Source organism: Clarias gariepinus, chromosome 21 (assembly GCF_024256425.1).
Source record: "Clarias gariepinus isolate MV-2021 ecotype Netherlands chromosome 21, CGAR_prim_01v2, whole genome shotgun sequence".
Taxonomy (NCBI): domain Eukaryota; kingdom Metazoa; phylum Chordata; class Actinopteri; order Siluriformes; family Clariidae; genus Clarias; species Clarias gariepinus.
Window position 1 is genome coordinate 15,941,537 of NC_071120.1, and position 123,290 is coordinate 16,064,826.

Sequence of the window (123,290 nt, forward strand, 5' to 3'; positions counted from 1 at the left end):
TGGAGTCGTGTATACAATACCAGGGATGAACAGGAGTTTTGTCTCCGGGTCTAATTTGACATTTTCTCTCGCTCATCTCGTGTATTTTGTTGTCAATCAGCTTTCATGGATCATCTTTATGACCTTGATGTGACGAATGCTCTACACAGCTTCTGTGTTTATAATAAAACACCGCTTCAGGACGCAGTTTGGCTAACCCGCAAACACTGACCTGCGCAACCGATTCAGCGCGTGCGGTTGCCGTGGCAGCAGAGGAGCGCGAGACCTGTCCTACATTTACTTGGTGAAGTGTGCACTCGTCACTAGGACACTAAACAAACTTGGGACGCGAATTGGGATAGAAGCCAAAGAATTTAAAGGGATCTCGCATCATGCAGACAGAACTTTAACAAAAATGTAAATAATCACATTAATTTTATTAATAAATGTATTAATTTAAAATGGTAATTGTATTAAAAATGTGTTGTTTTTTTTACCCTTTTCCTTTGCTTATGCCATTGCAAAAGGCTTGGCATCCCATCACCTCACAGCTGCTGCTCCCAGGATCGATCCACTGTGGCACTTATCAGGATAAAGCAGTTAGCAAAACTAATCAATAAAAAAAAAATAAAAAAGGTAATTATGATGTTTGTTAAGAAAATTATATATGTTTACTGATTATGTCCAGGCAGGTAGCTTAGTGTTTAGCACCTTGCACACCCAGGGTCTGGGTTTGATTCCCACTTCAGGTCTGTGTAAATGGAGTTCTCCCTGTGCTTGGTGTGTTTCCTTTGGGTACTCTGGTTTCCTCCCACACTGCCCATAGTGTGTGAATCAGCGTACAAGTGTGCGTATAAGTGCCCTCTGATGGAATGGTCATAACAGGTCAACATGTCGTACTGTCCATATGCAATTATATGCACCAATCATCAATAACATTATGACCACCTGCCTAATATTGAGGCAGGTGGCCATAATGTTCTGATCAAAGTGCATCACTGCAACCAAAACAGTGATGCACTGTATTTTCTGACAACTTTCTATGAGAACCAGCATCAACCTTTTTTTTTTTTTTTTAAACTACAATAGCTCTTTTATTGAATTGGACTACACAGGGTCAGCCTTCACTCCCCATGTGCCTATCACACTGTCACGGGTTCACCAGTTGCCCTTCCTTGGATCACTTTGTTTTGAAGTTGGCCCTTGTCACAGTAGCGACAGTTACAATATCTAGCTCCAATGACACCTGGAAGTTGGTGGGATATATTAGTTAGCAAGTGAAGATTTAGTTTTGTTTAGTGTTTTGGAAGCTAAAAAAAGGAATGGTGTGGGGATTTTATTGAATTTGGCAAATGCCAAGTTGTAATGGCTAGACGACTACATCAGAGCTCCAAAACCACAAGTCTTGTGGGATGTTTCTGGTCTGCAGTAGTCAGGATATACCAAAAGTGATCCAAGGAAGGAAAACCAGTGAATTGGCGACAGGGTCATGGGTGACCAAGGCTTACTGATGCAAATGGGGAGCAAAGGTTGGCACGTGTAGTCCGATCCGATAGAAGCGCTAGTGTAGATCAAATTGATGAAAAGGTTGATGCTAGTGTCAGAATGAACACACACTCACACAGTGCATTATTGTTTTGGTTGCAGAAAGAGGACCTACTCAATATAAGACAGGTGATCATAATGTTATAGCTGATCGGTGTATAAAACTATTTATCACTTGTTAGTTATCTTGCAAATTATTACAAGTGACAAAAGACTTGTTTTATTCTCAAATCCAATTTAACTTCTGGATTAAATATGAAATAAAATGAATATACTTATAAGAAGCAGTTCTAAAATGGAAAAATGAAAATGTCAGTGAAATGCTGAAGCCAAAAAAGCTGAGCATTATCTAATTCCAGTTCTTAGGAATGGGAAGTGGTTTATGCAAATTTATTACTGTAGCAGCAGTAACAGAAGCCTGGCATTTTAAGTGCAGGATGCATGAGAAAGAACTTTGAATATATTTCTTTTCCTGTTATCCCGTTTGCCTCACACCCTGATCACAAGACTCTCATATGCTTAAGCTGTGCTGAGCTCACAAGCAGCAGATCTATTTGCAGGCCTATAACACTTTGTTTATTCTGAGTAACATTAATGACAATCTTCATCACAGATGCAGACGTGTGTCTTAAAACTACAATATCTCATATCTCATACTATGCTAAGAACTTGAGAACTATTCTGAGTGGCTGTGCACAGATATTATACATCTTATCTGTTTGTGCTACATGATTGTAAAGAAGAATCGGTTGGGTCTAAAACATTTCGGATTCAAATTCCCACAAACAGTTTATGCCAGAACAGTGGAAGACAGGAAGTGTGGACTTTATATTAACTTGGACATGAAACATGTTATAGCACAGAGATATAGCACAGAATTATTGGCTGTCATACTGTCTGATATCACCCAAATGTTTATGGGTTCCCTTTTGAGGTCAAAGTTTATTATCGTTGTCATCTCAGAGGGTTTTTCCTTACCACTACTGCTCCCGACTTGCTCACTAGGGACAATCTGATATTTATAATTATAATTTATATACAATTTTTGAATCTATTTCCATTTTATTTAAATTCTGTAAAAATGCTTTGCAAAAATGCCCAGCGCTATACAGAAAATTGAATTAAATGGGTGTGGTTCGTCACACAGCTGGTATGGGGTGATTCTATAGCTACAAATCTTCTTGGGTTTCTTTCATTAGCTCATAAGCCTTGTTAGCTGACACTCACCATACTGTACAAACTGTTCTTTGTTGCTCAGTGCCTCGCTAAGTTGGGTCCCCAGCAAGCTTTCCACCCTGTCTGTCTGTGCCTGGCACTGTAAAATTTACAGTGTTGGTAATGCATTCTTCAAGCTTTATACTGTATCTTCGTAATTTTTTTTTTTTTAAATGTGCTTTATCCTGGTCAGGGTTATGGTGAGTCAGATCATATCACCGGACATAAAGCAGGAATACACACTGAAACGGCACTAGTTGATCTCAGGACACAATGTGTGTACTCATTTACACCTATGAGAAACTTAGAAAAGACATTCACCTCATGGCATATTTCTTGAAGATAAGGAGCCAGAGGGAGCCCTCATAATCATTTTCTATACAACCTTGGCAAATGCATGTGCTCATAGCGTTGGACTTCATGGACCTCTTATTGAACTGGATCTGGCCTCATAGTTTCAGTAATGAGATTAGTTTACTACAGTATTACAAATATGGCAAAAGTATAATGTATATTTGAAAATGTTTACTTCCTTCCAGTACACCTGCTTTTAAAATATTTAATGAGTGTTTTCTAGTAATAAACAGGGCTTTGATTCCTCCTTTAAAATTCACTAAACATTAAAATGCATTTATTTTTTGGTACAACTTTAAATACCATAAACACCAGTGACTTTATGGATAATGTTTAATTGTACGCATGGTACGTTCATTTTGTATTTATAATCACGTTTAATAAAAATCTAACCTTTTTATCAAGAAACTCTGTTTCAAATTTGACTTAAGTAAAAGTTTTTCCTTGTGTACAGTCCACTCCTAGTGAACTCTTAGTGCTGCAATGAGAGTAAATACAAATTAACTATATTTGCTCTGCACACTCCTTCAACAAACTTGTCAGAACTCATGGTGGCGTGACTTTCAGTTCGATGTGTGCGTGTGTGTCTTTGCGTGAGTGTGCAGAGGGTGTAGCTTTGTTGCAGCTCTAAGCGCGGGAGAGTATAGTTCATGTGAGGAAACAGAATATGCGAACCTAGGTGTGTGATAAAATGTGAGCACACCCTACATCATTAGTCACATGGCTGACATAAAAAAAAATTAGAATCAATGATTTAAAAAATATATATTTTAATATATCATTTTCATAAACAGTTTTGCGGTTTTATAATCAGTTTAGCTGTTGGGCAAATTAATGATCTTGCCAACTATTAGGAAACTTTTTCCAAAATCCTGAAAGGTATTAATCTAAATATTCTTAGACGGTACATTCCCAGAAATCTCTGAAGATTTTCCACCAGTGCACAGTATGCAATTGAATGCAAAACTGTTTGCACAGCTAGCAAAAAGTCTTGATGCATGGAAACATTTCCCCTGAAAGAGAGTTTTCTCTGTTGATGCAGTCTTGGGGGAAATTAAAGGGATGCACAGCACTGTTAAACGTTTTAAAGGTTATTCTCCTGAGGACCCACAGCTACAGCTGAGACAGGTACAACCTTCCTGCTGTGTAGAGAGTAGATGGATGGAATGCCTCCCTGAAACAGTCACGGTGTGTGGTACATTTTTTCAGATCATCTGACACAGCATATAAAGAGTGACTCTGAATTTAAAAAAATGTTTATGCAGGTTTTTAAATAAATCCAGGATTTTTTTTTAGCATGTGCAGATTAATATTTTATTTAATTGCATTTGTCTTTGTGTACATCTATGCCCAAACTACAGTACTTACTGTAACGAACATGCATTGTTTAGTTGCTCAGGTTATAACTACAATATCACACCCTGAAGTTACATATAATAATGCAGAACATCCACAAGGCAAGTTACTTCCTGTTATCGCTTAAATTATAGCAGCTATAAACAGTCCTTTCCTCAACAGACTCTCTTTTTCCTCTCTGTCTGAAAGTTAAGAGGACAAAAAAAGAAGAAACGCAATTTATTATGTTAGAGAGAAACCAGGAAATCCTCTATCCTTAAGATTTTTCCCTGGTGGAAAAGATATTAAGTGTGAAAACATGCTGATCCTGAAGAGGCAATCTATAACTGGGTAAAAAACAAAACTTCTTCTTACAAAAATCCTTATCACTACACGTTATTAATCTGTTTGTCAGTAGACTGTGTAAATCATCCAACATACATGGTCCTGTGGATTAGCTGCCACAACAATGCACATATCTCAGTGTTTCAGTAGTGTTTGGGCACTTAGGGTAGAAAGTTTACTTAATCCTCAGTCATATTCGGACCACCTGCTTTACATTTTAAACGCTGGCCTTCAAGGATTTTTTTTTATTTCCCAAACAAGTGTAAACTCTTGAAATGATGTTACGACTACGGGGGATGTGGCAATAACTCCCAGCAGAGTTCCTGTATTGTGCAGGTAGTGTTCGTCAATAGACATATTTCTATCTATAGATTTTCAACGACCAGACGTTCAACTCGCTGAATATTTGTACTATTTAAATGTTTTATTGCGTCTAAGAGTCTTATCCCTAATCTGTGCTTGAAGTCTTCTGTAAAGGTCAATGAGTTAGCCTGAATTTCCTCACAAATCCCAGTTTTACAGTACATAAACGCCTGTTGTATAAATTTCATATTTGAATTACAGTCAGGATATAGTGTTAAGGGAAATGAATAAACAGCGCTGTAGTATAAGCTTTGTAAATGTGCTCAGTTACTTAATCACATACATGTTTTACACCCTGTGTTGGGTAAGATCAGATGTGAAAACAACTTAAGGATGTGTGTAATGGCCAAATATTTCCTTTTAGAATGTTCACTTGTTTTGCCAAATTCCCTTTGATCCAAGTGAAAGTTTGTTAAGCGGTCCCCAAAGACACTTTGTCCTACTGCACAACTTATGCCAACTATTGTTTTTTGTCTTATTATTTTTGTTTTTTTATCTTTATGTGTGTTTTTCTATAAAAAACGTGACAGCATGGCCACACTGTCTAATACTGAAGCAATTGTGAAATTTGCTTTAATAGAAACTACCTTTTTTTTTCTTCATCTGAAAGCAATTGCTAATAAATATTTCACATTTACACAGCAGATTAATGGCATTCAGACAAAATATTAAATTACTTTTAAAACATAAACTTGGTTGGCACACCATGTAGCTTTTTGGACAACAGTCTGGCAAGCCATCTTACTGTATCTATGTATTTGATAATTGCCAGTAATAGAATGTTGGTTGTGTTTATGACCTGATAACAACCTTGAAGATATCTCCAAGGACAACCTTTGATGAAGTTGTGATGCAAATTCGGTTAGCATTTTTAGAATGATGGGAACACTGGCCCACAAGAATGTCCAACAGGATAACCCAAATTTCTCTCGGGAGAAATTACACTGTCAGAAATGATACTAGAACAATGGAGTGAAATATTAAGCTGGAAGCAAGGACAAGAACTTTGTTTTTATGTTTATTCGAAAAGGCAGCTCCCTGTGTATGTTTCACTGTAAAGTAACGTAAGCCTGAGGTTCTAGGAAGTCCACCACACCTCAGGTCAAACCAAGGACGTCTTACATTCATTTAGCTTCGGTGAAAGGAAACTCTTAGAAATTTGAAAGGATGTACATTTATAGAGTAAAAAAAATCATTTGTCAAATGGAAAGGTACTACATAGTGTTAGTACGTTAGGTTAACAATGTTAGGTAGTACATTGTGTTTACTATTAGCACTATCAACAAGACTGAACGTCATTTGGTTTTCAGTTTCCTCTGCAATGTTGTTCCTCTTTTGGCACTTGATCTCATTGAACAGTTTGATGCAAAATCTCAGGCACATAAATTCATCAGTTTCCCACTAGCCATAATGCCTTGACCCCTCAATTAATCTCTTCTGGTGAAAAGATTAGGCTCTCTGTGCTGGGCTCTAATACCTGGATATCAGTCTTAACCATCAATTGGAATGTCAGATTTCCATAGGAAAGTGGAATAAATAAGCCATACCAGGTTGTGCACAGTTGCATTCTTAGACCCTGAATTCCTCCATGCCTTGGCGGCAGGTGTGATGTAGATCTGTAGAATATGTGGAAGGATCAAAGAACTGACATTGTTTGTGAAGGTGTATACAGTACAGTATGTGTTGCAGAGCACTCATCAAAATGTGAATTATTATAGTGTTATCAAACCGCATTAGTAGACGGAATTGTTCAAGATGTAGTTGCACAACTGACTCATTACCTACCTTAGTGTATGGTATACTTAAAATTAAGATTTATGTGCAGAAACTGGATTTTTTTTTTGGTGCATGTGTTCCTCATGGTTGTGATGTCATGGATTTACACTGTAAGACTATGCAGATTTTGCTGTTGCACCCAAAATATCACACAATAAAAAAGAAATAATTAATTGTGAGGTCAGATCATGTCACTTTGCAACCAAAGCCATCTAATGACAGTACAGGCAGTATTGGTAAATTAAAATATTAGAGAACGCTGCTATATGTCACATAAAAGCCACCAATAGGATTGCACAGCATAGGGCTACGTGAAACTCATGGGACAGCAACGAAATCAGTAGTTGCAATAGTAAAACTTTGTGAGAAAATAAATCCATTTGAAGCTGACTAATAGTAACGTAACATGCTGCTTGCCCAACCTGGGTCACACCAGATGATGACATCAGCAGAACAGTAATTGTCTTTAATTGTAGGTTTGCCATTAGAAGATATTCCTCCCACCACCCAAAAAGATGTCTAGTTGGATTCGATGCTAACCCATAGCTGTGAATCAGTTTGCTAATGTAGGTGTGAATGGTGTTTCTCAATGGACTGGTGTATTCTTGTCTTAAGTCCCAGGATTAAGATTAATAAATACTCAAAATGATATAATGATTGATCTTAAACCTGAAATCATATCTCAATGATGTTTATCTATGCTGGTTTAGTAAAATAGAATAATTACTGCAGATTGATATAGTGTTACACTACAGATTTAAAGAACATCTATGGATCATAGTATATTTTTAAACAAGTGCTCTGTCAAAGCGGAATAAATTTCCATTCAATGTAAGGCTTTGTTTGTAGTCAGACCAGTTTGACTACATCCGTCTATAAAGGTTAGGATCATTGCAGGCTTTCTTTCACACTTTGGCTTATTTTCAAAACAAACTACTGAATTTTGTAGGGGCCTTGTTATTAGTAATATTTCTAAGTAGAGTTCAATCATGTGCTTTTTATTTAAGGCATATTTAATTTACTAATTCATAGGGATGAAAATAAATGATAGCCCTATTAATCAGCAGACTGTCCTCATGTGTCTTCCTTCCAGTGGAGTCCAGACATGTCCCTGCTGTTTTACAATGGCAGTCGAAAAAAAATATATTATCTTTATCAGCAATGTGTTCTCATATATTTTACAAATTGTAAAAAAATAAATATTGAAAAATGAGCAGAAGAAATAGTTTATTATCAAGAAGCAAAGGAAGCAGTAGGATGTAATTATAGACTAGCGTGCAAAGGACATGGATTCTTCGACCATTCTTTGACCTGGAAAGAGGATGTACTAAGCATTTGCATGTTTGATTTTGTCATGTATGTGAGCAGACAAAAAAGAAAAAAGGTATGACAGTCCCTTGGGAACGATTGTGAGACAAAAAAAGAACAACTTGTGTGAGAACTTATATTATTGGAAAACAAACAAGGTAGGCATTCACCAGACTACTGAAGAGATTACTGCGGGTAAGTATTTCAGGAAACAAAATGCACGATAATGAGTTTTCATCCTGAGCTTAAAACAAAAAGTGGCTATTGGATAGTAATAGAAACTTATCTGAAAAAAAATCAATTAATATGATAATGACAAATATTTTCCCCAAGTAGGGACATGTCAAATAAAAAATAAATATATGTATGTATATATTTGCAAAAATAGTACTCATTAAAATGCCCTACAGTCTTGGAATAATATCAAAAGGTTTACTTTATAGTAAATGTTCTTTGGGATTTCCCTTTGGGAGACACCTTAAAGGTACTAAATCTTTGAGAAAAGGTTCCATTTAGAGAAAAATGCTCAGTTTGTTTTGTAGCCAGAAATAATTTAAAATGTCAAATAAATCACACATTTCTGCTATGTAAACCTTGTGTAAATGGTTCCTTTTATATTTTGTCTATATATTTCTGTCACTGTGCATTTTATTCAGGAATTTCTACCAAGAGTACACATAAGGTCCAAGCTTACATACACCAGTTTTTGAAATATGCAGAATAAACTTTATTTTCTAAAAATTAAATAAATAATTTTATTTAAAAAAAATTAAATATGCTTATAATTACAATGAATGAAAAATAAATACAATCAGCTAGATTATAATGATTTGTGACTTTGATGTCGATAACTAAATTACATCAAAAAGACCCTGGATATTCTTCACTAGTTCTGAAGGTCTTGCGAGTTCACAATAAAAGTAACTGCTTTCTATAGTGAAAAAGCTAACATTCTAAATACCCCTTTCGTTGGAAACTTTTTTTTTTCCCTGCAGTATCTACATGTGTACGTCTCAAAACCTGTAATGTACCTGGAACTATTTAGGTTAGTAATTATGTGAAATCCCCACTGATGATCTTTCATTGTGGTCTGTTTTCATTTCTCTTGTTTGCACAGATGTTTGTCCCTCATTTCTTTCTGGGTTTGTATAACCCCCAGAGATTTATACACAATCTTGATTATATTTAGAGACTCCATTATGAATTCCAGTCATTGTTATTGTGATCATTATAATTTTTTCTTTATTTTAAAAAAACACCCACACACAAAAAAAACACATTTTAAAATGCAAATTGTATAATGCAAATGTATAATGTATTAAAGTCCCACTCATTGTGTGAATAAGGTTTGGGTTATAATAATAGGCTAAAGTCTTAGATAATTTCGACAGGCTGTAAACTTGATTGACTTTTCACCATGCCGCTCAAACTACACCGCATCACTGTGGGAGTAAACACAATTTTGTATTAGTAACAGTCTAACAGCTGCTAGTGGGCTTTGTTGATTCAGCTTTAGCAACTGTCAAAACATATGAGAGACATTTCCCCCACAAGACTGTAAAAGAAAATGACGGAAGTGCAGGATAACCTGAGGCTATATTTATCTGATAACCACTTAGCAGACTTTTCTCATGGCATTTACTCTCTGGTTTGTTCCTGTACGTAAAATGACTAATAAACATAAGTATGTTTAAACTAAAGTTTGTTAAGGATATTTCTGTGATGGACCGGCATTCAGGGTGTGTCCCACCTTGCGCCCAACGTTCCCAAAATAGGCTCTGGATCCACTGTGATCCTGCCCATGATAAAAAAAAATTACTAAAGACGGATGGTGTTTCAGCTAAGGATGTTGTAACTGTAAACAATACTGCTAAAATAAATAGTGATAAGAAATATTTCCTAGTTCAAATTATGTCACATTTAAATAATCTGTTCAAGATACTTTTGTATACACTCGGGAGTGCAGTGGCTTAGTAGTTAGCACTGTTACCTTGTGTCTGCAGGGTTGGGGGTTTAAATCTTGCCTCCAGTCTGTATCTGTGGAGATTGCATGTTCTCCCTGTGCTTTGTGGGGTTCCTCTAAGCTCTATGGTATCCCCCAGTCAAACAATAAGAGTTGTAGGGCTATTGGTGTTTCTCAATTGTGTGTGAGTGACTGTGTGCTTGCACCTTGCAATGCATTGGTAACTCATTCAGGGTCTCTCTCTCTCTCTCTCTCTCTCTCTCTCTCTTTATTTTTTTACACCATTCGTTTAAACTCGAAAGAATTGTGTCTGTTATTCCCCCAAGACATCTGCAGTTTCTGAAATATTCAGACTATCCCTTCTGTCATCAAAATCCAGTGAGTGAACTTTGGCATGTCCATAAAATGTGAACAATGATTTTCTGTGCAATATGATTTGAATATGCTCATATAAATCCACCCAATTACTTATTGTCTATACTGCTTTATCCTGTGTACAGGGTTGCAGGAGGCCTAGAGTCTATCCCAGGTGACTTAGGAAATACTCTATACTCCCTGTAATTTGGGACCGCCAATTAGCCTAATTTGCGTGTCTTTGGGAGGAAACTGGAGCACCTGGAGGAAACCCACCAAGCACAGGGAGAATATGCAAACTCCATGCCCACAGACCTCAAGCCAGGTATTGAAACTGGGACCTGGAGGTGCAAGGCAACAGTGCTAAACACTAATCCACCATGCCGCCTCACTCCAAAGTTAAAATGATCAAAATTACACTTTTTCATTTATCCTATGTTCGATATGATCTAAATGTATTTGCATGATTTCATTTTACTTTATTGCTCTGTTGCCAGATGATTGGCTGATTAGATATCTGCATGAATGTTCAGCAATACAGGAGTTCCTAATGAATTGGATGGTGAGTGCGTGTTTATGCAAACTACATTGTAAGAGTAATAAACAGCACGCTTTAAAGTAAACTATGCACAATATCACGTCAACCACTTAAAAAGCTGCTTCTATTCAAACGTAATTAATTCATTTATATACTCTGTGGAAGAATGATCTTTTGAAATATCTTTATATTGCTTTATAAAATGCATATGTTTAAAGGTTACAGCTGTCACAACAAAATTAAAGATTAATGCATATCAGGGAAAGGAATGTGCACATTTACAGCCCCGTTTTCAATACTCTGCTTTTCCTTTTTCTGCAGCCGCTGCTACCCGCATGACACAAGAACGGGCGATGTGCAACGCGCGTGGTCTTCCTTTAAATAAGTCCCGCCCCGAAATCAGTCGATCAAATTCTGCATCGCGCTCTTGCGCCTCTGACCAATCATATTTCTCGGGGGTTGGGTTATCGCGGTGGTCCGGGAAAACGTCAACCAATCAAAGTGCGATTTCTTTGAACAAACGCGTCACTCGTAATGTGACGTGATAATTATTCATGCATCACGGTAAATGCCAAAAGCCGGTAAACACCAAGTAGACAAGACGAGGCAAGGTAGCGGAGCAGGGATTGGACATAACGGTCTATCACAAACACATACACACACACACATACCCAGGGCCGGAGTGGGACTCCCTTTCAGCCCTGGAGTTTCAAGCCTTAGACAATGTAATGTTTAACAGTATCAGAATCTATTTTCTGTAATAATTAGTGCTCATAAATATCCAAACTATCAAATAAATACAAATATATATATATTAAGCTATATGTATAAAGTTGAAAACCTTTGGTATAGGAACATTTGGAGTTTGTTGAGGATGATAAGAAAAAAATGTATCTATAATCTATATCCTGTGACTGAGGTCGAGCAAAGTAATCAAAACTATCAACAGAATCATCTTCATCTGCCTTGTTCCTAGCCTGTGGTTCTGGGTTCTGCTGCTGAGTTGCTGCCTCTGTTATCTGTCCCTGAGTAGACTCTACTCTCCCTTTCACACTTCCTTTTGTATCCCTAAACTCGAGAGCACCTGTAAAAATCACAGTATAATCACAGTTTAATCACAGTAAAAAGCATTCTGTAAGCTTTAACATATGTGGAAAGCATCTTTAAATTTAATTAAAATAAAGCAAATTAAATATTTCAAATGGCAAAACATGCAGGCTTTCATATGACTTTTATTCCCTTTCAATCGTAGGCTTTTTATATTTACTATCTTTTAATAAAAACATAATAGGTCACTAGGAACACTTGAGCATAGAATGTTGTTATATTTTAACTAATGCCATCATGTTTGCTTATTCACAGACTGTGGTACAACAGCTTACCAGTGTTTTCCACATTGAGAGCATCAGTCTCTTGCATGATACAACTGATTCTGGCTCTGCGTTTGACACTAAATGGAATTTTAAAAATGGTCATATTTCTCACCACAAATTTCCCCTTTTTAGCTTCCTGATCAAGCTAAGTCGGATTTATTAATGTAGTGAATCATCTGATGTCATCAATTATCTCAGGGCGGTTTTCATTGAGCAGGTGTAATATTCAATAATATTTATATTAATTATTCAAATTCTTATATTCACTCAATGACAATGCTACCTGCCCATTCTACTGTGTTGGGCTCATGACTGGTGCTTGGTAACGTTCCGGGGCCAGGTTCTTTACTGTTAGCAGCAAACTGGACTAGAGGCTGCTGCTGCTGAAGAGCTACAGTACAAGAAAAAGTTCGATGCATAGAAATGAACGGTGGTTTGCACTGCTCCTAACTAGCTTAACGTTAATTTACCGGATTTATGGTAACATAACAGAGTGCAAATTTTTGGGACTGCGCATGCGCAGATACGGTATGTAGCACAACTCGATTTTTCGATTGAACACCGATCCTCCCCATTAGCCAATCCGGGCTTGCCATACCCATGTACCGCTATTCAATTTATAAACTGTTATACATATTTTCGATAAAGTTGTAGTAATTAAATAATACTACTTCCATCAATATCACTGATGGATTAAAATAATAAAAAAAAACTTCTGATTTATTGAGTAAGTTAGACTTATTTCAGCTAATATTTATCACTATATTTGACCACTGAATACAAATTACTGAGACTTGGTGGTGATGTTGCTTCTTTAAATGTCCATTAAATATGTGTGTGTGTGTGTCATCGGTTCTGAGGTCTATTTGAACATGGCCACACCCACTCTAGCAGCATGACTGCTTTCCTCGGTGTAGTTAGTGAGAGGGGGTTGTTCCTCCTCCTGCGCTTTAGCTTTAGCTGATAAAAGTCTCAGCTATAGCATCAGACTCTCTCACACACAAACATTCCTCTCCACTCAGAGAGTTTGTTGTTTTCCAGGTGCTAAAGAACCAACACACTGTTACAGCTAGGTATTTTGGTCTAAAGATTTCGCCAAGATGAGGAGATCCTGTGCCATCTACGCGACCGGAATTGTGTGTGCTCATCTACTCATAGTGGGAATCGCCCTGATGGTGGCTCAAGTTTTCCAAACAATGATCCAGGAGAGGATAAAAAAGGTAAAGTGTGTGTGTTTTTTTTATATAACGAATATAACGATTAAATCTAACGGTTAAATCTGACGGTTGGGATCTAACGGTTTCGATCTCGTAGCCGGACTGTTATTGGGTGGAATTCAGCACGCATTAGCGGCAGAGCAGGGTGTAGTTCCTGTATCGTTAACCAGCTAACATACACTGCTAACAAGGTGTAGTTTTAAAGTTGTAATTTTTATCCGAATTAAGTTGTGTGTTAATATTTTCATAGTTACCGCATTGCATTGCCCTGAGTCGAGTTACAGAAACATAGTCTTTTGAGCGAGTGAATTCTGTTAGACCTGCTCCTGCTTAAATGAAAGTCACATTTTGTGTCCTAATTGTACATGACTCGTGTATTTATTTATTTATTTGTTTGTTCAATTCATCCATTTTTAAACCGGTCTCTGATTAAATGAGGTGTGTGTGTACGTGTGTGTATATGGTGTTAATCCTAACCTCTGGCCACCTGAGGTGCGGAGACGATGCGGAGAAAGACCGAGTGCATGTCGTGAGCAGTGCAGTGCTTTTCTTTTCTCCCTGTATCTTTGAATTAAATGTCTTTTGTTTTTACACACTGCACAGGATTTAAAGCTCCGAGCAGCTGTTTTGTCCTCTTTTCTTAAAGAGACGCGAGGCGGTAACCGGCTTTAATGGTTGGGGGAGGTGTAGAGCTCCGACAGGGTGAGGGGTCTTATGGCAGGAGGCAAGAGAGGAATTCTCCTTGAGGAATACTTAGAATTCTGCAACACTATATATGTGTATGTGTGTATAAATAGGATAATTTCCATACGTTCATCTTTCTTCAAATGCATTCTCTAGGGCTATCTTATGTGTATGTATATATTCACATTGTGTGTGTGTGTGTGTGTGTGTGTGTATGTATATGTGTGTATATATATATATATATATATATATATATATATATATATATATATATATATATGAATGATGGTTATTGAAAATGCATTAGACGAAAGAAGAACATATGGAAATCATTCTATAAATCCTATCCATGCTAAAATGCTATAATCTGTTATACAAGGCCTAACTGTAAAATTCATTAATATAATACTGACAGAAAATGTATATGATACTGACAAAATAATATTACAGATTAGAAAGTCTACATTTTATGTATCTTTATTAATAAATGTGAATTTCTATGGTTGGAGACTTTTGGGACACCCTGTGTACCATAAAGTCTGAATATTATGTTAAATCTTAGTTAAATTTCCCTCAGGCGTGTATTTAGAACTTGGCGATCTTGTAATCAGTATCAGTGTAATGTATACTTTTCTGTGAGTTAGCTGTGCGTAACGTCAGTACAAAATCAAACCGACTCTAAACTAAATATATTTTTAGATGTTAACATTTTTTTTTCTTTTGTTTTCCCATTTTAAAGTATTGAATATTTTACATATGCTATATACATCTATCATACGTAGCATAAGGACAACTTCAGCCACTTTTTAAGCCCTAAGGACCTGAATATTTCTCAAATTGGGCGTGGAATAAGTAGGATTATATTTCTATAGCTTCTTGTTTATCTAGTACAGTATAGCTGTTAACCCCGGCATGGTTTTTATTCATTTTGTGTCTTCTCTAAACGTATAGCACAACATTTTAGAGGATATGTGACCATATCAGATTATGGGATAATTTAATTAATTAATTTATTTTTAAATAGTTGTAATATATGTGGGAAACAACTCTTTAATTAATTTTTACCTTCTATCCATAAGGAACAAAATAAAATGTATGTTATTTATTTCCTAGCCACACCTTTTCCGAACAATACTTAATCTTTTTTTCTTTCTTTCCTTTTTGCATGTCCTTTCTTGTTGTAACTTCAAGCCTGTTCAGTATTCTTGGCTGTTTAGAGAATTGGGGGAGGGACAACCACAGCAACGTACAAGGGGGGAAAAAAAAAAGTCATTTGTCACTGAGCAACGTGAAGGTTTTGAAAACACTTTTCCTTAATGTTCAGTATTTCATGAAGGACATTTAGAGACCTTTTTATTTCCAAGGCTGGTACCATGGCCAGTGGGTGTAGGGGTTATCGTTAATGCTTGGAACATGTCAAAACATTTTACTTATCTAATTTGCATCTTTTTGGCAAGGACACATAACCTTCCTACACTAGATAAATATATATTTAAGGTGATCTACTTTTATGACTCAGGTAAAAAGTAAACAGGTGTGGTGTAATTATTTCTGAGAAGTTGACATGCGAAATATTCGCCAGGACTTAACTAGCCTAAATAAAACATTTATTGGCATGAAGATAGATTAGCTCAGCTTTTCAGTAATGCTGAATCACAGAAGGCTTGTTGTAAAGAGCTGTGTGACCCAAGTGAACCATATCCTTAGATAACAAAAGTGAATATTAAACGGAAATGTTCTCAAGTACATCATAGTTTGCCCAGAGCACAAGAAAGGCTAGTCAGTCCTCCTAAAAGGATTTGTTTTATTATTTTTAGTCAAACAGTAAGACAGTGAGATGTTTCACAGTATTACTAAACAGCTCTAATGAATCAACAGTGTCTACAGTTCTCTAATACTTGTGTATGGTGTGTAATGTTCAGTCCTTATTTTCCATTGCCATTTAAATTATTGTGGACCATTCTGTCAAAAACATTTTTAGTAACTAAATAACATTTCAACGGATTACATGTTTGTAATATGGAATGCTTTTTGTGTATTGTAAATAATTTCACTTTTATACTAGATTGCTAGATTATCAGTAGATCTTTTCTTCTGTTGCATAACCATGAGACGACAAAACCCTATGATTATGACAGCCAAGAATAAAATTTTCCTGAAACAGCTGTTCTCGGACAGTTAGCTATGATTTCTGAAAGTAGAAGTAAAAAGAAAAAAAAAAACAGGAGTAAGCTTCCTTGTTTTGGATTTCAGCTGACAGGACAGAGAAAGGTTTCTTTAATCTTAAGACCTAAGACAAAGCAGCCCGCTGACTAGGCATTGTCTTTTTCCCTGCTTGGCTGACTGCTTTGTCTCGGTTCCTTCGGATTTCCTCATCACAGCACATTGATTTCATTCACATATCACCCTAAAACCATACAGACCTAGTGAACTTTACACACCATTATTTATTAGTGCAGGTTTTTGTGAGGTTAAGTCAATAACAGGAAGCAGATTGTGAAATGGTCGATGAATACAGGTTTTAGGTAACAAGTTGATGAATTCCCTTCAGAATTATTCATTTTTACATATTTATTTTTTCAGGAGATCACCTTGGGTGAGAACAGTCGAGTACTGGCTGGCTGGATAAACCCTCCACCTCCAGTTTACATGCAGTATTTTTTCTTCAATGTTACCAACCCTGATGAGTTCTCAGCTGGCACAGCAAAGCCTCGTGTCACACAAATAGGACCTTATACATACAGGTAAGATAAACACATAAAGCATGATGCACTTTGTCAAGTTTGAAGTGCTCATGGCTTTTTTTTCTGTCCGGGGACTCAATTAATATGTTCTTTTAGAGAGAGTTCTTTTTTAGGACTATTACATAGCTCACGTCTGTTTATTTACCGTCACTTTTAATTGGTCCTGATGCCATGTAGATAGAACATGGCACAATTTAACAGCAAACGGAATTTGGAAATGACTCAGAAATAAAAGGAAGTCAAGGGTGGAGGAAAAAAAGAGGGAACATTTTAATGGGATGCACATTATGGTACTTAAGTAATTAGGTGGCAGGAAAAAAAAGTGAACTGGCATAGCATGTTTTGTCTAACAAGTTATTCTGTTTTTGCCGGCCACAGTGTAGGAAGTTTAAACAATTAACTCAATGTCTTTCATCATGCAATCAGGGAATACAGACCCAGAGAAAACGTCACATACTTGGAAAACGGCACGAAGGTTTTTGCCACAAATCCAAAGTCTTTTGTATTTCTTCGGGAAATGTCTGTCGGAGACCCAGAGGTGGACCTCTTGACCACTCCCAACATTCCATTCATTGTAAGTTTGTGTTTTTTGGTGGAATGAAACTGGCTATTACATATTGCTTAATTGAACATATTAACACAGTGACTTGATGGCAACAGTGCTAAACATTCTCCTGTATCTCTCTGTGCAGGCCGTCATGAATGAAATGAACTCCTATTCTTTTTTAATCCGTCCCCTGATCTCCTTATTTATAAAATCCTTGGGCGTAAACTTGTTCATGACCCGCACAGTGCACGAGTTTCTCTGGGGTTTCAAGGATCCACTGATGACTAAACTTCACCAGTTGAAGCCTGAGGTGGACGAAAACTTTGGCCTCATGTACAAGGTACGAATTTGTAAAAAGATTTTTCTGTGAAATTAAAGCATCGCTAAACATCGGTGTTCAAAATCGATAGTACAGGAAGTTTAGAATTTAAGTCAGTGCCCGTATAGGACGACAAGTGTTGACTACCATAAAAGCAGCATCGATATCAGTGTATTAAAATTTTTAACAGTGTTGTCTTTACAGATAAATGTCTAAAAAATAGTGACCTGGGTATTTTTTAACTGGGTATGGGTTTAGTCAACGCCCTCATAAGTAAATGCTGAATATAAGATAATGATGAATGTAAAATACAGTTTAAGTACCTTTTTCAGCAGCAGTTTGTAATGCATGCGAATTACCAGGTCTAAAAATTAATTTTTATTATTTTTTTTTTAGAAAAATGGAACCCATGAAGGTGAATTTGTCTTCCACACTGGAGAGCAGAACTACATGGATTATGGCAAGATCGACACCTGGAATGGAATAAGGTACCCAGTGCTTTGCACTGACATTCCCCTTGGCCTATATGGCTGACGCATGAATATTTGTTTTCCCACTGAAGTGGCCTTGTCTCAACTTTAGCTTAGTGAACTTTTGATGCTTGCATTGTGCATTTGCCAAGTAAAAAAACAAAACAAAAAAAAAAAAACAACTCAAAGTAAAGGTCTTTTGAAAAAAAAAGAAAAAAAAAAGAAAAGAAAAAACTGTACGCAGTAATGTCCAAAAGTTATGAGCCACTTGTTTCTTCATATTTTGCTTCCTAAGGAACAGACTTCCTTTTTTAAATGTAATTTTGAGGAATAGTTCTCCAGGCTTCCTAAAGGATAAGAAGGGAAATAAGGTTGCTACTAAGGTTGTTACATAAATAACCAATTTGTAAATTGTAAATGTAAATTTGTTTCTTTTAGGCACTTTACAGCCGCTCACAGTAAAACATGTGTTTCTACTTTGTTTAATTTAATCTATGTGAATTTAATTTAAAATGAAGCAGAGAAGTGTGGCTCAGGATGTTAGCGCAGTACTGTAAATCGCATGATTCTTCGAACTACTCAAATTTCCATGCAGCAATTTACATCAGCACCATATCTGATATTATTTACTGTATATTATATTTAATTAGAATAATCTGTAATAGTCTAAACCTCTCAGTAATAAAAATATTCTCATTCCCGTTTGCAGACAAATGAACTGGTGGTCATCAAACCAGAGCAACATGATTAATGGCACAGATGGCAGCGTGTTCCACACCTTCCTGTCCAGAGACGAGTTGCTCTACATCTTTGCTGCAGATCTCTGCAGGTACGATACACATGGCAACCTCTGGCAGACCGTCATAGTCTGCTATAATTTAAATACCGCACAAAAGAAAGACTAAAACACAAGCTTGGGTGAGATGTAAAACAGGTGGAAGAACTTGGTCATTTTTTTAAAAGCTAATGTGGCTTTGTGTTCAAATGATGCAGGTCAATCCATCTGGGATATGTGACTGACACGGAGGTGAAGGGGATTCCTGCATTTCGCTTCGCTCCTCCCGCTGATGTCCTCGCTGCACCATCGGAGAATCCCGCAAACGCTGGCTTCTGCGTGCCTGCTGAAGACTGCCTGAGTAAAGGAGTGCTTAAAGTCAGCGTGTGCCGTGAAGGTAAGGACCAAGGACTTTTTGGAAATGACTGAAAGTAGATTAAAATTATAGTTGTTAAAATTATAAGTGTGTTGAATTATTACAAAAAAAAAAACCTGTGGGATAAAAACTAAAGCAATATAGAAAAAAATTGGACTTTACACTCATCGAAATCTGCGTCAAAAAGGAATTGGGATGAAGTTCATGTCTGCTTATTCTTCTCTGACCAGCATTAACAGGCTCTAGGTCATCTCGGATCTATCTATCTGTTTGTTCTCTCCTGCACTGTGACAGAAATCAGAGTTCAGTACACGAATGATTAATAAGTAACTCCAATTCAAGACCATGTTCTCCATGTGCAACGTCTAATAGCAGCTTGATAGGGACATAGGCAAGCAATTATCTTTATTGCTTCCTCAATCAGTCATTGTGCTGATAGCAGTGGCTTCTGTTGGTTAGGTCACTTTTATCATGTGCCTGCTTGAATGATGACTTGAGTTTTTTTCCCCACCTCACATGTCCTGATTAGTTTAAAATAATGCTTCATGTGAAACTCTTGTTGGAGAAGTAGAACTGTGGATTTGCTTTGGTTGCAGAACCCACTTCGCTGTTGAATTTGTCCGGCCAGGGTTAAACTCTAAGCAAATAAAATGTGGAATTTTGTTCCTTGTCGCTTTAAGTTTAACAGGTCATTGCCCTCTTGTAACCTCTCTGCCAGCAAATTGATGCATCTTGGGGAGAAAGTTCATTAAAATTTTTTAAACCTTTTTATTCTTTTATAACCTCTATTCTTATTATTTATTTTCTGCCTTTTTCCCCCACAGGAGCCCCTATTGTTGTTTCATTCCCACATTTCTACCAAGCTGATCAGCAGTACATAGATGCCATTGATGGGATGAATCCAAATAAGGAAGAGCACGAAACATATCTTGACCTAAATCCGGTAAGCTGGGTGTTGGGCTCATGTTAATTTTGTTGAGAGTAATTAGTTTACCTTATTTATTCACCGCTCTTTCTGTAATTTAATATAGCCTATGACCTATTACGACTAACAACAGTAAATGTTAGTTCTATATGGGGAAACCGATGAGTTTTTCCATATACCGACAGTTAAGATGAATAGTTTAATGTTAAAACATACTGTTTATGTTAAAGTGTTTAATTTGCAGTATGTTGCGTGTTTAAAGCTAATACCCTTTTGTCATTTTTTTTTTTTTATAGGAAACTTGTCAGATTTATTTAAAAATACTTTACTCCCTTATAAATGCATTATTATGATTTTTTTTTTTTTTTTTTTTTTTTTTTACAGACGACTGGGGTTCCAATTCGTGCCTGTAAGAGAGCCCAGCTCAATATTATAATGAAGAGGATACCTGGCTTCCCGTAAGTACCAGCTACTCACTTCACAGTATTATCTATTTTTTCTATTCAGAAACCTTAGTCACGGAAAATCCCTTTTATTTTCCCTAGTCAAACACGGTTCCTGAACGAAACCATTTTCCCTATTATGTATGTCAACGAGGTAGGTGTTTATTGAGCATTTCATTTTCCATGTCTTTACCGCCATATTATTCACCTCCAGGTTACTTATGGTATTTTCCTTCAATGAATCTCCAATCCTTTCCTTTTCTAGACGGCAACCATCGATGATGACTCCGCCTCCCAAATGAAAACTCTGCTTCTCATCATAACAATAGTGTCCAACTTTCCCGTCATCATTGTCGGCGTGGGCGCCATATTACTGCTCGTCTTCATCTTCTTGGTGTGCAGGAACCGTCAAAGAAAGGTTAGTTTTGGTTTTGTCCAGAAGACATTTAAAAAAACACACACACAAAAGTTTTTTTATAACTTGTTAATGAAATATATTTTCATGACGAGTACAAGAAACCTTTTTCTAAATGTGTCTACTTTTAAATAAAAACTTAATATCACATTTTAAAGAGTAAGTCTGATTTTTATGTCTAGGTTTTTAGATTTCTAAAATGGCACATGAGACACTTCTATTGAGATAATCTATTTTAGTTTTTATTTTATTAGTGTTGCATTTTCTACAGTCTTGATATTAATATCTCTGGAAAATGAGCACATCTTCTTTAAGGAGCCATTATACAGCTATGGTCAACATTAAATTTAAAATTTATAAGTAGATTTATTAATGGGTCTTACATGTGCCATCCTGCTCTTGTGGTATTGTTAATTCATCTTGGTTTGTCCATGGGATTTAAATCACTACATTAGCATTATACAGAGAGGAACTGCTGGTTTATTAACAAATAGAAATGACCAAAACCAGGCTCGAATTAGTATATGAGAATAACTATGGTCTGAATTATGTTGCATCTGTCTACTTGCTAATACTTTAGACTAATAATTGTCTTCAAACTCACTAAAGTATGTCCCCCGGAGAGGAAAACCTTGATCAAATACTTGCGTCTCTCTTGGTTACCATTTCATAAAAACATAAACACTGTTTGTACCATGTTTTGCATCTGGCTAAAAGTGTGATAGTGTGCGTAAGAGGGACTCGCTCATGGAGGGTAACGTATAGATAAGAATAAGATAAGCAGCATATGTTTGTATGGTAAACAGTATAGTGTGCTAGTCAGTGACTGTCAGTGACAAACTACTATGTGGCTCAGATAATTAATGAATGTTTTTCATTTATGAAGACATTCACCAATGGCTGTAGCTCACTTGGTTTGGTTTCCAAGGCCGTAATAAACAAACACTGTTATGAAGCCACAGGAAATGTGACTAAAACGTAGAAGACTCTTGTTAAGGAAGTGCGGGTTTCTTATTGACTGCAGGCGTCAAGGTGTGTCACAATAGTTTTAAAATCTAACACTCAGCAGCGCCTAGTATACATCCATATGGTTAGGTGATAACATATTAATGATTTCTTAAGGTGCCCTTCCCTTCCTATCCACCTGCATGAAGATTCAAGTGCATGAGGCTAACCATCAGTGCATGTTTCTCTTTAACTAATACATATAAATTTGCCCCACGGTTATTTTCCTTCTCCCCATGATCCATTCACAAGTTAAAAATTAATTGAACAGAAGTGAAAAGGGTCTGTTTTAATATTCCATGGTCAGCTACTGTGGGGTTTGATGTTTTTGCAATTCAAAAAGTGTGTTTTTTGCATAATGCTGCCATGTTTTCATTTTCAGTAACATTCCTTCCCCCCTCTTTTTTTTGTTCCTGTTCAGAATGAAGTAAAACGTATTGATTTTACCGAAGCTTTTCATTCTTTTGCTGTAAGTCAATATTTACCCCTTTTTCCTTTCATTTGCTCACTATTTTCCTGTTCATAATTTAACTATAATTACAAAAGGTGCTTCTTACAATTTAGTTATAATTTTACTTTAAGTACCCATTTCTTTTAAGATTTTTTTTTGTTGTTTTTTGCAAATCTTGTTTATTGCCGTTTTTTTTTTGCCTTTTTTTTTGGTAGGACACAAAATTATAGTTTTAAAGTTCTGTATTATATAATTTTATGAGATTTCTCTTAGATGTATTACATTATTATATATTGTTGTAGATGAACGAATTAGGCATAGTTTAACTGTACAGCTTAGTTAATAACACTTTCAACATTTCTGTATGGTTCCTGTATGTCCTAGCAGACGGGGAAGGAAGATACAGCCTACACTCCGGTCAGCAACAAATCAGACGAGTCACCCGAATCTCACAGCAACCAGCCAGCAAAGAATGGCTCCTACATCGCCATGTCACCAGTCGAGGCCCAGAAGTGTTGATAAAGATCAATGCGTGGCATTCCCACTGAGGGGATCCACTAGTGTGACACTCTTTTCCTCTTTTCACCTTTTGATTCTGTCCACTGTGCAGCGTGTTCAGGCAGGTCAACTCCTAGAAGCACTAAGGTCGAACATGACGACACTTCTCTCTACAGGTGGTGGTCTCGATATACCGCCTCTCTCCTGCTGACATTCTTTTTGCTGTTGAAGCATGGCCTAGGACCTGCCGTATTTTTTGACACAACAAAAAAAAACGTACTCCTTGAAAAAACACAGTGCTGTTTATCTAGTCACTTCCTCCGGGTCTGACGCTGACACTATTGTTGACTAGACACATATTGAACAAACTGAAAACACCTGTCCGCCTTTTGGGACCGTATGCCAACAGTGCATGTCAACCAGTCTGTAGTTCCTGTTTAGCCCTGTTTAGCTCGGGCCTGTGAACAAAGAGAGCGTGAACGTGTTCCGGCTGCTAGCAGGAGCCATTTTGAACACCAGTGTTTAGGCATCGGCTAGGCTCTTACAGTGTATGATGAAAGCTAATTGCCACACTACTGTATTGAAGTCTGTTTAGTCAGACTTCATCTAACAAAGCTCTTTATTTGTTATATCCTAACATTTCCTAGATTATAAGGCAAACGTTGTTGTTTGTCTTATCAGAGTGTTTGAAAAGCTAAAGGGTCGGGCGTAGTCATGGTCGTGGGTGTGATTGTGTGCGTGACTGGGGTTTTGTATGTATGTGGAGCACGGCAGACATGCTGACACTTGCGTATGTGTTAATCTCACTGCTATGAGGCGATTTCTAAAGAGCAGCGCACTCACTAAGCATCATACGGTGCCAAATAATGGTCACTAGATTTCAAGGGTCCTTTCTAAACATGTTCAAATGTCATACTCTGGATAAACAGGCCCCAGAGTGCCAGAATTGTCAATTTCGCTCACTCCTTTAGCCTTCCCTGATTCAGGGGGTCTCCTAGTCGTGCTGTGAAAAATGAGCTTTCGTTACTCTTTTCTGAAGGGAAAGGAAAGCAAGCTTACAAAACGCACAAGTGAGACTTGAACCTGTTCTCTGCCTTACGTGTGAGTTTGCAGTGTGAAAGGGCTCTGTGATGTAGCCTTCATTTAAATCCAGTCTGTAGTCAAAACATCTGCAAGGCATCGGTCAAGCCCTCATGTTCTGTTTAAGGCATCTAATCTCCAACCACGAGAATGCACAACTAGATCGACCTACTTTACTCAGGGGGTTGTTTACAGCCTCTTATCTCTAAATGACTTTGAGGGCTAATAACTAAAAAATCCACCAGTCATGAGGAGTTTCTGTCCATTGCGTGGGCATGTTACTTCAGTTCACCTTCGAGGCAATGGGCGATTTAAGACTGATGATGGGTCTGACACTTTGAAACTCTGTATGTCTTGTTAATTTTGTTCCTCTCAAACCTGTCCATGGTGTTTAAACCTGACCCATCTGAGAATTGAGTAAATGCCATAAAAAGGTCTACTTGGCAAAAAAGTGCACTTTTTCTAAAATATGGTCCTGCACATTTTTTGTGTAATTCAGTGCAGCGGTCCTCATTTGCATTTCAGAGATGTGCCCAAAATGTCTGTTTTATCTGTGTGTTCTTGTTTTTCAGTTTTGTTTTTTTTCCCCTTTGTATGTGCTAAACCAAGTCTAGCCTTCTTATCAGTTCTGCTCAAACAAATGATCAAATGCTTTACGCAGATACAGTTTTGTATGCACATGTACAAAGTCTGATCAGTATGAAGCCAAATATCTTTGGTACCATCTTTAACAAATTGTGAATGATCTGTGTGTAAGCTCAGAGTTGGGCATGTTACATTCTACATATTTTCTGTGATTTGTTGCCACCAAGGACTGTGGTTCGTTCATTCAGTATCATTTCATGGCATCTAGTGTCAATTTTTTAAAATGTTTTAATTTTGTCCTTTTTTCAATTGAAAAACTGAACTGGAAAAGAATATCAGCGTATATACTGAGTGTTGGTGCTCTAGCTAGTAAACAAATGGAGGTGCGAGGAGAGTAACTGGAACATTTAGGTGAACACACATGGCCTTCTTGGTATGCTTTTGTAGTCAGAAGTGTACAATATCCAACAATGGCCTTTATGAAAGTATAAACTCAAAAATAGCCATGGATGAGTCCGGTTGTCCTCATTACCCCAAAGTGGCTTGTTCCACTTGTCGTGACTTGAATTTTTAAGCTCTCCAACCTAAGCCATTTCGACACTCGGCTGACTTTTGAGCCCAAACCTTCTCATTGCTTCACTCGACTGTGCGCTCGACCAAAGATAACCTGATAGATATAGGCGTCCCTCATTTGTTTGCTTTCACAGATACAGCTGTAGTGCCATCAATTTGCCAATTTACAACACTCAAGGGCAAAAGGCAAAAGAAAATCATTTTCGAGATAATACTAAGAGAGATTTCTACAGCGTTTATACCAACTCTCAGCGCTGCGACAACACTCAGTATTATGTATTGACTCAGCAATACATTGTGTAAAGTAATTTTTGTAAAGCTTAAAAAAAAAGTTTTTTGTATCTAAAACAACATTAATGCGTCTCGTTGAGTTATCTGTTCTATCTGCAATTTGTACAGTATTCATCTTTTGGTTCTTCCTTATTTTCTAATATCTCACTCATTTTTCTTCCTATTTTCTTTCTTCCTTCTTCCCAGATTTATAATGTGGTTCTAAATATTGTTCCACGGTTGAGATGTTAACAGTGTGTATATGATTTCTAAGTTAAGTGGCAGTGATTAAGAAAAGCTTGTGTGTATTTTGTCATGGGGTTAGAGTCTTAAGACTAATGACCCTCAATGCCACAGGTTTCTTAAGAAGCCACAGCACTGTTTGGTGCGACGTGGAGTGCCATAGGAAGGCAGAGTGTCTTTAAGTTTAGTTTAAAGGGGGATTGCCGTTTTGCCACGGTGGGCACTGGAGAATTGACCCTTTAATTTTTGTCCCTAAGATGAATGACGCCCTCCTTTAGGAAAGTTTAGTGCCATTACTTCCTTGTTTATTGAGTTTTAGGAATTTACTAAAAATGGTGTAGCAAAGTCAGTGTTTTTCCATCACCTGCATTTCAGTTCACCATTCCCATGTGATGAAGGATGATTTTGATCATTTCACGTTACTTGCTGCTGAAAAAGACAATCCCCACCTCATGTTCAGTGCAACATTTATTTGAAAATAAAATTCCAATTTTACTTTTGAAAATTTACACTGCACAAATGTTTCTGCAATACTTTTTATAAACATTTTTAGTGTTCTTTGCAAAAAATAAAGTTGCATTTATTGCAAAATGACTCTTTATCAGTGCTGTTGCTATTTATTTCACTTTTACATTTATTTTGTCCTGGAAAGTTTTCAAAGTTGCTATTTATTTATGAAAAATGAGACTTGCTTGAATTTATATGCAGAGTCACAGCAAAGACTTAAAACATCATTGTTAGTACAACTGGGTTGCTAATATACACGAGGAAAGTTCATGGAAGCAAAATTTATTGTCCCTGTATGGGTATTTCACAACAAATTCTCAGAATAATAACTGAGAAGCTAAGAGAAAAGCCAACAGTTACTCCAAAAGAGATGCAGGATGAGTGGAAAGCAGCAGAAACAAGATGCAGGTTGTGAACATGATGAACATTATACAATAAACTGCACTGCAATAATTTTCATTCCTACATCTCAAGAAAAACACCCTCTCTCAGAGACAGGTGTCTAAATGCATTTGGACAACCCAGAACTCCAGTCAGATGAAACATAACTTGAGCTTTTTAGAAATATTTCAGTTTTTCATGTTTCGAGAATGAAGAAACTATGAACACAAACACAGAAAAATGCAGAGGGAGCAAAATGATACTATAAATGATTCTTGGGCTTCACATGACATCCAAGATTTCAATGATACAACAACTCAAACACAGCCAAAAACTCAAGAAGGCCACATGGGCCAGGTTTCCAAATTTGAACAGCAAAACAAAAGTGAATGAATACATATTTACTCACAATGTGTACACTGATCAGCCCCACCATAAAAAACTACCTAGGTTTTAGGTTCCCCTTTTGCCGCCTGGGAAGCTCTATTGTCGTTTTATCAGGTATACATGACAAGTTTCGAGAAGTGTTATGGTGCCCAGTAACAAGGAAACAAGCTTTTGTTAAGCTACGAGGGGCATTCAAGCCAAGCCTGAATTTGTGATGAAATTTCTTGTGAATGAAAGAGTAAAACTGACATTCAAGCACAGAGCCTCTTTGCCACAGTAAAACATTTGAAATGGTGCGGCAGTTTAAAGAAGGCCATACATGCGTGAATGATTATCCCGGCCAAGGTGGCTCGGAGCCCATTGCATTCGTTCCTGTGAACATTTAGTTCCTCAAAAATCGATAAATAACCTGCCACCAACTTGAGGAAGAGACACAACTGTGTGTAGGAGCTGTACACAAAATCTCTAAAAAACACAACTTTTTGACTCTCAGCTGGGAGTTTTAGCCACATCCCCTGTACAGTCCTGACCTCGTTCCATGTCATTCCCATTGCCTAATGTTTAGGCTATTGCAGGAGTTCCAGTAGGCATGTACACTCCGGTACTGCGCACCACTAAAAGATTCAGTGGTGAAGCGCGGGACTGGAAAGAGTGGAGTGCAACCGCCTGCCAAACACAGCATTCAAAACCAGCCCCAAAGCACTTCTGGAAAGAAAACACAGCTGATACATTATTATTATTATTATTATTATTATTATTATTATTATTATTATTATTATTTATAACATCCTAAGCAACACTTTATCTCCTTAATAAGTGCTTAATTACTGCTAATTATCCAACACTCATAAGCTGCCATGCTTTTGACTCACCTCACTGCTCTGTTCATTAAATGAGGCCCATCTTCACACTGGCACGTTTAATGTGTCATATAATTATAATTTTATTATATATTTAAACAGTTATTATTTTTATTTAATACCTAATAGATGAACTATTATGCATTTAATTTTTATTTGTATGTGACCTGTTATTTTTTGTGATTCCAATGCATTGTTTCTGTTGTGAAACGGTTAATATTTCTAAGAATCATTAAATCTCTTAGAGCTTGTCCAGATTTTCTTCCTCCCAGGACTTGAACGCTTGACCCTGGAGGTGCAAGGTCACAGTACTAACCATTATGCCACTTTGCCACAATTTATTTAAATTATTTAAGATATTAAAATACAGATTTGAAAAAAAAAAAAAACATGCTACACTCCTTGCTGCCGCTGAGGAATACTGGCTTTTACTTTATACTATTCTGGTCCTAAATCCTGATTAAATAGCAGACATTTCTTTTGGATGTTTACAAATAAAAAATGCTGCTGCAAATATTGCATACTGTATCTAATAAAGCAATATGTCTCAATATAGGCTCAATATTAATAAACTATATTAAGGAAACATCAATTCCATTTGCTTGAGCCAATACTTAGAACTAATCTAATACTTAGTGATTTCATTCTATATGCAACACAAAATGAAATAATCATTTCAATACCATAAACACAAAAGCTGCTTGTTATAGTCTAGAAAAGACTTGCTGTCATTGTCATTCAGTCAATGACAAGCCCAACATGAAATGAATGTTATTGATAAGAGGGTGAACTGGAAAAACATGTCTGATGCAATCCTAAACCGATCCAAGCTGATACCAGTCTGATAGGATACTCAGTACTACATCAGGGCATCCTGAGTGCACAAGAGTTCAAAACAAAGCTTTGGAGTCCTTTATTTTAAGTTATAGCACAACCAACAAAGGATGAAGAGTACTTAAAAAGACATAGGCAGCTTTAAACAGCTTTTCGAGGAGCCTATCCCAGGGGACTCGGAGAACTAGGTGGGGTTGGATGGGGTGCCAATCCATTGTAGGGCACACTTACATGCTACAGGTAATTTAGAGACACTAATTAGCCTAATCTGCATGTTTTTGGACTGTGGGAGGAAACAGGAGTACCTGGAGAAAACCCTCTATGCATGGGGAGAACACAAATCTTCACACACACAGGCATAAAGCAGGAACATAGCAGGACATAACGCTTGACCCTGGAGGTACAAGGCCACAGTACTAACCATTATGCCACTTTGCCATAATTTATTACTTTCAAGCTTAATAAAATAAAAAACATACCTAATTCACAAATTGTAAGTTTGAGGGGCAGAAGACCTCTATCAATGTCATAAATGCTAATTTATAATTCATTTGTAAATGCTAAAGTCTAATTATTTGGACTCGCCTCAATGTAAATTATGATTATTAATATAATTATGACTTATTCTCATCTTGGATATGAATTTTACAAAGAGACCAAAGACAAAAAGACAAAGATTATCTTAGCTAATAGTGATAACAGTCTGCTGCCAAACTACGTTGGTTGGCAGGTCACCTATTGTAAATACTACTGCAGACTGCATTTGGATCTGGGGCAGGACTTTGGACACCCCTGCACTAGGTGAAACATTAATTAGAACAAATATACATAATCAATCTTGAATTAGTCCAAGACATCCAGCATACTACATGTACAAAAGGTACGTCCTTAACCACGCCAGTCACATATGTTGAGATTGTCACACTTCCAGGAACAACTTTACTCTGTAACACTGGACATGAAGCCTTTTTTGGAAACACTGGGTGAAAAGCAATAATACATCTTAGATTGGACACTAGTCCATCGCAGAACACCATGCACATACAAATTCACAGCTTTTTAGGAGGTGACTAACCTAAGCTCAGGCTCTAGTCCAGGATCCTGAAGCTGTAAGTCACCACCATGCCACATTAGCTGGTACAATTTGTAGTTAATTGCAAAAAACAAACAAACGAAAAAAGAAGAAAAAAAAAAGAAAAACTTTTGATTTTTGATGATTATTAAAATATGAGAGATTGTAATTCAACATTTAAATTCAAATGAAATAGTGAATTTGTGAAATGCTTAGACGATTGCCTGTGACCTTAAAATAGAAGACTATTAATAGGAAATAAATATATATAAAAAAAATAGAAAGTAACTTTAACTAAGAAGGAATAAAATATCTGTGCAATACAAAATATACAATATAAGAAAAATATAAGAAAAATAAGAAAAACCTAGCTGAAAGGTTTATTAAAAAACCTTTCCTACTAACTATGAACAAGAAACAAAACAAATACCAAATTCCCTCAATTTCTTTCTCATAATAATCTTTGTATACAATATATATCTTAATCTTTATTAAATAATTATGAAAACTAGACAACTAACTTCAGACAGTCAAAGAATTTTGCATAAATACCCATGGTTCTACATTCTAGGACAACCAATGCAGTCTCTTTTAAACCAATGAACACTTTGCATGTTTTTGTCCTCAGTAAATACCATCAGCAAATGCATCAACTCAAGATATTAAACCTAAAGTGATTATCCCGTAAAATGTTTATACTACATTAAACTTATCCTCTACACTTATCACGGAATGAGCCAGGTAGTCTGGTCAAACTCCCGTTTAGTATTGAACCACCAGAACAGTTTTAGAATCAGTGCAAGAAGAGGCAGTACAATTTAAGGTCTAGTTTTGTGTATACACAGCATTAATACATGATATAAATGGTTAGAATGTGCTTTAAGAATATTGTGCACATGTTTAATTTATAGCTTGTCTTCAATGTAACTTGTCCCAAAACCCTAAAGTTACTAAATTCTACAGAAGGCACCTTCAAACATTTCTGAAGGTCATCATCATGATTCCTGGGTCATGCCTACATACTGATCAATTAGTATAACTGTTTTAAAGCAAAGATATACAACTGTTACCATTTACTGTGATGTCTATTTACTAACTACTATTACCATCTACTACCAATTCCTGTTCCTCTGGCCTGCGTATGTTTTTGTCTACTAAGCGAAAAGACTCCATGAATTCATCAATGTCTATGAAGCCATCTTTGTTCATGTCTATGCTGACCACCAGGTCATTGATGGCTTCGCTGGAAATCTCCATTGTCAGATAGGCACTTAGCAGTTTCCATGTCTGACAGAAGTCTTCAAAAGAAATGAAGCCTAGAGAAAATCAGATCATTAATGAATGCAACATTTTTGGTCAAAAAAGACATATGTGAAATAGGGGTACACCAGATATAGTGAGCTTGAAGCCAGATGGCTAAAAAGTATTATTATACCCGAGTTGTCTGTGTCTACTATTCTGAAGATGGTCTCCAGAGTGGAGCGGTGCCTGTAAAGCGCCTCCAGTAGCCTCTGCTCAATGTACTGCACACACAAAAAGATGGCCATTGTCAAATCATATGACAATGTATTTATGCATGAGAATAATTCATCAAAGTAAAATCAAATAGCTCATTCGTAGACGATACAGATGTGTTACGTCTTTTCATAGCTGTTGCCATAACTGCAGTTAGATCCACTAGCTATCTTGCTTGTGATATAATGCTTCACCTTTTTCTTTTACTTCTCCTTGAGAAAAGGCAGACAGGATTTAAACAACCACAAATATCTACTGAAATGTGTTGAGTAACAGTTAAAAGTAATCAATATCTTGATCTGTTCTTAAACGGACACATGCATTTCTTGTTTCAAATTATTTTAAATGAATACCGATATAGTATGAAGAAATACTATAATATACGATTTGTTTTTACGATTTGTTTTTATGTCTTGTAAATGAGCATATAAAGTAAACCAGGTGTATCAGAGTAGGAAGGCGACTACACTGTACAACAAACATGAAATCCAAGACTGAAAACTGACTGCCTAATCACATCTTTATACCAAGCACCAAGCATTTACCTGGCAGCTTGGTTCTGTTATAGCGAGGTTGCTGAACCAGTTGTGGTAATCCAGCATGTTATTGGTGGTATTAGTGAGGAGCTGGGAGCGCAGCATTCTCCAGGGCAATTCCAGATGTAGCACCTGCTTTACAGCACTGCTCCAGTCATTCAGAGAGATCAGACCTGAGAATGGATCAAAAGGAAAAGTGTTTGCTAGTCTCGTTGAAATTATAATTAGGAGTTTAAACGAATATAACAGATATAATCGTGTACCTTGGATGTTTTTTTCTTTAGTTTTATATAAAGAAACCTCATTGGACGGACCTCATTTAATCTTAATATTGCTTAAATATAGAAGAATCAGATTTTATATAACCTGCTTTAATTTGTTCCTCAGCAACAAACTGTATATGTAAAAGCCCTGTTTAGAATAAACTCCAGAATTTTAATATACACTTTTATTTATTTATTCCCTGGCCTTTTCCCCCTTACTTGGGGTCCCCAAATCAGAACATTCTGCAAGTTACCGGCATAGGTTTTTACTCTAGATGCCCCTCTTGTCACAACCCACCATTTCTTTAGCATTGGTGCTGGCACTGTGGATGCCCTGTGCCCTGTGGCTGGGTATTTCATAAAGTCATTAAGGGCCTTGCCCAAGAGCCCAACAGTGGCAGGGCTCAAACTCCCAATCTCCCAATCAACAACGCTGCTTGAGCCACCACTCCCCTTTAATATACACCTTTATGCTTAAATTAAATATGCCATGGCTGGCTAAAAAAAATTCTAGTTTGACTTTTTAAGTACTGCCATATTGGTCTATTCTCCCATTGCTCAATGGTTTCCCACATTACTCTTGGACTTCCTGATGATAGTGCTGGTGGTCAGATTTGGCCCTTGCTTCATCTGCAACAGATGCAGCAAATCTTAGGTCCTTTATTCTGTCCTGCTCTCTCACCTACTTATGTACACAATCTTTTCACACAGATCAGGTTCCGAAGCTTCAACTTTCATCCTAATACTGGCAACGCCTTTGTACTTATTATCTTGTAGATCACGGCCTAGTCTAAGCATAAGAACAGGGGGTAGACATGTGAACATGGTGTCCAAAAGTACCAAAAGTACTTTTCCTTTAATTAAAGATTGATTACCACACACCAGATTTAAGTCCTGTTTTTTTGTTTTTTTTTACAAAGACATTACGCCCTGTGGTTTGTAAAATGTACTGCACCTGTGTTCTTTGCATCATATTCTTGAAAAGTACGGATGAGATCTGACTTGTGTGCAAACAGTTGTTCTCTCAGCACTTTAAGAGCAGAGTGCTCTGTTCGTCGGATACTAAGCAGAAAAGAAATACAACATTACTGTTTAGTAAGTACTGAAATGTTACCAAAGAAGCAGCATGGCTTTCCCTTCTAAAACTGATGTCCCACAGATATATAAAATGAGCACTTTAAAAGGTGAAAACACATCTCTACATGCATTTGACAACATTTGCAATTTTTACAGTACATTACACAGATTTGAGGGGGAAAGTCAGGTATAGTTAATTGTCGCCACCTAGAGGGCATAAGTGGTACAGCTCAACAGTATTGGAGTTTCAATATGCGTGTAAATGACATTTAAGACAAATTTTACATTTTTACATTTATATGTGCAATGAATGAGAAAATTTACAAACACAAACCCAAAAAACCCTGTCTTAGAAAACATCTGTAACACAGATTCTCCAACCAAATTCAAAACTCAACTTAAGACCCATTTATTCAGAAACGCTTATCCTACATGATGTAAGGCTGCCATCAAATCTCAAATCATAAATGTCTTAAATCTCCATTTAAACCTCCTTCTGAATCGGAATAAAAAAAAATGTCTTTAATAATGACACTGCCTCTTTTCGTTTAATATTTGTTTTAATCTTCTCTTACTATTCAACGTTATCTCTGTCATCAATGATATCTGGTTTTACTGTTTCATTTTTTCCTGTTTGATCTGAAAGACAACCTTGGGTCACCAGAAAGGCGCCTATATAAATAAAATGCATAATAATAATAATAATAATAATAATAATAATAATAATAATAAACTGATTTAATAACCTTTGCCTGAAGCTCATCTCTCGGGTCTTACTGTTGGTCTGGTACTGGATAAAGTGAGGCACTAGATCTGGGCCTAACCTGACCAGAGCTCCTTTATTACTGCCCACCTCATAGTAGTTGGAGGCTGAAAAAATTGTGAGGACCTGCAGACACAAATATGATAATTATTATCAGTATCAAAATGTAACCTGCATGCTAAATCAATGTTTGATATTAAGGTTTTAAAATCACTTTGCCCTGAAATTATTACTATCTAATTATTATCTTGGGGTGGCCAAAGATTTTTTAAAGATTTTTCTAAATCTTTTATCAAAGATTTTTTTTAAGGGGTTCTATACAGCATCTCATAACTTTTGTATTTGTCAAAACAAGTAACACAGCGATCTAGTTTATTATCAGTACACCTAAGCTCTCACTTTGCGGTTGTGGCAGAACTCATATCCATCCTGCTTGCATTCATGGGAGCGGATGATGAGCTGCATGTTGTGTTTGTTTAAAAAGTCCTCAGTCACATTGGGGCCCCAGTAACAGCCTCCACCACGAACCCCATTCGGGATGCAGCCATCTTTAGTCATGGGGTCACTCCACAGCAGGTCCAAGATCTACAGTAATATAAATATACAAGAAAAAGGCTAAACCAGAAGTACTTCTCTTTTACCAAAAAAAGGAGACTAAACTTTTTTTTTTGCCAAGGAAAGAATAATAAAGCGTCTAGAGCCAAACCTTGGGTGACACCATTTTAGCTCTGAAAAGTTAATATTGAAAAACACATTTCCAAGCCCATTATAATATATGTGCCAAATCTGTACTCAAAACTCTAATATATATATTTATATAAATAATATACACAGCGTAAACACAGTGAAAAAATCTAGAGCCAAAAACATGGAAACATGACATAAGCTATTTGATAAATATGTGACGGCTTAACGACCAAAAGTATATGGACACCCGACTTTCACACCTTCTTCCCCAAACAGCTACAAAGCTAAAAAAAAAATATCATTGTCTTAAATAAAGACACTCGGAATGCTGTAGTAGAACTAATAAAAGCCCACACATGTTCTAGCATAATAATGTCCTTGCAATCTCAAACCAAGGTCTGAGAAGCCATAGTTTGCCAGGACTGATGGGGAAGAACTTGAGTGTTCTGCATTTATACAGTATGAGCTAGCCCCACTTTGCTCCTGTAATAGTGCACCCTGACACTGTAATAATGCACCTTTGCACTATTACAGGAGCAAATTGTGGCCAGCTTATATAAATGACCATAATTTGGAACAGGATGTTCAGTGGTCAGGTGTTCACGTGCTTTTGGTTCTAAAAAGTAATCCACCTCTTTCCACTCATTACTGATGTTGCCAGGTATGTTGATGGGTTCTGTGGCTGATTCAGACGTGGACTCGTTAAAATGTCTATAGGACATGCTGCTGCCAGGCTGGGTTAATCTCGTCTGCCTATGTTGAATCTTGAGCTTTTCCTCCATAGTCCGAGCCACTGTAGTCGAGAAATCTTGCAAAGATCGGCATTGGAAATTTTCCCGAGAAGGTAAGGGTCTGAAATAGGTAAGAGAGGCCTGTCTTTTCATAATACTGTGCTTAGAGTTCATCAATTCATCGTCCATCTCTGAGCCCAAGGGCCGGATAGACCTTCTGCTCTTCTGCTTTGGAGGCCTCAGAGCAGATACATACTGGATAAAAAAAAAAAAAAACAGAAGACCAACTATATAATTAACTAGCAAATTTTTCCAAAATATAACATTATTACAGTAGCGTTTTCTTCTAAATACACAAGAATGCTAAATAAAACATAATTACCAGACTTTGTCATTGTGTCTGTGCACTTATGTAAATACTGTACATGTTAAATAAAATATATGAATAATTACACATGAAAATTTTTATATAAATTTAAATGTAAAAAAAGAATCAAATGTTAAGATGAATGCAGCCAGCGAAAAAAAGAAAGAGATGTCAAAACAAATGCATGTTATGCAAAAACATACTGTAAGCATGTTGTGCAATAACGAAAAACGTTGCTTATAAAATTATGTGAAAAACAAAATTTGTGAAAATAAATTAATTCTTTGCAAAACATGCAAATAAAACAATTGTATGGGTAAAAAAAATCACATCGAAACTAAATAATAATGCGTGAAACAATCAGATGTAAAAATAAAAGCATCATGTGCAAACCTCTCACAGGTGGAAAAATATGTGAATAATAAAATTTACAGTCAAAAATCACAAAATGAAATGTGTTTAAAAAAATCTAAGTAAAAACATGTAAAAATAAACAGATGAAAAAATCCCATAAAATATAAAATAAAAATAATAATGTGAAACATCAATTCAACAGTATTCATGTAATGCTAGCTTTTTCTGAAAGGGTCAGCATGGCAGTAACATTACCGTACATATGAGTTCAGACATGAATTGCTAAATTAACCCAATGACCAATCTAGATCACAGTCTTTGTGTCTGCTTACTGTTTTTTGGACTCACTCTATGTCTGGCCAGTCGAGCCACCAGTGCCAGGTCTGTGCTGTCTGAGATCCCTCCGTGGACGACCAGCACCTTCTGATCAATCACTGTTACCAGGGGCAACCAGCTGAATATCTTCTGCAGCAGTTTCAGAATTCGTTTACCGTGCATCTGGTACACATGAAAAATTACCTTCATAATCAGATTAAAGGCAAAACAATGATGGCCTAAAATATTGTGCTTTAAAAATAATTTTTCTCATGAAATTAATCTCAGGACCTGTAACAATGCCTAATAACGTGCAAACTGTACAGTAAAAAAAAAACATTATGTGTAAATAATCATGTTAAATTGTTTTATAAATCACATTTGGTATCTAAAAAAATAATTGTATTGTTTATATAGGTAAATTGTAATTACAAACTTTGAGGAAATCTGCTGTTAATCACGTGTCATCTTAGTATCTAACCAGAGATTAGCAAAAAGAAAAGCATCTGTTTGTTGTTATAAAAATTTAATCAAGTAATATAAAGTAATAAAATAACAGTTACTATTGGTGCACCAGAATGGGAGTGCAGAATGGGATATTCTTAGCATTTTAAAGCATTTTAATGTAAGTTTTTTTTTTAACCTTTGCTGAAATCAACCACCCAATATAACATATTTGAACAAATTATCCAAAACAGCCAAACAGGGATTGAATTCTAATCTCAATCTCAGCAAATAAAAAAAAACTGTTTATGTGAATTCTGGCAGCCACCACCAGAGGGAGCTGCTTGCAGTTTTTGTTGATGTTGAAGTGCATTGAGATTTTCTTCAAGTTACTACCATAGCAAGGCAAACAATATACCATGAGAGGCCAGGATACCAGGCCAGGAAATTTTAAACTTTAATTTCGAAAGATGTACCTTGTATTTGCTCAGTACTTCCTTGGTGAAGCCATACCTTCAAACAACACAATTATAGTGAAATTAAGAAAATAAAACAGACAATATATTTGTATATACAGTATTTCTGGCTATTATGGTGAATAGTATACCTCAGGTTTATTATGTGATCCTCATGATTTCCTCGATTCAGATGAACCTCTCCAGGATATACCAATAAGAAGGTAAATAAAATAAGCAGAATCTCAACTGAGTCCTTGCCTCGGTCCACAAAGTCGCCATTGAATACATAAGGCTTCTCAGGAGATGGCATCCCATTCTACTTATTAAGAAACAATATAAAATGTTGTAAATCATGTTTTTGTAATTTAATACCAATCATAAGACATGCCCTAAAAATATACCCGATTTAAACTATGCATTGCATGTTTTCTTACCTGTACAGTCAGAGAAGTACTCTGATAGGAAAGTTTGATATTTATGCTTCTACATCATTTTCCATAGTATTGAAATGAGCAATAACAAACGTAATTGCAAATCAACCTTAAGCTAAACACTTTAACCAAGTAACACACTTACATGGCAAAAGGATCCCTCCTTGGGTACTATACTTACTTTGTAAAAGATTAGAAGCAGGTCATCTAACTGTCCATGTAAGTCCCCTAAGTTAAGCCACACACACACACACACACACACACACACACACACACACACACATATATATATATATATATATATATATATATATATATATATATATATACTGTATATATATATATATATATATATATATATATATATATATATATATATATATATATACACACTGTATATATATATATATATGTATATATATACACTGTATATATATATATATATATATATATATATATATATATATATATATATATATATACACTGTATATATATGTATATATATATATATAGTGCTGAGAAAAAAGTTAAGCCTGAACTTACAGTACAATCTTTATTTCTCTATATAATCTCCTAAAATGGCTATTAAAAGAATTCCTAGGAGGCCAGGGTGTCTCAGAAGTAAGGTCCAACCATGGCTCCAGTTTTTTGAGACAACTTTCTCACTGAATTAGCGTAGTACGACATTATATACAGAAATAAAGGTATTTCTTTTCTCTTATAACTCGGTTCTGTTATTCTGCACAATCAATTCTACACCCCATATATATATATATACATGGAAAAAATTTATGAGTGTGAGAAAACAAATAATATGTACAACATGATATCTAATAAAAGAAAGATGTACTTAAAAAGAACAATGTGCAGGTTTTCTCACCACATATTGTGATTTCTTTGCTATGGCAGGTGGAGATACGGTTGATATTTGGCAGAACTCTAAGCAGCCTCCAAGTTTCAAGAAGAAGTTGGAGAACATAACGAGAGTGGAGCTGCTACTTTGCAAAAACATAAATACATATACGCACATATATAGCTACATTCATTTTCATTTTATATAGTATGTTAAATACAATAGATAATTAAAGGTAAGTGAAAAGCAGTGTGTGAGTGTGCATTACCTACTTGTTTGTTTCTAAAAGCCTCAACAAGATCAGCAGCTTGATTTGCATCTAGTGGGAAGGTAAGCCTTGGTCCTGAATAGACTTCTGGAACATCGATATTTGTGTAACTGAAGTATCTCTCCCATTCAACATCTCGACATATTTCATTTTCCCTGAAGATGTGGGAGATCAATTTTCCTAGATAATGAAACATTTATTTGTAACTCACAGAGCAAAAAAATATATAATTTCCTTGTAGGAAACTTTTGTACATACATTTTTTAAGGAAACAATTCACATTCTCTCAAAAGACAACCTAAAAATACTGGAAGAACTTTCCTTTTGTATATTTTATAGATAATAGATAGGACATGTTTGTGTAATTATACACACATGTATTCTTCCTTAGTAATCCTGAAAAGAATCCTGGATCTAGACCATACAGTCGATCCAGAGTATATGGACATGAAGATGAAAGCAAAATGCATGCTCACATTCACACACATTCAAACCAATTGGCAGTTTTAAATAGGCAGTCCATCAACATGTTGAAGAAACCAGAGAACTCGGAGGAAAGTCGAATTACTACAGGAGGGACAATAACACAAGAAAGACAATAATATGCCAGGACATGCCAAAGCTACCTACTTTGCCACACACACACACAGTGACCTTACGTTCATTGCTTGAGGGCGTAAAGTTGTCCATGAGATAACCAAGAAAATTATACAGCTAGGTAAAAAAGTGAAAAAAAATAAACAAAAACAATATCCATTAAATATTCCACAAACGAACAGTCTGGCATTGTCTAATATATGTGTGCTACTATTTACTTTTATTTGGTCCTGTTCTCCAGCATATTCTATGGACTGGAAGATGTTCCAGGTGTATCTACGCTTCATCTCCACACGGCCCACATACTGGCGATACCAGCGCTGGATCAGAATCGCAGCTCTTATTGCTTTACAGTGGTGAAACACACAGGATTCAGCAAATATTTTCAACTACACACGTATCTCTCTACGACACATCTGAAAATTGTAATTTGCTATCACATTTACAAGAAAATGTTCACAGTGTTGACTGTGTTAAAACTGTAACTATCAGAGACACTGTAGGAGCATATCCTTTCGGCTGTTGTGAACAGCTTAATACTATCAATAAAGAAAGCTCAGCAACGGTGATGTAACCAGTACGGGTTCAGTGACCCTGCATCTATGTCTTCCCAGAATGAAACAACCTCATTTCACCTCTAGCAACTTTGTGCAGATGTTACTTGAATACAATCCTACAACTTGTATCTACACTACTGTAAATCAGATTCACAAGCACAACTGGACGGGGATAGTGATCATTAATATCCCACTATTTTCTGAAGCATTAACTGAGCAAATGAGTACAGTTCATGGAGAGAGATTTGTAGCTTACACCTCAAAATAATAATTATTAACTTAGGGTATTGATACCAAAAATTATTAAATACTTACTTATGGCAGCTACATGTGTGAGCATGAAGAAGTAGAAAAATTATCAAGGTACATTGTTAGTTTAGGCGCATATAAACTAACAAAAGGTTAAACACTTTATTATGAAACAGTGCATTCCATTAAAATATCATATCATTAATGTATACTGTATTTAAATTATTTACATCTGTTCTACTACATTTAGAATTTATCATATTGTAAAGACCAGATGTGCAACCTGAAATCCTAACTGAAATGACGTTACCATCTAGGGAAAGAGACAAAAAATAAAAAAAGCTATTTTAATACCATGTAAAATAATTTAAGTCCACATATTATGTTATGCATAACTTGGAAAAATATAATTTTGTAAAAACAGAAAAAGCATTTTTTTTTGATAAACTGAAATTACCTTTGTCATGTGTTTTATAGAATTGACCTCCCTTTGTAACCCCACACCCCATAGCTTCTCCTTATAAGCAGAAGTTAGTTTCTGATAGAAAAAAAATAGTTAAAATAAACTACAGACATCAGATATGAGATTTTGTTTTAAAGACTAGATGAGTTTAGAGTGGAGAAAAATGTCACGCCTTTTAGTTGCAGTCAATAGACCCAGCTGGCAGATTAAGCTCAGTTCCTGCTCTAACTGCCGATTGTCCTTAATCTTCCTTATAGCGTCACACAGCCGTTAACATAACACAAACTAAATGCAGTGAACTTTTACTTGTCATCATTCTTAATGGAAGCAGTTAAAAAAATATCAATGTGGCGCAAGCTTTTCTTACATCAATTCTTACATCCTATTTCAGTCAGAGTGCAAACCACAGTGTCTGAGTATTGCATACTTTAAAGTAAGATGGCTGGTAAATCACCAACATTTCACAAGGACCCTAACAAGGGCAAAGTGCACTTTAGAATAATTTTAGACCAATCAAAACCTAATATAATAATGGTGTGCTATAGCTCGTCTTACAAAAAAACATAAAGGCTACCCGAGAATGGTCCAGACTATTGTAGAAATATAAAGAGAGCTTTTTCCCCCTGAGTTTTCTCTGTTGTGTATGCATGGACACAATACTTGTGGTGTTAAATCTTAAACATTAAAGTTAAGTTAAAGATTTAAAGTTAAATCTTAAATTAAGTATTCTGCAAGCTACATACAATGAAGCAAAAAGAAAAAAGCTAAATATTGTGATCAATCAATAAGTGTAATATTTGTCAAAATAATAAAATCACATGTATTATACTCAAATATGCAGTTATAACAAAATATGCAGTGTTTTAAGTAAAATTAAAAATAGTGAGCAATTTCTATTAAATAATTTAATAGAAAAACTCACCTGTTCGTATTTTATTACCAAGAAAAAAACCCTTTATGATTATTCTAAAAAGTCTTTAGGATTATTCCCTAAACATGCCATGCAAAGCAGATGTTGTGGTTATTTTTTCCAGTTGATCCTTAAGTTGGATAAAGTATGCAAAGTATGCAACTCGAACTGAGCCAAGGCATGGGTTATCTACAGCACCTCCGTTTCCTCCATCAGTGACAGAATCATTGGCTTTTGGGGCTTCTGCTTCTTTTACAACTAGAGCAATCTGCTTAACCAAAAAAGCTGCAAGAGGATTAGGTTAATAGCTTGATGAGACTACACTGAGCTTCATATAGAAAATGGCATTCTGTTAAAGGGCAATGTTTGTCACCACTACAGTCTTATGACACTGCAAGGAGTTGGCATGTCCTCCTCTGCTTGGTGAGTTTCTTCTGGTTGCTCCAGTAAGTAGTGAGTTTACCCACAGCACAAAGCAAGAAATTGCATGGGGCTTCGGGGCCACCTACTGGGCACACCGGTTAATACATTTAATGATTGTTTTTTGACATCATTTATTAATGATATGGCCCAGACACATAGAAAGAATCAACCATGATCAATCAGCTTATCCAAGCGTCGCTTAAAAACAAAAGAATAGAAATCAAATACTAAACATTCGCCAAAGCTTAAACATTTTTTGCCTGAAAATCAAAATGAAACATTTAAAGGAAGACGCAGCTATACTTTAACTATAACTATATACTATTATAGTTGCGGCTGCACCTGTCACTGATGCCCAGCTCCTGCCCCACGATATACTGGTAAGCGAAATCATGCTTTATTATGACTCAGCCCCATGGCCTGTGAAAATATCTGACCAACTAAGACAACTATTGTCAAAAGAGGACAAGTTCAAATAGAGGATTTAACTTTTCCTCAAGACTGTGACAAAATTCCTGTCCGTTTCACTGTAGACTGTCATTACAAAGAAATGAAAAACGAGGAGAGAAGACGGTTTTAAGCTGAATAATTGCAATTGTCATTTAGCATAACGGAAACATGCATTAAAAGGGCATTCAGAAAAGTTTCTTATTGTAAAACCAAGAAAAGACCTTTAATTACTTAGTTAAGTCATGGGTCATTCTGATGACGGTTAGAAAGCATAACAGTTTAATGTAAAATTTTTATTACATATACACATATTTTTAAGTTATTTACATATTACATTATAATATAAAAATCATTTTGAGAGTTTACACTATCTAAAAGTTTAACTGCAGCTAAGAAGTCTTCAAAGTGTGTTTGAAGTATTCTGTAAATGTCACTGAACCACATCAACCCCCTCCTGTCACCAAGTATTTCCAAATTGTACAACCCTTTTTTTTATCATAGTGAGTCAGCCCATGTTGAGAAACCTTATTTTTTATTGAAAACACTTATTCTTTTATTTGCTACTCACAGCCCATGGTTATTGTAAAATAACAAAAAACAAAAAAACAAAAAAATACAGTATGTGTATACAGTCTTTTCAATGTGTTCAATTGAATTAATGTATTGTAACATTACACTAGATGGGAAAAGGCTTACAGAAACAAAACAAAAGTAAATCAGTAAATTATACATTTATTCTTATACATTTATCTTGGTTACCAGGTGCACCAATAGAGAAGGTTAGTGTCCTCAATAAACATTTGCTGTTTTCAAATATAAGACACCATGTTGTGAATGTTATTTACTTATAAGTAAATTAACATTCTAACAATTATAAACACTTAATACAATTATAAAATCTACAATATGTCCAATCAGTGACATGTTACCAGTGGGCACAATGACCACTTCATCCTTATTACCTCATAAAATCTTTAAATAAAATTAACTCAGTTGAAATGTTGCAGTTTTTTTTTTAGTTTGAAGCTACTGTAAGTTTGAAGAGGTTTTTAAAAACCGTTGACCTTCATCACTAATGACTTGCCACATGTCTGTGAACACAGAGAATACAGAGTCAAAAAACAGTGAATAATTATTGCCAAACTAAGAAAAGTAGGGTTTATGCCATTTTAGGAAGTGGCTTTTCATTACCTATAGCAACCATGAAAATATGAAGGCAGTCATAAGATCTTATGGAGAAACATTGATGACTTTCAGTTCATTTAAATGCTTCCTCAACACCTAATCATCTGATCACTGACTCACCAAAAAAAGCCTTGACTATAAGATATTTTAGACATAATATGAATATCCACTATTACCATGTAGCAAATACACAGTATATAGCAAATATAACTAGCTTTTGTTTTAGATGTTTCTGAAAACAAACTAGAAGGCCACAAACATATTATGTTTAACTGCACACAGAAACAAGCCTAAGGGTTAAATATGCACTATATCCATTAATAACTACATGGGGTATGTATAGCATTTCTCTGTGTTTATACCTCTCTAACCACGGTTCTGTATTTCTCTGGGGCAGCTGCACTCATCACTGTCGTGTAGACCGTTGTCCTGGGCACCAGGTGAACATTGAAATTAAAAACAATTAGATTTACTTCCAATGCATTGTAATATTATCAAATTATTATCATTGTAATATTATCATATTATTAGTGTTACATTCTCATATATAATGTATAGCAATATATGTTTAGTATTCAAATATTCATTCATATATAGTTTTTCCCAAATTCTGTAAATAGATAGATAGATAGATAGATAGATAGATAGATAGATAGATAGATAGATAGATAGATAGTACAAAGAAATTTAAAAGTCTATTTAAATAAGATCAGCTAATAGATCTATATAATTATTTGGCATAGCACTTTTGACAAGATTTGACAAATAAGTTAATATAAATGTAAATAGAGAATATTAGAAAGAAGGAGGGCAAAGAACTATTTCAGTGGTTAAGCCTGGCAGTACTTAGTAATGCTCAGTTCTATATTATGGCATTCACTAGCTAATGATATATATATATAAAACAATCATAAGAAAAAAAAGGAAATAGGGTAAAGCTGTTCAACTTTAAAAGAAGAAGTGAAATTACAAATACAACCGCTACTTGTGTGAACACAGCCCCTGATCTCACCTTGCACACACTGGAACCACTGATAAAATCTAAAAGAAAAGACCAGAACTACAATTAAATCAGACATCTACAAATATTATATGCTATAAAACACCTCCAAACTGTTAATCATGCAATGTCTAGGAGAGTTAAATAAGAGCTGTGTTGGTATTTGATTAATATTATTCAGTGTATGTAACGTACAGTATACACTGAATAACACAATGAAAAGCTCTGATCCAGACATTAGCGATTGTGAGCTTAAATTCTAATAAGGACACAGTCATCCCTGGCTGGGAATCAAATAAAAAAACTGGCCCTACAAAAGCATACTCCCTCTCCCTGCCAATTAATTTAACCCCAGTCAGTCTATGAGGTGATGGATTCAGTAGACAGTAAACGGCACGCTTCTCTCCCCTGTGATGCAACACCAGTTTGAAAAGATATGGTTGGCTGCCTTTGGATGTCTAAAATAAAACATGTGGCAAGGTTTTTGTCAAGGTTAACGCTCTGATCTGAGATCAGGAATAACACTAAAAAGAAGTAATTGTTGCTTCCAAGTACATTTACTTTTCTACAGACAGATAGGACGAATGGTCCCTTTTAAAATGTCGTGATTTGTTAGCAATTTCCCCAAGGGAATATTTGCATTTCTGAACAAAAGATGTTGCTTATGCATGTTTGTCATTCCAAAGCAGTTGTTAATTCATACAGGATAGCAGGAATTGCAATTATTAAAAAATGTAAAGAAACACACACAAAATAGAATTAAACTTGAGAGATAGTACTGCTTTTATTTATTTGTTTGAATAACAACTACTATGGAACTGTATCATCGACTGTATTATTAATACTGGAATAGGTTTAGTTGTTTACCTGATATAGGGACTGCAAATTGATGTTATTTTGACCTGTAGCATTCAATGCATTCATAGCCACTTCTCTAAATCAGAAAATAAATAATAAGCAAATAGACAAGGACAACAAAAATAAACATAAATAATATTATTTAAACAATTTAGAATACAAAGGGGGAAATACTGTACATACATTCTTGGGTCTGGTCTGGGTGTGGGTAGCCAGTGATCAAAGTTTGTTTCAACCCGGTACCAACTTAAAAAAAGAAAGAAAAAAAAAAAAGAAATTAGTATAGTTTATACACAGTACATATAGGATATTTATGTGTCCTGATATAATTCACTAACATGGTTCTTGCCCTGTGTTTATTCTAAGACTCTTACTCCGAATATGTTCATAGTGAATTTCCTTTTGACAGGCTTATTGCTGCTTGACTTTCCTGTCTTGCATCGTTGTGCAGTGATTTTCTCACTATGCGGTGTCAAACAGAAGAGGATTAAATCCCTTTTGAAGCCTGTTTCTCTCAAGATTTCTTCCTCATTTTACTTACCGCCAGCAGCTCTGGCTGGCTTATAACACATAACACAGTACTGTTACAAAGTCTTAGGTCTCAGTAGGTCAAACTCTCAGGGTTTTTTTTGCACACTTTGTTATACATCTTTATTTTACATGTAAGACTATATATGAAACTATATTTTAAGCAAAGGGTCGTCACACCAATAATTGACTCTATTTCAATTACGTTTTTTTAATGTATGGTTGAACATATTTATGCAGTATTATACAATCCAAACTGATTCATTTTATATCACTGCCTATTATGATATAGATTATACTGTACTGTATATGTGTGCTGTACATGCTTCTGAGGAGCAAAAGAGGCTATATGCAACTGTTATTAAAATCACCACTTTTGTTTGATTTATATTATATCATTATTTTCTCATTTTAGCACAGAAATACACTTCTATTTGCATACAATTTCCATCTTTTATAAAACTGACTATACTGTATTTTATATGTTATACATACAGTGGAGAAAATAAGTATTTGATCCCCTACAGATTTTCTAAGTTTGCCCACTTACAAAGAAATGAAGGGTCTATGATTTTTTTTATGGGTTTATGGTAAAGGATTAAGATGGAATATCAACCAAAAATCCAGAAAAATTAAGTTGCATTTCAATGAGGAAAATAAGTATTTGATCCTCTACCAACCAACAATAATTCTGTCTCTCTCTGGTACACATATTAATTTAAAAAGGTGCTTCTAACAACAATGTGGTATATGTATAAAGCCACTTCCCACAAAATCTCTATCTTCCATTCAAACATCACCACCATCGGCAAGACCAAAGCAAGTCAGAAACAAGATTTTAGACCTGCAAAAGGCTGGAATGGGCTACAAGACCATCAGCTAGAAGCTTGGTGAGAAAGAGACAACTGCTGAAGCGATTATTTACAAATGAAAGAAATACAAAGTAACCATTAACGGCCCTATATGCAAGATTTCACCTTATGAACTAAGAATAATCATGACAAAAATGAGGGACCAGCCCAGGATTACACGGGAGGAGCTTGTGAATGATCTCAAGGAGTTGGGAGCACAGTCACCAAACAAACCATTAGTAACACAATACACCTTCACAGATTGAAATCCTTCAGCGCAGCAAGGCTTCCCCTCCTCAAGCAGACACATGTACAGACCCGTCTAAGGTTTACCAATGAACAGAAAAAGATTGGGATAAACTGCTGTGGTCAGATGAGACCAAAATCGAGCTTTGTCATCAACTCGACTTGCTGTTTTCGGGGGAAGAAAAATGCTGACCATGACACTAAGAACACCACAGTCCTTACAGTCAAGCACAGAGGTGGAAACATTATGCTTTGGGACTGTTTCTCTGCTAAAGGTACAGATTGACTTTGAGGCCATGTGTTGTAAAATTTTGGATAAGATTAAGATATTTACAGAAACATAGCAAGACAAGAAGTATTAAGTATTTTGAAAAATGGTGTTATATTATCCTATCTAAAAATTCAGTTTTCACCTAGGTGAGACACTTTTTATCACCAAAAAAATGTTTTGGCTGTATATTTAATTAACATAATTTGAATGAAGAATTTGTGCTAAATTAGACGATTTATTACATTCAATAGCTGTATAATGACCTTTTTGTTCATGGCAGTCAGCTTTAAGCTTAAAGCTTAAAAAAAATTATTAAGATCTGCTGATGCTTACTTTCCATTAAGTGTATCCAAAGGCCAAATATCTGCAGGGCCGCTCCTATCTCTGGTGATGACTACACCCTCTCCTGGATAAACACCGCCCACAATGTAGTACACACTACTAATAATGGGTATATTAGACAACTGTGTGACTGCATTTAGAAAGTCTGAGGCCTCCTCAAGGGTCTGGAAAACACAAATGTCATCAGAATTGATTTAACATGTCTAAAGTTTAATTAAATTTTTGTGTAGGTGAATATGCAAGTTTACCACTAATCTGATTGGCTTTAAAATAGCTAATATATTTTACCTCTCTCACTAGCCAGCTAACAGGAGAATTCTTTAACAAGACAGCTGAAATGACATTGTACCACCAGTGGCCTGCATCTGTAAGGAGAATATCTAGTGGTCATTTAAATACCTGTAAAATTAATGCAGTTAAAAGGATTTCAGTAAGTGCACTAACCCCGCTGATTCCCAGTCACAGTAAACTTGTTTTTACTTTGCCCAGTCCATAAACCGACATAACCAGCAAACGATGTGCCCCTGTAAATCACCTAGAACAAACATAGCAATACATTACCAACTTACAATTTTACAATCTTACAATCTTTTTCACTTGTATAAGAAGAATTCTTCATCTGACAAAGGGAGTGATGTTGTACTGTACATAAGATAATATCTGTAATAGTCACTCCGATAACTGCAGGTAAACATGCAAAACCTAATTAGGATCTCTTTAAGGCTGCATAAGCAGGCAGGGTTTGCATACCTCTCCATTTTTGATGAACTGAATATCAATCGTAAGATTCTTGAGCACCTCATGAGGATAGTCCAAGTTTCGTCCATGATAGATTGTTCCCTTGGTGTCTTGAGCCACAATACTGGTACAAAACCTATAACAACAAAAAAAGAAACTGTATTATATCATTGAAGCCCTCACATAATCCACCATACACTGATATTTAAATTATTCATTCACTCCCCTAACTTAAATCAAAGTTTTCAGATTATCTTAATTTATTATCACCTTACGCAGTGATCTGGAGTCTGTGTTGAGAAACATGAGACTGAAACATTTTGGGTAAAAAAGCCATTGTGGCATTATATGGCCCCAATTACTCCTACATACCCGGTAAATTATATCTAGCCCATGTACTGTAAACCTGGCTCATGTGTAGATCACGAATCAGGAGAAAATAAAGCCCATACAGTAATATACAGTAGTTATGTGCCTAGTCATTTTGGTCAAAATTCATTCTGTAAATACAGCATTGCCCTGTTCATAATTTAATGATGGCACACAATATAAAAACGCAAGCAACAGAAATACATACGCAGAAACTTCATAAGCGAAGTTGAGCAGGAGGATGTCAGAGATGTCAGCGCCATACAAAGCTGCCATGCCTCTGATCTCAGCAGCATAGGGCTGTGGGGTAAACCGCTCCAGAGCTCTCACCACCGGTTTGATAGCATGGTGAACCCATGCTGGAACTGTGGAACTACAAAACAAAAAGTTCCCCAAAGTTAAAGCAAACTTTGTTGGACTTAAAAACATTTATTTACTCCTTTAGGAAAAGACACTCGAGGTAGATAGACAAGTTATTGCAACTAACATATCTGAAGTGTCTTCACTGTGAAACATGCTATTTTAATTATAATCTAATTGAAAGTCTAGATATTTTTTGTTTTAGCAAATATGAGCTCAGATTTAATTGTTCCATTTTCACAATACAAATTTTTTCTAGGTTTTAGGTAATATGTAAATGTTAATATACTGTATGTGGGTCATTCTACAAAATTGGTGGAAGTTTCTGTCACTTACGTAGTTTTGCTGATGCTAAAATTATTTAAATTACCATAACAGACAAATTATTTACATTACTTACATGTTTACAAAATCTAGTTTGCACTTGCAATAATAAAAACACATTTTCTTACTTAAATGTTCAATGCTCCCCTTACTATGTCATTGGTGTTACTATTACACAAAATGTTTTATTCTAAAATACTTTTCGCAATTTTAAATTGTTCCTGTGCCTGAGCTCACTAACACTGGACAAATGCAAATGGTATGTCAGATGTCTCTCTTCATTTGTTTAGAAATGTCATCATTTATTTTGACACTAAGCTTATTTTATGCTAAGCTTTTTAAGTGCATCATTGGTATTAATGTCAAAGGTTAGACATGAAAACAGATCATATCTAATAATAAATCACTTTTGACATCATTGAAAACCATGTGGTCTTACATTAGAATAATTATAGGATAATTAAATGTGCATGTCATCTTTATAAATAGCTAACTGAAGGTTTTAGGGCTGGTTTAATTTCCTATAAAATCACACTTAAAATGAATGACAGTTTGTCTAAGGAATAAAAGCATGTTGGAGAATGCGGCTCACTCACTCGATCACCTGAGCTGCTGCTTTCTGGAGGAAATCTTTACTGTACAGGTCTTTAAGCGGCAACCATCTGATCTCCGGAGCCCGGTCCAGACTGATGTTCACCAGCGGCGGGGAAAAGTTCGCAGCGCAAACCGTCAGTGTGAAGAGCAGACAAAAAACCTGCATGATTAAAAGCCGGGATCGTGTTTTGGCTCACGCCGCGATTCACACTGGTTTAGCTGATACTGGGTAACGCTGGTAACGTTCATGTCTACATGTTGACAAAACTTCCGCGTTAACGCTACACATCAGTAAGAAGGCGTGGCTTGACAAGCATATAAGGAAATGTGGGCGTGTCATTGTCAGGCGAAAAAAAAACATTCAGTATTTGATTCTTCGAACTTGGGGCTCGAACCCCCGAACAGTAACCCAGTAACCCACAGCCTTAACTGACTGAGCCATCACTCCACCAGTGCTTGTATGGCACTTTTAACAATTGTCAAGCAGCTTTACACAAGCAAAAGAAATTGCGTGCTTTGTGTGGTGGTTGAACATGACTAACCATTGACAACAAGAGTCAGGGATTGCATGCATTTGTAACAAAGCATTGAAAGGCTGTTTTAAGCTGTATCATAATTACAGAACAAACCATTAGCAGAACAACCCAGCATTAAAAGGGCATCGAGCTAAGCTTCTTAAAGTAAAACCAAGAAAAGACCTTTAATCTCTTACAGCTAAAATGATTCTGTATCATTTCGAATAATACAGTGGACATTATAAAAAAATGTAAACAGGAATTTTTGTTCCTAACTGTAACAATTTTGTGTACTGTTATGCAAGTAAAATATAACTTGTTTATATTTGTTTTACTTAATTCTATACATGCAATATTACTGTTGTGCAAATCAAAGGAAAAATCTTCGCCAATCTTGGGGCATGAGGGCCCCAGGTCCTGACTTTGCTGGGGCCCCCCAAAATGGTAAACATGAACCCATTGCAAAGCGTGCGCGCGCGCACACACACACACGCACACACACACACACACACTGTGGCCAGAGAACTGCCAATCACCTGATATTTTCTCTTTTTCAGACCATTCTCTGTAAACCCTAGAGATGGTTGTCTGAAAATCCAAGTAGAGCAGCAGTTTTCGAAAAACTCAGACCAGTTTGTCTGCCATCAACAACCATGGCATGTTTGAAGTCACATAAATAATCTTTCTTCTCCATTCAAATGCTTATCCATGCAAATTGGTTTGAACTTCGGCAAATCATCTTAAACATGTCTATAGGCACAAATGCATCAAGTTGCTCCCATATGATTGATTAGCTAATTACATTAACAAGCAGTTGATTGATTGATTAATTAATGTATTTATTTATGCATGCATTCATTCATTTATCTTTTATACAGCTTACCTTACACAGGGTTATGGGGGCCTGGGGCCTATCCCAGGAGACCTTGGGCTATGGAAAATTTGGGAATGCCTTCCTCTGGAGTACCTGGAGGAAACCCACAAAGCAAAGGGAGAACATGCAAACTTCGCACATCACGCACAAACTTCACGAGATTCTTTTTTTCCCCCTAGCGAAATAGCGCCTTCTAGTGAATAAATATAATGTAAGTAGGCGGAAACCAGTCGGCCACATTACTGGGGGCGCTTTGGCGCTTCATTCGGCAAAATTTAGCGTAAATAGCGCCTCCCAGTGAATAAAAGGAATACTTCCTGAAAGGTTATGCAAGTAGGCGGAAACGTCTAAAATAAAACGCATTGAAAATATCTCATGGTGTGTAAGTATCATATATATTCATATCATTTATGAGGCTGAATTGAACTGCATGTGCACACTGTGCGAGTAATCTCTAGCAGAAGTTTTAACACCAGTGAAGTGACGTGTGTGTGTGTGTGTGTGTGTTTTCTGTTCGGGTATACTGTACTGTATAAGGGTTGTCAGCGTTGACAAAGGAAAGAGTATTTTTTTTTATCCAAACACTCATTTAGGAAGGCAGTTAACCTAATCTGTATGTCTTTGGACTGTGGAAGGAAACCCACCAAACACAGGGAGGTGGAAATCGAACCCTCAATCCTTTAGGTACAAGGCGGCAGTGCTAACCACTGTGCCACCAATAACACTACTACTACTACTATTACTAATAATACTAATAATACAACAATCAGAAATCATATACAGAGTGAAACGAATTACAGTGTTTCCCACACTTGGGTTAAAAGTTAAAAGTATATTTGCCTACACTTTTTAAAAAATCTGACAAGGAGTATGATGTGACATCAAATTGTGCATTTGAGTTTTCTGATGTTATGTAGAACCAAAGATATCATTACTTTGAAAACGAGGAAATTGTACTGCTACTGAAATATGGGAGTGACATCGCAAAAATGTAGAACTCACAAAGTATGCATATTTTTTTTAAGTTAAGCCTTTATTTGTCACATATACATTACAGCACAGTGAAATTCTTTCTTCGCATATCCCATCGTAACTGGGGTCAGAGCGCAGGATCAGCCATGATACAGTGCCCCTGGAGCGGATATGGTTAATGGCTCAAGGGCCCAACAGTGGTAATCTGGTGGAGCTGGGGATCAAAAACGCCGATCTTCTGATCAGTAACTTAGTACCTTATCCCTCAAAACCACTGTCCCTGTGTTATTCAGTAGTATAATTAGGTCACAGAAACAACCTAAAACAACTATAAAAACGAGCCATCTTATGAATCGTTGCTATTTATTTGGGGCTCAGTCATGTGGTTAAAATGTAATAAAATTCAGTTTATCATATTGCCTAAGTTGTGCTAAAAAATTATGCCTAAATATTTGTTAAAACATATCAATAAAAAAAAATGGCTAAAATGATCTGTTTTTTAAGGGACAGAGTATTTAGCTCTGCACATATAGGTTGATGGTGGGAAGGATCAGTAGGTCAGAAATGTAAAATTAATAGAATTATAAAATAAATGAAAATATTGTCTTAAAGGTATATAAAGGTACACATCACATATGTGTTTGTTGTTGTTGATCGCTACCAACGCAAATATATTTTAAAACTTGTGGAGAAACACTGTAATTATAGATTCTATATCTTATACAGAGCCACTATGGATTTTAGAAAACCTGAAAGGCATTATATATCATTTAGGTTGATTTTTGTATAATTGATTTGAACCAATATTTCTAACATTGTTAATTTAAAATGTCTCTCAATCTAAAATATAAAAATTCTGCATTCTTCTCTTCCGCAAGGCTGTAGGTTGCTGAAACTCTGGTAAATGTTTATGAGCATATTTTTTATTCATTTATTTATTTACTTATTTATTTTGTAGAAGTACAGTACGAGCCAAAGATGAAGATTGCAGTTCTTGGAGCTACAGGACAGACCGGACAACAGCTGGTAACCCAGGCTCTCCAGCAGGGACACAATGTCACTGCTATAGTGAGGAATCCTTCCAAACTGACCATAAACCATGAGAACCTTAAGGTAAACACCTAACACCTTAAACACCTGAAGCTAACACATTTTTTTATTTTTTAAAAAGATGTCTAAAATTAGTTAATTGTTATCCTGTATCCACTTTTTACCTCATTGACAAAGCTAATATATCTATGCTACACATTTATTATATGTGTTTTATGGAATTTAATGCAACTTTTAGTTATACACAAAAAAGGTTTAATAAAGTATGAGAAATTATGCATTGAAAAATATAGAATGTATTTATTTGTTACTACCGTAACTGTTAAGGATACTATATTGTATAGTGGGGATACTATAGTATGTTGTATAACTATGCTATATTCTGTATAACGTATTTGCTTTGTAATTATAATGTGGCACACAGCAAAATCATATAAAAAATTCTAAATAAATGCTAAAATTTGAAAACATAAATTGTCTCACGATAGGTGGTGGAGGGAAATATTTTCTCTGAGGAAAGTCTGAAGCCGCACTTCACAGGACAGGATGTTGTTATGTCATGTCTTGGGTTTCAACCATCTTTTTTCAACGGAGTCGATGGCTACACACAGTCAATGACAGCAATCCTTAATGCAATGCAAGAGGTCAAAGTGAACCAAATAATTACCATGACATCATGGTACACGGAGCGTAAGTGCTGTAGCCTAAATAACCTAAATAAGAGATACAAGAAAAATCCTCATCACAATTATCTGATATTTAAATTAGTTATCTTGTTTTTGCAGCTAATTCAGGAAATAAAGCTTCATATTTTGTTCGCTATTTGCTGTTGCCAATCATTCGAAGTGTCCTAAGCAACATGTATGAGATGGAGAAGCTTTTGGAGAAGACTGAGGACATAAACTGGACTGTGGTCAGGCCACCAGGGCTGCAGAATACTCCAGTAACAGGTGGGGTAGAGAAAATCAACATCTTCCATTATATTGTGATGTGGGTTTTTGTTTTAGGTCTTTCACTATAAGATAAAATGTTGTAGCAGGTCGGTCATTAATCATAAAACCTGGGTTCTGTAAAACAGCCGTGGTTTTAAACAGAGCTAAGGCAGGGCGAGGAGAAGTCATGGCCACCCCTGAAATAACCTCAACTAGTCATTAACCTTTATAGTAGGTTGTCGTTTAAATGAAACTTGGGGTGACAAGCAACATTCAGTGATGATTTTTATCAATTTTTTTCATTTTATACATCTCATTTGCGCAGAAAAGGTAACAGGCCTCAAGTTGAAAGGTATATGATCTGATGTTGATTGCACATGTACATACATGTACTGATTTAAGAAAAGTATAGACAATTAATTTGATTGTCAATAAATACTTATTTAAGATTTGTGCTCTAAAACAGGGGTTTTAATAACAATAAAAATTTGTTATTATACTTTGTTGGAGCAGCTTTTTCTTTAATTACGCATGCGCCATGGTATCGTTTCGATAAGGTTATGCGGTTACACAAAAATGTGAAAATGGTGTCACATGCTCCCTGAACCACTCTTTCACAGGTTGAGTCTGATGAATCCTGGCATTGTCATCTTGGAATCATGCCAGCTGAATCACTGCAGTAATTATCCAAAACCAAAATGGAACGCTCTTACAGTACCTATACCTACTGTATTTTGACACAAAAAACGTCTCACATTATGGCTAGTGATGCAAACTATTAAGAGAAAGTCCTTGACAAGCATCTAATTTGTACTTTTTAATTTAGTTTGAGCTTTTTAACAGACTTGCTTGTTCAGACCCATTTTACATTATTCTTTTTCTGTTGACAGACAAGGAATTCCTTACACATGAAGGTTACTATGTGCCTGATGAGAACGACTGCCCTGTAGGCCAGACTGTGTCAAGATCAGATGTGGCTCGATTCATGCTGACTGTGCTCAGCAACAACACCTGGATAAAGAAAGCAGTTGCTTTTATCACCAAGTGAATTCAATTCAACTTTAATTCAAATTTCAACACTTACAACGGCACATTTTAAGGAGATTCCTTTTTTATTCTATGAAAATGCACTACCAACCACAGTCTTTTTTTTAATATATCAGCAAGATACTTTCTGTATACACATGGCACCTTGCAGTTTTCTTGAATTAAGTTTCTGCTTCGGTTTTCATTTAAAAACTTGATAAAAATCTCTTTATACCAGGTAGGAGTGTGGGGCATTTCTTACTTTGTACATAGAAATTGGTGTAGGTCTTTTAAATGCCAAAGAATTAGAATGCCTAAAAGAAATACAGCTTACCAGCTTGGTCTTGAATATTACAATCACAGTAGATCTCAATAAATTAGAATATTATGGAAATATTTTTTTTTACATAATTTAATTAAAATATGAAACTCTAATGTTTTCTTAATTCATTAAATGTAAACTAAAATTTTTAAGTTTTTAAATACAATAAATATAACTTACAACAAAATGTTAGTATCTTAAAATATTGCAATATTTTATTTTGAATTTGAGTAAGTACTATTCATAAACTATAAATAAACTATAAATACCATCTATTACCTCCGTGCTTGACTGTAGGGACTGTGGTGTTCTTAGTGTCTTGTGGTGTGGTGGGTGTTCAGCAAGTCAAGTTGATGACAAAGAGCTCAATTTTGCTCTCATCTGACCACAGCTTTATCCCAATTTTTCTCTGTTCATTGGCAAACCTTAGACGGGTCTGTACATGTGTCTTCTTGAGCAGGGGAAGCCTTGCTTGGCTGAAGGATTTCAATCCGTGCAGTCGTATTGTGCTACCAATGGTTTGTTTGGTGACTGTGCTCCCAACTGCCTTGAGATCATTCACAAGCTCCTTCCGTGTAGTCCTGGGCTGGTCCCTCATTTTTTTTTTCATGATTATTCTTACTCCATGAGGTGAAATCTTACATATAGGGCCATTAATGGTTACTTTGTATTTCTATCATTTGTAAATAATCGCTCCAGCAGTTGTCTCCTTCTCATCAGCTTCTAGCTGATGGTCGTGTAGCCCATTCCAGCCTTGTGCAGGTCTAAAATCTTGTTTCTTGTTGCTCTTTGGTCTTGACGATGGTGGTGAGGTTTAAATAAAAGATAGAGATTTTGTGGACAGGTGGTTTTTATACATATACCACATTATTGTTAGGAACACTTTCTTAAATTAATGTGTACCACATAACCAGTCTGTGAGAGACAGAATTATTGTTGCTTGGTAGGGGATCAAATACTTATTTCCCTTATTGAAATGCAACTTAATTCATAACATTTGTAACATGTGTTTTTTTTTTTTTTTTGGTTGATATTTTGTCTCAATCCTTTACCATAAACCCATGATAAAAATTACAGACCCTTAGAAAATCTGTAGGGGATCAAATACTTATTTCCCCCACTGTAGATTTTGCAATCTAGTGTCAGAGAGGCTAAAGACAGATTAACACTCATATGATGAAGACACATTAAGATTCATGAGGGTAAAAGAACTGAGTGGTAAATAAATTGAGCAAAAGTTTGTATTACACTGAAAATCTGGTAGCCAGTAAGGCTGATAAAGAACAGAGGTGGTACTGAATAGTTCTGTTTAGTTTAAATGACACACACTGAACAACCCAAGTTGTATGTGGATCAGATGGTTTGCTATGGTAACTCCTTGATGGGATCAACCAAAGGACCAACATATAATTTGCCACTTTTAAACATTTATGCTTGGTCTTCAGATTTTTTTAAAATCTCTGTTATTACACCAATACTAGCTGAATAATTTAAAACATGAACTTTTTATGAGGGCGGCAAGGTGGTTTAGTGGCTAGCACTGTGGTTCACTGTTCCAATCCAGGGTCCAGGTTCGATTCAAGGCCAGGTTTGATTTCTGCCTGTGTGCATGAAGTTTGCATGTTTTCCCTGTGCTTGGTGGGTTTCCTCTCACAGTCCAAAGACATGCAGATTAGGCTAATTAATGTCACCAAATTGCCAGTAGTGTATGAATGAGAGTGTAAGTGTGTGTGTGCCATGCGATGGATTGGCACCCCATAGGGGGTGTTACCTGCATCAGGCCCTACTGTAAGTCTCCTGGGATAGTCTCCAGGCCATGTATACAGAATATAGACGATAAGTCAGTGAGCTTTTTATGGGTGCATTTTGTTGCAACACATTAACCATATGTGTTAAGTAAACCAATGGTGCTACAAGCTGAGATGAATCACTTAACTTTCATCAGTCTGCTTTTCAACCACATCTGGTCACCAGCTTATGGTTTCCTGTTAAGGACAGTGAGATAATATAATATAAATTCTAAACCAATGGTGCCCTGTAGAGAAAGCCTTGCTTTATTTTCTGATGTTTTAACCAACCAATTCCCACTACAGTGGTGGGTCTGTAACCTTCATTGTCATTACCAGTGTGAGCGGGCAAAAGGACAAAGTTCATAATTACAATACTGGGGTGGGAAGATTAAGGTCTACTTAAGGTCTGCTCACAACTCGAGGTCTGTTTGCGAGTGAAGTTTTGCACAAATTGCTACATGCCATGAACCACATCTGACTTGTATAGTGATATGGAACAGCATAGAGAAATGGTATGCATACTGAAATAAAGCAGGGTTTCTAAGGAGAGTTCATCTTCTGTTGGTATGAAGGTCACAAATCCTATAAGACACAGATGCTGTGTTTTTCTAATTTCTATATTCTTATTACTATTATAATTCATTAATAATTATACTATTAATGTTTCTGTATATTATATACAGTGAGCTCAATACTGTAAGTATTTGATCACCCTGTGATTTTGCAAGTTCTCTTACTTAGTAATTATGGAGGGATCTTTTGCACCTATGATGAAAATCGTAGACCCCTCCATGATTTCTAAGTAAGAGAACTTGCAAAATCACAGGGTGATCAAATACTTATTGACCTCACTGTAATTCATTAATAATTATATTATTAATGTTTCTGCATCTACACATGTTAATAACTTGGTACTATTATACTAAAAGTTATTTATTAACATATCTATGTTCCTAGTTATGTTAACTTACTTACTTAAATAAATCAGCATTTATTTACAGAAACTTAATAGAAAAAAAAACAAAATACTTACAGGTAGTAATGTTCACTCTTGTTTTCTGATGACTATTCAGAGATACAGACAGTTGGGTATATACAGATGTCACTTGTGTTTAGGTACACACCTGGAGGTTGAGGAGAAAGTAAATTATTATCTGGTGATTGTGGGATAATGTCTAAGGCTTTATCAGGGATTTCGATGCTTTCTGAGTCATGTGACATGGTATAGCGCAGGCGATAACAGCATGAGGTCGATGGATGGCATGCTATTTAGTAGGGTCACCATATGCAGCAGGAGGTCACCATAGAGACGCATGCCAACACGGTAACTAGTCGCGCACTCTATCCACATACGTTTTAGTAGCCTGTAGGGGGTGGTTTGTTATGCATCTCCCAGTGGACACAGATATGTTTTTGTCAGCTCTTTACTAACTGTTCAGTATCACATCAAATTATTACTGTTATCATTAGCCTACTGTTGGTAACTAATTAAAAAGCATAACCGTTACCAACAGTAGGCTAATAATAACAGTACTAACTTGATAATTGTTTCTTTTAAATATTCCCAAATAATACTGTCTTTATTAGGCATGATTTGGAAACAAAATGAGATTGTTATTTAATTGAATGATTTTCTGCATTCTAGTTTTCCTTACAATATTCTAGTGAATGATCTGGCTTCGACAGAATGCTGTAATAGCCTTTAGATATGGATTTCCCATACTGTACACTGTAAAAACTTCAAAAATTGTAGATATCTGCCAACAATACAATATTTATTAATTCTATTATTGGCGTAACAATTTGTGTAAAACAGGAGAATATAAGATAACATTAACTGCTTATTAGTCTCTTACTGATTCAATATTATACTATCAAAGATGAACAGATTTGTCTTTTTTTCCCCAATGTGTCAGAGTCTTTGGCAACAAGAGTTTGTTTCTCATCGTGTGAATGGTTTGAATGGCCTTATAAGTGTACGTCCAGTTCTTTTGGTCAGTGTACAGAACACAGAGCTGACCAAAGATCACTCCTAACAGTGTTGCATAATCACCCAGGCCCTCAAGGACTACAGCACCCTCCAACACAACAGCAACTTCAACAGCTTGTTCACGCTCATACTGTAGCTCCTCACTGTCACCTTTCTGACCCAATCCTCCACAGCAGAACTCTGGATAATGAAGTAGAGACGTCTTGACAAAGACAAAGATGAATATCTTAACTGAATATATAATTATGATAAAAATAAAAGATATTCATAAGGCTATATACCACCAGAATATGTGCCTGTTTCTGGAATTCTTATGATTGGTTAAAGCTATGTTTTGTTTCATATTCAAAAGGATTTGATATTTTCAGGGTCAGGAGTAACTACTGTACATGTTTGAAGTAATATTTTAAATGAACCAGGAACTTACTCAATTCTGTTTTTCATACAAATAATCCAACCAATACTCTTACACGCTTAAAATCTTTTATACTGATACCAGATGCCATTAATACAGATAACGAGCGGAGGACAGATGAGCCTCTTAAAGAAGTTACAAGTCTGTGAAATCTTGCTTGTTTGTAGGTGACCAAATACTTATTTTTAATCCTGTTAGTCTCCAACACCACCACAAATAAAAGATTTTATACAAAAATTTCTCAAACATACAGAATTGTATGAATAAATAATTATGCTTAATACTTCAAACATACAGTACACAATCTCTATCCCTCACTCCCTCCTTCCATCCATGTTTTTTAGTTTTTTTATTGCTACTATGTTCAAGGAGCTGAAAAAGGGCATTAATGTCTTCAAAGAGCATGATCCAACAAAATTAAAGAATAGAGCACAAAGAGAAAAACCTGGGAGTCATCATCATGAGCTTCACTTGTCTCTGGGATAGGAATTATGGGCATAACCAGGAAATGCACTGGGCCTACACTGTAAAAAAAAAAAAAAAAAGTTGCTTCTTTAAGTTTACTCAACTTTTAGAGTTCAATTTGCTGGCCAAACAAAATATTTCGCATTGCTGTTTAGTTGATACAAAGCGTCCCCAGTTCAAAATCTAAAGTTCACTCAACTTGTAATTCAAATATTTAAGTCAGCTCAAGTAGTATTAGCTGTGGGCTCAATTAATTATATTTCTCTAGGATTGACTTTTGCCAACTTTTTATCTACTCAAAAAATTAGGCTCTTACCCTTTGTAGCCCACTGATGTAGTTGGCTCAAGTTATTCTTTTTGTATAAGAACAAGTTGACCTAATAGTAACCCAACAATTAAAACACACAACCATTACCTAAAAAAGTTTATTTTTCCCTAAGGGGAGAATGTCTCTCCAAGTCCAATAACATTTTTTGGATAGCTTCATAAATGTATGTCCAGTCCTTTTGCAATTTTAAGTTTAGAACACAGACCTGACCAAACATTACTCCTAATGCTTTTGCATAGTTACCCATGGACAGTCTCCGCCAACCACACAGCAAAGGTAATAAAAAGAAAGAACAAAATATAAACATTATTATTATTATTATTATTAGGACAGAAAAAAACCCAAAACAACCATTTAAATGAACAATCATATAGATTTGTCCGTTTTTTTAGGTTGTGTGTGTATAGTTGGTTAAAATGAAATAAAATTCAGTTCATATTGCCTAGGTTGTGCTGCAAAAAGGACAACCTGGGTAGAAGTAAGGGAGGATTAATCACTTGGATCTCTGAAATGTGAAAATAATAGAATTATTAAATACAATAAAAATATTGTGTGAAAGGTCATATGTGTTTTTTGTTGTTTGCTACCAACACAAGTATATTTAAACCTGTGGGAAACACTATAATTATAGATTCAATATCCTATATAGAGCCCCTATGGATTTTAGAAAACCTGAAAGGCATTATATATTAAAAGGGTTAATTGTTAATATAATTGATATAAACCAACATTTCTAACATTGTTGATAGAAAATGCCTCTTAATATAAAATATAAAAAATACTGCATTCTTCACTTTAGGAAGGTTGAAGGTTGCTAAAAAATGTTTATGAGCATATTTTTTATGTTTTTTTGCAGGAGTAAATCAGTACGGTACAAGCCGAAGATGAAGATTGCAGTTCTTAGAGCTACAGGACAGACCTGACAACAGCTGGTAACCCAGGCTCTCCAGCAGGGACACAATGTCACTGCCATAGTGAAGGTAAACACCTAACTCTTAAACACCTGAAGCTAACATTTTTTTTTACTTTTTAAATAGATCTTAGAAATTGTTAAATTAAGTTTTCCCTAACTGACAAAGCTTATATATCTATGCCACACATTTATTATATGTGTTTATTGTAATTTAACATAACTTTTAGTTATACACTGTCATGTCAGTTGGATTGCAGGTGAGGCATAAGCGCAGGTAGTGCTTTTAAATATTTTAATAATGAAGAGAAGCAAACAGGAAAAAAACACAAACAGAAGTTCTCGTCAGGGTTAAACAAATAAAACAAAAACAAGCTAGCTAGAGTAGTTTAGAGTAGCTAAATAGGACAAAACCGTTAACAACGAACACAGTCACCAAGACAAGAGAACACAAAACACAAAACAGATGCAGGCTATTCATAACGAATCAGTTAACAACCTCGGTTCAGGTGAGAGGTCCCATCACCTGACCAAGGTGCACCCTGGGAAACTGAGTCCATGACCTAAAAAATCTTTGGGTGCAAGACAACCTTCTAGGGGTTAACCCTGACATACATAAAAAAGAAAATTGGTTTAATAAATTAATAAGAAATAAGAATTATGCATTGAAAAGTAGAGAATGTATTTATTTTTTACTACAGTAACTGTGTAGGATGCCATATAGTATAAACTGGATACTATAGTATGTTGTATAACTGAGCTGTATTCAGTATAAAGTATTTGCTTTGTAATTATAATGTGCCACACTGCACAATCATATAAACAATGCTAAATTTAGAAAACATCAATTTTCCCATGATAAGTTGTGGAGGAAAATATTTTTTCTGTGGAAAGTCTAAAGCCGCACAACACAGGACAGGATGTTATGTCATGTCTTGGGTTTCAACCTTTTTTTTTTTTCAATAGAGTCTATGGCTACACTCTATGACAGCAATCCTTAATGCAATGCAAGAGGTCAAAGTGAACTGATTCATGGACCGTAAGTGCTGTAGCTTTAAATAAGGGTTTTAATTCTAAAATGTCTTAAGGTTTGCACATTTAAAACTTATTTAATGCATTAATGTATGTAATGTGTGCCATATCTTTTCTTTTTCTCATAATGGTTTATTATTATTTATTTTTCTGCAACTGATCTTAGTATGCAATTGCAAAAACATACATAAATAAGAGATAGATAAAATAAAGGAAAAAAAATCCTCATCACAATTATCTAATAATTTGAATTAGTTATCCATTTTTGCAGCTAATTCAGGAAATAAAGCTTCATATTTTGTTCGCTATTTGCTGTTGCCAATCATTCGAAGTGTCCTAAGCAACATGTATAAGTTGGAGAAGCTTTTGGAGAAGACTGAGGACATGAACTGGATTGTGGTCAGGCCACCAGGGATGCAGAATACCCCAGTAACAGATGGGGTAGTGGGAATCAACATCTGTCATTATATCGTGATGTGTGTTTTTGTTTCAGGTCTTTCACTATGAGATAAAATGTTGTAGCAGGTCGGTTATTAATCGTAAAACATGGGTTCTGTAAAACCGACCAAAAAAGTTTACAATATTTTGTTGGAACAGCTTTTTCTTTGATTGCGCATTTGCCATGGTATCATTTCAATAAGGTTATGCTGTTTCACAAAAATTTGAAGTTGTGTCACATACTCCCTGAACCACTCTTTCACAGGTTGAGTCTGATGAATCCTTGGAATCATAATCATGATCATTTAAAAACTTTCTTCCTTGAAGATAATGGTGCACTTCCAGGATTTAATACTACCAGCTGAAGCATATTAATCACTGCAATAATTATCCCAAATAAAAATGAAACGCTCTTGCCTTTACCTATTTTGACACAAAAGAAAGTCTCACATTTTGGCTAGTGACTATTAACCATTAAGAGAAAGTCCTTGACAAGCATCTAATTTGTACTTTCTAATTCAGTTTGAGCTTTTTAACAGACTTGCTTGTTCAGACCCATTTTAAATTTTCCTTTTTCTGTTGACAGACAAGGAATTCCTTACACATGAAGGTTAGTATTTGCCTGATGAGAACGACTGCCCTGTAGGCCAGATTGTGTCAAGATCCAATGTGGCTCGATTCATGCTGACTGTGCTCAGCAACAACACCTGGATAAAGAAAGCAGTTGCTTTTATCACCAAGTGAATTCAATTCATGCTTTATTTAAATAATGTAAGGGAATTTCAACACTTACCTTACAAAGGCACATTTTAAAGAGATTCCTTTTTTATTCTATGAAAATGTTTTCAATACACCACCAACCACAGTCTTTTTATAATATATCAGCAAGATACTTTCTGTATACACATGGCACCTTGCAATTTCCTTGAATTAGGTTTTTGCTTTGGTGTTTATTAAAAAATGTCTTAATAATCTCTTTACACCTGTCATGACGTGTCTGTCTGCGTTTGCGTGGCATAGATGCAGAGGCTGAGACAAGGACTTCAGGTTGGTCTTTTTATTGATATATTAAGGAACAAAGAGAAAAACAAAGCCTCGAGCCCTTTGAGAACTTTAATATATCATTGTATTTTAAACTAAGCAACAACCAAAAATCAAAATAACAATAACAAATGCGACACGTTAAACTGAACTAAAACAGGCTATTTATAATAATTAATCTAATTAGTCACCTCAGCTCAGGTGCGTGCTCCCCTCACCTGACCGAGGTGCTCCATGGGAAACAACTTAAACACAACACAAAGCAGAGTCTTTGGGCGCTTTGGCGCCCTCTAGGGGTTAAACCGTACAACACCAGGTAGGAGTGTGGGAAGTTTCTCACTTTGTACATAGAAACTGGTGTAGGTCTGTTTAAAATGCCAAAGAATTAAAATGTCTAAAACAAATACAGCATACCAGCTTGTTCTTGGATATTACAATCACAGTACATCTCAATAAATTAGAATATTATGGAATTTTTTTTTTTTTTACTAAATTTAATTCAAATATGAAACTCATGTTTTCTTAATTCATTAAATGTAACTAAATATTTAAAGTTTTTAATTACAATAATTATAACTTACAACAAAAAAGTTAATATTTTAAAATATTGCAATATTTAATTTTGAAGTACTATTCATAAACTATAAATACCATCTATCTCACAGTCTAGTTTACATTTAGGCATTTGGCAGATGCTCTTATCCAGAGCGACTTACATTTTTTATCTCATTACACATCAGAGCAGTTGAGGGTTAAGGGCCTTGCTCAAGGGCCCAATTGAATTGAGTTCAATTCAATTCAATTCAATTTTATTTATATAGCGCTTTTAACAATGGTCATTGTCCCAAAGCAGCTTCACAAAAAAAAAATTTAAAGATTTTTTTTTTTTTTTTTAGAAAAGAAAAGAGTGTGTGAGAAGTGGAAGTGTGTATGTGTGAGAAAAATGTGTCTAGATAATAATGAAATGAATGAATGATGAATGAAATGTCTCTGATGAGCAAGCCAAGGGTGACGGCGACAGTGGCAACTTGGTGGTTGTGGGGTTTGAACCTGGGATCTTCCACTGAGCTACCCCTCACCCCTAGTTTAGTGCACACAACCAAAATCATGGGGAGGACTGGTGACTTTACAGTTGTCCAAGAATACAATCATGGACACCCTCAACAAGCAGGGTAAGAATGTCATCGATGAAGGGGATTGTTGTTTGCAGAGTGTTGGTTTAAAATTTATTTCTCACATCTTTTATAAAGCTTTATCTTGCATTCAGGGTCGTGGGGACCTGGAGCCTATCCCAGGAGGCTTATAAAAAAAATAAAATAAAAAAAAAAACCCTCTTCTTAGTTGTGTTGGGCTAATGGCACTTAGTTATTAACCTAGTTAACCCAGTGTAAGTATGTATCCAATTATGTAAACATTAAAGCACTTTTTGTAAGTCGCTCTGGATAAGAGCGTCTGCCAAATGCCTAAATGTAAATGCTTATGGCACGAGGCAGGGTACACCCTGGACAGGGTGCCAATCCATCGCAGGGCACACACACATACACCACACTCACACACTACAGGCAATTTGGGAATGCCAATTAGCCTAACCTGCATATCTTTAGAATGTGAGAGGAAACCGGAGTACCCGGAGAAAACCCACCAAGCAAGAACAAGCAAACTCCATGCACACAGAGCACATGCACAAGCAAACTCCATGCACACAGAGACGGGAATCAAGCCTGGCCGGGAATCGAACGCGAACCCTGGAGGTGCACGGCAACAGTGCTAACTACATCATCGTGCCGCCAGAAGATTGTCAATCAAAGCCAATTGAGAGAGCTTTGGCGAGCTTCACAAGGAGTTGCATGAGGCCGGAGTCAGAGAATGGAAAACACCTTTTGCATTCTTATTCTTAAGGCCCTACTAAATCAAAGACAACATCAAATCATCTCACTTGGGCTAAGGAAAAAAACAACTGGACCATTGCTTAGTAGACCTAGATAAGTACCTAGTACCTAGTATGGAGTACTTGTAAATCAAAAATATACTGTGTATGGAGTACTGTCCATAACTATGCTTATGCATCCTTTCATAAATATTGATGACATGCTTACAGGACTTTAGGATTACCTGTTCAAGGTAAAATGATTACAGTTAACAAGTTTGATTGTGCTGCCCATGTACAGTAAGTGACAGTAGGCCAAAAAAACCTGAATTTGAAGAATATAATTTTAGATTGAACTTTGGTAACAGGAAAAGCAGCAAGGTCATCAGTTAATCAGAAGAAAAAGTATGTTCCCACACCTAAAATGTCCAGGTACATTTATGCCCAGCACAACTTGTCCCTTGGATTAGTGTAACCAGTAAACAAGCCAGTGTAATATATGACCGGATTAATGTCCCGTAAATGAGACAAAAATTATTCTGCCTTTAAAAAAGGCTACAGCTCAAAAACTGGAAAGATGTGCTTTTTCCACAGTTGGAATCCATCCTTCTTTGCAGTTTACAGCCTTGTTAATTAGTCCTTTCTGTGTTGTTTTGCTTTTTTTTCTGCTGTGCAGAGGTAGGCTGGTAAAAGCATAAAGATGTGTTTAGTTATGGAGTCTGGGAGTTAGTGACATTGGCCCATTCAGGGAACTCATTTAAATGAAAAATTGCAGCACCCCAAGTTTGGACAGCAAGGTTAATGCAGACTACCCCCAGGAGGTTCAGCACAAGTCCAGGTTTTACCTACAGTATAATAGACATACAGTCATACATTCTTGATACATATATAAAAAAATCTCATATAAAAAAACAAACAAGGAAAAGTTGTTGAGACCTCACCATGTCCATGATCTTGAGGTTGGCATAGGTAAATGTAATGGCATTGGGTGGTGTGGCCACTGGGAGCATAAAGGCAAATGAAGAGCTGATGGTTGGGGGCAGCATGATGGAAAGTGGATGTACTTTAAGAGCACTTGCCTGGTAATTTAACCGGAGAAGACGTTAATTAGACGTGAACCTATCATTTTATCTTTATTGTTCCATCTTTATCATGCGCTTGAGTATGTATGTGTTTAGTTTTACCATGGAGGCCAGGATGGGAAGGATCACAGAGCTGATTACGGTATTACTGCAAATTTCAGTAAGCATGGTCACCACAATGCAGAGCACGAAGGAGAGGGCAACCGGTGGGATGCTTCCCAAAGGTAATACAGTATGTCCAAGCCACATAGACAGGTTGGATATCTAGACAAACAAGCGTCAAACTCACATAAATCTTTATACAAATTTTGGGTACAACTAGCCTAGTTATAACTCTCCAAATTTTATATCTAATTGAATTTCACTAATGCATAAATTGCTGTCTATTCCTTTGACAAAAGGATATAGCATGCACTGCAAGTGAATTCAGTTAATTGCTAAGATGATTCAACAGCTATAATTTAAAAGCCAGTGGCTGTTAAAGGAGAGTGTGTACCTCGCTGCCTTTAGCAAGTGCAAAAGCTCCCCCTAACAGCAGAAGGATATTCCAGGGCAGCACTTTTTGCACCACATGCCAGGTTAGCAGAGTGGCAGGAGCTTCTCCTTTACTCCTGTCTAGTAGTGAAAAGGTCAACACTTAACTGAATATACTTTAAACACACAACAGGTGACATATTTAGACACATTTTAGGCCATAATTACGTTATTTGTTTGCTATGGTCATTCGAATTAACATATTTAACATTTTGTATAGTCTTAGAAAAATAGAGCAGAAGGATGTATTAATACCACAGCTCCAGAGTCTGGCCATTAAGTTTGGCTTGTTTCTCATACATTTTGTCTGTTCTCTTCATTTCTGTGTGGATTTCCTCCAAGTCGTTGGTCTCCTCTTACCAATAAAAATGTGAATTAGGTACCTAATTGTCACTAAATCTGAATGAGTCTGCAGTGTGTCCTTGCTCTGAGGCCAGTCATACCAGGATAGATTGTGAACTCACAGATGTCCTGACCAAGACATAGATTACTGGAGAAGAATTAATTAATTATATTTGGATATTCGTGTCTGCCAAAGACTAATTAACACCCTAAATATTTGTATTGTGTTGCACAGAAAATGTTTTGCCCATTTTTTTAAAAATATGCATTATTCACACTTAATTTTGTTCTGTGTCTATCACAGGGCACTATCCACACCTGGGGCCAGTGTAAGTTGGAGGGAACCAGAAAACCCAGAAACACATGAAGGCAAGTATCTCTGTATATGCGAGTGGAGCATATACAGTACAGAGACTAAACATAAAGAGTAACTAAACCAGGGATCCTGAAGCTGTGAGGCAGGTATTTTGCCACCCACAGTGCCACCATACCACTCTACATAAATACAAAGTCACAAAAAAAATTATGTTTATATACAAACCATACCTGTTATGTCTAAAGAACCAGCATGCCAACATCTTGGAAATTCAGAGGGGATTATGAAAAACAAAAATGTTATCAAAATGGAGACTGTGGCATCTGTCACAAACCTGAAACATAACATGAAGAAATAGTTAACCAACAGCTAAACTCTTTGAAATTCTAGTCTATAGTAAATGGCACATATTACAATTTCTCTTTTCAGTACAGTGGAACCTTGGATTATAAGCATAATTCGTTCAGGAAGCAAGCTTGTATTTCAAAACACTCGTAAACCAAATTGAATTTTCCCATAAGAAATAATAGAGACTGCATTTTCATTCCACAGTACCAAAAAATAAATACATAAAAATAATTAACACAAACTATAAAGTAAAAATAAAACAAATAAACCTGCACTTTACCTCAAAAAAAAAAGTTTTTTAAAAAATCCCGACAAATAAGTGTTTTCATTTGTGCACGCAGGCGTTGTGTATGTGTGTGTGTGAAGTACTTATCTAAAGTAAGGAGCTCCTCCCTTCTCCCCTTTCTCGTCTTACACAGTTACCCTTCCTCCACTCACTACACGTTACTGTGTAGGATGACTTTTACACACTTGTGCACGCACACTACTGGAATCACTCCTCTAAACAGATTCATCTCCCACACTTCTACAGCCTTTTTTGAAATTTTTTTTTTATGGAGGCCATTGTTGCAGTACAGTTACTAAAGAAGTCAAATGTGTTTGCACATTTGCGCATGCATTTTATGTTGTCTGTAAAAAAAAAAACCTGTAGATAGTCTTCCTTAGCTAGTTAGTTTCGTTAATTTATGTTGTAAATTTATGTTGTCAGGTCAATCTGTCTCGTCTCCGCTAGCCAGCTAACTAGGCCTTTCAGTTAGCTAGTTTAGCTAACTAAACTTGGTAGCACCTTGGTCCTGGAGGTACGTTGTTTCGTTTTACTGTGTACTAACTGTATAAAGCCTACTTACTTGAACAGTCAGTACTCGTATACCATGACCTTGCTCATTTAACAAGTTAAAATTTGTACAAATATTTTGCTCATCTTGTAAAATCATCACAGACCAAGTTACTCACAATCCAAGGTTTCACTGTAATGTCACTTTGAGCAATAATGTCATATGAGCTATTTATTATGTTGCTTTTGTAGTGCTTATCAAGTGGGTGATTCATTAACTACGATACATTAAAAACTTAGCAGGGTGCTACCACCTTAAAATAATAGCAAAACAGGTATACTAAAACCTCATCTTAGGGTAAGAGCACTTACATTTTTTCCTGCTTGAAGAGTAGCGAGGCCCAGCCAGGTATAAAGCCGGGGTCCCTTGTAAACCACAATAGAACTAGTAGTATGAAAAGCACGAGCACGGAGGACTCTGCAAAGCTCATGCTGCCAAGCTTTTTGAACTCCTGCCTCATCACCTGATAAACTGCTTGCTGACTGCCTCTGGTCATTCCACAACCAAATGTGCTCTTTACACTACAGATTGACAAGATAGAAAAAACCCTAAGATACAGAATTTGTGAACTTAAAGTGCATAATATCCTGCTCAAAAAAATAAAGGAAACAGTTTGCCTAGAACACATCTCATACAGTATGTGTATGCATGGTTCAAGTCAAACTGGGACTAAATGTTCCCTTTATTTTTTTGAGCAGTATATATAGTTAGACTTTTAAGTATCAATACATCCTACTGTATACAGTATACTGAGTAGAAGTATCAGTTTAATAAAACTTTTTTTTCTTTTACGGTCTATAAAGAAGGGGTTAGTAATATCTAGTAATAACAACTAATGTGGATTGAATGGCAGTCAATGACAGAAGCACTCAATTTTAACTTAATTTTCCCTGAAAATGTTTTTTTCTTCTTCAGTCTTTAACTGTGAGGTCTACAGGTAATGGACTGCTCCCGTTTCCTTCACCAAAAAACAAAAAGAAATTTCTTTATTGCTGCCTTCTGGTGTATTTTGCAAGATTGATTTTAAATTACACTGTAACTCAATGGATGGCAACAATAATATGGTACAATTGATACACATAAAATATGATTATGTGACTTACTTGAAGCCCAAATACATGAAATGCAGCAGTAGCCAAGAGAGGATCAACATCAGTAGCATGTTGGGGAAGGCAAACCCAAACCAGGAGGCATAATTGATTACATCCCCATTCTTTGGAAATATCCTGCATTCATATACACACAGTATTCCATGAGGTGATTCTGTAGTAACAAAATTTCTAATACAATATGTTAGCATAAGAGATTCATCAATAGCAATAATAAATTAATTGAGTTTAATAATAATAAAAAAATATATGATGATTACTATATAACCTACTTTTTGAAAATATTACAAGGTAATGAAGCATCCTCCTACAATACTTATAAAACACAATATGGTGTCTAAACAGTTTAATTAAGAGCAGTATCAGAAAGTCTAGTAATTTAAAATAAATGCAAAGTGCTGTGAATTGTGCTGACAGAAAACAATTCTCAAGCAAGGATTGATGGAGTGAGCACAAGAGAGCACTTCAGTTCTGTAAGCACTGAGAAGCTCATGCCTCCTTTTCTGCTCATGTGTTAAGGTACAATTAATACCATTAATTTTTTTATGATCATACTTGCTGGGCTTGCCGTGCACTATCAAAGGTATAGGCATAAACTTCTCCCTGAGTCACTCATTACTACCAGCATATGCCAGATGCAATATGTGTATTGGTACTGACAAGTATCAAAAATCATGTGTTTGTATTTTGAAAAAATGGTGTTGATGCATTCATAGCTCTTATGTTTAGAGCATATAGAGGCTGTGGTAATGTATCTGTTACTTGTCAAGCTGGCCTTTGAGTATGAGGTTGGGTATGGAGCCGGTGAGGGTGGCCGTGCCTCCAATGCTGGCAGCATAACACACGCTCATACTCATTCCTTTTCGGAGACTCTGATACTTCTGCTCATCACTTAACAGTTCTTTAGGATTCCACTCTTCTATGGGAAAAAGAGGTGTTTCTGATAACTGAATTATTTTTTAAATCTGCTATCTTGTGAGAACAAAGAAAGATTATATCTGGCTTTAAATAACAAACAGTCATGTCCACTTAAATCAATTTACCTTAATAAATTAGATGCTTTGTGAAAAATACAGTCACTACCAGCATGTAAGGACAAAAATTCATTTGAATGCATTTGTAACACAAGAGAAAAGTTAAGCAAAATGAAATGACAGCGAATGAAGTGGACCAATGCTTAAATAATTTTGAGCAGTTATTTCATTTTATATGAGAATACTAAAAATAATATATTAGTTTATAATTTATGTCACTAAATGAAATCACATTATGAGATTTATTAATGTAAGAGCATGTCTTTGTTTTCTATATAGTAGTCTACATACGAAAGTTGCCAGTTCCATCCCTGGTCTCATGCCTTTGTGAACTCTGTATGGCCCTGCTCTTCTGTAGCTCTCTCTCATCATTCTCTGCCTCAGTTGTCCTGAGGTGCTCCAGGATGTCATGCACAATGGGTAGCATTATGGCCGTACAGGCTATGTTAGAGATCCACATGGAGAGGAAGGCTGTGATGCTCATGAACCCCAACATTAACCTACATGATAGAGAAAAAAGAATGAATACTCACATAGATTTTCTTATTTAACAAAGACAGTGGACAAATAAAATTGTCTTACAGTGCTGGTTTCACCCCTACCACCAAAAGTATAGCCAAGGCGAGGCGTTTGTGAAGATTCCACTGTTCTACAGCTATTGCCACCACAACCCCACCCAATCCCAGCACGATACCGTCACTGAAGTACTGCAGACAGACCTGCAGAAGAACCACACATGCTAACTTAGTTCGAAAATCTCCGAATGTATAAAATACAAAATTAAGACAGGTGTCATACTTGTTCAGCAGTCATGATGCCCAGCAAAGGGAAGAAGATAACAGGCAGGAGAGCAGTTATTGCCAGTGGCAGACACTCTGTACACCAGTACACAGCCATTAGGATGAGCAGAAAGCCACACTTAGCCTCCTGAAATACATTGTATTATTTATGAAACTACATGTATTATTTATAAAATTTATACACTTTGGATTTATATTTGGATTTAGGAATAGATAGGCTAGTTCCAATTGGCACATTTTACTCTATAAATAAAATCATAATACAGTATCATACATACAGAGTACTGTATATACTGTATAGTATACATACCAGAGGTGTCATGTCCATTCAACTTGTGTGTGCCTAGTGAAATTTTTCAGACTAGATAGCTGTGGAAAATGTTAAATTTTATTGTCACTGTAGATCTTTTAATTAAGCTTGTCTGAATGGTAATAAACTACACCTCTCTCTGTTAATCTTATTTGGTTTAGCCCAGCTGGAGAGTGCTGTGTTGTACTGAAAAAAGGGTCAACCCTAGGGTTAGGACTAACACTAGTCAACCACCTCAGCTATAGGAGTCAAGCAGAGATATTATAAGCTGATAGACGATTGTGGCCTTGTTAACCTCATTGTCAGGTATAAATAGCCAATATCAGCTTACAATCAGATAACAGTGTGACTTAATTTAACTCTGTAAATTAGTTGTAGAATCAGAATTTTAGTTTGTAAAGTGTCTTTGGGATCAGTAATAAACTCATAAGTGATTAACAGACAGTCAGGAAGCAGCAATCAAATATTTATTTCTTGGTTTGTTTGTTTTTGTTTATTAGTTATTTTGCTACGTGTAAATTACAGCAAATACTCAAATTTGTAGGTTCAGATTTCATGACATTTGTATATATTTTTAAATGTATCAGAGCTGAACTTGCATTTTCTCCTTTAGAAAAATATTAAATGTAATACAAGGAAAACTGTCTTTGAATCCATACTTCGGGAAATACATAAGCTAATAATACTCTATAATTAAACTCATTGTTTAGTGCAATGAGTTGTAGTTTTGCCCCTTTAAAAATGTTAAAGTGTCAGTAAACTTTTAGGGAATTTTATTTAATGAGGTGTAATACATACTTAAGGCTTTGACTTTATTAAGGATTGAATAAATACTTGATGCTCTATCACATTGAGAAGGTTATTTTAAGGCTTTGACGTTATAAAGGATTGAATAAATACTTGATGCTCTATCACATTGAGAAGGTTATTTTAAGGCTTTGACGTTATTAAGGATTGAATAAATACTTGATGCTCCATCACATTAAGAAGGTTATTTTATTTGCATGCTGGGTAACTTGCCCATCTCCTCCTTACAGCAAAAGCAGCAGGCTTTCTGTATATTACTGACTGATGAAATTAAAATAGACCACAGAAATACAGAGACTACACTTAAACATCTATTTTCCTAATAAGACATATATTAATTGGGAAATTTATTTGTGAATAAATTAAAGGTAACCACACTTTGCATTATACAGTGGAACCTTGGATTGCGAGCACAATTCGTTCAGTAAGTGGGCTCATATTTTAAAACGCTCATAAACTAAGGTGTAAATAATGTACACTCAAATTATTTGTTCCACAGCCCAAAAAAATAAATACATAAAAATAATTAATACAACATATAAAGTAAAAATAAAACAAATTAACCTGCACTTTACCTAAGTAAAAATAAATGCTGACAGATAAGTGTTTTCATTTATGCGCGCAGGTGCTGTGTGTGTGTGTGTGTGTGTGTGTGTGTGTATGTATGTATGTAAAGCTAAAGTAAGAGGAAAGGAGGAATCAGCCCATCCTCCTCCTCTTTTATTAGAGTTTCACACACACACACACATTAATGGAAAGACTGTTTGATTGGAAAAATTAGCAAGGAACATTGCTAACATCCCTCGCGTGAGCGCACGCTAACAGACTCACTGCTGTAAAGTAAAAATAAAAAACAAATTAACCTCCACTTTACCTTAGAGAGTGTGTGTGTGTGTGTGTGTGTGTGTGTGTGAAGGCGCGAGGAGGGGGGGGGGAGGGTGTGTGTAAAGGCCCGAGGACGAGGGTGTGTGTGAAGGCGCGAGGAGGAGGGTGTGTGAAGGTGCACACACATAACGGGATGCTGAAGGAGAGAAAGAAAAGCGATCTTTAACCTCTCTAACGAGACTTTCTTTTGCTTTACACTCGCATGCACACCTGTGCTATAATAACCAGTACATGCACGCTGTACACACACGCATACAAACACAAAATAAAAGATGCGTGATAACAGTGTTACAGTCAACAGTACACGGGCACACAGATGTTGATTATACTAGTGAGAGATGTGCACAAAGACCGAGCAGGGGAGACGATTACCCACAATTCCGCAGCGCAAAAAAAAGAATAACCATTGGCTCAGTTGTGATCACGTGACGCTCGGCATCAAAACAAGAAGCGCATGCATGATACGTGATACTCGGTACTCGTAAACCAAAACCTGTTTGTTTAGGTCAAAGTCAAAATTTATTTAAAAAATTTTGCTCGTCTTGCGGAACACTCGCAAACTGTGTTACTCGCAATCCAAGGTTCCACTGTACTGTAAAAAGAATGTTATCTTACTAACTATTGTATGGGATGTTGACTTGTTGATTTATTGTGCTGAGGAAATAAGCTTTATTAAACAGAGTATGTGAAAGGTACAACCTACTGTAGTGATAAGGAGGAGAGCAGAAGTGAAAGTTCAAGCAAAACTCCTGATAGTATTAAACAATTAAATTACATGGGCTGATAAGAGAATGTATAATTATGCAAAGCAGTGACATTTGTCAGTGGATATTATGTTTTAAAATGATCAGCAAACATAGCAGAGAAACCAAGATGTTAAATCAGTCAAACTCAAGCCAGTAGTAAAAAACTTATGCCAGCGATCTGGATGATCTATGCTTGTGAATCTCTGTAATAAAGGGTGGATATGAATTGTTTGCATTCTATGCATTATAACACATCTTATTTATCTTCTTTAAATTAATTAACAAAAAATAAATAAATAATAAATCAACTAATTAGGTTCAGCTAGTACATCATTTACTGAGGATGCTCAGATAGGAGCCACATAAGTGATTTCTTCAGTTTACTACAAGGGAGATGTGTCTGCCTGTAACTGGGTCCTACAGTACACCAGTGTTTTCTTAGCTACCAGTACACAGTATTTAACTAATCACCTAATTAACATAATTTCCTTAATTGTGTGAGTGGGTGTGACAGAGCAAAGAACACACAAAATGTGCAGGGTTGAGTGGAGTCTGGCTAGTAGCAGCAACCCATAAAAGAGGAGAATTGCACATACTGTTTTTAACAGAACAAACAGAGTTAAAGAAATTATCATACTGTAACAAACAGCTTAAACAACAGATTCATGCAAAGAACCTTTTACAAACAAGAATGATGACAAGTTAAAATGTTGGGAACAACAATAAGCAAACAAATAAAAAATGCATTTTCTGCTAAATTCTGTCTCTCTCGATCACTTACACACACACACACACACACACACACACACTTACTGAAGTGTTGACAACAACAGGCAGAGGCAGAATCAGAAGAGGTGTGGTGATGGCAATTACATAATTTCTATAATCCCAAAGCCTTTTCATGCTGTTCGCCATAATCCAAATTATACAGTAAGTAACTTGTGAAAGACAAAGAGAACACCTTTGATCAACTTTTTGTTCAAATGCCCTATTTATGACATTAGTAAGGATAGTTTATTGGACAAGATAAAACAGGTAATTAAACATTAACCTTAGTGTTTTGTATGTCCATGGATAAGGAATAAGTAGATACCTATTTAATAAATGTATTTTTCTGCTCTTGCAATGAACTTATAATCAAAATAAAGATTATTTGCATGACAAAGTGATCAACTATACATCTAGAAGATAATAATCCTTTAAAAAATACATATTTCTTATATCAGTAACAAATCAATAAAATTGGGGATACATAAAATAAGTAACAGAACACGAATGTTTTAGAAATTTTTGTCTGTTTGTGTTTGCATCACGTAAAAACTACTAAACAAATTTTAACTGTGTTTATATATATATATATATATATATATATATATATATATATATATATGCTTAGTTTCATCGCAACAGTTTCATTTACTAATTTGAAATTTAAATGGATGGAAAATCATAAAAAAAACGATCTTAAAAAATTTATCTGAAAAATTCAACAGATGGCGCCGTACATTGGCACAGTTGGTATTTTATATGCATGTGGTTTATTGTCTTATACATTTCAATATATTGTAAATGTTGTCACCTTTTTCATATTTGCCCCACTGAGGGAGGTGTTCTACATCCTCTTAGGGTGTTGAATCAATTTGATAAATTAACCACATACCTATAGAATATAACGCTTAGAGTTAAAATTTTTATATTTCTACATTATTTCTACATGTTGACCACTGTGTCTAAGATACTCACTAGCATTTGTTTAAATATGTATCATATGTATAGTACACACAACAACAATTGTATCTTTATTTTATGTACTCTTTTCTGTCACTGGAATGCCTCGATGGGTGTGCCAACCAAAGGGAACAGTACTTGCTAATCTGATAACAAGCAAAAACTAATGTTTAAAAATAAATTACTGACATGCTATCTTGTGTTGCCACAGAAAGTGCAGAAGAAAATAAAGTTATCTGCCCAATATATGAGTACATGACGCATGATTATGCCCTCACTGCCACAATTAGACTGCCAAAAATGACCTAATTTAAGACTTGAGGAAAAAATGATTAAGATAAAGAATATATAAAGCTCAGTAGATTTATTAAACATCAGCTCTGGACCATTACCTGTATGCCCTCTAAGTTAGCAAATGTAACACAAGTACATCATGTTTATTGATTTTTGTTGTGTTAAATTTACCAATAATGTATTTTATGCTTATGCTAACTGAAATTAAAATGGTCACAGCATCAGTAATAACCAACAGGGTAAGAGCTTAGAACAGGTTTGGATTTGTCTCCCTGTTTTATGGCTGATAGCCACAACGAAATATTTTTTTTTTTTTTTCAAAACTCATTTTTGCATTACAGGTTAAATAAATTGTTTTCCATTTTTATTATTGCCTCCGTGTTTAATAGAAATGTATTTGAAGATGAACTAATAAGGGCGGCACATAATTTAGTGGTCAGGACTGTCTTCTCGCACCTCCAGCGTCTGGGTTTAATTTCCATGCTTTTCCCCGTTCTTGGTGGATTTCCTCACAGTACTCTTCCACAGTCCAAAGACATGCAGATAAGGCTAATTGATCCAAAATTGCCCATAATGTGTGAATGAGTGCTTGTGTGCATGTGTGTGCACCCTGCGATGAATTGCCCCCCATCCAGGGTGTACTCTGCCTTTGTCTCCTATAGGCTCCAGGGCCCTTGTAACCCTGAATACAGGATAAAGTGGTAGAGATGATTATTGGTTGGTTTAAATTATTGTGTAGATGAACAATATTGAAGCTTGAAAATTGACTTAAATGAAATTAATTGAAAGCCTGTATGGTGAGCTCAAGAAGAAAGTCCATGAAGAAGATGAAGGTCCCTGGAGGATCTAAAAAGTTTCTGTATTGAGAAATGATCTCAGAAGATAATAAAGATCTGTGGTGCATTTACAAACCAAAGCCTCTGTAATTTGAAAGTATGGCCACTAGAGATCAGCTTTTTACCTCTAAATCTCTTGTTTCCTTATTGCAGCCCAGTAGGGGAATTTCCTGATGCTTTCCTGACAGTTAATAACATGAGGGATACTGTATGCTACATTGTTTTCTTTTAGCAGTTTGGAACGAACTGTCGCATACAGTATGATGTAAATACTTCTTACAGCCTGAAATGCTTTAAATAAAGCCTGGCTGTAGTTAAAGCTAATCATTAATTTAAAGTCAGTGCAACTAAAAGAAATAGCAGTATATCAACTGAGTTAGGGTGCCAGCTCTGATTTGGCCATTACAAATCACAAATTCTCTTACACCATTCTGTTTAACATTTCCTAGTGGGTATTGGGTTGTTGGATCATCCCATCCCACTCTGGAAATCATCTGTCTGACCTCCTGTCCTCTGGCAGTCACTCTATGTCTGTCATATCATGGACAAACACACATGAGAACAGCTTTTATTCCAGATTCAAACATTGACACTGACTGTTTGGAACCGTGTGCAATACACACATACACACTTACTGTACAGTTACTTATACATATCTAAGTCAATTATCTGTATATAGGACCACAGCAATTCAGCAAACATGCAGCATCTTCGAGTGTTATATTACATTTTATTTTTTTTCATTATGCAATATCAAGGCTGTTCCTTTATTACATTACATGTACTGTATATAAACAGCTTCTTACTTTAACCCTGGGCATTGACAATAAAATAAGTAATTACAGTATATTGTATTTTTTGTCCTTATTATCTTACTGTAAGGCATGTCACGTAATCATCAATAATCATGATTTAACTTGAAAATGTTTGTAAGAAGAAACACATGGGGCAAACATATACAAAAAGAATATATTTATTCTGACTAGAGAGAAAGAATCAGATCAAGTGTTTACATGGCTAATATTTACCTATTAAAAGGCTCATCAAAGGTTTACACCACACCTCTCAGTCCTATTAAAAATTCATTCTTCTAACGGAGGTGTTTCCATGCATTTTTATTCTGGTCGAGAGATTGTTTCAACTATTAGTGGAATATTAAGGTCAAAATTAGGTTCCTATTTGTCGAGCTTTACTCAAAACATGTAAAACTGTATAAATTCATATAGCTGTTTTTAAGAAATTTGTTTTTTGTACACAAGCTCATGTGTCAGTAAAAATATTTTGCAAAAAATGGTGTTTAGCGTGTTTTGCTGTCAAAGTTTAGGCAAAACAATTTTCAAAATACTAAATTTTGGATTGCAAGCATAATTAATTCTGGAAGTGTGCTTGTAATCCAATGCACTCCTATATCAAAGCAAATTCTTCTATATATAACGGCAACTCTGATGATTTGTTCCATAACCCAAAAATGACACTGCTCTCTGACAGAGAGTCTCTGTGCAGCAAACTGGAACATTTTTTGTGTCTTTGACAAGGAACCTCTTAAATAACAATTGCTTTTGCCTTTTTTTAAGGATGTTGCAAAATGCATACTGCTCTTATATTAAGAGCTTAAGTTTATTATTTAAAAACTTTGCTCATCTAACAAAATACTCGCAGACAACGTTACTCTCACTCCAAGGTTTTACTGTTCATATTTGACATTGCTTAGCCCCGAATATTTTTTTTCCTTGAGGTGAAGGTGTTACATAGTAAATCATCAGGCAGAGTGGAACTTTACATGCACTCAGTGTCTGTGGGAGAGGAGGGGGGACATCAAGACATCAAGAAAAGCTCCAGCTATGAAACAAAACAAAAAAAAAAACAATAAAAAAAAACAGACTGTACTATGTCAAGATGAAAAATCAAGGTAAACTAACTGGCTTGTCAGGTGAGTGTTCTGTCACTCCCTTTGCCTCTCTGTTCAGTTTGGTTAAAATAGGCTTCATTGGAATGGCCAAAACGAGAAACCGGTTTGTCAAAGGGCGTACAGCAGTAACTGGAGATTTAACAATATATGGATATGAAAGAAAGCATCCAAGCAGACACAAACTGTGCAACTTTGGTATAAGCAGGATAGTGTATTCTCTCTCTCTCTCTCACTCTCTCTCTCTCTCTCTTTCTCTCTCTCATGTTTGTCTGTGCGTTTTTGTGTGTATGAGAGAAAATAGAGGAATGGCCAAAAATATTAAGACAAAATATGCCACATACTTTAGTTTTCCCTGTGCAGGAAAACAGGTGATGTCACCATTTAATTCTTGCCTATCTGGCTGAATTCACTTTCGTCCCAACACTTTTGGCCACCATTATATTTATTTATTATAAAGTAGATATAACCACCCCAATGTTCTTTAAAACCAAGGTTGTGCAAATTTTACTTAGGTCCTGATCTTTTTTAATAGCTAGAAACACCTTTGGTTTGGCCTTTATCAAAAAATATTTTACTGAGTCTACAGAATCATGACAGAGTGATATTAAAATAATGAAATAGTCATGACCAAAGATTCTTAAAGACGTTATGTTATTAATTTATGAGAAAAACGTAGCCTTGGTTTTTAAACTATATGCTATCATTTGTTCTAGAAACATTTCTAGGTTTTTGAAGAAGATCACTGTTGAATCTACATTAGTTCAGACTAAAACAAAAGAGTGCATTGGTTCATAAACCTTCTTTTGAATCTACAAGTGGATTGTGAGATTGCAAAAGTGCTATTTAAAAGAAAAGGTAATTTTCTGACATAAAGACTGAGAAATTAGGTAATCCATGTAAACGCTGTTTTGTTTTACCGCTGTTTTGTATATCATTATTATACAACATTATTATACAACATGATTGTTGGGTTATGATGATTTCTTATATCATTAGTCATTAGTTATATATATATATATATATATATATATATATATATATATATATATATATATATATACTTAACAAAACATATATATACTTAACACTTTTGTTTTTGCTCCCATTTTTAATGAGCTGAACTCAAAGATCTGAAACGTTTTCTACATAAACAAAATAACCATATCTCTCAAATATTGTTTACAAATCTGTCAAAATCTGTTACGATAAAGAACTGGAGTCAAGTCGAGACCCCAATGAGGACGACGAGCATGCAGATAAGCTTCCCAGAGACTGTTTCTGACAGTTTGTGCAGAAATTCTTTGGTTATGCAATCCGATTGTTTCAGCAGCTGTCCGAGTGGCTGGTCTCAAACGATCATGGAGGTGAACATGCTGAATGTGGAGGACCTGGGCTGGTGTGGTTACACGTCGTCTGCGGTTGTGAGGCTGGTTGGATGTACTGCCAAATTCTCTGAAACACCTTTGGAGACGGCTTTTGGTAGAGAAATGAACATTCAATTCATGAGCAACAGCTCTGGTGGACATTCCTGCTGTCAGCATGCCAATTGCACGCTCCCTCAAAACTTGCGACATCTGTGGCTGTGTGATTCAACTGAACCTTTCAAAGTGGCCTTTTACAGGTGGCCAGTCTAAGGCACATCTGTGCAATAATCATGCTGTCTAATCAGCATCTTGATATGGCACACCTGTGAGGTGGGATGGATTATCTCGGCAAAGGAGAAGTGCTCACTATCACAGATTTTGACAGATTTGTGAACAATATTTAAAAGATATGGTTATTTTGTGTATGTAGAAAATGTTTCAGTTCTTTGAGTTCATCTTATAAAAAATGGGAGCAAAAACAAAAGTGTTGCGTTTATATTTTTGTTCAGTATTTCCTGTTTGAAGGGATACTGCAGATTGTGATCAGAGTACATTTTTTCTCCATGTTTAATCAGGAGAGCAATCATCAGATTGTTGAGAAAGAGACAATTTATGAGGTCAACTCCTCTTTTGAAATGGAGCATTGCTTCAGAGTGCTTCAACTAGCCAAATGTTAAAAAAAATGCCAATATTCATTCCATGTGGCATCATCATTAAAAATTATTTATCCTAACATACAATTGTCTCAGTACTTATGAACTCTGTATTAAATTCCTGTACATAAATAAAAAACAAAATTCGAATGAACATTAGAACCTCCAGTTAAGATATGTAAATAATATTTAGAGTGAATATGTAGATTGCGAAAGCATTTTACACAATACTGTAATAACCCATAGCTCACTTTGCATCATAGTTGGCCAAAGTGTATTGTTGAAAGGTAATGTAGGGTTTCAATGTCCAATATGCCATCTGTGCCTAATGAAAGACTTACTTATCCAAATTCTATTGTACATATAATTATAATTATATAATCTGACACAGTTCTAGTATTCGTTAAATATGAAGGGAGATGCAACTTCTGAGGCAAAATGTTTGCATATTACAAGAGTCTGAGTCAGTCTGAGGTTTAGACACTAAACCTTGAAAGTACAAAAGTGCACTGTAACCTGTTCTCTGTAGTGTGTAGTCTTTTGTATAGAGGCAACACAAAGCCATTCTATGTGGAGCCACAATACATGTGAGAATGTGGAAGTGAACATGATCTCTTTCTTCACCTAAACCTGAAAAAAATAAATGGGCAAAATAATATATTTTTTAAAGACACATGTCCAATTTGCATTTATTTTTTAAGTGTAAGATTTCTTTCTTAAAAATAACATTTCAAAAGTTCATAAATACATATATTTTAGAAGTTACATATTTTTTTAATACACTATAAAGATGTGTTTACAGGAGACATCAGCAGCTTTTTACTGAATCATAACATAGAATGAAATACACACATTACATAAGATTCAGATAATGAGCCTCTCTTTGGAATTTGAACTGTAACCACAGTAATACAATCTCACTCTGTGCTTCAATTATTTACACTCCAATTGTAAGGCATTAACATTTTGCTCAAAGCTCTTCATAAATTCTACAGACAGCCAAATATAAAGAATTTATTTTATTTTTTTAATTTTACTAGAATCATATATATATATATATATATATATATATATATATATTTTTTTTATTTTTTTTTTTCCCACAAATGTAATTTTATTTTTTCAGATGTGAGAAATCTATACTTGTGCCACCTTAACGGTTTACCAAAGAGAAACCGATGCCATTTAAAAAGAATTAAGTTTATGATTAAGACATGAAGTTTCTAAGTTTGAAGTAGTAAAAATATTGCCACAATAATATTATAGCAACTAAATGCATGTGTGCCAAGTCTCAGGTACTGTACTAGGTTTAACTATAATTAAAGTTAGTATATACAAAAAGTGCAGGCGGCAGCATAAAGTACTGTATGATACACACATGTGGATGTGCTGAGGTGAGAAAGGCACTCCTATTTCTTGTGTAAAGTACAGTATGTGGTGGAGTGAGGAAAAACAAATGTATTATTTTCCAAAGTAAAGGGAACTGGATGGTGATTTTTCCTTTTTTTTTGACAAGCTTATTTTACTCAAACTGTTACTAAAATAAGTTATACATTATAAAAATAATCAATTTCTTCTTTGTACATTTTGGAAACCACTGGCCTTTTAAGCTTCATTGTAGGACCTGAAAAAGACACACAGGAAAAACAATTAGTCATGAAAACATTAAGACATTCCACTTAATGTACTGACAGGATGCACAGAAACTCTTAGCTGGAAAAGTAGTGAAAAAATGCTTTGTAGAAAGCTATAGGTCTGATATGGAGTCCTTTGAAATAAAAAAGTACAGTGGTTTTATTATGCAATTTATGATTGAATCTTATGATGGATTTTATACAATACATGGCAAGGGATGTCAGTCAAAAATAATAGGGCACCATACATATTTACACACAACACACACTTTATATCTAGATGCAATTTAAAGTAGTCAGTATTCAACCTACTGCATGTTTAGGATGTGAGTGGAAATTGGAGAACCAGGAGGAAATCCACATGGACATGGGAAAAGCGCTTGAAGCTCCACACACAAAGTAAACTAAACTCAGGACCAGTAGATATTTTATTTATATACTCCAGATATTTGCTAATATATTTTTTTGTGCTACTATGTGCATTATTCGTTGACGTATAAAATTGGATACTATGTATATAATGTTGCCTTTCTATTGTGGCCAACACTGACTTTTTTTTGGCGATTTGTGCTGCATTGGCTTTTTTTGTGGGATCAGACCACACACGCTAGCCTTTGATCCCTGTACTCATGGGTAAACCTTGGATGATTGTGATCCTGTCACCTGTTTGCTGGTGTACAGTTTTTGATTTGTGTTGTTCAGTACACAATGGAGTGTGTGTGTATATATATATATATATATATATATATATATATATATATATATATATAAATGAATATTTATTAAGTTTCACAGGATTACCATCCAAAACAACAGGCTGTTACTGTTGTCTTTAAAATTTCTGGTATAATTAAAGTACTAATTAATAAATTCTTACCAAGCTCCCCTCCAGATACAGAGAAGTCATGAGATAAAAGTGCCCACTTCTGGACCTTTTGAGCATTGGATGTGGCCTTGGCATTGACCTTGTCTACGCCTTCCTGGATGACTTTGTAAATGGCTGGCTCTTTGTTGCTGATGATCTCTGAAACTTTGCTTGCCATGACACCATGTTTTCTGCAGAACTCTACAGCAAGTGGGGCCAGCTCATCTGTGGGGTCTCCATTGTCATCAACATTACACTGTGGATTTACACAGTGATTTTTGAATTGTGATAGTTCATTTAGTAATATTAAAATCAATGGGATTATTTAAAATAATAAGGTACATTGTTGTACCTTGAGAGTAAGAAGCATGGAGAGGAATTTCTTTTTGTCTCCCACCAGCATGACATTGCTAATGATGGGCAGTTCCTCCTTGACTGCATCCTCAATAGGGACTGGCGGGATGTTTTCTCCTCCAGCAGTGATGATTAGCTCTGTAAAAAATATATCAAGCATTCTTTTTATTTTTTATTAAAAAAAGCATGAGTCAGTCCTACAATATGGAACTAAATAAAGGATTAGAACTGTTCAGTATGCTATAGGTGCAGCAAATTTCTTGATTTCAGTAATACTTCCAAAATTAGACCCATTATTTAGACATATTGACAGTCCTAATGCCTCCAAAAGACAAACCATCTGGTCATAGTATTGAATATCGACCTTTTATCCTGCCCGTAATGTATAGGAAGTCACTCATGTCATGCTTTCCCAGGTCTCCTGAATGCAGCCAGCCGTCTGAGCCCAGTGCCTCTTCAGTTTTATCAGCCATATTCATGTAGCCCATGAAGACATGACGGCCCCAGAAACACACCTCTCCATTGCCATCTTCGTCTGGCTTGTCTAGCTCTGTTTTGCAGCCTGGTATCACTTTACCACAGCTGTGGGAAAACATTCAGACTAAAATGCTCACATTGTTCGCTTTTTCGTACCATGTTTTATCAATGAGTACACTTAATGATACAGTACGTATAGTAATATACCTTCTGATTGCAGGACTTATTAATTACAAATGGTCATATAACCACCAGACTACAATGTTTTTCCTTTTTTTAAGCTATAAAGCTTGCAGCAGATGTTTTTATCTGTATTTCAAGCTTGAGTTTTACAACCTATCATATAATTTGTTTATTTTCAGGCTGAAAAACTAGTATTAAATTTGTGTTAGAAACACATCTGATTACTGATTTTAGAGCATTAAATTGTGAAACTTCCTTACTGTAGACAAAAAGAAATCTGCAGGGAGTGAATTAAGGGACAGACCTCATTATACGGAAGTTGTCAGTCCAAGACATGGTGTGAGGTCCTGTACTCTCACTCATGCCATACAGCTCATAGATGGGGATGTTTAGACTCATGAAGTATTCCAGTGTGTCCTTAGTGATTGGTGCTGCCCCTGTAAAGCAGGTTTTGCAGCGATCCAAACCAAGACCTGTACGTACCCTCTTGAAGACCAGGTTATTAGCCAGCGTGAAGCCCCAAGGCACTGAGGGATTACTGGAGATTAGAGCATAAAAACAATACTCATACAGTATACATATTTTTGCAAACTACTCCAAACCTTAATAAATATTAAAACATACTTGTTCATTGCATTGTAGCTGGCCTGAAGCCCTATTCCCTTAGCCCACTCTGAAATTTTCCTTGACATGAGGGAAGACTTAGCACCAATGTTTTTCATTGCTTCCTGCATCTTCTCCCACACACGGGGAACACCCAAGAAGCTTGTGGGGCGTACTTCTCTTAAAGTGGTGGCTAAAGAACCCTGCAGGGACAGAATGTTCATCCCTTTTGCCAATGTCTGTAGTATGATACTTATGTATGATCGCTGCCATTTTTAGCATACATTTTTGTGCTAACAAAGTTTTTAACTACTTTAACTAAATTCTGATAATTATATGATTTGTGCTTCTTGTGTAATCTGCATTAATAATACAAATAATACATATAAATACATGTATTAAATATAAATACAATTGAAAATACAATACTAACTTTCAATGCATCTGGTTGAGCAAAATAAGTGGTGCCTGCAAAACTCATTGGGACCCACATGTCGTTCACTTGGGCAGCCACATGACTGAGGGGCAGGTAACTCACTAGTGACTCCTCCGCTTTTTTCAGATTGATTAAAGTCCCTGCTGCATTTGCAGTCCATGTGATCTAAACAAAGAAAGGGCACCATTTACACATTTAGGATAACAATTACAATACTTAACATAATCTCTTCTTCTGAACATGGAAACAGCACCTCCTTAATTAAACTTTATTTCTTAAACTTAATATTTTATTTAAGGACATCCCAATACCATTTTATGAACTTAATGAGCAGTTCAAATAATAACTTACATTGTCATGACTGAGCATAACCCCTTTAGGGTTTCCTGTGGTTCCTGATGTGTAAATGAGGGTGCAACATTCATTAGCTTTCTGGCTGTTAATTACCGCATCCAGGTGAGCATCAGATATGTCCTCCCCAATCTTCATAAACTCTGTCCACTAAGGAAACAAATAATTCATCAGTTATACAACCTGTCTTGTTTCAGATGAAAATATGTGCGATACTAAATCAGTTCTTCAGGTATACTGTCCGGTGTTTTTTTTTTTTTTTTTTAATTGCTGGTAATTATCCAAGCTTCTCTTGAAGAACCTGTCACATTTGCTTCTCTCTAGGTATTCAAACTAACTTATGTAGACAACTGATCTGTCTGTAAAAACCAGTTGCATGTTAAATAAATATAAATATCTACTGATTATATCAAGTAAATATTTAGCACCTCATCAACATCATTTTAAATATGTTAAAGCGATGTTAAATGGATTCAGTGAATTCCAGGGCTTTAAATACCATAAAGATAAGAAAATATTTTCATAGTTGCCACAAGCAACATAATTTTACATGAGGAGTTTACGTAATTAACCTTGCAACTGACTGGCCACAGTTTTTTTTTTTTTTTGGGATGTGGGAGTATTTAATTTACAAACCCCATTTTAAGGGTAAATGTTTTTTTTTACTTCAGACCTACCGTGTATATGTTTGGCATCTTATTTTTCACTTCTCCCTTGTATTGAACAATGGCCTTCAGGTGTGGTAGTTGATCTTTAACCTGAGAAACATATGTTGACAGCAATTTAACTTGTTTATTTTAAATGATAAAAAAAAAATTTTAAAGATTTTTTTTATTGTTTGCTTGTTTGTTTTTCATTGAAACTGTAAATTGTCTTCAATCATAGTGATATTGTAAAGGGTAACCATATCCCTTTTTAGAAATTAGCCCTTTTTTAATTAATTTACGTCTAAGTACCTGGAGGATTTTTTCTAGTTGTTTTTCATTTTCAACCACCAACACATTGGCTTCACAGTCATGAGCCACATAATAACAGGCTTCTGGAGAGTTGGTGGTGTAGATTCCAGCAGCAAGGCCTCTGAAAAACAAATTTTTCATTTTTTTAACTACACAGTCCATTCATTTTTATTCTTCAGATTGACTTTTGCAAGGCTATGCAAAAGTTTGGGCATCTTAACCAAATTATGATTGTTGTTCAATAAAACTGGGACTTTTGAGAACACAGTTATGAGAGTAAAAACTGCATTTATTTTTCTATATAATCCCTTGCTACACTAATGAATGTATCCCAGCATTTCACTAGTGTATGGATACCAAAGTTTTCTCATACACCGGAGCCACAACTGGACAGCCTGCTTCATCATCACTGCTGAAACAATAGCCTCTCAGAAACTCTTTAATGGCCCAAACATTTAATCATAATTTGCTTGGAGTAATGCCAGTACTGTACAGGGGTGTGGCAATAAGGCCCAGCTGATTTCCTTTAATATGCAAGTGGTAAAGTAAGCAGTATGATGCTATTCATTGTTCTGCAAAAACAGAATGTTTTGATCATCAAACCATTTTTCCTAAGAGCATTCCACTCACTGAATGTTCATGAGAACGAGTGCAGTGGGCTCTGACCCACCTCGGCCAGGATTTTCTTTTACAACCTTGTTTAAACCTTTTGCACCAATCAAATGATTTACACACTGATAAAATTATTATTTATTTAACTTATTATCTCTTATTTCCATACTATGCTTGATGTCTTGTGTAAAGCTCAATCAGTTTTATGCCTAAATTTGTACTAGTTTGACATGAACAGTCCTTTTAAAGTAAAAGGAAACTCTTTTTTTTTTGAGTTTTTAAAAGTTTATAATTTTTAAAGTAAAATCATAAACTGTGCAACTATTTTAATTTGAACACTTTTTCTGCAAATGTTAAGGCATAGATGCTTTATATTTGAATAACTTTAAAAAACAAAAAAATTGTAACATGTACAGTAAATGTATTATGTTTTGCATCCAACGTCGAACTTTTCTATAGCCTACTATACGGAATTATTATTTTTTATATTTGCAACCACTATCATGGATACATATGAATGCATATCACCAACTTGCCTAGCATATTTGATTCAGCAGACTGAGGGTTAGTTTAAAACCTTCAGCTTGCATTTTATAAGGACTTAATAGGGGATTTTTTTTTAGATGTGATTTAAAAGAACAGGACACCTTTATTTCTTTTATATGAAAGTACCTGTGCCTTAACAATTGCAAGAAAAAAATCCTTTTTATTATTATTATTTATTTTTATTTATTTATTTTTCAGTTACAGTACCTCTTTTCACAAAATATGTGATTTGGGCAGGATTGCTCAGACACTGTTATATAGCTGTAGTGTATGCGGTGAAGGTAAAAATATTCAGATACATCTGAAAAAAAAAATTATGTAAATACAGAACAGGAATATAAGAAGTATTACCCTGCCATGATGCAACCGATGTCTGCGATAAACCACTCAGGAGCATTGAATCCCAGAATACCAACACCATGGAAGCGCTCCAGCCCCAACTACACACAATCAAACACAAGTTTCAGCACAGTATGAATAGTGGGTCTACCCCCTGAGTTAAGCTCTAGCCCCCTGTGACCCTGTACAGGATAATAAATAAATGAATAAATAAATAAGTAAATAAATAAACAAATAAATAAATAAATGATTGAGTTAATGAATTCATTATTATCATTTATTTATCACAAACTGCAGCTGTATCATGCAGGTGCAAGTTTATACTGGAGAAGTACACTAACTTGTGAAATGACACAAAATAAGTGGGTTACAGAATACCTTAGTTTTGGAGGTGAAAAGTTATAAAAATTATTTATTTAGTTTTGGAAATCCAGTGCCAAAGAAGCTGAAAATACATAATAATTTCTAAGATAAAGACACATTAAGATTCATGAGGGTAAAAGAACTGAATGGTAAATACATTAAGCAAAAGTTTGTATTACACTGAAAATCTGATAGCCAGTAAGGCTGATAGAGAACAGAGGTGGTAGTGAATAGTCCTATTTTGTTTAAATGACACGCACTGACCTCCCAAACACTGAACAACATCTACCTTCATATTTATCTATCTACTTGAAACCCGGATAAAATGGGAGAACATCAGAAAGTGCATACAGTGTAAAACCTGTGCCAAATTGTGGCTCAGATGGTTTGCTGTGGTAATTCCTTGACGGAATCAGCCAAAAGACCAACATATTTACCTACAGTATGTACTTGGAATATCTTCTCTAAATAAGAAGTTGTTGTTACTGTTACTTCTAAGGGTTGCACTACAACATAACCACTGCTGTTATAGTTAATAGCACTGGTTCTATGTATTTATCAATTACATTACTTCAAAAGACTGCTTTGTACACCTGAGCGCTTTCACTATTACTGTTTATGGTGTATAGTGTTACTTACACACACGCTTACATACACATATAGTATTTTTTTATTGTTTTTTATTTATTATTTCTTATATAGCATGTAGTAAGGGTAGTTGCGAAACCCACTTGAGCAATAACAAATATTTTATTTTATTATACTCATACCTTGAGGAAGCTCTTGGCTGCAGCTCGGCATTGCTGTTGGTATTCCTTATAGGTCAGTGTAACCCAAGCTCCATCCTTCTTTAAGCAGAGGGCTGGGTGATCCCCGAACTTGTCCACCGTCAACTGGAACATTTGGTGGACAGTAAGAGGAGGCTCAGAGCCTGGACCCGACTTATTCATCCTTAGCTTCACTGGCCTGTCCCTTATCGTACTCCAATACTGCTCAGCTGGAGCCAAGTACACTTTAGCTGTGAATGGGATTGCTTCATCATCTAGTGGATCAGAACCGTATTCTGAACAACATTTTGGCATAATTGCGGTTTCAAAAAGTTTATTTAAGAAAAAAGGAAACAAGTAGATGAAAGGTGAGGTTTCTGTCTCTCACAGCTTTGCTGGAGGAAGGTTCAAGCATGAGTTACAGGAAGGATATCAAATGTCTGATCGTAACAATCATGTTTCTGTCTGTAAGAAAATAAAGTAGGCGTGTATGTTACCGAGTTACATAAACCGGCTTTTTAAATTTTGCACTCACACTAGCATATAATGCATACTATATGGTTCTGCTTTTCAAATGTTATTATTAAATAAATAATTAAATTAAACTTTTTTTTTCATTTGAATAGCAATGTGTTCATCTAAAACATGGCTTAAAATACTATAAATGCCTTATCTAAACCTTCCTGTTAATCAGCTCAAGGACAGGAATGTAAGCATCAGATCTGACGCAAAGATTAACAAGCATACAGTAAGCTTTGAATTTTACCTGCGGCCTTACAGGCTCCTCCTACAGAAACATCAGCTGCAGTTTCCTCAAAACTCTTTGCAGTTGCCTCTTTAGATTCCAGGATTTTATCAGACAGTGTTTCTGTTTTTAGCCGCTCTGAAATCTCAGCATTCATGTTTCCGATTGGACTGTCAATCCCAGAAGCATCCGATAAATTGATTTCTGCCACCTTGTTAGCCATTGTCACCATAACATTGTTTTCGGTTATAGAAGTCATGCAGCTGCCGTTGGGTTGTGCACTGTTGTCTTGGTGTGCCTGAGTTTCTTTTATAGTGCTAGAGAAACATGACTACCATTGTTCAATTGGAAACAAACATGTGACATCTAATCCATGTTATTTATTTAATTGTTGTGTACAAATTAGACCAAAACTATAAAACACAAGTGTACATACCTTTCCGGATTATTTCCCAAGGTGTTTCGAAGGTTGGAACCACTGACTGACATCATGAAAGGATGTTTAAACTACAAAACTCTTTTAAAATGTAAGAAAAAAAAAATTCACAGTTAGAAAAATCCAGCCTTTAGTTCACAAAGCAAAATTATTGTAAACTAAAAGTACATGATTTTAGCCATATAACTTTTCAGTTTTAAACATTTATGCTTGGTCTTCAGATTTGTATCTCTGTTATTACCCTAATGCTGATTAAAGCTGATTGATTTCAGACATGAGCTTTTTATGAGTGCATCTTGTTGCAACACATTGACCAAATGTGTTAAGTAAGCCAATGCTGAGTCAAGAGCAGAAGAGTGATGAAAGAATGGTGCTACAAGCTGGCATAAATCATTTAACTTTCATCAGTCTGCCTTTCACCCATATCCGTTCACCAGATTACCGTTTCATATCAAGGACAGTAAGATAATATGTGAACATTGGCTCAGAAGCAGATCACGTTTATATGTTCGGACGTTCATATAAAATATCACCTCTAAACCAATGGTGCCATCTAGAGTATTTAAGACCTTATGCAATTATACTGTAGATGAGCAGGAGAATAAATTACAGAAGACCATGAGGAGACCTTAGCGCACTTTGGACAGCTAGGGCACATATTTTGCTTTATTTCCTGATGTTTTAACCAACCAATTCCCACTGCAGTGGTAGGTCTGTAACCTACATTGTCATTACCAGTGTGAGAGTGCAAAAGGACAAAGTTCATATAGTAATTACAACACTAGTGTGGCAACATCGAAGTCTGTTCACAAATGAACTTGTGCAAGTGCTACATGCCATGAACCACATCTGATGTGTAAAATGATATGGAACAGCATAGAGAAATGGTATTATTAATGAAATAAAGCAGGGTTTCTAAGGAGATTTTAAAGGAGTTCATCTTCTGTTGGTATGAAGATCACAAATCCTATAAGACACAGATGATATGCCCATTGATGCCATTCTTAACAGATAATATTAAGGCATTAAACAGTGTGCATGTTGTTTACTCTCCGAGTAACCCAGCCTTTGTCTTAATTTCTTCATTCTACCTTACACAAATGAATAACTTGGTACTATTAAAATTAGTTATTTATTAACATATCTCTGTTCCTAGTTATGTTTACTTCTTTAAATAAACCAACATTCATTTACAGGTATAAAAGTTAATAGAAAAACAATCAATACTTACAGATAGGAATGTTTTCTGATAACTATTCAGAGATACAGACGGCTGTATATATATACTGTAGATGTCACTTGCATTCAGGTACACGCCTGGAGATTGAGGAAAGAGTGAATTATTGTCTGATGTGTAATAATGTCTAAGGCTTCATCAGCGACGCTGCCTGGGTCATGTGACATGGTATCACGCAGGTGATAGCAGCCTAAGGTCCATGCATGGCATGCTATTAAGTACAGTAGTATAAGCAGCTGGAGGTCTCCATAGAGACGCATGCCAACTCATTAACTGGTCGTGCACTCTATCCACATACTGTTTAGTAGGCTAGGGTGTGGTTTTTAATGCATCTGGACAGAGAAATGTATTAAATCAAATAAGTACTTTTATTATAAGCCCACTATTGGTAACTATTACAATGTTTAGTTATGGAAGAAATTTCCTTGAATAATATACCATTGGGATTATTTGGAAACAAAACGACATTGATATTTAATTAAATGTTTTACTGCATCCAAATTTACATTTAATTTAAATGCTATATTCCTTTGACATCTGTTTTTTAAGAACAGCTGCATCGTGGCATACAGTTTTTTAAATTAATAATATAACAAATCATAACGATCACATAATGGTAGTTTTAGTTTTTGTTCATTTGTTCAGTTAAATTGCCTTTTTTTGTTCTTTTACAATGACCAAGGGTTGTGTAAAACAACACGATCTTATCCAGGAGATAACGTGCAAGGTGGAGAAGGTAAATCTAGGGCATTTTAAAGCTCTTATGATAAAATGTATACCCATAAGAAAATCATAATGAGAATTCAGATTCATAATCAGAGAGAATGAACAGTAATTACATATATTAATAAAGAATATTGGTCATAATTTTATTTTCTCTCAAGCTACAATTACTCTTCCTCGGTATGCAGCAAGATTCAACATTTATTTTATTCCTCACAGATGATATTGAGACAATAAACATATCAGTGTTCATGCTGCTTATTTACCAAGTTATCCAGTTCTTTCTTAATTTCTTCATTCTTATTAATATTATTAATGTTTCTTGAACAAATGAATAACTTGGTGCAAGTATACTCAGTTATATATTAACATATCTATTTTCCAAGTCATGTTGGTCATTAACTTAGTTTCTTTTTTACTTTTACTTACAGTATGCAGCAAGATTTAACCCAGCTCTCCTTAGATGGTGTCTTGCAGCACTTGTCACTGATGGTTCTTCCCATTGGAAAAAACATCAAAATCCAGCCCAATAATGAAACACATGTGCTTTCAATCTGACAAAGTTAATAATCCCACAATTACTAATTTTCAAAGTTTTAACAAAAGTATTTTGCATTATTATTATTATTATTATTATTAGAAAGCCTAAAATGGCCTGCTTTCTCACAATGCTGCATATCATTTTAAAAATGACAATTTCTACAGTACAAACATCCACAATGCTTTGTGTTATGAGTTTATAAACATTAGCCTTTTGGCAGTTTCAGTATGTGGGTCTCATCCTCAGGGTCCTACACAGGGTCCTACACTGCAGAAGGTTTTCTCCTTTGCTTTAATGCACTGCTGCCCCCTGCTGGGGGTTGTTAGACTTTTTTTTTGCTGAAATTTTAAAGCTGGTTTAATGGACTTTATAATGGAATTTTAGGTCGGGGTAAAATGTCTTTTTATTGTGGAGTGATGCACGAATAGCAACTTTTTTATATAGGCCTATATTATTAAGTAACTATAATTAAGTATATTATATGACATTGCATACTAGCTGATACTGATTTGTACAATTTGAAAATCATAAATGTGCCAAGCAGAAAGCCACAAATAATATATTTAGGAATTATACTAAATGATCCATCAGTTTGCAACACCCATTGTATTATTGTATTCACTTTAATTTTTTGTAATGTATTGACTAAACATGATTGTGTTTTGTTGGCTTTTCTTTGTTTCCCAAAAAAAAGAAACATCTTAATTCGACACTTTGTGTGTGTGTGTGTGTGTGTGTGTGTGTGTGTGAGAGAGAGCTGTAATTAGCCATTTTTTTAGATTTAAAACATATATAGAATTAAACACTAGGGATGAAGTGATATCCACCCTGGAGGCCATTGCATCTATTGACCTATACACTGACTATAAGAGAAACATACAACCTGTTAGTCTCCCAACATCACTAAAGATCTTTAAAAAAATGTGTGTGTATATATATATATATATATATATATATATATAAATTAGTTATGCTCAATACTCCAATCTGTATCCCACACTTCATTCTTCTCTCTTTGCTTTTTTGCCACTATGTTCAAGGTGGTCAAGAAAAAAAATGGCAGTGATATCTTCAGAGTGCATGATGTAACAAAATTAAAGAATAGAGCACAAAGAGACCAACCCATGAGTCATCATGACCTTTGCATATGACCTTTACATATCCTTAGAATAGTAGTTCTGGGAATAACCACGAAATGCACAGGAGCCTGGGGACCGATGTTTCTGATATTAAAGGTTAAATCCATTAATGACATTTCTAACTTTTGGCACACTCTTTGCTCTACACTTTGGAAAAACGAGTAAAGTAAAACCATACATAGTGTTTCCCTATCAGAAAAGGTTCCCCTGTGAATACATAAACAACAATAAGTCCAAAAAACCAAACAAACTTTTAAAAAGATCCCTTGAATATATTATTCTACTGCTATATTATTGATGCATTATTATCTATTAGCCTGTCTGTCACTCCTGAGTACTGAGTACTGATACAGCTCTCCTTTACTTGTTTAGATAGTGTATTATATTATTTAACAAAATTATTTTAAAATAACTGCATTATTATTATTATTATTACTATTGTTGTTGTTGTTGTTGTTGTTGGAAAGCCTAAAATGGCCTGCTTTCTCACAATGCTGCATATCATTTTAAAAATGACAATTTCTACAGTACAAACATCCACAATGCTTTGTGTTATGAGTTTATAAACATTAGCCTTTTGGCAGTTTAATTATGTGGGTCTCATCCCCAGGGTCCTGGTCCTACACTGCAGAAGGTTTTCTCCTTTGCTTCAATGCACTGCTGCCCCCTGCTGGGGGTTGTTAGACTTTTTTTTGCTCTGTGATTTGTGCCCTTGAAAGTTTCACACTTTGTTCGATTAAACAATTTAGAATGTTCTGCTCATCCTTAAAAAACCGCCTCAAAACACGTTTGGACACGGGTGGGTTTCCATAAACAGCATAAACTGTCACAAGCTAGAACACAGTATGAAAATTTAAAAAGTAACCGCTCAAAAAACATTACGATTATTGACAGAAATATGTAATGAAATGCATTACTGTGGCTTGAATGTGTAAACACAAAATCTGTGTAAATTAAAATATAATGGAATAAATCATTTAAACCACTTTGACCCTGACCAAATTAAAGCATTTATTGAAGCTGAATCAAAAACATTATACATCCATTGCTGTTCTTTTACAAATTGTATACAATTGTATTAAAACCTAATTAAAAACACTGATTTATACAAATATTCTACGTATATAACTATTAATTTCATCAGCATATAAACTGAGTAAAAAAAGTTCTATTCTGATGAAATGATTTGAGAATGAAAACATAGGATTTTAGTGTAGTTTGTGTACAGTATATTCCACATAAATAATTCTGGTGAGCAACAACTTGCTTTTTTTTGTTTGTTTATTTGTTTTTCTACTTCAAACATTAACAGACACCACGTCTACAGTTAGCTATAGAGTACTCAGGTACATTTTCTAATTTTGTAGTCGAAGCAAGAGGACACTTTAACTTGAGTTAAACTTCTGCCAGAGATTACTCACACAATGTGCACATGCTGTTCAATTCAGTTCTGTGTTTTACACCCTGAGCTAATTGGATTAGTGATTAACTTGCATACCTACACAAAATACCTAATTACACTTTAGATATTCTAAATAACACAGAGGGAAGCCTCTAACTTTCTAAATGTAGTGAAACAGTTGTCTACTATACCCATCATCAGTGACATGTACCATATTGAAGGCAGTGTTTATCCAGGAAAGGATATTTGGCCTTTCGATATGCTAAACGGCTCTTTCCAAACTGCTAAAAGAAACTGTAACCAACTCAACTGTAACCATTTTATCTAGTATTTTTTTTTTATTGTTGCCCAAAGCGAGAATTTTAATGTATCAGTTGAATACATAAAAAAAAAAATATCCAGCACTATTTTTTTTTTTAGCAGTTTGAAAAGAATCATGGCAGATGATGAAAAAAGCTTCTTACAGCACTTAAGAAACACTTAAGGAAACACTTCTTAAAAATGAAACTTTATGCAGCAGAATCTCAACTGACCCTGAGCTTTTCCCTGCCACCATTGCCCTTGCTTGCTCATCAGGCACAATCTGATCATTTTGATTTTTACACACTTCCTCAAATTTTTCAAACTTATTTACTTAATTTTCTTTTTTGAGCAAGTAGCTCAGCCGAGCCGGGAAGGCTCCCGGCTCAGACGTGTGCTGTTCAATCTGCAGCACAAAGGTGTCCAGGGTAAAGTGGATACCTGTATAAACCGTGAAGAAGGGACCAAGGGTTCAAAGTGCGGCAGCGTCAGAGGTGAGGAGAATCCCTGTATTGGAGGACGATGGAGGCCAGATGGTAAAGACTGTCTGCAGCGGCTGCATGCCCTCCAACAGTGGGTAATGGTGCACAGTGTGTATTAGCATTTATGCAGGAGCTTGTGAAGGAAGAAGCAGTGCTCACCACCCAGCTGGCTCAGCTTGAAAGAAAGGTTGCACTGCCTGAGCCATGCCTGGCACTACATCAGCCAGATGCTGGACCCTCTCCTCCTTAGCACAGCAGCATCCTCTAGTGCTGTTTACACCAGCTGGGTTTAAGAGCAGTGTACTGCTTCCACTACCTGGCTTCCACCACCTGGCTGTGAGGACATAATGCTGTCTCTGCCATCCCCGTATGAGGACTGTGCTTGCTTCTCTTTCCAGGTTGTAGGACCTCATGCTTACTCCACCACCTGGGTTCTGCTGCCCAGGATCGAGGACATTGTGTTTGCTGGCTGCCTGGATTTAGGGACATTGCATTTATTCCGCCACCTGGGTTAATTGCATTAGCTCCGCCGCCTGGATTTGAGGCCATTGTGTTCAATCCCATTCAATTCAATTTAATTCTATTTTATTTGTATAGCGCTTTTAACAATTGTCATTGTCGCAAAGCAGGTTTACACAATGAAAAAAATTATTTAAGTTTGAATGGAATGTGGATGTGAATGAATCAAAATGGTCAGACAGTGGCAAGGAAAAACTCCCCGAGATGGCAATAGGAAGAAACCTTGAGAGGAACCAGTTCCACACTGATCAACAAGGAACCCATCCTCATTTGGGTGAAACAGAGAGCAGGATTTAACCTGCATTCATACTGTGTGTTAGATGGCAGCCAGTTCAGCATAACAGTTTATGTTAATTGATGTTAATATGGTAGTTATTGGAGACTCAGGTAGAATTGTAGGAAATTCTAATGGTCACTGTGCCAAGCCACAAACCCACAAAGTCTGAATGCTCAGTGCCATAGCCTGGCTGTTGAAGAGCCTGAGCAAACATTTTGTAAGTATGTTCTGGACAACAAAGTTACAGAGTAGCGCCTTCTGGTGGGTGTTATGTCACATGTGCTCTGTGTGTACAAACAATTACAGTAATTTGATGTTTTGTGTGCTTGTCTCATTTAGTATTGTTGTCAAATCTGTTTTGTTTATAGCTGATATCATTCATTTTGAATATTTGTTTCTTGTACTGGATCATGTACATTTTGATTTGGTTTATGTATTATTTAATAAAAGTCTTTAAATCTGTATAAAAAAAAAACACTGTACCTGCAGTATCCCAGTTGTGTTACAGAATGCAAGACCTACAATGAGGCATAGTGGTTGTTCCACGCTTACATTATTTTTTGCGGAAGCTGTGACTACATCCTTTGCAAGGCGTTTGGGCATTGCAAGCAGTTGCCTCACCAGACAGAGACAGAACCATAAGATCCCATGTTGGGTTCTGATCGAGGGAGACCGGGAATGTGAGTGAGCTGTGTGTGCCATTCAATTCACAGCACAAAGATATGCAGGGTAAAGTGGCTCCCACTTTAGGAGTGCAGCAGTGTCCAGGGTGAGGAGAATTCCTTATCAAGGCGTGACGGAGGCCAGACAGTGAAGACTGGGAGCATTGGGTGCATGCCATCCAGCTTTGAGTAAAGGAGATGGATACCCAAATGCATATATGCTATGCGGCACTTCCAGCGCAGCATACAGTGGAATTTATGCAGGAGTTATGAGCAGTGCTCACCACTCAGCTAGCTCAACTTAAGGGGGAGGTTGACACTTAGACCCCTAGCACCCAGTCTCAACCAATGTTAATTTGTAAGGTTATAGCATTATGTTCTTGTCACCACGCAGGATTGAGGACTCCATGCTCACATCACACCAAGCCTTGGCAAGTTCCAGTTTCTTTCCCTGTGCCATAACCCCAATTCTTTTCCCATTTTTGTGCCAAACCCCAGTTCCAGCCTTATGCAAAGTTCTCAGTTCAAATTTGTGAACTGGAGTAAATTAAACTTTATAAAACTTATTAATTTCTTCTTTGTACATTTGTGAGACAACTGGCCTTTTGAGATTCATAGTTGGACCTGAAAAAGTCACATGGAAAACAATTTAACAATTTATCATGAAACTGTAAGACCTTCCACATAATGTACAGAGGACATGGGCAAAGAACTTAAAACACTTAAAGGCTCATGTTATTTTTATCTACAGGTATATATTCCAATTATTTATCTCTCTCTCTATATATATATGTGTGTGTGTGTGTGTGTGTGTGTGTGTGTGTGTGTGTGTGTGTGTTGTCCAACTATGTGTGTTGTTAGAATTAGTAAAAGTAGCAGATTTGCCTTCTGCAGACCAGCAAAAGACTCCAATTTGACTCCTTTTTATACTGTAGGGTTTTGCCTCGAGTGTTTCACAGAAAAGCCTTATTTATAAATATAAAGCTATGAACACAGATGCGCCATAGCAGTGAAACATTAAAGCCCACTTAGGTTTTCAGTCCCACTATGCCACCTGGATGCCTCAGGACCTTTAACGCAATGATCTCTGGGGTTACGCTGTGTTATCTGGCACCAGGACATTTGTCTGACACATCCCATGGGTGCTTAATTGGATTGGGATTTAAGGAGGTTGTTAGCCAGGTCGGTGTCCTTGGGCACTTGCCTTTTGGAGCCTGTGCGTGGCAGGCTGTGGTGCACTGGGTGTTCATGTGCCTTTCTATCGTGGCCAAGATTATAATTAATTTTTTTTCATTAATTTGCACTGCACTGGCTTTTCTGTGGTATGTGTTTGGATGGGCTAGCTTTTTGCCTTCACACAGGCATGGGTAAGCCTTGGGTGTCCATAAGCCTGTCACCAGTTTGCTGGTGTATATTGTAGTGTTCATGTTATCGCTGATTAGTGTAAATATATTGTGTGTAAGTATTGAAATTAACTGATGTTCACAGTATTAACATCCAAAACAACAGAATGTAATCTCATGCATATACTGTAAAATCATGCATGTACTAACTAATAAATTCTTACCAAGCTCCCCTCCAGATACGGAGAAGTCATGAGATAAAAGTGCCCACTTCTGGACCTTCTGAGCTTTGGACATGGCCTTGGCATTGACCTTGTCCACAACTTCTTGAATCACTTTATAAATGGCTGGCTCTTTGTTTCTGATGATCTCTGAAACTTTGTTTACCATGACACCATGCTTTCTGCAGAACTCTACAGCAAGTGGGGCCAGCTCATCTGTGGGGTCTCCATTGGCATCAACCTTACACTAGAAATAGAAAATAAAATCAACAACTACTTTAGAATTTGACAATTTAATGAAAGTTGTTAAAAATCAACGTATTTAAATTGTCATACTTTAAGAGTAAGAAGCATGGAGAGGAATTTCTTTTTGTCTCCCACCAGCATGGCATTGCTAATGATGGGCAGTTCCTTCTTGACTGCATCCTCAATAGGGACTGGCGGGATGTTTTCTCCTCCAGCAGTGATGATTAGCTCTGTAAAAAATACAGCAAGCATTCTTTTTTTTCTTATAAACAAGAGTCAGTCATACAACATAGAGATAAACCAAGGAATAGAACTGTTCAGTATGCTATATGCTATGTAGTAATTATCAGATTTTAGTAATAATACCAAATTGGAACATTATTCAGTCATTTTTGGTAGCTCTAATATCTACAAAAGACACAAACATCTCATTTGGTTATAGTATCAAAAGCATAAGGATGAATTTACAGTATAAGCATTTCTACCTTTAATCCTGCCTGTAATGTATAGAAAGTCATTAATGTCATGCTTTCCCAAGTCTCCTGAATGCAGCCAGCCTTTTGAGTCTATTGCCGCTTCAGTTTTATCAGCCATATTCATGTAGCCCATGAATACATGACGGCCCCAGAAACACAACTCTCCAATGCCATCTGCATCTGGCTTGTCCACCTTTGTTTTGCAGCCTGGTATCTCCTTACCGCAGCTGTGGAATATACCACATATATAATATATAATATATAATAAATGATAATATATGTACCATATATTATCATTAAGTGCATTAAATGATGTGCATAATAATATGCAGTCTGATTACGGTACTTAAACAAATGATAATATAACCACCTTTCCACATGTTTTTTTTTTTCATTCTTAAAGCAATAAAGCTTGTAGCAGATGTTTTATCTGACTGCACATCTGCATGTTTTTAACTGTATTTCAGGTTTGAGTTTCATGACATATCCCTATGTAATTAGTTTATTACCAAACTGGAAAGCAGCTTTTGTGGTAAAAGAAAAAATATCTGATTACTGTCCATGTTATGTACAGCCTTATATTGTGAAACCTCTATACTGTGTACATAACAAAACTACAGGAAGTGAGTTAAGGGACAGACCTCATTATACGGAAGTTGTCAGACCAGGACATGGTGTGAGGTCCTGCACTCTCACTCATGCCATACAGCTCATAGATGGGGATGTTTAGACTCATGAAGTATTCCAGTGTGTCCTTAGTCATTGGTGCTGCCCCTGAAAAGCAGGTTTTGCAGCAATCCAACCCAAGAGATGCACGTACCCTCCTGAAGACCAGTTTATTAGCCAGCGTGAAGCCACAAGGCAATGAGGGATTACTGGAGATCAGAGAATAGGAACAATACTTATTTACATATTTCTGTAGAATACTCCAAACCTTAAGAATACCTTAATGAATGATGATTTATGTCAAAACATACTTATTCATTATGTTGTAGCTGGCCTGAAGTCCTATATGCTTGGCCCACTCTCCAATTTTTTTTTTCATGAATGAAGAATTTGCACTGTTGTCTTTCATTGCTTCCTGCATCTGCTCCCACACACGGGGAACACCCAAAAAGCTTGTGGGACGCACATCTCTCAAAACGGTGATCAAAGAACCCTGCAGGGACAGAATATTCATCCAAAATTTTACTTACTCTACCACAAAAAGAACCGAGCTACATTTGCAATATAATGTGATTGCTCCCATCTTTAGCATGGATTTTTGTATTAAGATATAAAATAAATTATAGAAAAAAACTAAATTCAGATACTTATAATGTTTAAGTATAAATGCTTATTTTAAATGTGATCTGCCTTCATAAATACAAATAATTCCTTTATGTACATATAATACCAAATACAATTCAAACCTCCAGTGCTCCTGGTTGGGCAAAATAGGTGGTGCCTGCAAATCTTAAGGAGACCCACATGTCATTCATTTGGGCAGCCACATGACTGAGCGGCAGGTAACTCACTACAGAATCCTTTCCATTTTTCAGATTGACAACAGATCCTGCTGCGTTTGCAGTCCATGTGATCTGACCAAAGGAAGGAAACCAAAGGACATCTTTAATACATCACCTGATCTTTTCTTCTGAACATGGAAACAGCACCTTTTGAATTTCTTGCTATTCATATCTAACAACTGGTACCGACAGTGTTACTGTATGTTCAAGAACATCCCAATACCATTTTATGAAACAGTTCAATTATAACTTACATTGTCATGACTGAGCATAACCCCTTTAGGGTTTCCTGTGGTTCCTGATGTGTAGATGAGGGTGCAGCATTCATTAGCTTTCTGACTGTTAATTACCGCATCCAGCTTAGCATCAGATATGCCCTTCCCAATCTTCATAAACTCTGTCCACTAAAAAATAGGATAGTTCGACAGTTATGCAACTTGTCCTGTTTCTCATGCAAGAACCACAGGCTTTTTCTGGATGATTAAGTATTTCATTTACAAACAGTTAAATGACATTTTACATTAGAATTAGGTAACATAAACCTACCGAGTATATGTTTTTCATCTTATTCTTCACTTCTCCCTTGTACTGAACAATTGCCTTCAGGTGTGGTAGGTTATGTCTAACCTGAGAAACAGATTCTGGCAATAAGCTAACTTTATTTCATTTGACCCATTTCATTAGTAAATGCTTTTCAATCATTGGGATATTTTTCAGAGGGACTATATGCCTTTTTGAAAACTGAGCTTCTGTAGGTGTAATTCATTTAAAGCTAAATACCTGGAGGATTTTGTCTAATTGTTTGTAATCTTCAACCACTAACACATTGGCTTCAGAGTCATGAGCCACATAGTGACAGGCTTCTGGAGAGTTGGTGGTGTATATTCCAACAGCAAGGCCTCTGAAAAACAAATTAATGATTTTTCATTTATTTAACAAATACACAATATGACTGGCATGCTTTTTTATAAACCACCTGTGCTGGGTACCTCTTACCAAATTACATTTATTGTTGAAGTGTAAAGCAACCAGACTCAACTTTAGCTATTTTAATAATAAAATATTTCTGGAATTGTTTATTCGAATTTCTTTATATTTGATTAGCTTAAAAAAGAAAATCAAATGTAATTGCGGAATATGCAAACATTACCAGACTAAGTAACACCCACACCAGAACATTTCACAGTTTGCCTGGAGCTTTCCTATTCCAGTATAAGAAAATGATAAGCCCTATTCCTTGCTGAATAGCACACAGGTAGTTATGCCTCAGTGTTCATTTTATATTTCTTTTTTACTTTTTGCAATGGGATCCACTTAAAGATTTTAGCCAATATCTATCGACAATATTTGGCCTGATTAATGAGTCAATTAAAGCATTTTGGCTATTTTAAGTCACCAAATATAATGTACCTTAAAATCTTCTGGAAAGATTTTTTGATTTCACCTCTTGTCACTTTAAAAATTAACAAGAAATATGAGTCGAGTAGGATTGCCCAGACTCTTTCATCTTTCATATAAGATTACTGTATGAGGTGTAGATAAAAAATTTTAAATAAATTTGTGTAGAAAAAAGAAACATTTAAATAAAGAACAGATACAGTATAAGAAGTATTACCCTGCCATAATGCAACCGATGTCTGCAATGAACCACTCAGGAGAGTTGAATCCAAGAATACCAACACCATGGAAGCGCTCCAGCCCCAACTACACACAATCAAACACACACACACACACACACACACAAAATGTTTAAATTTAAGCACAGCAGTGTGGAGGCTTTTGTACTTGTACTGTTTCTTTTTTATATAATGTAAAGATTTATTAACATTTATTAATGTTTTTTTAATAAAAAACATTTTTACACTATTTGCACAGATTACACAGTTAAAATTCTGAAGTTCACTCCACTTTAAAACAACATTTATAACTCAGCATTTAATTTAAATGATCCGAACTGAACTGTAAAGTTTCTTTGTGCTTTGTGCTAAACCTGCATTTTCTTAGAGAATTGAGTTTTAGCAATAGTCTCAAGTTCTGAGCCAGAAAATTTAGTAACCATTTGGAATTAAAGAGGAAAAAAATAAGCATTGCATGACTGGAGATTTAAAGTACGTTTGAACTTATTTGGTAAATCATAAGCCTAGACATTTTGTGATGGGTTTGCACCCCATCCAAGGTGTACACTTTCTTGTGCCCTGTGATAAGCTTGAATGCCCCAACAACCCTGCACAGGGGTATAGATACACTGTCAAAAATGTCTGTAAATCTAACAGTAAAATACCGTATTTTACAAAACTTAACTAACTGTAGAATTTACAGTAAAAAACTGTAATTAGTTTTACAGAGTAAGACCTTAAATTTAACAGTTAAAAACATATAAAAAATAATTGGTTTATTGCAGTAAAATCTACCATATAGGCTACTGTATTTGGGTCAATGACGTGACGCCCCCTTTTTCTGTCCGGGTTAATTTTATTTTGCAGAAAAAAATAAAAAATACATAAAAATTTCTCATCTACTTGTTATACCTTCTTTACCTACTAAACCACTCTAACTTCTCCAAATTTTTAAGTTTTTCATCATTTTTCTGCTATCCGAAGTGCCAAAACACCATATCCAGCCCCGTCCAGCCTTGACTTTAGTTAGGACAACTGGTTTAAAAACACTTTAAATCAACTTAAATATATATCTCTTTTCCTAGTTGGCATAATTTTAAACATGTTTTACATCCATTGACAAAACTATAAAGCATTTGCTCATATATTTTTATCATGATATACAAACGAATTTTATCCGAATTATGTTGATTCTATCCATTTTATCCGGGGCGACCATCAACAAACCACAATTTTGGGACCTTTATTTTAAAAAACATCTCAAGGATGGGATACTCCATCAGCCAGACACAAGTAAAGACCCCCTGGAAACAACTGTTAAATCAGTCTCTCATATAGTAAGAAAAAGCTGTTTTTTAACGGCTGTGATGTCGTGGTCACTTTTGGTCATCATGTGGGGCGACCACCCCAAAACTGTGAATTATAATTTTTTTCCACAAATCTATATTTAAATTTGATAGTGCTTTGTCACTAGAAGAAGCTAGTTTGGTTTCTGAGGCTAACTGTTAGCCTGTTATACTTGAGTAAACTTGAAAACATCATATGGGGCGACCGAGTATCATGTGGGGCGACCACGGCTAAATGTTTTAAATGATAGATATATATCCTATATTTGTAGTTTTCATATTCTATACATCAATTATATACATAGAGTTAATTGTTTAAGTATAATTATTTGTATATTTTATCTTTTTTTCTAAATTCAGCCATTTTCCATCCTTTTTATAGGGATAAACATTTATTTTAACTGGATAATGAAGGAGACTCTGATATTATAGAATAAACTTGTGAAATAATGGTTTTCATATTTTTCATAATTGATGTATAAAATGAAAGGGCACTAAAGTTTATCGTTCTTTATCAGTTTATCTACTTACTGATATGAGTTCAACTAGTCTTAATGATACATAAAAATGTGAATTCTGAGATATATTACGGTCGCCCCAGGTGACTTTTTTAAGGCTTTTTTTTTTTAAAGTCTTATCCGTCAATGACCCATTTATAATAAAAAGGAAAACATTATTTTGTCTTCGTCAATTCAAGCATTATGGATATGACATTATGCATTATGGATGTAACATATAAACTTTCAGAGAAGGTATTTGTTACTATATACTGAACCGTAAGTTTATAATTTACTAAACCATTGTTGACAGGTTTTAAAAATCAGAATAATATCTGTCTAGACATTTATAAAATAGAAAACTAGTGCATATGCACTACTACACTCTCCGCGCTATAAAACACAGTGTGGAGTGTAGCTCGGGGTTTGTTGGGTTATTGGTGTGAAACTAAAAGAAGTCACTGAGCAGAGTCGTGCTGCGAACACGGGGAAATTGAGGAAGAGTGGCATGTGAACGGGGGAAAATACATGAACATATTTGACACTCTGTGCAGTATGCACTTAAAAAACACAATGCAGGACATGTGTGTGATAAAATCATATTTTTCTGTTTAACGTTGTAATAAAAGCCCGTCTATAAACCTATATGTTTAGATTGTCTGCCTAAAACACTTAAAAATGTCCACCCTGACATTTGTATATTTGATTTTAAGAATTTAAATATCGTTTTCCTGTCTTTATTAAAAAATACATGGACCATGCTAATGTCCAAGTCTTGAATAGATCTTGATGAGTTTTGATGATTTGATTTAGGTTTGTATTCATTAATTAGTATAAAAGTACTGTTAATAGATTCTTAACAGTAAAATCAGAATGCTTAGCAATGTAATTTCTATCTCTTCTATATCCCAGCTAATGTAATAAAATAATGCTTTCACAGAATTGCTAAATTAATTCACTGTGGTTATTCATAATAAAAAACAGTTTACATATAAAAAAAATTCACAAGTTTAAATAGTTTCCTGTCTGCTTTGTGAAATAATCATAGGTTTTAACCGTAACTGTTACAACGATGATTGTTTAGCAAGCACGATCGTGGAGTGGTTAGCACTGTCGCCTAGCACCTCCAGGCTCTGGGTTCGATTCCCGTCCAAGCTCGATTCCTGTCTCTGTGTGCATGGAGTTTTCATGTTCTCCCCATGCTTGGTGGGTTTCCTCTGGGTACTTTGGTTTCCTCCCACAGTCCAAAGACCTGCAGATTAGGCTAACTAGTGTTCCCAAATTGCCCATAGTGTGTGTGTGCCCTGCAATGGATTGGCACAGGGTGTACCCCAGCTCGTGCCCTAGGTCTCCTGGGATAGGCTCCAACCCCCCCGCCCCGCACCCCCCCCCCCTCTTAATACAGAATAAAGCTGTATAGTCGATGAGTGAGTAAGTTAAAAAAGATGGTAATAAACCGTGATTACAACAGCTATGATTACAACATAAATATTTAAATTAGACACTTCTGAGCTGTAAAAAAAAACATGTCTTAATTAGACAGGTATAAACCGTAAAAAAAAATAATAATAAATAAAAACGTAAAATATACAGTATAATGAGTGCAATTCTGTACAACCAATAACATTGGATAAGTTCTAGCAACCACAGCTGTTGTTTTGTATGATTAGATTTTTTACAGTGTAGTGATTGGATGCAATTTGCTTAAAAATCACAAACCGACAACGTCTGTGCACACTATAGTGTTCAGTTTAAAAAAAAAACAGGGACAGTTTTAAATAAAAACAAAAGCATTTTTTTAAAATGTTCTTCTAGGCGTTTAGATCATATTGGCAATCAAGTGACGGAAAAATTGAAGACACAAACACTTGATGGTAAAATAACTGAATTGTAAATAAATTAAATAAAAGCTTGTATTACACAAAAAAATCTGGCAGCCAGTAAGACTGATAGAGACCTGGTGTGATACTGAATAAGTACTACCTGACAAGTTTATATTATAATGCGTTTACCCAAATAAGAAACTGTTGTCACTGTCACATCTAAGAATTGTGGTATAACACAACAACAGCTGCTATAGATAAAAGCCCTGGTTCTGAATAATTATTCACACTTTTTTACTTTTAAAGGCTCCACATCTTTTTTCTTATATTTTTTTTTTAACTTTTTTTTTGTTGCTTTGTGCACCTGACCTAAGCACAATTACTGCTAAAAAATATTTATACTGTCTGTAGTCTTACACATATTCTTCTATATCGTTTTTCATGTAGCATGTCGCAAATGTTACAAACCCAGTTTCATTACACTTGTGCAATAACAATAAAGATATTTTACTCAATTTTACGCATACCTTGAGGAAGCTCTTGGCTGCAGCTCGGCACTGCTGTTGATATTCTTTATAGGACAGTGCAACCCAAGGTCCATTCTTTTTTGAGCAGAGGGCTGGTTGATCCCCATAATTGTCCACCGTCAACTGGAACATTTGGTGTACTGTAAGAGGAGGCTTAGAGCCTGGACCCGACTTATTCATCCTTAGTTTCACTGGCCTGTCCCTTATCGTACTCCAATACTGCTCAGCTAAAGCCAAGTACACTTTACCTGTGAATGAAATTGCTTCATCGTATAGTGGACCAAAATCAAATTCTGACCAACATTTTGGCATAAATAGGCTTTTAAACAGGTTTTCACAAAAAAGTGAAAAGATTAAAGCTTTGCTAGGAGCAGTTTCAAGGATTTACATGGAGGTTTGATTTTACCAATAATGTTTTTGTTTATAAGAAATAGGAGGTGTGGTTGTCACCAAGTTACACAAACTAGTTTGTAAAAATCTGCACTCGCACTTAAATATAAAATATTAAAAAAACAGAGTGTAGCCCTGCATTTCAAATGTTAATATTAAATAAATGTATAGTTAAATGTTACTTTTAGCAATATTTATCCAAAACACAGCTTAAAATACCATGAATGCTTTATCGAAGACAGAAATGTGAGCATCAGATCTGACACAATGAGTAACAAGCATAAGCTTAGAATTTTACCTGTGGCCTTACAGGCTCTTCCAACAGTAGCATCAGCTGCAGTTTCCTCAAAACCCTTTACAGTTGCAACTTTAGTTTCCATGATTTTTTTAGGCAGTGTGTCTGTTTTTAGCTGCCCTGAATTTTCAGCATCCATGTCTTCAATTGAACTGCCAATCCCAGAATCATCTGATAAACTGATTTCTTCCAGCTCGTCAGCCATTGAGACAATAATATTGTGTTCAGATAAAGAAGTTATACAGAAGTGGTTAGGTTGTGCACTGGAGTCTTGAAGTGCCTGAGTTCCTTTTGTAGTGCTAGCAGTAGAGAAACATACATTAATATTTTTACAAATGTAAACCAACACATGACATGTAAATAACAATACACTTACGCTTATTATTAATTAAGTACAAATTAGACCAAAAATACAAAATGCAAGTGTGCATACTTCTCTGGGTTATTTTATAATATTTTATATGGTTTGGAAATCTGGGATCTCTAAGTGGCATTAAGGAATAATTTTTAAACAACAAACAATAAAAAATATGTATATTTCACTGTTAGAAAAATCCAGTTCACAAGGCAAAGTTATTGTAAACAAAAAGTACAAGATTTTTATAGTTAATATCCATGTCTTGTCAATAATGTCTTTAATTTTCATTAATATAATTAAGATTTCTCTGTGTTACACAAACAAATAACTTGCTACTATTACACTAAGTTATTTATTGACACATTTCTGTTCCTAGTCTTGTTTACTTATTTAAATGAATCAGCATTCATTTTCAGATATGAAATCTAAAGAAATATTAAACAATACTTACAGGTAGGAATGTTTTCTCTTGTTTTCTGATAACTATTCAGAGACTGTATATAAACAGATGTCACTTGTGTTTCGGTTCACCCCTGTAGGTTGAGGAAAGTAAAAGATTATCTGGAGATTGTTGGATCATGTCTAAGGCATCATCGGTGACGACTGACTGAGACACGTGACATGGTCGCGTGCGCAGGCGATATCCGCGCGAGGTGCACGAGTGGCTATTCGTGACTGTGTATCCGTAGAGACGCATGCCAACGAGATAACTGGTCGCGCGCTCTACCAACATACTGGCGCGCGCGCACGCACGCACACACACTGTGTGGGTTTTCCCCCCTGTGTATTGCATGGATTAATCGGATTGCATTGGTTTCATATTCCTAAATTTACCCACATAGCTTTAATTTACTGCAGTCTGAAAAACTATTGCTACATTTTTGTAAAAGGATATCCAGACCGATTCAGGAAATACACGCATAACTAATCACAGTCAATACGAACTGAATCTATTGTATTTAGTCCTGTAACAAAGTTACCTGACTTCATGCTGACGTATTTTGCAAGCTCCTCTCATTCATGGTTTATTTTCCATCTTATGTGATTTCCACAGAGAAATTTCCAGGGACTTGGAAAGCATTCAGCTAAATGAGAAAACAGAGCTTGAAAGAAGAGTCAGTGGTTGAAGCTGTCAGCCAAAGAATAGACTGTATATGTCAGAGGGCCTGAATAATTTTTTTTTACGAAAATCCAGTCAATAACAATTTTGGGATTTAGATCTCTACAGTATATGTGCAGTCCATAAAATTACCAGTTTAATTTTTTTATATTATTTTATATATCTCCATCAGTCTATCTATCTACAGTAGTATATTTTCTTGTATTTGTATGGAATACACAATTTTTAATCCCTTTTAGTCTTTAGTCATGATTATTTTTTTTTTTGCTTCAGTCATCATCTTCAATTGCACACTGCTTGGCTGTAAATGAATTTGAAAAGACTCTGATTGCTCAGTCATACCAGGCTCTCAGTATGGGTATTTTACATTCCCTCTCCCCAGACTGCTCCAGATAAGTTTGCTCAAACAACCTGTGTTTTTATACTGTATATACACTACCGCTCAAAAGTTTGGGATCACTTGCAAATTTCTTTGTTTTTGTTTAATGATTTATTTTCTTCATTCTGCAAAAATACTGGGGATTTCAAAACTATAAAATAACACATATGGAATTAAGTAATTACGTGACAGCAACAAAAACAACAGTTAGTTGTTTTTTAAGACACAGAGGCCAGCCTTTCTGTAATAGTTATTGCAAAAACAGTATTGTCAAGTGCATTTGCAAAATCTGTCAAGCACGGATGAAATAAAACTGGCTCTCATGCAGGCCATCCCAGGAGGGCAAGACCAAAACCTACCTCTGCCGCAGACGAGAAGTTTCTGCCTAAAAAATGACCAATTAACAGCACCTCAGATTAGAGGCGTTATGAAGTCTTTACAGAGCATAAGTAGCAGACACGTCTCACCATTAACTGTTCAAAGGAGTTTAATGCATTTTTTGGACGCCTTCAGCATTCCTTTACAATGTAGAAAGAAATATCAGGAACCATCATGGAGTTAAAAAGTGACCCCAAACTTTTGAGCGGTAGTGTATATCATAGTGGCGCTTCACACTACTGCTTTTTAATATTTCCACAGGCAGCACGGCGAAGTGGTGGTTAACACAGTCGCCTTGCACCACCAGGGTTCGATTTCTGCCTCCGATTAGGCTAATTGTCATTTCCAAATTAATCTTAATATGTGAATGAGTGTGCTCTGTGATATATTGGCACCTCATTCAGGGTGTCACCTGTTTCCCAGTTTTTTGGGATAGGCTCCAGGCCCCCCACGACCCTGTATTCAGGATGGATAGATAGATGATAGATACACCTAGATGATGAGAGTGACTGGTCAAACTGGTTTCAAACTTTTCTGCAGGAAGAGTAAACATATATTGATCTGTCAATTTATCTTTGAAGGTTTGGTTTTTCTATAGTCTAAAGACTTTCCTTGGAGTAAGTCATGCTTTTACCCACAAATGTGGCAAACTAGGCACAGGAAAAAATATAGTTATTCTGACTAAGAGAGAATTGATTGGATCAAGTGTTTACATGCCTAATTATTTATTTTTTATTTATATAGCACTAACACTTTTAACAATGGTCATTGTTGCAAAGCAGCTTTACACTATGAAAAGAAAAATTATAAAAAATACTTTAAAACATATGGGGAAATATGTATAAATCATAATTATCAGATTGTCCCTGATGAGCAAGCCAAGGATAATGGTGGCGAGGGAAAACTTCCTGAGAAACCTTGAAAAAGCCAGACTCAGGGAGCCCATCCTCATTTAATTGGTATTGGATAGCAGGATATGAACTGGAATACTAGCAGCTCTGGACTACTAATTAACAGGGGTACTATGTAGCCAAAAGACATTTGATGGCAAGTAACAGAATACAAAATACTTTGTTACTGTACTTAAGGTTTTTTGTATGCTGTACTTAAATTTTTTTTTATATGTGATACTTTTTACTTCTACTCAGGAAAAAAAAGAAACAAATGCACTAGTTTACAGAAATGACTGGCAGATCAGTATGAAAGCACTGGTTGGTTAGCACACCCGAATAATATACCTGGGCAAGGGATCCCACCAACGTCGTCTCTGGGATGCAAATTCTTCTGGCTCCTTTTTCAAGCATCTCGAACAGGCATACTTGTTACGGTTAAAAGTGAATCGAAGTGATCTAGCTAGATAGTTAACATAGTGAGCAAAAGATTTGTGAACTCCTTGGTGCTTGATAGTTTGTTTTATGGAGTGTGTAGGCTTTTGCAACAATACAATGAGAGAATGCGTAAATGAACACGATCTCTTTCTTCACCTGCACCTGACGGAGCTTCTATGAAACAAATAAATGAGAAAAATAAGGACCCATATTTTTAAAGGAACATGTCTAATTTGCTTTTATTTTTGAAGTGCTTAAGAAACTCTCATTTTGACATTTTTTGTAGTTTCTAGTTTCACAGTGCAGCCTGAGTCCCATTTAATGTCATTTTCTCCCATCTGTTTTCTTTATCACTGATTTTCTTTATTACCCATTTGTGTGTTGTTTTTTTAGATTGTCCCAGCTATCATTAAGATGCTTATTAAAAGCTTATTAAAAAAGTTAATCTTCCCGAGAATCTAATTATGGTTCCTTAAGCCCTGTTAACCATGACATCTTTCTTGAAGGCCCTGTTAACCATGAGATGCTTCCTGTCAGGACATATTAGCACTTATACATTTCCTGTCTGCACTGTAGAGGTTGAGCCACACCCTGCGCTGCCTGAGCTATGCCCTGCTTCACCAGAGCTATGCCCTGCATCATCTGACCCATGAACGGCCCTTCTTGAGCGAGGTACTGCACCTCCTTCTACGACAGGACGAACCAGCCATGCCAAATCCACATTGCTAACCTGGGCCAAATCCCAGTTCTATTCCTGTTCCTGTGCCAAATTTCAGTTCGGTTCTCATGCCAACTTCTCAAATCAAATTAGTTAACTAGAGTAAGTTTATTCATAAAAATTATCAATTTCTTCCTTGTATATTTGCAAGACAACTGGTCTTTTGAGCTTCATAGTAGGACCTGTAAAAGACACACAAGGAAAACAATAGGTCATAAAAACTATAATACCTTCCACTTTATGTACTTAATGTATGAATGGACTACAGGATAGTAGTAAGGATATGGGGAGAGACTCAAAACTCCACACACAAAGTAAACCAAACTCCAGTAAACCATAAATACAAACAAAATGCAAAGAACAAGCGCACCCACTGTGCAGCTCACAAAGTTTTTTAATCTAAATACTCCACTTTTTTGGTGTACAGTAATAGATATGCCTTCTGCAGACCAGCAAAACACTCCTATTTGACTTCTATTTGTAGTGTAATTGTACTGTCAGTCATGATCAGTATTTTTCAGTACGCCTGGTAGTAGTGCTAATTTTATGGCTGATCAGTGTAAATATATTGTGTATGTATTTATATTAATTGATGTTAACAGAATTAAGTATACATATTAGCATATTCTAATAAAAAAATTCTTACCTAGCTCCCCTCCAGATATGGAGAAGTCATGAGATAAAAGTGCCCACTTCTGGACCTTTTGAGCTGTGGACATGGCCATGGCATTGACCTTGTCCACGCCTTCTTGGATCACTTTATAAATGGCTGGCTCTTTGTTTTTGATGATTGCTGAAACTTTGCTTGCCATTACACCGTGCTTTCTGAAGAACTCTACAGCCTGTGGGGCCAGCTCATCCGTGGGGTCTCCATTGTCATCAACCTTACACTGGAAATAAAAAATAAATAAAAAAACGACAATTGTATTGAATTTTGACAATTTAATAAAAGCAGTTAAAATCAAGGGGCTATGTAAAAAATTGATTGTCATACTTTAAGAGTAAGAAGCATGGAGAGGAATTTCTTTTTGTCTCCCACCAGCATGGCATTGCTAATGATGGGCAGTTCCTCCTTGACTGCATCCTCAATAGGGACTGGTGGGATGTTTTCTCCTCCAGCAGTGATGATTAGCTCTGTTAAAAAAATATATATATAATATATATAATCCTAATATAAGCAAGAGTAAGTCCTGTGATATATACTGAACAAAAATATAAATGCAACACTTTTGTTTTTGCTCCCATTTTTAATGAGATGAACTCAAAGATCTGAAACATTCTCTGCATGCACAAAATACCCATATCTTTCAAATATTGTTCACAAATCTGTCAAAATCCGTTACGATGAAGAACTGAAGTCAAGTTGAGACCCCAATGAGGACGACGAGCATACAGATGAGCTTCCCTGAGACTGTTTCTTACAGTTTGTGCAGAAATCCGATTGTTTCAGCAGCTGTCCGAGTGGCTGGTCTCAGACGATCATGGAGGTGAACATGCTGAATGTGGAGGACCTGGGCTGGTGTGGTTACACGTCGTCTGCGGTTGTGAGGCTGGTTGGATGTACTGCCAAATCCTCTGAAACACCTTTGGAGACGGCTCATGGTAGAGAAATGAACATTCAATTCACGAACAACAGCTCTGGTGGACATTCCTGCTGTCAGCATGCCAATTGCACGCTCCCTCAAAACTTGCGACATCTGTGGCATTGTGCTGTGTTATTCAACTGAACCTTTCAAAGTGGCCTTTTACAGGTGGCCAGTCTAAGGCACACCTGTGTAATAATCATGCTGTCCAATCAGGATCTTGATTTGGCACACCTGTGAGGTGGGATGGATTATCTCGGCAAAGGAGAAGTGCTCACTATCACAGATTTTGACAGATTTGTGAACAATACTTGAAAGATATGGTTATTTTGTGTATGTAGAAAATGTTTTAGATCTTTGAGTTCATCTCATAAAAAATGGGAGCAAAAACAAAAGTGTTGCGTTTATATTTTTGTTCAGTATAAAAGGATGTTCAGTATGCTATACTGTAGGTGCAGTAATTTCCTGAGTTTAGTAATAATAACAAACTGGAGCCATTATTTAGACATATTTGGAAGCTCTAATTCCTACAAATAATTTCAACCACCTAGTCATAGTATCGAATTCATAATAATAAATCTAGAGTAAAAGCATTTCTACCTTTTATCCTGCCTGTAATGTATAGAAAGTCATCAATGTCATGCTTTCCAAGATCTCCCGAGTGCAGCCAGCCTTCTGGGTCCAGTGCCTCTTCAGTTTTATTAGCCATATTCATGTAGCCCATGAATACGTGACGTCCCCAGAAACACAACTCTCCAATGCCATCCGCATCTGGCTTGTCCACCCTTGTTTTGCAGCCCGGGATCTCCTTACCACAGCTGTGGAAAAACATTTGGGCTAAAAAATTCAGATTGTTTTAAAATTTATTTTAGTATGATATGCAACCAGTATTTTATTTATTTTGTATTTATTTATTTATTGCATTCTTCATAAAGCTTGTAGTAAATGTTTTATCTGACTGCTTGTCTGCATGTTTTTAACTATATTTCAGGTTTGAGTTTTATAACATATCAATAACATTTTGTTATTGAAAAAAAATTGTGAAGCAACTATTCTGGTGTTTGAAAAAAAATCTGATTATGGTTTGCCTGATGCACCTTCAATTGTGAAACTTACTGTGGACACATATAAATTTACAAGGAGTGAATTAAGGGACAGACCTCATAATACGGAAGTTGTCAGACCAGGACATGGTGTGAGGTCCTGTACTCTCACTCATGCCATACAGCTCATAGATGGGGATGTTTAGACTCATGAAGTATTCCAGTGTGTCCTTAGTCATTGGTGCTGCCCCTGAAAAGCAGGTTTTGCAGCGATCCAACCCAAGAGATGCACGTACCCTCTTGAAAACCAGGTTTTTAGCCAGCGTAAAGCCCCAAGGCAATGAGGGATTACTGGAAATCAGAGAATAGGTACAATACTTATTTACATATTTCTGTAGAATACTCCAAACCTTAAGAAATACCTTAATAACTAAAGATTTATGTCAATGCATACTTATTCATTATGTTGTAGCTGGCCTGAAGTCCTTTATGCTTGGCCCACTCTCCAATTTTCTTTTTCATGAACGAAGAATTCGCACCAATGTCTTTCATTGCTTCCTGCATCTTCTCCCACACACGGGGAACACCCAAGAAGCTTGTGGGACGCACATCTCTCAAAACAGTGATCAAAGAACCCTGCAGGGACAGAATATTCATCCGAAATTCCACTTAAATAATTAAAAAAGAACTGATCTACATTTGCAGTATGATAGCACATCATACACTCATATGATCATCGCCATTTTTAGCATGGATTATAGCTAGTTTAAAAAAAAACTAAATTCAAATCCTGTTTATGTCTCTTTTACACATGATCTGCATTTACGAATACAAAAAGTACATTCATGGACATATAATACCAAATACAATTCAAACCTTCAGCGCATCTGGTTGGGCAAAGTAGGTGGTGCCTGCAAATCTTAAGGAGATCCACATGTCGTTCATTTGGGCAGCCACATGACTGAGCGGCAGGTAACTCACTACAGAATCCTTCCCATTTTTCAGATTGACAACAGATCCTGCTGCGTTTGCAGTCCATGTGATCTGACCAAAGGAAGGACACCAAAGTACATCTTTAATACATCACCTGATCTTTTCTTCTGAACATGGAAACAGCACCTTTTGAATTTCTTTCTATTCATATCTAACAACTGGTACCGACAGTGTTACTGTATGTTCAAGAACATCACAATACCATTTTATGTAACAGTTTAATTATAACTTACATTGTCATGACTAAGCATAACCCCTTTAGGGTTTCCTGTGGTTCCTGATGTGTAGATGAGGGTGCAGCATTCATTAGCTTTCTGTCTATTAATTACCGCATCCAGGTGAGCATCAGAAATGTCCTCCCCAATCTTCATAAACTCAGTCCACTAAAAAAACAAATAGTTCATCGGTTATGCGATTTGTCCTGTTTCAGGTAAAAATATGTGAAATACCGAATCAGTTCTTCAGGTATACTGTCATTTAGATTTAAACGAAAATTTGCTGGTAATTGTCCAAGCATCTTAAACAACCTGTCACAGTTTACCTGGAGAGTCTGGCTTGCTCCTTCTTTAACTCGTCACACTTGCTTCTCTCTGGGTATTCAAACTAACATATATAGACAACTGATCTGTCTATAAAAACTAGTTGCATATTAAATTAATATAAATATCTATTGATTATGTCAAGTGAATATTTAACACCTCAGCAACATCATTTAAATATGGTAAAGCAATGTTAAATGGATTCAGTGGACGCCAGGGCTTCAAATACCATAAACATTACAAATATTTTCATAGTTGCCACAAGCAACATCATTTTACATGAGGCGTTTATTAGCTTTACTTTACTTACCTTGCAACTGACTGGCCACAGACATTTTTCTGGATGTGGGAGTATTTAATTTACAAACCAATGTCACAGGTAAATGGTACTTAACTTCCGACCTACCGAGTATATGTTTGGCATCTTATCCTTCACTTCTCCCTTGTATTGAACAATGGCCTTCAGGTGTGGTAGTTTATGTTTAACCTAAAAAACAGATGTTGGCAAAAAGGTAACTTCTTTATTTCAACTGCAGTTCATTTTTACTCAGAATTACTTTTTTTGTCCATTGCGAATGTAAACAGATTTCAATTATAGAGAGATTGTTCAAACATTGGGGTAAGACTTCTGTAGTAATTCATTTAAAGCTAAATACCTTGAGGATTTTGGCTAGTTGTTTGTCATTTTCAACCACTAACACATTGGCGTCAGAGTCATAAGCCACATAATGACAGGCTTCTGGTGAGTTGGTGTGGTAGATTCCAGCAGCAAGACCTCTGAAAAACATATTAATTACCATGACATATTATAGACTAACTGGCATTCTCAAACAATTGCAGTAGTGTGTGAATTTGTTGGCCTGGGGTCCCACCACTGTCATGAAATGAGAATAAATACAGTGGTTATCACCACTGGCCTCCATGTTTCCTAGCTGGACTACATAGGTTCATGGTGAATGGATGGATGGATGAATGGATATGCTTTCTTCATAATTTACTTTGACTTTAACAGTGCTATGCAAAAGTTTGGGCACCTCTCATGAAATTAAATTCATTGTTGAGTTTTAAAGTGAAAAGAAATTAAACACAACCTCTGCAACTAGTTTAATAATAAAATATTTCTGCAAATGTTCATGTATATTTACTTTCTGTTTAATCAACATAAAAAAAGAAAAGAACATTAAATGTAATTCAGCTGTCAGTAACATCTTCACTGGCACATTTCACAGTTTGCAAATGTTGCTCATTAAGCCTGGAGTTTTTTAATTCCTATTTAATAAAATATTACACATTATTTCTTGCAGAATATTTCTATATATTCTTTAAGATATTTTTGTGTTTTCCTTAATACTGTGACAGCGAGGGTCATTCCAAAACCTTCAGCAACCTTCAGGAAATAAATTTTATGAGTTCTTGAGTCCTCTTTTTAAATAAAAAGACTTGTCCATATAACTGTACTGTATGCAGTGTAGATGTTTAGATACATGTGTGTACTGAAAAAGAAACTTGTGTCAATACAGAACAGGAGTATAAGAAGTAGTACCCTGCCATGATACAACCGATGTCTGCGATGAACCACTCAGGAGCATTGAATCCCAGAATGCATACACCATGGTAGCGCTGCAGCCCCAACTAAACATACACACACAGAGACAGACAGAAAGACATTTGAGCAGTTGCAGACATCCTTATCCAGAGTGACTTACATTTTATCTCATTTACAACTGAGCAGTTGAGGGTTAAGGGCCTTGTTTAAGGACCCAACAGTGGCAACTTGGTGGTAGTGTTTGGTAGGGTTGGAACTTGGGACCTTCCAATCAGTAGTCCAATGCCTTAACCACTCAGCTACCCCTGATCCTCGTATCGCTCTCTCTCTCTCTCTCTCTATCTCTCTATCTCACACACACACACACACACACGCAAACGTTTATGTTTCAGAACAGCAGAAAAATGCACATTTCTACACTGCATTTAAATTCAAAACGCAAATTTCTACACTGCATTTAAATTCCTCCACCTTAACACTACATAACTCAGCATTACATTCAAATTACGATTTTTATACAGACTGAACTGTCCGGTTTATGTGCATCTGTGCATTGTGCTAAAATACTTTTGCCTTAAAGAATTGTCTTTTAGCAATAGGAGTCTCACTTGAGCAGTGCTACATTAGCTAAGGACTAAGCTAATTCCTGGGCCAGAAAGTACAGTATAGTAATAATAGGAATTAAAGGGAAAAAAGGTCCATCTTGTGCCCACACTGCATGATTGCAGATTTATTTTAAAGTATGTGTTAAATTATTTGTTAAATTATGAGCCTAGAAATATTGCAATAGGGTTGCACCCTATTCAGGGTGCACCTTGTGCCCTGGGATAAGCTTCAGGCCCCCCGCACACGAGATAAGGGGCACAGATAATGAATGAATCCATGAATGAAGTAAGATCTGGCAATTTGCTCAAAAATCTTCAAAAACAGAAGGGATATGAATAAATAAATTTCTCATCCATTTAGAGTCTGCATTACACCAACAAACAGTATCTATGCACACTATAGTGTGCATGTGGGAAGAGTTTAATAAAAAAGAAATCTTTTAGTTGTTTGTTGTATTTCAAGCAAGATAAAATACAGTTAAACCATGAATCTTAGTTAAAACTTAATTAAAGCATAATTCGTTTTAGAAGTGTACTTGTATATCAAACATCAAAGCGAACCTCCCCATAAGAAATAATAAAAACTCCACAACCCAAAAATATTCATATAAACATTATTAATGTAAATTATATAAAGAAAAAAAAATAAAATAAAAAAAAATAACCTGCACTTTACCTTTGAAAAAAATTGTGGCTATAGTGATTGAGACCGGAGAGAGGAGAGAAGGGGTGGGGGGAGCATTATAATAGCCCTGTATGAATTGATATCAATTTATGAATCATTCATTATCAGGTATTAGTAATGCTAAAAGCAAATGGCACAAATCCACTCTGATGTATAATAGAGAATTTCAATAATGTATGAAGTGAAATGTCAGAATAACTTACAGTAGTTAAAGAATATTTTAGAGTGGAGATGAAAAGAAAAAAAAATTGTTTAGATCTTTTTGGCAATTAAATGCCACAAAATCTGAAGACACATTCATGAGGGTAAAACAACTGAACTGTAAAAGTTCAAAGAAAAAGTTTGCATTAAACTAAAAATCGGGTAGCCACTAAGCGACAGTTACATGGGGCGGGTTATCAGGGTCAGTGCTTGTGGGATAACTTTCACACACGCACACACACACACACACACACACACACACTAACGGAATTACTGCTGTCTGGCTCACAGATTACATAAATTGTAATCTAAATAACGATTACATTTTAGAAAATATAACTAAATAACTGAGTACTTAAATGGCGGACCTAATGCATTGGAGTACTCGTTACATCAAAAAAGTAATCCAAGTACTCTAACGCGTTACACCCTGATATGGAATAATGTTGTTTTGTTGAAATGACATGCACTGAATTCCTACATGTGTATCTACACATTTTGAATCTCAACCAAAAAAGAAATTGTTGTCACTATCATATCTTAGGGTGGCACTATATCACAACAACAGCTATAGTTAATAGGCCTGGTTCTAAATAATTATTCACACTTCATGTTTCAAGACTCCGTATATTTATTCTTGTAATTTTTTCCTGCACCGTGCACCTGAGCTGTTGCACAATTACTGCTAAAAAGTATATATACATTTTATACTGTCTATAGTGTTACACATTTTTTCCATGTTATTTCTTATGTAGCATGTAGTCTGTTTAAACTTGAGCAATAACAATAAAGATATTTTATTCCATTATACTCAAACCTTGAGAAAGCTCTTGGCTGCAGCTCGGCACTGCTGTTGGTATTCCTTATAGGTCAGTTTGACCCAACCTCCATCCTTCTGTAAGCAAAGAGCTGGATGATCCCCAAAATTATCCACCGTCATCTGGAACATTTGGTGTATGGTAAGAGGAGGCTCCGAGCCTGGACCAGACATATTTATCCTTAGCTTCACTGGCCTTTCCCTTATCGTACTCCAATACTGCCAACTTGGAGCCATTACATACACTTGTAGTGGGCTTGCTTTATGATCTAGTGGAGCAGAATCATACTCTGAACAACATTTTGACATAAGTAGGCTTTTAAACAGATTTTCATAAAAGAATCAAAAGAGTAGATGCAAGCTTGTGTATGGCACAGCTTCACCAGGAGAAAGTTCAAGCTTGAGTTACAGGAAGGATATTAAATGTTTGATCGTACCCATCATGTTTCTTTTTGTAAAAAAAAAGTAGGCGTGGCTTAAACCAAGTTACACAAACTGTCTTATAAAAAACTAAAACTGAAATATAAAGGATGCTATGTATTTCTGCTATTTAAACTTTATTACTAAATGGATAAATAATAAATGGTAATTTTTGTTCAATTGAATGACAATGTGTTCATTCAAAACAGGACTTAAAATACTATGAATGTTTTATATAAACCTTCCTGTAAATCTGCTGAAGCACAGGTACTGTATTTGAGCATCAGATCTGATGCAAAGATTAACAAGCATAAACTTTGGATTTTACCTCTGGCCTTACAGACTGCTACAGTAGGATCAGCTGCGGTTTCCTCAACCTCCATCATTATTTCCTCTTCAGTTTCCGTGAGTATATCAGACAGCATTTCCTGTTTTCAACTTCCCTGTAATTTCAGAATTACCATTTTTAGTTGGACTGACTGACATTATGGAATTAAAACTAAAAAGAAAACCTTTGCATTTAGTTCACAAAGCAAAATTATTGCTCCAAGGTCCGAGTTTGATTTACAGCCAGGTTCGATTCCCGCCTCTGTGTGCATGAAGTTTGCACTTTCTCCTCGTGCATGGTGGGTGTTCTCCGGTTAATCTGATTTCCTCCCACAGTCCAAAGACATGCAGATTAGGCTAATTGGCGTTCCCAAATTGCTCATAGTTAGTGAATGAGTGTGTGTGCAATGGAGTACCCTGCCACATGCCCTAAATTTCCTAAGGCTCCAGGTCCCTGTGACCCTGTATACAGGGACCTGGAGCCTTAGGAGGGCGTCCATGCTGTCTATGTAACAAGCAACCCAGCTTGTTTCTTCATTTCTTCATTGTAGGTTATATTATTAATATATCCCTATGTTACACAATCAATGCTAATATTATACTTAATTATTTCTTAACATATTTTT

General features: G+C 35.8%; 9 protein-coding genes and 1 pseudogene across 15 annotated transcripts in view; 3 read left to right on the forward strand and 7 right to left on the reverse strand.

The window, feature by feature from the left end:
• Positions 1–195, reverse strand: part of zgc:158260 (uncharacterized protein LOC571389 homolog) — a 5,646-nt gene extending 5,451 nt beyond the window's left edge. The window contains exon 1 of the mRNA XM_053480490.1: positions 21–195. Within this exon, the coding sequence (XP_053336465.1) occupies positions 21–76 (56 nt within the window). The 5' untranslated portion in view covers positions 77–195. The remainder of the gene's footprint in view (positions 1–20) is intronic.
• A 13,161-nt stretch (positions 196–13,356) lies between these two features.
• scarb2a (scavenger receptor class B, member 2a) lies at positions 13,357–26,667 on the forward strand. The gene is made up of 13 exons (XM_053480850.1): positions 13,357–13,668; positions 16,933–17,093; positions 17,520–17,667; positions 17,786–17,980; positions 18,356–18,447; positions 19,139–19,258; positions 19,423–19,601; positions 20,405–20,523; positions 20,890–20,963; positions 21,051–21,102; positions 21,214–21,366; positions 22,790–22,837; positions 23,207–26,667. Exons 1-13 carry the CDS (start codon positions 13,549–13,551, stop codon positions 23,336–23,338), a joined length of 1,593 nt encoding a protein of 530 aa, XP_053336825.1. The 5' UTR covers positions 13,357–13,548; the 3' UTR covers positions 23,339–26,667.
• Positions 26,668–30,800: 4,133 nt separating this feature from the next.
• On the reverse strand, positions 30,801–41,254 carry ppef2a (protein phosphatase with EF-hand domain 2a). Its single transcript, XM_053481418.1, has 17 exons — positions 41,033–41,254; positions 40,642–40,888; positions 39,988–40,115; positions 39,832–39,886; positions 39,177–39,352; positions 38,932–39,046; positions 38,232–38,278; positions 37,769–37,935; positions 37,638–37,674; positions 36,751–36,900; positions 35,583–35,936; positions 34,663–34,848; positions 34,247–34,389; positions 33,379–33,485; positions 32,170–32,333; positions 31,545–31,632; positions 30,801–31,425 (listed from the first exon to the last, which is right to left on the reverse strand). Exons 2-17 carry the CDS (start codon positions 40,664–40,666, stop codon positions 31,202–31,204), a joined length of 2,166 nt encoding a protein of 721 aa, XP_053337393.1. The 5' UTR covers positions 40,667–40,888; positions 41,033–41,254; the 3' UTR covers positions 30,801–31,201.
• Positions 41,255–43,466: 2,212 nt separating this feature from the next.
• LOC128509616 (N-acylethanolamine-hydrolyzing acid amidase-like) lies at positions 43,467–50,749 on the reverse strand. Its single transcript, XM_053481419.1, has 11 exons — positions 50,490–50,749; positions 49,418–49,582; positions 48,853–48,976; positions 48,547–48,637; positions 48,391–48,467; positions 48,094–48,266; positions 46,048–46,110; positions 45,874–45,940; positions 45,019–45,047; positions 44,369–44,435; positions 43,467–43,912 (listed from the first exon to the last, which is right to left on the reverse strand). The coding sequence occupies exons 1-11, from the start codon at positions 50,651–50,653 to the stop codon at positions 43,871–43,873; spliced, it is 1,062 nt and encodes a 353-aa protein (XP_053337394.1). The 5' UTR covers positions 50,654–50,749; the 3' UTR covers positions 43,467–43,870.
• Positions 50,750–52,155: 1,406 nt separating this feature from the next.
• Positions 52,156–56,095, forward strand: LOC128509518 (flavin reductase (NADPH)-like). 3 transcript variants are annotated; one of them, XM_053481286.1, is made up of 5 exons: positions 52,156–52,258; positions 53,807–53,961; positions 54,387–54,588; positions 54,684–54,848; positions 55,721–56,095. In XM_053481286.1, the coding sequence occupies exons 2-5, from the start codon at positions 53,827–53,829 to the stop codon at positions 55,876–55,878; spliced, it is 660 nt and encodes a 219-aa protein (XP_053337261.1). In that variant the 5' UTR covers positions 52,156–52,258; positions 53,807–53,826; the 3' UTR covers positions 55,879–56,095. The 3 variants fall into 3 exon arrangements, with proteins under 3 accessions (XP_053337261.1, XP_053337262.1, XP_053337263.1); XM_053481287.1 differs by having other exon boundaries at positions 52,156–52,254; XM_053481288.1 differs by lacking the exon at positions 52,156–52,258 and adding an exon at positions 52,470–52,560.
• Positions 56,096–62,050: 5,955 nt separating this feature from the next.
• On the forward strand, positions 62,051–64,290 carry LOC128509876 (uncharacterized; annotated as a pseudogene).
• A 361-nt stretch (positions 64,291–64,651) lies between these two features.
• LOC128509875 (Na(+)/citrate cotransporter-like) lies at positions 64,652–76,541 on the reverse strand. 2 transcript variants are annotated; one of them, XM_053481746.1, is made up of 12 exons: positions 76,417–76,541; positions 72,854–72,982; positions 72,638–72,774; positions 72,347–72,555; positions 71,784–71,940; positions 71,016–71,138; positions 70,224–70,433; positions 68,959–69,062; positions 68,033–68,151; positions 67,639–67,800; positions 67,396–67,533; positions 64,652–67,299 (listed from the first exon to the last, which is right to left on the reverse strand). In XM_053481746.1, the coding sequence occupies exons 1-12, from the start codon at positions 76,516–76,518 to the stop codon at positions 67,165–67,167; spliced, it is 1,725 nt and encodes a 574-aa protein (XP_053337721.1). In that variant the 5' UTR covers positions 76,519–76,541; the 3' UTR covers positions 64,652–67,164. The 2 variants fall into 2 exon arrangements, with proteins under 2 accessions (XP_053337721.1, XP_053337722.1); XM_053481747.1 differs by lacking the exon at positions 76,417–76,541 and adding an exon at positions 73,166–73,204.
• Positions 76,542–83,518: 6,977 nt separating this feature from the next.
• Positions 83,519–93,416, reverse strand: LOC128509813 (long-chain-fatty-acid--CoA ligase ACSBG2-like). 3 transcript variants are annotated; one of them, XM_053481659.1, is made up of 15 exons: positions 93,286–93,416; positions 92,055–92,135; positions 91,640–91,935; positions 90,877–91,148; positions 89,756–89,844; positions 88,247–88,367; positions 87,968–88,048; positions 87,291–87,440; positions 86,937–87,104; positions 86,525–86,706; positions 86,205–86,438; positions 85,605–85,822; positions 85,239–85,378; positions 84,899–85,142; positions 83,519–84,011 (listed from the first exon to the last, which is right to left on the reverse strand). In XM_053481659.1, the coding sequence occupies exons 2-15, from the start codon at positions 92,108–92,110 to the stop codon at positions 83,935–83,937; spliced, it is 2,328 nt and encodes a 775-aa protein (XP_053337634.1). In that variant the 5' UTR covers positions 92,111–92,135; positions 93,286–93,416; the 3' UTR covers positions 83,519–83,934. The 3 variants fall into 3 exon arrangements, with proteins under 3 accessions (XP_053337634.1, XP_053337637.1, XP_053337636.1); XM_053481662.1 differs by having other exon boundaries at positions 90,877–91,124; positions 93,286–93,415; XM_053481661.1 differs by lacking the exon at positions 93,286–93,416 and adding an exon at positions 92,296–92,337.
• Positions 93,417–99,756: 6,340 nt separating this feature from the next.
• Positions 99,757–109,726, reverse strand: LOC128509815 (long-chain-fatty-acid--CoA ligase ACSBG2-like). Its single transcript, XM_053481663.1, has 13 exons — positions 109,628–109,726; positions 108,940–109,187; positions 104,746–104,834; positions 103,911–104,031; positions 103,677–103,757; positions 103,385–103,534; positions 103,035–103,202; positions 102,600–102,781; positions 102,264–102,497; positions 101,632–101,849; positions 101,237–101,376; positions 100,904–101,078; positions 99,757–99,960 (listed from the first exon to the last, which is right to left on the reverse strand). The coding sequence occupies exons 1-13, from the start codon at positions 109,707–109,709 to the stop codon at positions 99,884–99,886; spliced, it is 1,965 nt and encodes a 654-aa protein (XP_053337638.1). The 5' UTR covers positions 109,710–109,726; the 3' UTR covers positions 99,757–99,883.
• A 4,143-nt stretch (positions 109,727–113,869) lies between these two features.
• LOC128509501 (long-chain-fatty-acid--CoA ligase ACSBG2-like) lies at positions 113,870–122,774 on the reverse strand. 2 transcript variants are annotated; one of them, XM_053481266.1, is made up of 13 exons: positions 122,666–122,774; positions 121,918–122,186; positions 119,607–119,695; positions 118,720–118,840; positions 118,470–118,550; positions 117,758–117,907; positions 117,408–117,575; positions 116,986–117,167; positions 116,649–116,882; positions 116,089–116,306; positions 114,900–115,039; positions 114,552–114,795; positions 113,870–114,087 (listed from the first exon to the last, which is right to left on the reverse strand). In XM_053481266.1, exons 1-13 carry the CDS (start codon positions 122,760–122,762, stop codon positions 114,014–114,016), a joined length of 2,067 nt encoding a protein of 688 aa, XP_053337241.1. In that variant the 5' UTR covers positions 122,763–122,774; the 3' UTR covers positions 113,870–114,013. The 2 variants fall into 2 exon arrangements, with proteins under 2 accessions (XP_053337241.1, XP_053337240.1); XM_053481265.1 differs by lacking the exons at positions 119,607–119,695; positions 121,918–122,186; positions 122,666–122,774 and adding an exon at positions 119,770–119,838.
• Positions 122,775–123,290: the final 516 nt, after the last annotated feature.

Excerpts from the sequence above, each read along its gene's own strand:
- LOC128509616 (XM_053481419.1), bottom strand. The coding sequence starts at position 50,653 with ATGCAGGTTTTTTGTCTGCTCTTCACACTGACGGTTTGCGCTGCGAAC. Across the intron at positions 48,468-48,546 it reads TGTGACTGGGAATCAGCGGG|ATGCAGGCCACTGGTGGTAC; the intron begins GTTAGTGCACTT and ends TTCTCCTTACAG. Across the intron at positions 44,436-45,018 it reads GTGGTTCCAGTGTGTGCAAG|GACAACGGTCTACACGACAG; the intron begins GTGAGATCAGGG and ends CCTGGTGCCCAG.
- scarb2a (XM_053480850.1), top strand. The coding sequence starts at position 13,549 with ATGAGGAGATCCTGTGCCATCTACGCGACCGGAATTGTGTGTGCTCAT. Across the intron at positions 17,981-18,355 it reads ACTTTGGCCTCATGTACAAG|AAAAATGGAACCCATGAAGG; the intron begins GTACGAATTTGT and ends TTTTTTTTTTAG. Across the intron at positions 19,602-20,404 it reads AGTCAGCGTGTGCCGTGAAG|GAGCCCCTATTGTTGTTTCA; the intron begins GTAAGGACCAAG and ends TTTCCCCCACAG.
- LOC128509813 (XM_053481659.1), bottom strand. The coding sequence starts at position 92,110 with ATGATGTCAGTCAGTGGTTCCAACCTTCGAAACACCTTGGGAAATAAT. Across the intron at positions 88,368-89,755 it reads ATCGGTTGCATCATGGCAGG|AGGCCTTGCTGCTGGAATCT; the intron begins GTAATACTTCTT and ends TTTGTTTTTCAG. Across the intron at positions 84,012-84,898 it reads TGTATCTGGAGGGGAGCTTG|GTCCTACAATGAAGCTTAAA; the intron begins GTAAGAATTTAT and ends TGTCTTTTTCAG.
- LOC128509815 (XM_053481663.1), bottom strand. The coding sequence starts at position 109,709 with ATGGAAACTAAAGTTGCAACTGTAAAGGGTTTTGAGGAAACTGCAGCT. Across the intron at positions 103,758-103,910 it reads AATTAGACAAAATCCTCCAG|GTTAGACATAACCTACCACA; the intron begins GTATTTAGCTTT and ends TCTGTTTCTCAG. Across the intron at positions 103,203-103,384 it reads TTATGCTCAGTCATGACAAT|ATCACATGGACTGCAAACGC; the intron begins GTAAGTTATAAT and ends TCCTTTGGTCAG.
- LOC128509875 (XM_053481746.1), bottom strand. The coding sequence starts at position 76,518 with ATGGCGAACAGCATGAAAAGGCTTTGGGATTATAGAAATTATGTAATT. Across the intron at positions 72,983-76,416 it reads CTGTTGTTGTCAACACTTCA|GAGGCTAAGTGTGGCTTTCT; the intron begins GTAAGTGTGTGT and ends AATGTATTTCAG. Across the intron at positions 70,434-71,015 it reads TTCATGTATTTGGGCTTCAA|TGTAAAGAGCACATTTGGTT; the intron begins GTAAGTCACATA and ends GTCAATCTGTAG.
- LOC128509501 (XM_053481266.1), bottom strand. The coding sequence starts at position 122,762 with ATGCTGTCTGATATACTCACGGAAACTGAAGAGGAAATAATGATGGAG. Across the intron at positions 115,040-116,088 it reads CATTACAGGCAGGATAAAAG|AGCTAATCATCACTGCTGGA; the intron begins GTAGAAATGCTT and ends TTTTTTTAACAG. Across the intron at positions 114,088-114,551 it reads CATATCTGGAGGGGAGCTAG|GTCCTACTATGAAGCTCAAA; the intron begins GTAAGAATTTTT and ends TGTCTTTTACAG.
- LOC128509518 (XM_053481286.1), top strand. The coding sequence starts at position 53,827 with ATGAAGATTGCAGTTCTTGGAGCTACAGGACAGACCGGACAACAGCTG. Across the intron at positions 53,962-54,386 it reads TAAACCATGAGAACCTTAAG|GTGGTGGAGGGAAATATTTT; the intron begins GTAAACACCTAA and ends GTCTCACGATAG. Across the intron at positions 54,589-54,683 it reads GACATCATGGTACACGGAGC|CTAATTCAGGAAATAAAGCT; the intron begins GTAAGTGCTGTA and ends TTGTTTTTGCAG.
- ppef2a (XM_053481418.1), bottom strand. The coding sequence starts at position 40,666 with ATGCTCACACATGTAGCTGCCATAA. Across the intron at positions 31,633-32,169 it reads TAACAGAACCAAGCTGCCAG|TACATTGAGCAGAGGCTACT; the intron begins GTAAATGCTTGG and ends TTGTGTGTGCAG. Across the intron at positions 31,426-31,544 it reads AGTAGACACAGACAACTCGG|GCTTCATTTCTTTTGAAGAC; the intron begins GTATAATAATAC and ends GATTTTCTCTAG.